This window comes from Girardinichthys multiradiatus, chromosome 6, assembly GCF_021462225.1.
Source record: "Girardinichthys multiradiatus isolate DD_20200921_A chromosome 6, DD_fGirMul_XY1, whole genome shotgun sequence".
Lineage (NCBI taxonomy): Eukaryota > Metazoa > Chordata > Actinopteri > Cyprinodontiformes > Goodeidae > Girardinichthys > Girardinichthys multiradiatus.
Window position 1 is genome coordinate 496,819 of NC_061799.1, and position 144,179 is coordinate 640,997.

At 40.7% G+C, this 144,179-nt stretch overlaps 1 protein-coding gene across 1 annotated transcript; it reads right to left on the reverse strand.

Moving 5' to 3' along the window:
- Window positions 1–34,799: 34,799 nt before the first annotated feature.
- LOC124869526 (phospholipid phosphatase-related protein type 4-like) lies at window positions 34,800–98,975 on the reverse strand. Its single transcript, XM_047367415.1, has 11 exons — window positions 98,363–98,975; window positions 77,748–77,933; window positions 75,198–75,327; window positions 74,040–74,235; window positions 69,421–69,478; window positions 69,120–69,293; window positions 46,785–46,920; window positions 42,065–42,293; window positions 40,980–41,592; window positions 36,826–36,964; window positions 34,800–36,486 (listed from the first exon to the last, which is right to left on the reverse strand). The coding sequence occupies exons 1-11, from the start codon at window positions 98,444–98,446 to the stop codon at window positions 35,582–35,584; spliced, it is 2,850 nt and encodes a 949-aa protein (XP_047223371.1). The 5' UTR covers window positions 98,447–98,975; the 3' UTR covers window positions 34,800–35,581.
- Between the last annotated feature and the right edge of the window lie 45,204 nt (window positions 98,976–144,179).

Consider the following 144,179-nt stretch of genomic DNA (forward strand, 5'->3'; position numbering starts at 1 on the left):
CATTGATACAGAAAATCAAACAACAGAAGTAATTAAAAAAATAAAGAGAATAGAATGATGGATGAGAAAATGAAAGGAAAGTTGGACTGAAAACTTAACTAATAATGTTTAGATGACCCATTCATACACCACTCTAAACAAATGAGTTTTTAATTTTGATTTGAAGCAACTTACAGCGTTTTAACAGTTTTCAGGGATTTTTTTCCAGATTAATAGAGCATAAGAACTAAAAGATGCTCCTCCATGTTTGGTTCTGGGCAGTCTCTGTACTGTGGTGAGCAGGAAGCCTGACTGGAAGACATCGAAGCGGTTGGTCGTTGTTAGGAAGTTGTTTAACTGCCGAAACACAGCTTTTTCAATTATCTTACTGATGAAGAGGAGGTTTGATATAGGCCTGTAGTTCTGTAGAAGCAGCTTGTCCAAGTTGCTCTTTTTCAATAAAGGTTTGATAATTGCTGTTTTCAGGGCCTGGAGGAAAACACCTGACAAAAGGGACAATTTCTTCTAAGTTTTTGTAGTTTATTTGGTGAAATTGGGAAATTTTGTCAAAATCAGTTCTAGTTGGAGACAACATTGGTAATGGAGTTGATGTGGATGTGCTGACTGCCTCTCTGATCTTTTGTGTTTTTTCAGTAAAGAATTTAGCAAATTCATTGCAGGTCCTGGTAGAGTGGAGTTCAGATGCTACAGTTACAGGAGGGTTTGTTATCCTGTCCACCGTGGCAAATAATGCACCAGCATTGTTAATGTTTTTGCTGATGATCTCAGAAAAGAAAGATTCCCTTGCATTTTTCAGTTGTAGGTTATATCTGTATAGTCTCTCTTTATATATAATATAGTGAACCTGGAGTCCAGTCTTTCTCCACCTGCGTTCAGTTTTTTGACACTCCTTTTTTTCACTTCTGACTGGTGGAGCACTTCTCCACGGAGACATTTTCTTCCCAGAAACGACTTTCACTTTAATTGGAGCAATTGAATCAATGATGTCTGAGATTTTAGAATGAAAGTTATCTACCAGCTCATCTACAGTGTTACAGGGCAAAGTGGAGGTAGAAGAGTAAATCTGGTTAAAGGTTTCAGCAGCACCGTCCTTAAAGATGCGTTTTCTTATCATGTCTCTTTGGCAAACTGAGTCATTGGAGATGATGCTTTCAAAAATAACAGAAAAGTGGTCAGATAGAGCAACATCAGTTACAGACACCTTGGAAATGTTTAGACCCTTAGTGATGATCAAGTCCAAAATATGTCCCTGTTTGTGCGTTTGCTGTTTAACATGTTGAGTCAAACCAAGATTTCTAAGAGTGTCACATAGATCTATTGCACCTCTGTCTTCAGGATTGTCCATGTGAATGTTGAAGTCTCCCACAATAATTAAACAGTCATAATCAACACATATCACAGATAAAAGCTCATTAAAATCACTGATAAAGTTTGTTTTGGATTTAGGAGGCCTGTAAATATTCAAGAACATGGTTCGGACCGGGCTCTTTACCTGGAGAGCCAAATATTCAAAAGAGTCAAATTTGCCCAGAAATACTTTTTTACACTCTAATAAATCTTTAAACAAAGTGGCCACCCCTCCACCTTTTCTTTGCTGTCTGCTCTCACAAAGAAAATTGTAGTTCGGAGGCGTCGACTCTATCAGAATGGGAGCTTCATTAAATTCATGAAACCATGTTTCTGTTAAAAAGCACAAAGATTTTACAACTATCTCCTATTAGGGGCCCACGTTTTTCCTGGACATGATAATTTCTGATAGAGTTACCACTGGGACCCAGACTGTATCACAGAGAAGTGATTTGAAGGTCCTGATTAGGAGGAGATAGATTAGGAGGTGGTGGAGGTCTGTGGCATTTGGAAGATGTTGGTCCAGTAGCAGGGCCTCGGCCACGGGGGGTGTTGAATGGAGAAGATGTCAGAACCATTTGGGTTCCGATCTTAAGAGCTCCTTTCATGTTATCAGAATCCAGTAAAGCAAAAAGCGGGCTCAGTGGTGAGATGGGAGAGTTCTGTGCAGTCTGAGTCAGGGTCTGGGGTGAGGGGGGATTACTGGGGGTGTCAGTCTGGGTCTGGGTTTAAAAATAATAATAATAATCCTTGGGAGTCGATGGTAAGAAGTTGTTTTAGTCCAATATTTCCGTAATTTTGGCTAAGAGATAAAATGTTAAAAGAATGCAAGCAAGCAGGGAGCTTAGGAGAAAAGCGTCTGAGCAGGCAGAGAGGTGGAAGTTAACAAACAACGCTGTCAAATTCAGTTTATTATTCATAATGGTAAAATGTTTTCTATCTAAGGAAACCCAGCAGACTGCATTGAGAAACTGACGTGCAGCATTAGAGAGAATTTAAGTGCACCCTTCCATCAAACATTTTGACAGGTGGGCGGGACTTCCGGTGAGGGCGGGACTTCCGGTGGGGGGCATATGGGCGCCATGTGGTTGCCATGTGGGCAGGGGGGGTGTGTCCAAGGGGCGTAACAGTGGATGTTGATTGGTTGTCGTCATTAGGGGCGATACCTTAAATGAGTCAATTAAAACACAGGGGTGTGTTTAAGGGTGTTACGGGGAAGGCCTTAAATGAGCCAATTAAAACACACAGGGGTGTGTTTAAGGGTGTTATTAATAATCTGTATGTTTTTTTCAGGCGTTAATACATCTAAAAAACAAAACAACAAAAAAAAAAGACATGCATCCTTTTATATTTTTAAAGGTATAATCAACTTAATGTTGACCTATCACATGAAATCCTAATAAAGGAACTGTGTAACCTGACAGAATTGTAAGTTAATTTTTGCTTTACAGCAGGACCTATTTGTTGAATATATGAGCCAGTCTAAATCCGTTCAAAATAGAAAAGACCTAAAAAAGTAAATAAAAAAAAATTGTGCTTCACTACATCGATGGAACGAGAAAAACCTTCAGCTTCTGCGTCAACATACTGGAAAAGCAGCTGAAAATAGGTAAGACGAATATCAGATTAACAGAAAAAAAAAAAAGAACATCAGTATACTGTTTCCAAGTTACAAATTGACTAGCAATGATGTGTTTGTTTTTGAATCATGAGAGACTCCATTTTAGGAAAAAAGGAATGATAATTTAAGTTACCTGTAGCTTTTCTAAAAAACATTTTTACTTTTTCATCTTAGAGTTACAGGGTTACAACTGTTAGGGGCGATGTCAGGAAAGGGGCAGTTACGTCTGTTTCTTAGATAACATATCACCTTTGAACTCAAGAAGGGTTTTGGTCTTAAAAACATAGGCAGCTGAAATAGGTAAGACGAATATCAGATTAACAGAAAAAAAAAGAACATCAGTATACTGTTTCCAAGTTACAAATTGACTAGCAATGATGTGTTTGTTTTTTGAATCATGAGAGACTCCATTTTAGGAAAAAGGAATGATAATTTTAGTTACCTGTAGCTTTTCTAAAAACATTTTACTTTTTCATCTTAGAGTTACAGGGTTACAGTTATTCTATATCCCAACTGTTAGGGCGATGTCAGGAAGGGGCAGTTACGTCTGTTTCTTAGATAACATATCACCTTTGAACTCAAGAAGGGTTTTGGTCTTAAAAACATAGTCTTTGCAGTTGAGATAACACTGTCATGTTCTGGTATAAATACTGTGTGTAAATGTTGGGGGCTCTGTTTCACTGGCTAACCTCAGTGTCAGGGTCTTCAAATGCTGAATGTCTTTGAACCATAACACTTGTTACATTGAAAAATACCAGTACTGACAAGAAAAAATGTCGGTAAATATTTCAGGAAACCCGGAAATTGTGGCTTCTTCTTCTGATAATTCACAAAAGCACAATGACATCTTAAAACGTAAGTAAGTAAGTAAGTATCATTAAATGCATGTGAATGTTCTCAATTTTTGTTTATATATATTGTTTATATATATATATATATATATATATATATTATAGTTAACCCTTGACAATGTTTCAATTTATAGATTTGATGAGAGAGGTAAACCCGAATGATCAAGTTGGAGGATTCAGTGGCTGGAATAGACACTCTAAATTGAGAAGGCGAATTATCTCCAAACAAGAAAAACTCGCAACTACATCTGAACTTTCTTCTAACACAGAAATTACGACAGATTCTTTGAATACTCCTCCGCCAATTATCATCATTTCCCCTGAAGACACACCGGATAAGTTACCGGCACCTCCAGAAAGTAAGTCCTAAGAACTAACTGTTTTTCTTTGAGAGTGAATGTATTTTATTTATGTGTTATTAGAGACTTTTGTTTTAAACCTCAGATAAAACTGTTTACAGATTCGACTGAGAGCTCTGTGGAAGACATAGTTGTCGAGCAGGAGCAAGGTAAGGAAATAAAAATTAAATAAAAACAATATATATATATATATATATATATATATATGTATTTTAAGCATAGTTCAATAAAAATGTCATATAAACCTGTTTACAGATACATCCAAAGATGCCACATTAAATCCGCCCACCAGAAGGTCGCTTTTCAAAGATCAAGACAGCTTTCAGCAGAACGGCACAGTTTCAGTCCAACAAGAAGTGAAATCTGCAGGTTTTACCGCAAAGAATCGGAGTAAGATTAAAAAAAAAACTTGTGTATTTTAAAAACTATTTTTTCGTTTTATTTATGAACGCTGTGCTGCGCAGCGTAAGATAACTTTTTATTGTCTTCTGTTTTTACAGAATATTTAACCCCGGCCAAAAGACAGCGACTCTTTGCGCTACAAAGCAGAGCAACGCTAGTGAGTGGTTTAATGAACGGTACGTTTTAATTCATACATACATACTGAATTAATTTTAATTCCCCTTTTTTTTTTTTTTTTTTTTTTTTCAGCTTTAATGTGATTATTTCAATATATATATATATATATATATATATATATATATATATTTATTATCTTTTTATTTATTTTTTTTCTTTATCTTTTCCAGAGGCGACGTTGATGGTGGAACAGATTTCATCGAGACCTGGACAGCGCAGGAAGACAGTCTCTACAGTCTCACGGGATCTTCGTAATAAGGCCTCATCGTTAACGCTTCTGGCTGCATGTCAGATTCGGTTAAAGAAGCATTTTGGTGACATCAAGGTGATTTTAAACTGAACTGATCACTGTGTTTTTTTTTTTTTTTTGTTTTTTTTTCTGTAGGTTAGTTTTTTTTTTATTTTCGTTTCTTATGTTCATAGAAAATGGATAACCGAATCAGACTTGCCCTGGATGAAATAAGAAATTTAGTTAATGAACTTAACGAAATTCCCGTTAATGCAGAAGAAAATAGCACACCGTCTCCACACAGCATTGAGCAAAATGATCATAACCCCTCTACGACACACTCCGCAGATCGGCACGGGGGTCATTTTAATACGGGAGTAGCAGTTATTTCTGATCAAGTAATCAGACTTGCCCTGGATGAAATAAGAAATTTAGTTAATGAACTTAACGAAATTCCCGTTAATGCATCTCCTGCTAACAGTGAAAATTTAATAAATGAACATCAGCACGGTGACGTTTTAAACGTAATCAATCAGGCTCTTTCCGATTTGAACAGCGAACCGTCTCCACACAGCAGCATTGAGGAAAATGATTCACCTGCACACGCCGCAGATCGGCACTGTGACGTTTTAAACGTAATCAATCAGGCTCTTTCCGATTTGAACAGCGAACCGTCTCCACACAGCAGCAGCATTGAGGAAAATGATCCACCTGACACTCATCATAACCCCTCTACGTCACACTCCGCAGATCATCACGGGGGTAATTTTAATACGGGAGTAGCGGTTAGTTCTAATCAAATAGAGCGAGATCCTCCAGCTGTGGTTGAACGTGAACATTTTAATAACCATGAAATAAGGAGACCTTTTACCATACCGCCGCCCTGTCCAAGTAACGTTCCAGATTTAGCAGCATTCTATACAGACATCATGCGTATTATAATTGAATTAGCCGACGCTGCGAGATCGTTAACCAGACGTAACGACGTTGTGCAGCTGGAATTAGTGGGTGAAAATCTCAATCGTCACATCACATTTACTGTTACAGATGATGGAAATATGATCCTGCCTGCTTTCGAAAACTTCCTCGACGATTTAGTACAATCGAATGCAAATATACCTGTAGATAATAACATGGAATTTGTTCTTCAGGTTGTTAATGACCCAGCAGGAGGTTCTAAGCGTAAAGCTGCAGGAACATTAGACTGTGAACTGTTTAATAAGAAAATGCGTCATTTGTATATTATAAACAATACCGGTAATCAGTTATGTTTTGCAATCAGCCTCGCACACGTCTCTGACCCTGAGCTCACGGATCACCGTGCTGTAGAACTGGGGAGGAGATGGCAGCATCAGGCAGGCCTTGACGAGCAAACAGCAGTTACTTTTAGTGATATTGGTAAATTTGAAACCATTCTGAAGAGAAAAATTGTAGTGTTTCACAGAACCACGGGCTCTACTGCTCTGTGTAAATTTGAGACCAGTTTCCCCGATCGTTCAAACCCTCTGTTTTTGCTGTTATTTCAAGGTCATTACTATGGGATAAAAAATCTCAAAGGTTTTATGGGGTGCAGATATATTTGTAATTACTGTTACGCCAGCTATCAGAATGCCAATACACACCATTGTGAAGGTTATTGTCCAGTGTGTCGAACATATAAATGTATGCAAGAGATTAGCAATCCTGTAAGCTGTGCAGGCTGTCAAAGAATCTGTCGTAATTCTTCATGTTTCAGCAGACACAGGGAACCGCGCATCAGAAATACTGCTGAAAGGCCTATGAGTGACTGTGAATTGGTAAAACTGTGTAAAGTATGCAAACGGATATACGTTATTCCAATCAGTAAACCGAATAAACCACACGTGTGTAATGTAAAATGCAGTATTTGCGGTGAAAATGTACCCCCCAGCCTAGACATTACATGCGATGATCATAAGTGTTACATTCTGCCTTGCAGTGCAATTAATCAGCTTGATGATAAACTGATTTTTTATGATTTCGAATGCTTCGTCAATGACAGCGGCGTGCATACCCCCTTTCTGGTCTGTGCTAAAACGTTGAAAGGTGATGAATGGTACGCTTATGGACTGAATTGCACCCAAAAATTTCTCCTGCATTTCAGGAGGCCAATGTACAAAGGTTACACCTTAATAGCGCACAATGCGCGGGGGTACGATGGTTACCTGATTCTCACAGCAATGCTGCAGTTAGGCATTAAACCACATATCGTCATGGTAGGGAGTAAAGTTCTCTGTTTAACCGACCCTGATTACAGGTTAAAATACATTGATAGCCTGTCCTTCATGTGCATGAAGCTTAGTGCCATGCCGAAAGCGTTAGGCTTTACCGATCAAAGCAAGGGTTTTTTCCCCCACCTATTTTCCTCTGAACAACATCTCCAGTATGTAGGGGCTTTTCCTCCTCCATCCTGCTACGCTGTAGAACGCATGAGTCTTCAAGAACAACAGGTGTTTAGCAGCTGGTACACAGAAGCGAGCAAAGAGGTCTTTGACTTTAAGAAAGAAGCTATTCGTTATTGTAAAAATGACGTTGAAATTCTTTTTCAAGGATGCTTAAAATTCAGAGACGAGTTCTTTAAGGAGACAAGTGTGGATCCGTTTAAAAGTATCACAATAGCATCAGCCTGCATGAAGGTTTTTGTAACCAATTTCCTTCCTCCTCAAACCTTAGCCATTCCATCACCTCTGGACTACAGACGTAGCAGTAAAACGTTCTCCAGCGCGTCCATTCAATGGCTCGGCTGGATTGCAGACAGCAGAGCCATATTTATCGAGCATGCATTAAATAGGGGTGAAAAGAAAATCGGGCCATATTCAGTGGATGGGTATGCAGAGATTAACGGTGTCAAAGTTGCGTTTGAATTTTATGGCTGTTTTTTCCACGGCTGTAAAAAGTGTTACATGCCTCATGACAAGTGTCCGTTGAGAGGGGTCGCATTTGAACAGTTTTACGCAGCCACTGTTGAGAGAAGCAAGGTGTTACAAACTGTGTACGGCCTTCGTCTCGAAGTCATATGGGAGCATGAGTGGATTGAAATGAAAAAATCAGACCCAGGGGTGATCAGCTTTCTTGAGAAAGTTAAAGCACCCGAACCGTTATCACCCCGGGATGCTCTGTATGGTGGACGCACCTGTCCTATGAAGTTGAGGTACACAGCGGAACCGGATGAAACTGTACACTATGTGGATTACACATCTCTGTACCCTTATGTAAACGCCAACTGCGTTTTTCCCCTCGGACACCCCACCATCATTTACAAAGATTTTGATGACCCCAGCAGCTACTTCGGTATAATCAAAGCTGTGGTCTACCCACCACGTAACCTGTTGTTCCCTGTTTTACCTTACAGAACATCCCAAGGTAAACTTGTGTTCACTCTCTGCCGCTCATGCGCTGAATTAAATTACCAGTCAGGTCCCTGCATGCATAATGATCAAGAAAGAGCTCTGACGGGAGTTTGGGTCACTGTAGAATTCTGTAAAGCGTTGGAGTGTGGTTATCGTCTTGCTAAAATCACAGAGGTGTGGCATTTTGAAAAGAGAAGTGATACAATCTTTAAAGGTTACATTCATTGCTTTTTAAAGGGTAAGCAGGAGGCTTCAGGCTATCCATCTGATGCAGTGGATCAGGAGAGTAAGTCAAAGTATATAAGCGACTACAAACTGCATCAGGGCATCCAATTAGACCCTGAGAAAATCGAGATGAATCCTGCCAAAAGGCAGGTTGCAAAATTGTGTTTAAACAGTTTTTGGGGGAAATTTGCGCAAAGAAGTGATCTGTCTCAGACCACAGTCATCACTAACCCTGAAGACTTTTTCAGCTTCATGTTCTCGAGTAAATACAGGGTTAACTATTTTCATTTTTTCAACCCTGAAATGTGTGTAGTGCAGTGGAATTTCAATAAACATGTCATATATCCACCAAGTAAGACAAATAATGTGTTTATAGCAGCATTCACCACCGCTTATGCACGTTTAAAACTTCTCAGCAGCATGGAGAAGTTACAGGACAGATTGATTTATATTGACACGGACAGTTTGATTTATGTGACAAAAAGTGGTGAAACTCCTCTGGAATTGGGGAATTATCTGGGTGATCTTACTGACGAGTTAGATGGTGACAGCATTTCGGAGTTTGCATCGACAGGACCCAAGAGTTATGCATACCAGACCAAAAACCGTAAAAATGTAATGATACGTGCTAAAGGCTTCACTCAGACGCATGAATGCAGCGAGAGGGTCAATTTTGACAGCATCAAAGGGCTGGTCGAGGGCTACTTACAGGGGTCAAGTGAGGGTGTCATTGAAATCCCTCAGCACACGATCAGGAGGGATAAAAAGAGATTCCGTTTGACAAACGCGACATTTCTTAAAAAGTTTCGACTGGTGTATGATAAGAGACGTCTTTTTTCTGACGGGACAACTCTGCCTTTCGGTTATTAGAGTTGAGGAAGAAATAAAATAAAAAGTCACATGGATTTACAGGAGATTGATTTTGATCCTAGATTTAGAGTCCCTTTTTCATGTATGATAGTTGGACCCAGCGGCTGCGGGAAAACTTTCTTTGTAAAAAGTATTTTACAAAACTGTAATCATGTCATGGATATTGTTCCAGAAAATATTGTATGGATTTACACATCTTTTCAACCCATGTATGCTGAATTGCAGAAGATGAATAAAAATATTACCTTTGTGGAAGGATTGCCTCATTCTTTTGAAGATGAAAACCTGTTTCCTCCTGATCAGAATCATTTGATCATTCTAGACGATGTTATTGCTCAAGCCTCAGATGATGAAAACGTGATGAAGGTCTTTACCCAGTTTCGTCACCATCGTAATATGAGTGTTATGATGTTGACTCAGAATGTATTTCATCAGGGAAAGTTCAGTCGCACTATTAGTTTGAACTGTAATTATATGGTGTTGTTTAAGAACCTGAGAGATAAACTCCAGCTGAATATACTAGCCCGCCAAATGTTTCCATCTCAAAAGGGTCTCTTCTTGGAGAGTTTTGAAGACGCAACGAGAGAAGCTCATGGATATTTAATCATCGATTTTACGCCTACCTCCCCAGAACATTTCAGACTGAGAACGGGGATACTTCCTCAGCAGTGGCCTGCTGTGTACGTACCCAGAACAAAGTAAGTCATCATGTCAGCGCGTATAAAAAGGAATTTACCATTATTCAGAGCTTTGTACCAGGCCTGTCCACAGAAACGTAAAGATATTCTCGCACACTGCTCTCCCGACTTTATTCAGGCTCTGTGCGAGATTGCACTGAATATCCTAAAAGGTAACATTAAACTATCCCCCTCTCAACACCGACAATTGAAGAAACAAAGAAAAATCATCAGATTGTTGGGTGATAAAAGAACCGGGATAAAAACTAAACAGTTGGCTCTCAAAAAGCAACGAGGTGGTTTTATTCTGCCCATCTTAACGGCTCTTGCACCCTTGATCGGTGATCTAGTGGGTGGAATCATCAGGAGATAATGTCTCTCAGAACATCGCAGAAGATGTTTCTCATTTCCCCTCATCAATTCAAGCGTCTGACCCAGTCAGACACGTCCATCAGACAGACGGCGGAGGAGAATTTGGATGCTGAAATGAGAGCGATATTAAACGAGCCGGGTTTGACTTCTTATGAAAAAATCAAGAGATACGATGCTCTTCTCCAGAGGTATCTGACTTTACTTAAGCAAGGTGTCAAAGAAGAAAAACAGCGGGTCAGTTTAACGCTGCAGCGTGACACAGAGGTTCCTGAACATGAGCGGTCCCAAGAAAAACAAGGCCCAGGGCAGGACGAGGCCCCTAAGGATCAGGTTCTTACGGAAGTACTGAAAAGCCTTCCTAAACACAATCGTAAAAATGCCGAGTACATTTTGAAGAAATTATCCGAAAGAAGTGAGAGTTGGACTTCGCGAGGTGAATTTGTATTTAACGGAAATATTATAAAAGGGTCCCACATGATTGATTTGTTGAAAAATCTCATGCTTCCGTTTAAAAAATCTGGAGCATCACAAACCCGAGGATGGTCTGATTTTCTACACTCCATGTCAGAAGTAAACATCCCTATATCTTCAGTCATTAACCCTTATGCTCGTGAAGAATATAGACGTTTCAAAACAGAGGGTACATCGATTGAAAATGGGGGTACACCCACCAGCGTTAAGCAGAGTAGAAAAAGAAGAAGAAGAAGGCAGATAACTCATTCTCCCTACTGGTCGAGATCTGAGCTGGAAGATCCAAAAAATGCTGATGGGAGATCAAAAAAGTCTCTTCGTAAGACGACACTACCACCCCGATGGATTACATTTTCACCATAAACCGTTATAAGAAAATGAAACATGTAGCCTATTTCTTTTTATTCAATAAAATATTTATTGATTATATTTTTCAAGTCTAACTTCGTTCTCTACTTCACACACTAACATATGATATCATTACACAAATATTAAATCATAAGAAGAAAAAAAAAACAAACAATGAAAAAAAATAAGACATTTTAAATTCCATAACAATCCAGAAACATCTCCAAAGAGCATGTTCCGTGAGTATAAAATGTACAACTTTGATTAATGACACATTTCTGATATTTTTTCACAAAGTTAGATACCATTAAATCATTCTTAATCACATCTCCGGTGTATTTTGACAACACTTGCTGCAGTGATAATCCGCACGCTCTATGACATAGATAAAAAATGCAATGGTGACCGCACACAGTGGACAGAGTGTTTTGAAGCTGATTATTATGATACAATATTTTTGAGGATCTGTCTTCTAAAAATGTTACGATGCTTGACGGGTAGAACTCGAAATCCGGAGAGAATCCATAAGAGTCAAAAAAGCTGGATTGACCATTCTCATCTAATGTCAGAGCTAGCCAGTGTTCCCCCGGCATGTGTGAAGGATGTGTATTCACGATAAAGTAGGCCGGCCCTGGGAATTTGTCAGCTAGCAGCGGCAGCTGGTCGCACGGCCACACACCGCAAAACAAATCTCCCAGCAGATGACGCATCAGGCTCTCAATTTCATGATTATTCATGCCTGATTAGATTAATAATAATCCACCAGCACACGCCTCTTTGAATCAATCTCTAAAATAGAATCATAACAAGCGTAGATGATCAGCGTGGTGGTATATGGCAACGGGTTTCTGAAGCGCATTTCCAATCTTAAATTCCCACTGGAAACTGGAGATAGAGCATCTGTGTCCTCACCCGGGTTAAGATTAAATGTGAATAGAGAGTATCCTTGATTAAATTCCTGACGTGATATACTCAGTGGAAGATCTTTTAGATGTCGTCCTGTAGCCGTAAACAAGTTGTAATACTCTCTCACTGAATGACCTTGGTTAAAATTTGGCTGGAAGGCTTTAGCAGGAATTTGTCTGCCATCCTTACACAAAGCTAAATATTCCATATCAAAATGATTAAAGTCAAACGGATTGAGATTGCGTGTTCCTGTAAAAGCGTCATGATCCAGTAACGCAATCACCACATACTTGGGAAAGATGCCTAAGAAAAGATTCTCTTGGTTGCATACCCTTGAATTTTCAGGGATGGAATATGTTTTTACATTCACACGTGAAAGTGGATACAGAGCATTTGCTTTCATTAAAGCTGAAGCGTGCCCCAGTCGTACAGCTGGAGAGACAGTAACTTTTTTGATAAAAAGAGATGCTCCTAATATCCTGAGTTTGTAAGTGGAGTCTCTTGCGGCCATGAGACAAAAGGCATCGTTGGCTCTTGTAAGTTTAATTTTAAGGTCAACAGAGTTTAAAAGAAGTCTCTCGCAGAAAAATATGTCGGCATGCAGGGGGCCTAGGAGATGTACCTCCCTGGAATTTGCCGTAAAGCCTGCTCTGCTGTTAAGACCTTGGTTAGGGCCGTTAGTTGTAACAATAGAGTTCAGAGCACCTGCAGTGTCTTTATAAAAAAGACCGGAGCTAAACTGGGTTTTTAAAGAATCCTCAGAAAAGTTTAACAATGTCTCAATCATGGCTCTATATGGATGTGTAGCGCTGGATTGTGAAATCATTCGATCTCCGAGAGTGACGTCACACTGACTGAAGATGGTGTTTAACGGGTAGTTGATGAGCCCTACAGGTGCATCATCTGGCAGGTTTGTTCCATTCTCGTTAGTAATTTTCACTCTGAGATGCAACAGCGTATCGTTGAGATCCAGATACTTTTCTCCGTCTCCCGGAATGAAAAACTCGATCGGGCCTCCATCAGTGATTGCTGATAAAGGCTGGATCTCGGTGTAAATTTTATCTTCGATCGATAGCTGCGTCATCGGGGCAGAAAATAAGTCCAACTCTGCCAGCGTGCACTCTGATGATTTGTTATGTAAAAGAGCCATTATTTAAATATATCAAAACTTGCGGATGACTTCCTTCCTCTTCGTTTGTCAGCTGCGACTGATCTCCTTTTTCGCGTTTGTCGTTGTTTTTTAACCGTCCTTAAACGATCACCAGGGGGTCTTGTTCTGGGTCTTTTGGATAAAACCATAATTCCTGAACCTTCTTGACCGTCGATGTGTGCAGAACCACTCATTTTACTCACGGCTCTACCGATGACATCCGAAGCGATATTTGATGCAGCCGTTTTAAGATGGGGTTTTGCAATTGCAAATCCTTTTTTTAACCAGAGGGGATACGAAGCGGAATAATTTTGAAAATAATGATCCAATTCCGCGTCCGTACATGACCGGGGCCCCATAAAACCCTGGCAAATTACCGCCTGATTGACTTACATAGTAATTTACAAAGCGATTTGGATCACGTCTCAGACTTAGATGTGCCATGTTCTCTCTTGCCTGCTTGATGCAGTGTTGAATGACCAGCGTAATATGAATGATAACCAATCAATCTTAGAGGTTATATACATATCTCTGGAATAGTTTATACAAATAAAATTTATCTCAGGCTATGTTGTGATATCACCGGTCTGAAGTGTAGTCTTATGACGGTCTTTCCATAGACGAAATTTACAGGAACGTTTTGGTCCGATTTAATTTCTATATTGATATTTTCAATATGTCTTCTGGAGACTGGAAGGTAGTGGGCGGGGTTAAACGTCTGAGTAATCATATCACTGAATGTGCCTTGTACTTTGACGTTCCGCAGTAAAGGTGCAAAAGTGTCGCCTACTATTTGTGGGCTGACCACGTCGCTGTAACAGTATAGGTGATAGAAACCAGCCTTTATATCCGCCGGAAAAGGAGCCAGTTTTGGTTCAGAAACATGAATCCATTCCCCTGGTTTCACGCCAATCATATAAGCTAGAGTGCTGAAGAAGCGTATTTCATACGGACTATTTGCTTGAAATGCAAATCTCTTTTGAACTTTGCTGAATTTAATGCGTAAACCCGATTTCAATTTTTCGAAAAACATTTCCATCTCTGTCTCGAGTTGAACAACGCTGTTATAGTAGCCACTTCTGATCCTTTGCGTATTGATCTCCACATCACCAACCTTCCTCCATTCAAAGTAGGCATCATAATCCGGTAAATTATGCCATGTATGAGGGTATGAAATCTCGGCTAATGCAACCATCCATTGGCCTTCTAAATCAATATGTTGAGCTAAATTTACACGGAAACTTGAACTGGTATTATTTTTAAACACTTCCATGCTAGCATTAGATGGAAGAGTAACGTAAAAGCCATCATCCTCTACCTGACGGTTCATGATGCTGTGTCAACTGTGAGGTTTAGTGCAAACCTTTTTTATACGTTTCGAAGTTCATCAAACTTGATCCAACTGTTAAATTTCTCAGGCCAGTTTTTCCAGCTTACAAAAACCTGTTTGACTCCCTTGACCGTACGTCGTTTTAATATTTTTTCCACTTGATACATCTTGTCGTTAAATATTTTTACTTTTTGAAGTTCCTCAGCGTAAAAGGAACCCTCGATAGGTTCTCCATCCAAATCTTTGAGTTTGTATACAGGAGGAGAACGGGGTATCCGGTCATAGACTGTAAACACTTCATCCGTAAAACTCTGTTCGTATTTTTTGTCAAACACTCCACGGACCTTGGATATTCTGACAAGATCCCCTTGTTTAAACGTTGTCACTGAGTCCTTGCAATATCTGTTGGACTTGACATCATACAGATTCTGAAACACTTGAAAGGCATTTTCTGGGGTCACTTCCATAGGGCTCATTTTAATGCTGGAGTGGTAGGAATGGTTGTAGCTTCTAGCTAGGTTTTGCAGTACATCGACGTACCGCCGGGTATTGTTAGCTGTAAAATATCTCCACATCCTTGTTTTTAATGTGCGGTTAAATCTCTCGACCACTGAAGCTTTTGCTTCACTCGCTGTGGCAAAATGTTCAATACCGTGTTTCTCCATTAAAACTTTAAATTTCTTGTTAAAAAATTCTTTACCGGCATCAGTCTGAAGTTTTTTGGGAATCTGGCTTTCTGTAAAAACTGATTCAAATGCCTTTACCACCTCAGCGGCTGTTTTCCTCTTCAAAACTCGTACATACGCCCTTTTTGAAAAGATGTCAATGACTGTTAATAAATAATTATAACCATCATTTTCCATGGCCAGAGCTTGCATGTCACAGAGATCAGCCTGGAACTGCCTCAATGGTCTGGTGACAAAAACTCTGTTTCTCGGGAACTTTATTCTTGCAGGTTTATGTAGAGTATAGGTATCTTCTCCTGATAAAAAATCTTTAACTTTTTCAACCGCAACCTTCTTTCCCGTTTCATCTTGCATAACCCTCCTCAGCCTATCTACATCCCCAAAACTTCCCGGATTTGAAGGGCTATAATATACTTTCTTCATCAGCCGTCTTCCTGCCATCTCTGCCGATTACTTGTTAAATAATGAGAAAAAACACACAGGAGGGTAGATTTATCCTTATTTTTTTTTTATTTTTTATTTTTTATTTAATATAAACAAAAAACAACCAGAAAACAAAATCAGATAAAATGCAGATGAATTCAAACACTACTAGCTTTTTTAAACAACACTTTTTGGGAAAGGTTACTATGTTCCTACTTTAATTGTATTTAATAGTAAAAAAGAAAAAAGAAGAAAAATCATATAATGCAGATTAACTAAAGTACTGGAATACTAAAAAAAAAAATGATACAACAACAAGTCATCAAACATGTGAGATCAGTTTGTCAGTCCATAGCACTCTGAAACAGAGTTAAGTTGTTTGAGATGTTTCTCATCGACCATGCGATCATAAACGTGCGCTATTGCACTGTGGATGCCTTGTACCGATTTCAGTTCATATAAAACCGTCTTGGCAATCGTCTTAACTCTGAAGTCATCCGCTTGTATGCTTCGAAGTACCAGAAGATTCTGAATAGCAGGAATGAGTTTGGGGGTTACGAGTCGTCGTACGATGCGTTGAAAGTTGACTTGGTAATAATCCTCCCCCAGTACCTCCAGGCAATGGTGTTGACGCTGGCTTGGGTGGTTCGTTATACATCCATAGCAGGTTTCTCTGAGATAGTTCAAAGAGGTTATGTTGAATAAATGAAGTATCGCTGTTTTCACCGTATTGATGAGGGTGGTTGAGAACCAACCGTCAATTTCGTCCTCCTGGTTACTCTCATCCTCTGCTGAAGGCTGAGGGTCCTCCATCGGTTCCAGGGTTTGTGTAGGGGCTTCGGTAGAGGGTGAGTAGCCGGTGGCTACCTCCTCCTCCACGACCACCTTCATGTCTTCAGGCAGGACATTCGCGTCTACAGACTCAGCCATGAATAGCGGTGATGGTGAGCAGAGGTCTGGAGAAAGCGGTAGATATTTCATGTTGTATCCTGTAGGTGATGCAGGACTGTAGTGGTTTTCTGAGAATGAGGATGTTGAGGTGGATGGTGAGAAGAGGTCAGGGGAAGGCGGATGATATGGTCCAATGTTGAAGCTTTCATCGTGCTCAGGAGAGAAGTGGATCTCTGCTCGGTGGTTGTAGAGATCCCTGTATGGTGTCGGTCCACTCATTCTCATGATACGATTCTCAGTGTCTGTGAGCTTGCAGTTATCCCCCCGTATATATATCATAGGAAGGGGCGTGTCCTCAGAAGAGGGTTCGTTCTAAACGTAAAACAGGAAACGTCAGCGTTTTTTTCACTGACATGACATCGATCCAACTTCGTGACTTTTGGAAAAGGTCGGAAAGACGATGTCCAATTTCACTCATCTTCTCTGCCCAAGCTTCAAACGGCAGAGCCAGCATTGTCTTGAATACGCCGCAGTCCTGATTGAAAGCCTCCAACACAAACAGATCTGAGGGACTCGTCCGGTTGTTCCTGCGTCTGCTTGCCCGAAAAGACCAGCGGCCATTTGCTGTGGTTTTTGACCCCCACACTGCGCTAAAGAGAGGTTCTCTCTCAGCTATTTCAACATCGGATGGTATATGAAACATTCTCGCCCGTTTTACAGGTCGAGGAGACAGTTCATTTTCTTCTTCTTCTTCTTCTTCTTTCTCCCTCTCCTGCCTTGAGACTGTTTCAGGGCTATCATTAAGGTGCGGGATTGCAAGCTTTAACACAGCCCAGTCGCTGTGGGTGAGTGTACACAGAGCCAGTGATCCATTAAATACCTCGTCTTGATCCAATTGATACAGGCAAAGCTCTCCTATTTCATACATGAAAATATAACCCCAGCTGCCAACCAGGCCATATGGCTCCAAAGACCATTCTTCCTGCAGAGTCTTGAACGGGGGTCTTTGTACCCTGCAGATGTAGTATGTTGATTTCTTAGGAGCATTCAATTCACGGGATGAATACTGGTAGACGGTCACTGGGGTTTCGCACAGAACTGACATACCTCTTGGCCGAACCGAGGTCTGATTTTCAACCATGGTTGTTGAAGTTGATTTTGGATCCTCATCATCGGTAGAGTATGTCACGACGGGAATTCCGATAGGTATCTCCGTTGAGGAAGTATATGATGCAGTTGCTTGTTCATCATCATCATCTTGGCACGCGTTGCGTTTCTCCTCCGCTTGACGATAAACTCTCTTAACTCTAGCCATTGTTGAACGGGTGTCCTTTTTTTTTCCAACGAATGCTGCATGTAAAGTGCAGAGTTTTATCTCTGTATTTAAAGTAAACACTAAGGCACGCCCTATTGTTTTCATTGGGTTATTCAAGGTTTAACGATGCTTACAAACACACCCCCTCTATTTTTAATTGGTGCTGATGCCAAACAGTTTCCGATAATACCATATTTGTCTTGTTCTATTTATAACATACACACCCCTGTGTTTTAATTGACTCATTTAAGGTATTGCCCCTAATGACGACAACCAATCAGCATCCACTGTTACGCCCCCCTTGGACACACCACCTGCTTGACCACGTGACCTCCTGCCCACGTGGCAACCACATGGCGCCCATATGCCCCCCACCGGAAATCCCGCCCTCACCGGAAGTCCCACCCACCTGTCAAAAAGTTTGATGAAAGGGTGTACTTAAATTCTCTAGCATTCACTCCTCCTTGATGAGCATGTGACTACAGTGGTTTGTATTGGGATGTTGACTTTGCAGCAATTCCTCATACTAAGCATGCAGTAGTGACAGGAAGAAACCTCCACCAGAACCCATCTCAGTGTGAGCGGCCATCTGTTACGACCAACTGGGTGTTTGAGAAGATAGAGCACACACACAAACAAACACAGAGGCACTGATATAAAAATACTTTCGATGTTAAAGAAAAGTTAAAAATTTATGGCAGTAGTAGTTTCTTTCGTGGCTTCATAGGAGAGAAACATAGATAAACAGGAGGCCAGGCTCTTCTATGAAGAGGGGAAAAAACATGATGTGCAACACTACAATAACAGCAATGCAACAATGAAACACAGGATAGTGCAATACAGCAAAGTGAGAAAAAAATTGTCATTATGTCTTTTGACTGTGTTTTGTGCACTTCCTGATAGAAAAGAATTACAGTAGTCTAGCCTTGACAGCCTTGACATTGCAAATGGACTAGTTTTTCACTCACCCCTGGACAGAATATTTCTAATTTTGGTAATGCTCTGGAGGTCAAAAGGAAATCCTAACAACCTGATTAATATGGGACTTAAATGACATGTCCTGGTCAAAAACAACACCAAGTCAAGTCAAGTCAAGTCAAGTCAAGTTTATTTATATAGGTTGTTTATTTTATTACCAGAGGCCAAAGTAATGCCATCCAGATTAAGTGAATAACCAAGCAGTTTTTTTCAAAGACAAAACTTTCTATCTTGTCTGAGTTTAAAAGCAGAAAGTTTCAATTCATCCAGATATTTTTGTCTTCAATACATGCATGTAGTCTGCTTGAATAATTTGATTAATCAGGATTTTTGGATAGATATAAATGAGTATCATCAGTATAAAAGTGGAAGTTTAACCAATGCTATCTGATAATTTTACCTATTGGAGGCAGATATGTATTAAAGAGAATTGACCCAAGCACTGAACCCTGTGACCCTCCATAGGTAACCCTAGCGTTTGAAGATTTATCATTTACATGAACAAACTGGAACCTATTGGACAAATGGACAAAGATTTAAACTAGTCTGGTACACCTGATTTGTAACTGTTTTTTAAAGAGTTATAGATAGGAAAGGAAGATTATATATAGGTAGGTAATTTATTGGGTCATCTTGATTGAGGGAAGGTTTCCTAAGTAATGTTGTAATTACAGCAACCTTAAAAGTCCATGGTACTGATGTGGTACTTAGTGGTACTAAGGATAGATTCATCAAATCTAAAATGGGGCTGGTAATCAAAGGCAACACTTTCTTAAATAATTTGGTTGGGATTGGGTCTAACATACAAATGGAAGGTTTAGATTAAGCTAATATTTTTAAAAACGCAAACAGCTCAACTGGATCAAAACAGTCCAAACATATATCAGGTTCTACAGTAACCTCTGATGCTGCCTCACTAACTGAGGAGAAAGTAATTATGTAAAGGAGGATTTCAATGATTTTATTTTTAATAGAATCAATTTAATTTATAAAGAATTTCATAAAGTCAGTCATTACTGATGAGAGCTGAGGGAATGGATGACAAGTTTGACAACTGAATATGAATCATTCGTATGTTCCTCTTTATTATTGATGAAAAATACACTGTTTAGTAGGCTATTTTTCCAGATTAAGTAGGTCTCCTGTATATGTATGGAGCCCTATTTTCTCTCCAATTTCCTAGCGATGTGCTTTTAAGTACGCAGCTCTGAATTAAACCAGGGTGCCAGCCTCCTATGAATAAGACAACACATAAGACAATCCCCTTTTCAAGGGGGCACATTGTTTAATGCCACACATATTGAAGAAGTAACACTGTGAACAAGGCCATCAATTTACGGAAGGGTAGAAATTAAATTGCTGCCCTCTGCTGTGTTTTTCTGTGATACTGAGGAAATTAAATTCCTTAAATATTGTCACAGCATTATCTAATAAAGATATACTATAATGAAATTTTCTTTCAGGCGCAGAGTTCTTGGTTAAATTAAACTCAAAGGTTATAAAAATGGTCAGACAAGACATGGTTATAAGGAAACTGTTATTTGTTCACACTCAATGCCATATGTCAGCACAAGGTCAAGAGTATGAAGACATGAGTAAGTAGGTCTGCGAATGTTTTGAGCAAAGCCTAAGGAGTTTAAAATAGCATTAAAGGCTACGTTTAGGCTATCACTTTTAGTGTCAACATGAATGTTAAAATCCCCCACTATAATGACCTTATCAGTATTTAACACTAAATCAGATTAGAAATCTGAGAACCGATCTAAAATGTGAGAGTAAGGCCCGGTGACCATATCAAACAACAAACCGAAATGGTTTAGTGCTTTGCAATTTCAATTAGGAAAGCTAAGTGTTAGATATTTAAAAGAATTGTAGATATTAATTGGTCTGGGTTCTCTTGCTATAGATGATACACTTGGCCCTATCAGTCAGTGTTTAACTCTGTCTCTCTTTTAGACATAGCTTTTGGACGAGCTTTTGATGTGACTAACTGTATATGCTCTCTTTCATCCTTTAAACTTGAAAACTGGCCCAGAGCTTATCTGCTTAGCTGTGCTTCTCTCAGCAACCATATAAGCTGTTACTACCATTTAAGTTTTAGTTTTCTTTAACATAGAAAGTACTCCTTGGTCAGTGCTTCTGTGTGTTTTTTTTTGTATGTGTGCTCTGTCTTCTCAAATCTCCAGTCAGTTGTGGCAGACAACTGCTCACACTGAGCCTAGTTCTGCTGGAGGTTTCTTCCTGTTAAAAGACAGTTTTCCTTTGCACTGTCGTTACATGCATGCTCAGTATGAGGGATTGCTGAGAAGTCGACAACCCAATGCAAGCAACTGTCCACTGTTGCTACATGCTCATCCAGTAACAGTGAATGCTGCAGGTCAGAGACTCAATGCAGTCTATCAAACGTTTCGTTAGATAGACGTTTTAACAAATTCGAATAATAAACTGAACTTTAATGCATTGTAAATGACTCTGAATTTGGCTATATGATTGGATTGAACTGACCTTTTTGTTTTGTAAAGTGCCTTGAGGTGACGTGTTGTGAATTGGCTCTATATAAATAAACTGAACTAGGTTAAATTTAGAACAACTATCCCAAGCAGAGCTGCAAATCTACAACAGAATGGCTGGATGAGAAAAGAATTAAGGTGCAGCCATAGCCTAGTGAAAGTCTGGGGTCATCATGCCTGGAACTGAAAACCTTTGTGAACTAAAAAAGAGTTTAAACAAGGGGTGGTGAAAAAGAGAGTGCTATGTTCAAACATTGGAATTATCTGATCAAGTTACTGCTGCTAAAGTTGAAAAAGCTATTAAATCCAGGGATGTACTTTATTTTATTTAGTATTCATTGACTTGACTTTTTTGTTTGTCAGTTCGTTCTTTATTAAATCAAGGATAACACAAAATACTTTGTCTTGGTTTAGTTTTATATAAAACTTCAGAAATACCAGGGTGTTGTTACTTTTTTCAAATGACTGTAACTTCTCCTGGTAATGGAGTTTCAGTATTCATAACAAATTTCCTTTTCTGCAGAAACAAAATAAGGTTCTAAATAAATGCAGAACAGAGAAAATAAACAGAAACAGACAGAGACAATGTCATTTTGATATCAAACCTTTATTTTGTTACAGAAACACCACTGCCAAACAGAAACTTTAAGATATCTGTCATTATCAATACATTTTGCTGATGTATGTGATCAGTGTCAGTACATTTGTTACAGTTAATTCTATTCGTCACATAAACAATTAGCCCTCCACATATAGCTGCTAGCCTAAATCCTGCTGCACGTAGAAACAACTCTGTTTTCTCTAAGCTGGTCAGTACATGTCTTCATGTGACACATCAAACGTATAAGTCACTGTATGGATAAGATGTCATCATTTCAGGAGCTTTCAGACATATTTCTTGGTTGACTTTGATCCCAGTTCAATGTCTGAGTTAGTTCTCCTGTTAAAACACACTGTTGTCTGCATGCTGGCAAATAACAGTAGAGATAACTTGAAACCTCTTGACTTGAAGAGGCCTTTTATCTCTACATGACACAGCACACTGCGCTCACAGAAGTAAGTAAGAAAAGAAATTCTTAACAATATTTTGAGTCTATGTATGAAAAACCGGTAATTATGGGGAATCTTGTAATTTGGAGAAAAGAAATGTTCTAATTCCAAGAATGTACAATAAATTAAAATCAACCAACAATTGTTTCTGTTTCTGAAAGCATGATTCTCTATATAAAGACACTATAAAATTCTTATTGTTTTGAGTCAAAAGCATAAGCCACAAAATACATATGTAAAATAAATGAAGAGTACATTATACAATGATTTTGGAAATATACAGATACATCTAAAAATAGACAATCAGAATATTGAGAAAAAGTTAAATATATTCTGTCACTTTTTTCAGAAAGTGTAACTCATGTTATATAGATTTACTACACAGATTGACATATTTCAAGCCCTTATTTCTTCATAATCTGTAAGCCATGATGATATTTCTGATCATCATGGCTTACAGATAACGAAAAACCCAAAATGCAGTGTCTCAGAATATTACATAAGACCTTTAAAATGATATTTAAACAGAAATGTCAGGATTCTGAAGTATGTTCACATGAACTCAATATTTGGTTGGGGCTCCTTTTGCATGAATACTGCTTCAATGTGGCATGGCATGGAAGCGGTCAACCTGTGGTTCTGCTGAGGTGTAATGGAAACCCAGGTTGCTTTAACAGCAGCCTTCAGGTCATCTGCATTGTTGGGTCTGGTGTCTCTCATTTTCCTCTTGACAATGCTTTATAGAATCTCTCTGGGGTTTAGATCAGACCAATTTGAAGGTCAATCAAGCACAGTAACACCATCATTGAACCAGCTTTCGGTTCCTTTGGCAGTTTGAGCAGGTGCCAAATCCTGAAGCATGAAGTGCTCTAACGTTTCCTGGTAGATGGCTGCTCTGACTTTAGACTTCTGAAAACACAGTCGGCCAACAGCAGCAGATAACATGACACCGCAAATCATGTGGAAACTTCCCACTGGACTTTAATCAATGTGGATTCTATGCCTCTCTACATTTTCTCCAGACTCTGAGACCTTGTTTCTAATTGAAATGCAAACTTTACTTTCATCTGAAAAGAAAACTTTGGACCACAGAGTAACAGTCCAGTCTGTGGTTCAAAAAAAGGCTTGAAACGAGGAGTACAGCATTTGTAGCCTGTGTAGGTTTCATTCATGCATAATTGCTCTTGATGTGCTGACTCCAGCCCCAGTCCACTCCTTTTGAAGCTCCGCCAAATACTTGAGTGGGTTTTGCTTGACAATCCTCTCAAGGCTGTGATTATCCACGTTGCTGGGGCATCTTTTCATACCACACTTTTTCCTTCCACTCAACTTTCTATGAAGATGCACTCTGTACACAACCAGCTTCTTTAGCAATGACCTTTTGTGGCTTATCCTCCTTGTGGATGGTGTCAGTGACTGTCTGCTGGACATCATGACTGTTTAGCCTACTGACCCAAGGTGAGAGACTATTTAGAGGCTCAGGAAACCTTTGCAGGTTTGGTTATTTAGCTGATTAAGGTGTGACATCTTGAGTTTCCAATATGTGATATTTGCACAATATTCTAATTTTCTTAGACACTTATTTTTTATTGTGTTAGCCATACACAATAATATTACAATAAATAAAGGCTTAAAATATTCTACTCTACATGTAATGAATCTAAACAGTAATGAGTTTCACTTTCTGGAATGAGTGAAAAAATGCATTTAACAGCTCCCACACATCCGTACTGATCATTTCAAACATACAGTTCATAATGGGTGACTATCAGAATGAACACGTTCAGGCTGGCTAACATTTTGGACTGTGAAACAATGAGCGAACCTACATGGAACCAAGAGAAGTGGAATAACTCTGGGTCATTTGGGAATCTCTAGTAGTCTATGCTAAACATTAGCACTGACTGCAGACCTATAACTGACCCTCCAGTCTGGGCTATAAACACTTTATAGGGATAAGTATAAAGATACAAATGTTTGTTATGTCAGCAATAAAAACAACAAAGCAATTGTATAAACAGCTCGTATTTTTAAATATGTGATAAAAACAAGCTAAAACTACACTAAAGGTTCAAAAATATTTTACAGGAGCAACATTTTAGAAATGCAAATTTGGACCATGTTGGATTTGTGTGAGACAGGCTTGGATAGTTGTCTTTAACAGTATAGAGGCAGTGTCTTGATAAAGGAAATGCTGCATCACATTCAAGATACAAATCTGAAACCCAGTGGTACCTAAATTAGCAATACACACCAACAGTGATCGAACTCTGTTTTTTTATGAATCCAAGAATTTTCATTAGGAAAGTCAGTGGTTGCAGAGCAGCCCCAAGTGCACTTACCCATATGGCTGCATATAAAATGCAGTGAAGGTAGCAGACATACTGTTTATTAGCGTTTTAACTGTATCACATTCAACCAGTGGCATATATAGTGCAAGACAACTTCTATATGTGAACGTGTTTCTTCAGCCAATTCATAAAATGGAGAGAAAAACAATGTTATTTGCCAGTATTGCTAATATTAGTTAGCAACAAAACAATTAGCAAACCCCACTGGTTACCTGAAGTGTAAAGAGAACGTGCTCAACCCGGGGTCAGTCCCACATCCAAGCACCGATTTCCAAGACAAATCACACCATAATTGTTCAGCATTTAAACCTGTCTGAACACAAAGGGAAATTCAAAAGCTATGTGGTGTAGATGGGATTTGACTGCTCTTAGAGCCCTCGGACAGTTACTGAACAGCTACAACAATTCCCTCCCAGCTCATTAGAGGCCTGATTGTAGAGTCAGTGCCCACAGTGTGAGTACACATTGTTGCTATGGCAAACAGTCAAATTTAGCCAGTTCATATACACTAGGAGAAATATCTACATAATACTTATAGTCATAGAAAGAAAAAACAGAAAAATAAGTAGTAGAAATGTGTAGTAATTAAATAATTTTCTCTGAACCATTCACTTTCAGTGTGATTAACTCTAGAACAATAGATGGTATTAAAAAGTTAAATGTTTAGATTTGCACAGAATAAACCTTTATGTCTTTCCAGCATACCAAAGGTAACTGCTAGCAGACCATAGTGTGAATGAATGGAAGATGAAATCAACTACATTTAGCATATGAACTGTAAACTGTGATTGGGAGGAATGGGTTCCCCGATCTGAATTCGAGTGGTGTTTCATTATTGAACTTCTGTGCCAGTCATGGATTGTCCATAATGAACACTATGTTCAAGCATAATGGTATTCCTCAAACCTGCCGTCACGCCTTCCATGGTGGAAGCAGAGACTGGGGATTTGGAGTTGGATTCTTTAATCATTGAATTTGAATCACCCAGGCTGAAGTCACCGAGGTGGTTAAAAAGCTCCACAATGGCAAGGTCTCAGGGGTGGATGAGATCCACCCTGAGTACCTCAAGTCTCTGAATGTTGTGGGGCTGTCGTGGCTGAGATGCCTCTTCAATCTTGCGTGGTGGTCGGGGACAGTGCCTCTGGACTGGCAGACCAGCCTGGTGGTCCACCTTCACAAAAAGGGGAACGGAGGGTGTGTTCCAACTACAGGGGGATCACACTCCTCAGCCTCCCTGATGCCTACACCAGGGTATTGGAGAGGAGAGTCCAGCCGATAGTCGAACATCAGCTTCAGGAGGAGCAGTTTGGTTTTAGTCCCCACTGTGGAACACTGGACCAATCTACACCCTCTACAGGGTGGTCGACGTTTCATGAGAGTTTGCCCAACTGGACCACATGTGTTTTGTGGACCTGGAGAAGGCATTCGACCATGTAACTCATGGTGCCCTGTGGGGCGTGCTCCAGGAGTACAGAGTTGGGTCCATTTATTAGGGGCCATCCGGTCTCTGAACAAGCGGAGCAGGAGTTTAGTCCGCATTGCTGGCACATGTTGGACTCCGGCAGGGCTGCCCTTTGTCACCGGTCCTGTTCATAACGTTTATGGACAGGATTTCTAGGCGCAGCCAAGGGCCAGAGGGGGTCTGGTTTGGGGACCAGTGGATTTCGTCTCTTCTTTTTGCAGATGATGTGGTCCTGCTGGCCTCCTCTAGCCAAGATCTGCAGCATGCACTGGGGTGGTTTACAGCTGAGTGTGAAGTGCATGGGATAAGGATCAGCTCCTCCAAGTCAGAGGCCATGGAGGAAGCCAAGTGGAGGAGTTCAAGTATCTCAGGCTCTTGTCCACGAATGGGGGGAGAATGGAGCGGGAGATTGACAGATGGATCGGTACGGCTGCCGCAATAATGGGGATGCTTTGCCGGACTGTTGTGGTGAAGATTTACCGGTTGGTCTATGTTCCTACCCTCACCTCACCAGATCTCAGATACAACCGGCTGAAATGAGCCTTCTCCGCAGGGTGGCCAGGAACTCCCTAAGAGATAGGGTGAGGAGCTCTGCCATCCGGGAAGAGCTCAGAGTAGAGCCGCAGCTCCTCCACATTGAGAAGAGTCGGTTGAGGTGGCTCTGCATCTGTATCGGATGCCTCCTACACGACTCCGTGGAGGTTTTCCAGCCACGTTCCACCGGGAGGAGGCCCAGGGGACGGCCCAGGACACGCTGGAGGGACTATGTTTCTTGGCTGGCCTGGGAATGCATTGGGCTCCCCCTGGAGGAGCTAGAGGATGTGTCTGGGGAGAGGGAAGTCTGGGCGTCTCTACTGAGTCTGCTGCTCAGTGACCCAGTTCCGGATGAAGTGGAAGGCTATGAGTACGAGTACTGTGCTATAACATAAGCATGACCAAAGTAAGGTTGAAACTCAATTTCAAGGATTTCAACTAACTATCAGGATTCAAAATCAATTTCCTATTTAAATTAAACAGTAACTGTTAAAGCTTGGATATTCTCAAAAACATCCTGCCAAACACACATATAATTACAACTATGGGTACAACCTGAAACTAAGTGAAATTTCAAATATGATCAAATACCCTTAGAGATTCTGGTGCTGAGCAATTATCTAAAATAAATGTCAGCACCAGACTAGACAACACCATGTATTTGATTAAAATTACATTCAGTAACATCTATCAAAATATACTTTCCTGTCTGCAGAACTATACACAGGGATAAACAAATATACACATTCGGGTACTTCTCTTTTTGTAGTTTGGCTGTTTGACAGTCTCATTAATGGCACATTCTGTGTGGGGTGAGCACACATGCAGTTTTAAATGAATTACATTCTCCTTTTTCTTTTCCTTGTTAAGATACTTGTGATTATTGTCAACAGACAACATATATGTATATGTGCACGCTGGTGCAGCTCATCTGATGAGTCAGCAACACATGACAACATCATGACACAAGGCATTCATTCCTAATTTAAATGACTTCTACCAACTTTATTAAAAACTGTACAAGCTAAAGTTAATGACACCGCGAGTGATGCCCTAGGTTCCAAGGTTTGATGTTTCAAAAACATTGGATTTCTTTTGTGTGATGTAAAAACTTTGTACCTTCCTATTGTGACTGGTAAAACAAACAGTTACGCTCTTACTTTTCACCTATAGAGATCCGAATGAAAGGTTGTTTTAGAAAAGGTACTCTTGGTTTGCTCTTTTTTTTGCAGTGGTTATAACGGCACAGTCTGGAGACACAGCACCAAAAATTGTTTTTTTCCCATTACATATCACTTATAATATTCATGTAAAAATAAGTAAGCACAACTCTGAATGAATGAATTTATAAATGTTAGAATTACATGTTTGGTAAAATTGCACTTTTTGAGAAATAATTAGAACTTAAACTGGAATAGTTCATCCTCGCCTGCATTGTATGTTGCTAACATTCATTATACGGTAGTTCCTAAATGCAACACAGAGAAAAATACAAGGGATGGTGGTGCTCTTTTATGGCACAGCCACAATGTTAGTATTGTATCTAGTACATAAAAAAAAATCAACTAAATAGTCATAAAAGGAAATAATAATATTTTTACCTTTTTCTCAAAATACTTTCTTGATTTGTGAACAAACTGGAACACTTTCAGGTTCCTAAAGTTTTAAGACAAATTCACTTCCTTTTTACATTCTGTCATCTGCATAATGATGTCCCGTCTTTATTTTAGTATTTTGTTCATATTACTCATTTGAAAACAAATATTGGTTCAGTGAAAGCGTCACAGAAAGCTTTGCTCCAACCCCGATTTCACTGGATGAACTATTAGAATTGGTGAATAAATATATAAGCTTCCTCATGATGCGGCTATGATATTAGTACTTTTCAAACAGATTTTCTCTGCAATTTTCCATTTCCCAGATGTTTATCACACACTAAAGATGAGCACCTTAACATTACTCCCACATACATACAAGATCCCACTAATGCCTCTGGCCACAACCTGACACAACTCTTATGTAGAAGGACCCATGATCATGATACACTGCCAACATGTTACCCAATGCTCCCCCCAGAACAACAAATACGCTCCCACCCTGCTCCCCACGCTGCCACCTGGGACCCGGTGCCCTTCCCCATAATAAGCTGCCACTGCACTTCCCCATGCCCCCACGAGAACTATGACATGCTTTTATCTCACTTAAGTATTCTTCCAACAGGAGGTGTTCCTATCCACCTGCTAGTACCTTGACCATGCATCACCTCATGCTCCTCCCAGGATCTATGATACGCTGCCACTACCTCTCTCTATGTTGCCACGACTTTAATAAATCGTTAAGGATTTACTACATTCTGTAATCAGTGTGTAGGAGCTCTAACTCAAATACAGAATACCCATTTATCACACAATGAACATGCCTTTTTATCCTTCTTTTTACCAATTCAGATTCAGGTCCCTAGAATCCACCTGTTTTCTTGAACTTATGTTTTATAAATTACTTTGCACACCAAACCCGGTCAATAGTGAGTGCAACTATGTGCTTTTTCATTGATTGATCAGGATATTTGAACCCCATCCTTGACTACACTTAGCTGAGTAGTTGTTAAATATATGTCACATTCAACCATGCTCCTAAAATAATGGCCACTGTATAATAAATGCTGAAATATTAGCATGTCTAATCCACTCCTTGAACCGTTATGTATTAAGTTGAAACACACATCAATGCATACCAGTTGTGTTTTATTATCGAATAAGTTTCATCATCACCTGAAATATCAGCCAAATCTTCATACCATGTAAACTAACATCTGAGCAGAGGCCTACAGAAATCCTTTAGATATCTACAAAGCAATAGTTGTGCATACCTACTATATTCTGTCTATTTTCTGACAAAGCTAATACAGTTAAAACCAGATATTTACATACACTGTAAAAACAACTGTATAACAACACCATGTAAAGATGCTGGTAGAAGCTGGTAAAAGAGTGCCATTTTCAACTGTAACATGAGTCATGTACCAACATGGTCTGAAAGGTTACTCAGAGGAAAATGCCTTTACATCAAAATACAAATACAAAATATTACAGTTTGCAAATGCACTCAGCAAAAATGCTTTAAGTTTTGGAGACATGTTTGGTGGTCTGATGAAACTAAAATTGAAGTGCTTGGCCATAATAACCACTGTTACCTTTTAATGAAAAAGGGGGAAGCTTCAAGCCAGTTATCAAGTATGAGGGTAGCAGCATAATGGTGTGTGGGCTTTTTGGTTGCACTTCTCAAAATAACTGGCATGATGAAGAAAGAATGTTGTGTGGAAATATTAAGGTAAAATCTCAAAGGATCAGCCAGGAACTTAAAGTTCAGGCACAAATGGGTCTTTCGAATAGAAGCGACAAATTAGTTGCAAAGTGGGTTAAGGGGATTAAAGTCAATGTTTTAGAGAAATCACTTTGATCTTAGTCTCATAGAACATACAGGGGTTGGACAATGAAACTGAAACACCTGTCATTTTAGTGTGGGAGGTTTCATGGCTAAATTGGACCAGCCTGGTAGCCAGTCTTCATTGATTGCACATTGCACCAGTAAGAGCAGAGTGTGAAGGTTCAATTAGCAGGGTAAGAGCACAGTTTTGATCAAAATATTGAAAAGCACACAACACTATGGGTGACATACCAGAGTTCAAAAGAGGACAAATTGTTGGTGCACGTCTTGCTGGCGCATCTGTGACCAAGACAGCAAGTCTTTGTGATGTATCAAGAGCCACGGTATCCAGGGTAATGTCAGCATACCACCAAGAAGGACGAACCACATCCAACAGGATTAACTGTGGATGCAAGAGGAAGCTGTCTGAAAGGGATGTTCGGGTGCTAACCCGGATTGTATCCAAAAAACATAAAACCACGGCTGCCCAAATCACGGCAGAATTAAATGTGCACCTCAACTCTCCTGTTTCCACCAGAACTGTCCATCAGGAGCTCCACAGGGTCAATATACACGGCCGGGCTGCTATAACCAAACCTTTGGTCACTCATGCCAATGCCAAACGTCGGTTTCAATGCTGCAAGGAGCGCAAATCTTGGGCTGTGGACAATGTGAAACATGTATTGTTCTCTGATGAGTCCACCTTTACTGTTTTCCCCACATCCGGGAGAGTTACGGTGTGGAGAAGCCCCAAAGAAGCGTACCACCCAGACTGTTGCATGCCCAGAGTGAAGCATGGGGGTGGATCAGTGATGGTTTGGGCTGCCATATCATGGCATTCCCTTGGCCCAATACTTGTGCTAGATGGGCGCGTCACTGCCAAGGACTATCGAACCATTCTTGAGGACCATGTGCATCCAATGGTTCAAACATTGTATCCTGAAGGCGGTGTCGTGTATCAGGATGACAATGCACCAATACACACAGCAAGACTGGTGAAAGATTGGTTTGATGAACATGAAAGTGAAGTTGAACATCTCCTATGGCCCGCACAGTCACCAGATCTAAATATTATTGAGCCACTTTGGGGTGTTTTGGAGGAACGAGTCAGGAAACGTTTTCCTCCACCAGTATCACGTAGTGACCTGGCCACTATCCTGCAAGAAGAATGGCTTAAAATCCCTCTGACCACTGTGCAGGACTTGTATATGTCATTCCCAAGACGATTTGACGCTGTATTGGCCGCAAAAGGAGGCCCTACACCATACTAATAAATTATTGTGGTCTAAAACCAGGTGTTTCAGTTTCATTGTCCAACCCCTGTATGTGGGCAGAACCATAAAGCAGTGTGAGCAAGGCAGTCAACAAACATTACACCACTTTTGTCAGAGAAAAGGGGCAAACATCGAGCAAACTATTCTAAGACTGAACTGATGTGTATACCAAATAGTAAAAATCATTAATGATTAAATGTCATATAGTGAGAAAAACTAGTCCATGTATGTGTTACTTCAAGGCTGTACTATTGTAATTCTTTACTATCAGGATGTCCACAAAATGCAGTTAAAAACCTTCAGCTGATTCAAAATGCTGCAGCAAGAGTTCTGATGAATATTAAAAAGAGAGATCATATAGCTCCATCATACATTAGAGATCTGATTGTTCCATATATTCCTAACAGAGCACTTAGTTCTCAAACTGCAAGTTTACTGGTGATTCCTAGAGTTTCTAGAAGTAGAATGAGGCGGATCTTTTAGTTATTAGGCTCCTCTCCTGTAGAACCAGCTCCCAGTTTTAGTCCATGAGTTTTTGATAAAGCTTATAGTTAAAGTTGCTTATATTATCCTGAGCTATCTCTGTAGTTATGCTGCTATAGGTTTAGGCTGCTGGAGGACATAATGACCACTTTCCCTCACTCTGCAACATTTTCCTACTACTCTCCATTGTTACATTGTTTACTACAACTTTTAACTTCATGTTCTCTCTTTGTTTTTTCTCTCCATAGAAGCTACATCTGGCCTGGTGTTCTGTTTAGCTGTGACACTTTTTTGGAGTGTGCATAAGCTGAGCAACTGTTCACAACAACTTAATGTTCTCCTTCTATAGATAACACACTTGGCCCTGTCTTTCATTGTTTAACCTTGTCTGTCTCCTAAACATAGTTTCTGGCTGAGCTTCTACTGTGACTAACTGTATGTGCTCTCTTTCATCCTTTAGACTTTGAAACTGTATTTCTCTCCAAGATAAAGCTACTAAAGAGACTACCACTGCCATTAACTTTTACGTTTTTGTTTTGTTTGGTCCGGTTTAAAAAATCTCTGTGTGAAAGCAAACTGTCCCAAATGTGACTTTTCTCTCTTTACCTGGACTGGACAAACAGTGTGAATGCACTATGACTCAGGTTTTGCTGGAGGTTTCTTCCTGTTTAAGGGGAGTTGTCCTTTGCGCTATCACTACATGCATGCTTAGTATGAAGGACTGTTGCAAAGTCAACAACACAATGCAAGCAATGCATGCAACGTAGCAAGAGTGGGCTCACCCAGGAGTAATTACTGCAAGTGAATGACTCAATGCAATCTGCTGGGTTTCCTTACATAGAAAACCTGACCAACTGGAAAAATAAACTGAACTTGACAGCATTGTTTGATAACTAGGATCAATCTGGAATGTATGCAACTGACGTGGAATCTGTCTGCATGATTAGATTGAATTTTTTTTTTTGAAAACTACTTTGAGAGATTTGTTGTGAATTGGCTCTATATAAATAAACTGAACTGAATTGAGAAAGGATACCAGAAACATTTCACCCAAGCCATACAGTTTGAAATGCTATTCCACCAAATACTAAGGTATACAAACCTTTCAATTTAAAGTATTTCACAAATCCCTAAAAATTTATCTCACTCATTAATGATTATGATAACCCTAACTGACCAAAAATAGGAAAGGTATCATCTGATTTTATGTCAGACAGTGAGAAAAGAAGATGAAGTGTTTTACACAGTTTCATTAAATATCTGGTTTTAACTGTAAGCTGTTGTAACTGTGCTTTCTTAAATTTTAAACAATCCAAACATGACAGTTGTGTTTTCAAACAGGTTTTCATAAAAAAAAAAAATGAAACATACAGCTGTAAGACCAGCTGACAGCCATATTTGTTTTCTTTTGATGGCACTTGGGCAGTGAGTTAAACAGGAATGTGAGAGCAGCTAATTTCTATGTCTAATGAGCTGGATTACTGGCAGTTTACACAATTAAGCTCCAAAAAACACAGAAGGATTTATACCTAATAAATGTAGAGTAAAAACTTATAATAAAGGGGGTAAATTGTAATTATTGTTAGGATTAGCATGATGGCACAGTTGGTAGCACTGTTGCGTGCAGCAAGAAAGTCCTGGGTTCAAATTAGACCTAGAGTCTTTTTGCATGGAGTTTGCATGTTCTTCCTGTGCATGCGTGGGTTCTCTCTGGGTACTCCAGCTTCTCCCCACAAGCCAAAAACATGGCTGTCAGGTCAAAAGATTACTCTAAATTGCCCTTAAATATGAGTGTGTGTGTGTGTGTGTGTGGGCATGGTTGCTTGTGCTATGTGTCTCTGTGTTGCGTGACAGACTGGTCATCTGTCCAGTGTGTACCCCGCCTCTCACCCAATAACAGCTGCAGATTGACAATAGCTGTTTCTTTTTTATATCGCTTCATGTGTTACTTTAAAAAGGTTGCGTAGTAGTAAATTTAGTTGGACACCTTAGTTCCACTCATAAATGTTCTTTATGTTTACAGGTTTAAAGCAACACTGCATTGGTTCGGCACAGTGTACTAACATTTTTCTGTATGAATATATGTGCTGTTATATAATAATGAAATGCATTAAAAGCAATTGTGATTATATTGTTATAACAAAAAGGTTAAAGCACATAAATAAACCCTAAAATAATTTTAAATTGATTAATATAAAAATGACTTACTTTAAAGATCAACTGTCTTGTTTATTTGGGTGCAATAAACAAAGAAGCATGATTTGTCTAAAACCTTTTTAGGATCCAAAATTATAGACAGCTAAAAAAATAGCGATTGATCTTAGATTTTGATCAGGCATTGAGCAAGGTTATGGAATGATAAAGACTAAAAAAACATTTCATTATCTGTAATAATATGTCCCCTAAACTATATATAGATTTTTACAATAAAAATGTGTTATAGTAAGTTGTAATATGTTCAAAATAGATCTTTCTAAATTGTAAAGTGCAGTTTGTAACTCTCTGTCTTGTGAAATTCTACTTTTTGATCCAGATACGGAGTAAATTGTAAAATTGCTGTTGCAGCATTGGGTCCTACTTGAAATAATGCAGAATGTGTAATCTTTGGCCTTTAGTGTTGTTTCTGTGGGCTTCGATCATTCATACTTCACATGCCAAAGCACCGACAACACATCAGGATCAATTAAATACTGCACAAAACTAAAACGTTGCATTTAAAGGAAAAAAAGACAACATTTTTTATTATATATTTAACACAATATGTAACTAATGATATTGATCTTTGCCGCCACAAACACAATACCACAGTCACCTATAATATACTGCTCTGACTGGACTCAGCACTGTGCCCACTCACACTTAAGATTAGGGGTTTATTTCCTTCAGAGTTGTGACCTGACATTATATACAAAAACATCACAGGGATGGTCCTAGAATGTAAATATCTGTCTAAGATCATGTGTAAACTCTGTAAAGTTCCCATGTTGTTGGTTTATTTAGTGACAGTATAAAACTGAGAAATCTCTAAATGATAATTTCTTAATCCAATCGTCATTGATCTTGCAGGTAGAGGATAGCAGGTTGAGATTAAATGTATCCTTGTGGTCATGTTCCCTCAAAGATTACCATCTCTCTTTATGAGATGAGTGAGGTGGTCCTCAGTTTATTTAGCCCATTGTCCATGTGCCTATGAAGCAATTGTTTCAAATGAGTTATCCAGCCTTTCCAATAGGCTTTGATTTAAAAAAATCTAAATTTAAATCATAACAAAAATAATGAAAAAATTCACTCAAACTGTTACACATAGAGCCCAGGCCCTAAACTTCACAACTTTTGGTGTTAGTCGGAACAAATAGCTGGCTGAATTTTCACTGCTGTGGGAGAATAAATAATTTCCACCATTTCCCTGTGAGTTGATCCTGGAGGGTGGATAGATATACCTCCACATTCCTCCAAATAAATAAATTTTTTAAAACATGGGTACAGACGGATGACTCATTCCTTATAGGCCAGCCCCAAAGTAGGAGGTGGAGTGTGAGTGAGGAGGGGGCGGGGCAGAGTAGGGGGAGGAGTTGGGTTTGGACGGCCAAACACGGCCTGCATCTGCCTGTTAGGGAAGTTAGGTTGGATTGGATTTTCTTGAAAATTTCGAAGGTTTTCATGGAAACGGCTGCTGCTCTCGTTCTCAAGGCGATTGCTGTCATCACTGGGGCGATGATTGTTGTAGAGATCCGGGGTGGGCCCTCGGTCTTGGACATGGACGATGTTGGCACTGCCCTTTCTTCTAAGAGTGGACTCACGGCTGGATGAGGCTACCGACTGGCAGTCTGAACCTCCGTCACTGCTTGCAGCTGTAGCTTCCACTGGTGTGACCCTAATAGTAGTGACTGCTTGGGGGTAAGGGTGGAAGGGAGGAGCAAAAGTGACTGTGGAAGGGAAAGACATGTTGGAATTGGTAGAGCTGGGGTTAAAATTAGGATGAGCATTGTTAAAGCTTGGATTATTAGGATTGCTGGGATTAAAATTGAGGTGCTGGTAATTGTTAGGATTATTTGGGTGTTGGGGTTGCAAAGGGTGCACCACACGTGGATGATTGGTGTATATGCCTCCTCCCCCGCCTCCCCCGACGTCCCCTCCACCTTCGCTCTCTGATTCAGTCCCTGTCACACTCCTCCTTCCATCCACTGAGCCGCCATCCCTCAGAGAATCACAGCTGTCTGTGTGTCTGTTGAGGTCATTGAGGGCAAAAGTTGACTGTCGCAGGGATGCTCTTTGTTCGGGCGGTTTCCATCGCCATGAGCCACTGCCATCTATACTTGGAGGTTTCACCACAGGTCTTTGTCTGGATTCTGGGTGAGCTTCTACACGAACTATACTGCCAGTTCTTTCCAAACCACCTCCTAAAAATATAAGCCAAGGAAATTATGATCTATTGTAAACATAAACAACAGAGCAGGTGGCATAAAACTGTCTGAAATGCATTTTTTGGCTCTATCTTTTCACATCTATATGCTTTTAAAGACTACTAAAAACAGGAAATATTTTAACATAATTTCGCAAAGATTTATAGTGAATATTACTATAGTCAAAATAACTTTTTAAATTGATAATTTCTTTCTCCATTTAAACAGGCAAAACAGCCTCTCACCAACTATATTTGCCCCCTTTAGACCTTATGCAATAAATCTTGGTGTTATACACCGCCAGAGAATAGTGTACAAGTAGTATACAATACAGACCTCCACCAATGCCGATTGCCCCAGTGGTAGAAGCTGGTGGAGATGGATCTTGGTCTGCCAGTGCTCTGTACCGAATAGAACCACCATCTTCAGACCGAGGGGAGTGAAGGAGACCTTGTTGTTTGGATAAGGCTATGACCTAGAAAAAGAAAAATACACAATAAATAAAGACCAATTTGAAACTCCGCAAATGAATAAGCGTCATGAACAGTGGATGATTAACTGGTGCAATTGATTGACTACTTCATTATCTTGGTGTATTAAAATCGTATCAGCAACATTCTCTGTATTTTAGAAATAGAACAGTCAGGGCATTATTAATTGTAGAAACCTCTGTTTAGTTATTTTATTAATTTTATCTTTGTATGAACAGGATGATCACTGAATGTGACTCTGGTTTGGTTTTAGGGCTGAAATGATTCTTCGAATAACTCAAGTACCTCGATTTATAAAATTCCTGGAGGCAAATTATCTGCCTTGAGGCTTCGTTAAATTATTTTTCACTATTCAGCGCAATGTGTTCCACACGAATAGGTTGCGCATTTCTCTCACTTCCACCAATGAACTGTTGACCAGAGCTGATGCATTGGCGCTAAGGGATATCAGCGGCTATGGAGGAAGAAGGCGAGGGGAAAGACGTGCCGCCAAGAAAGAGGCTGAAAGCGTCTCTTTCTTGTGAGATCAATTTAAACTAAACAGAAAGAAAACACAGTGCAGTGCGTGTACTGCAAAATGGATTTGGCATATCATAAGAGCGCGTCCTTGATGCTGCAACACCTCAGCAGTAAACATCTGCTGCATATACACTGCTCAAGAAAATATACACTTAAACTGTCAGGATTAGTGCAACGGAGGACCCGGAATGCAGTCAAGCAGGCAGCATGACGGTAGGAGAAAAAGATTTAATGAACAAAAAAACAAAAACTCACTCACAGGAGGAGGAAGGAACTAAAACAATAAACAGGCTGGCGAGATAAGCATGGCATGATCCAAAAAACAAGGTGACATGATCTGAAAATGATTCTGCAAGGAATGAACTGAACAGAAGTGTTTTTATGGAGCGTGAACCAGGTGAAGCAAGGAGACAGATTAGCTAAGTGCAGGTGAACCGAATAAAGTTAATTGACAGAAGAAAACAAAACGTGGCTAGAGCAGAACGGAAATCAAGGATACAAACTAATAGAATTATAACTAGAAAAACATGAAACTAAAGCATAACTGGATCCAAAAAACCTAACTTAACAAAACATGAACAAGAAGATAAAAACTAAAACATGACCAGAAGCATAATTCAAAATCTATCAAGAATAATAATAATAATAATAGTAATAATAAGAAGAAGAAGAACACAAGAAGGGGGACCAGAGGGTGCGTTCCAACTACAGGGGCATCACAATCCTCAGCCTCCCTGGTAAGGCCTACTCCAGGGTATTGGAGAGGAGAGTCCGGCCGACAGTCGAACCTCGGCTTCAGGAGGAGCAGTGTGGTTTTCGTCCCAGCCGTGGAACACTGGACCAGCTCTATACCCTCTACAGGGTTCATGGGAGTTTGCCCAACTGTTCCACATGTGCTTTGTGGACCTGGAGAATGCATTTGAACGTATCGCTCGTGGTGCCCTGTGGGGGGTGCTCCAGGAGAACGGAGTTGGGGGCCCTTTATTAGGGGCCATCCAGTCTCTGTACAAGCGGAGCAGCAGTTTGGTTCGCATTGCCGGCACTAAGTCGGACCTGTTCCCGGTGCATGTTGGACTCCGGCAGGGCTGCCCTTTGTCACCGGTCCTGTTCATAACTTTTATGGACAGGATTTCTAGGCGCAGCCAAGGGCCGGAGGGGGTCTGGTTTGGGGACGAGAGGATTTCGTCTCTTCTTTTTGCAGATGACGTGGTCCTGCTGGCCCCCTCTAGCCAAGACCTACAGCATGTGCTGGGGCGGTTCACAGCTGAGTGTGAAGCGGCTGGGATGAAGATCAGCTCCTCCAAGTCCGAGGCCATGGTACTCGACTGGAAAAGAATGGCTTGCCTTCTTCAGGTTGGAGGGGAGCTCCTGCTTCAAGTGGAGGAGTTTAAGTATCTCGGGGTCTTGTTCATGAGTGAGGGGAGAATGGAGCAGGAGATTGACCAACAGATTGGTGTGGCTGCTGCTATAATGAGAACATTGTACCGGTCTGTTGTGGTGAAGAGAGAGCTGAGCCGAAAAGCGAAGCTTTCTATTTCCCGGTTGGTCTATGTTCCTACCCTCACCTATGGGCCTGAACATTTGGGTCATGAGCGAAAGAACAAGATCCCGGATACAAGCAGAAGAAATTAACTTCCTCCGCAGGGTGGCTGGGTGGTCCTTTTGAGAAAGGGTGCAGAGCTTGGCCATCCAGGAGGAGCTCGGAGTAGAGCCGCTGTCCCTCCGCATTGAGAGGAGTCAGTTGAGGTGGCTCGGGCATCTGTTTCGGATGTCTCCTAAACGCCTCTCCCAGGAGGTTTTCCAGGCATGTTCCAGCAGGAGGAGGACCCTGGGAAGGCCCAGGAAACGCTCGAGGGATTAATTCTCTCGGCTGGTCTTTGAACGCCTTGGGCTTCCCCCGGAGGAGCTGGATGAGGTAAGGAAGTCTGGGCATCTCTACTAAGTATGCTGCCGCCGCTACCTCATCCGGAATAAAGTGGAAGGCGACGAGTACGAGTATAATTAAATGGGAAAGCTCTTAACTATATGATAGTTGGATAAATAGAAACATGAATAAAGATGAGTTTGTGATGTTTTTTATGGAATGAGGAATTTGTGTTGTTTTAATCCTGTATTTGTGTTTAACAGCTTTAAATCAAGCGTTTGCTGCGTTATAAATAAGAATGGAAATTAGCACCTGGCTTAATCTGGTCCTTATGACTTGTACATGCTCTCTGAAGAATAAATTAGCAGATTTCTGCACACTGACATAGGATTGTTCTGTTGCATCCATGTGGTTTGATGCAGTGGGGTTAAACGAATTTTGTTATTACCGTCCTTAGTTTAGAAACATGAAGGATCGTGTGTTTCCCTAAGCAGTGAAGTGTGTCTGTAAGTAAGCACTTGAGTGTCACAGAAATGGTGTGTTGTTGTGGAGGACCGAAATGCAGACAAAAGGGAGACAGATGTGAAGCAGTGAAAAACAAAGATGTTTAACGATGCAATTAAAAAACTTTCAAAACCAAAATTCAAGGTCCTAAAATCCAAAAACGTGAACTGAAGATCATGAAACTAAACAAATCCAAAAAAAACAAACACAGAATAAGGAGGGAAGACGATGGAGTGCAGGGTTATACAGAGCAAATCAGAGCAGTATCGAGCAAATGAACCAGCAGTGACCAAAGAACTAAAGGGTGAGGAGAAATTACTGATGAGTGGAACATGAAACAGATAAAACTAATGAGCAGAGTGGAAGCAGCTGAAGAGCTGAGAGAGGACAGAGACAGAGAATGAATTACAGAACAGGAACTAAAAACAGACCAGAAAATAATAAATAGTACATAAACAGAATACATCTTGATACAAGAAAGACTAAAAACCAACAGAAGACTGGGAAACTCAGGAACCGTAAGAAAACAGGAAGAAACACAGAACACAGAACAAAAGGACCAGGCAAACTAACCAAAATACAAAAGGATTCTACTGATTAGGAAACAAAGTCAACTTGAAATTAAGCCTTAACTAACCAAACACAATGACATTTAGGAGTACCTCATATAGTAGAATAGATGGTCACTCCTGCCTAATTGATTCCTTCACACTCTTCAAACTTTTACCTTTGTCTCCTCTTTGTAACTGTTTGAAACTGCTGTATAAAACTGTCAATTCTCTGCTTCACATCCACAATGGCACCAACTCCCCATGGATATCTGAACTTAGATTTGCTATGCGCAGGGGGACGGACAACAGTTTTGAACTAAACCTGAACACATGCAGCATGCACCAATTCAACATGCACTGGATTAATTGGACCTTAAGCTGCTCGTAGATCTCCAAAGATAAACATCTACTCTGTCACATTTTGTAAAAATTAAGCAGAAATAGGTTTGATGTAGAGCATATTAGGCATTGTTCAAGAAACAAAAACATCAGCAAATGAACAAATCACTAAATTAAGTTATTAACAAAAGTCTGTAGACAGAAAAAATAATAATTTTTAACCTGCATTAGACGAGGCTGTCCTCCAGCACTGAGGGGTCTGCAAGGAAGGGTGGTCTTCTCAGCCACTCTAAGCCATTTTTCTCTTACTGATCCACCACCGTCCATCATGCTGTCCTCCGATTCACTCTCCTGATCCTTGCTGTTAGGATTTTCCTCCTCAGGAATGTGAACCAGCTGGGAGGATCCAGGGCGAGGTTGGATGGAAACTCTGGCCCCACCAGCCATTCCGGTGCTGCCATTATGTGCCAGGTGATTATGATTGCTAATAGGGACGGAGCTTGCTGCGAGCTTCATGTACTGCGCCGGGATGTGGGCCCCAGCACGCATCTCCACTTCCTGGCCTGAAGATGAAGGCATGTGGGCTCCAGACCGTAGCTCAGCCTCCAGGCCCATGGCGGATGGCTCGGAGGAGCAACGGAATTCCATGTTCCTCTGGGGAGAAGAAGGAAGTGGCCTTATTCCATCCATCACCTGCATTGATAGCTTCCTGTTATCATTCTTGTTCTTCCATTGGCTGAGCAGCTGTTTGGATCGGGCGGAGTCCATGGAGGTGTGGATGGAGGCATGGCGCCGTGGAATACGACCCTCCTCTGCTGAAGTTCCTCCATGAGATCTGTAGGACGATAACATAAAATACACACAAAAAAAGACTGTGGAAAAGGTCACTTGTGTATGCACATGTTTCCTGATGACCATAGAGGTCATCAGTCTGTCACCTAAGGCACAACTTGTTCTTATTTATTTCTCAGAATATGTAAAAAATAATCTAAATCTTTTAATGTATCTAAAAGATATATAGAAAAAGGAACTTTGAAAGACCCTCTGAAAGGCCAGAGAACTAATGATCAAGACCACCGTAAAAGAGAGACTAAAGTACTTAGCGGTTTAAACCTTTTGCCCAGTGCTGTATTGATGAAACTCACTCTTGCCAAGAAATCATTTAATTTCTGAGAAGACAACAATAACAGAAAATAAAATAGATTACATTTATAAATTTACTGGAATCATCAACACAGGTGACACACTAAATCTGTTTGGACCAAGTCTGGTTGGTCTGAACTGTGGATATTAGAACAGACCGTTACCTTGGTAGTGTGCTGCTGCTGAAAGTCATCATGTTGTCACGGTTTCCAGGTGGACTGCACTGAGTGATCACCTCCACATCAGCGCTGGCTCTCTTCAGATTGCTCATAGATGGCTCTCGATAAGAGGAGCTACGCGTTAGGATCGGTACTGGATGGTCAGCGGCCAATGTATGGGAGGATGTTCTTGTAATGATAGACTTTGGTGGGCTGGGGACCAGGGTGTGGTGGCCTATCAAAAGACAACAACAAGCAATTAAATGTTTACTGCTGGGTTAAATCTGAGGTGGTTAGAACATCTAATTAGAATGCAAATTTAATTCAGTAATCACACCTGGTTCACATGAAGGCTGTTGCAATTTCCAAAGCTTTAATACTGGTTGTCTTTATTAATAATTAGCTGTGGGTCAACCAAAACTTGATATATTTTTTTGATCTGTTTCTGGAGAGTAAATAGCTCTAAATGGTCAAGGAAAGATACATTTTGAGGCTAAAAAATACCATACCCAGAGATACAGTGGGGAGAACAAGTATTTGTAACACTGCCAATTTTGCAGGTTTTCCCAACTGCAAAACATGTAGAAGTCTTTAATTTTTATCATAGGTTCTCTTCAACAGTGAGTGACAGAATCTAAAACAAAAATCCAAAAAAGAGTTATTTTTAAGTAATTCATTTGCATTTTATTGCATGACATAAGTGTTAGGTATTATTTAGTCAACTCAGAGGCAAGAACGATACAGTCAATTTACTTGAAAGGGTAGCTCTGCAGTACAGACTACAAAGTGTTGGCACCCCTGTCTCTTTATTTATACATGGTGGTTCACACACAGTTCAACAAACATTCAGGGGGTGTGTTTGTGTGTGTGTGGTCAGAAAGGTTAGGGTTCATGTGTCTTGATTTTAAACAGAGAGGGAGTGATGACTCGGTACCAGTCCCTAGATGTTGCTGATAAAAGCATAACTCATTCCTCTACCCATCTCCCTTTCTGTGACATGTAAGGAGGAAAAAGCACTTAGAGCAGACATGAGTGATAAACAATACAAAAGTTTTCAAACCCTAACAATAAGTATTTGATGCAACACAAAAACAAAATTTAATATTTGGTACAGAAACCTTTTTTTGCAATTACAAATATTAGACGTATCCTGTAGTTTGTGACGGAGTTCGCACACCCTGAAGTAGGGATTTTGGACCACTCCTCCATACAGATTTTCTCCAGATCCTTCAGGTTTCAGGGCTGTCATTGGGCAATATGGACTTTCAGCTCCCTCCAAAGATTTCTGATTGGGTTCAGGTCTGGAGACTGGCTAGGCCACTCCAGGACCTTGAGATGCTTCTTACAGAGCCACTCCTTAGTTGCCCTGGCTGTGTGCTTCGGGTTGCTGTCATGCAGGAAAACATGCACTGGCTTGAGCGGGGGAACTTATGTGTGCTGCAGAATTTAAATCCATGGCAGCGTAGTGTGTTACTAATGGTCTTCTTTGAGACTGTGACCCATTTCTCTTCTTGTCATTGACTAGGTCCTGCTGGGTAGTTCTAGGCTGATCCCTCACCTTCCTCATGAACATTGATGCCCCACGAGGTGAGATCTTGCATGGAGCCCCAGATCGAGGGAGAATGACCGTCATCTTGAACTTCTTCCATGTTCTTATAATTGCACCAACAGTTGTTGCCTTCTCACTAAGCTGCTTGGCTATTTTCCTGTAGCCCATCCCAGCCTTGTGCAGGTCTACTATTTTATCCCTGATGTCCTCACACAGCTCTCTGGTCTTGGTCATTGTGGAGAGGTTGGAGTTTGTTTGATTGAGTGTGTGGACAAGTGTCTTTTATACAGATAACGATTTCAAACAAGCACAGTTAATACAGGTAATGAGTGGAGAACAGGAGGGCTTCTTAAAGAAGAACTTATACTTATCAAACACTTATGTCATGTAATAAAACGCTAATTAATTACTTAAAAATCATACAATGTGATTATCTGGATTTTTGTTTTAGATTCCGTCACTCAAAGTTGAAGAGTACCTATGATAGAAATTAAAGACTCGAAAAATCGGTAGTGCATTAAATACTTGTTCTCCCCACCTTAACGTTGTGGAGGGGTTTGAGTGCTCGAATGATCCCAGAGGGTATGTTGTCCGGATCTTAAATGCTCCTGCCAGGGTCGCCCATGCAAACAGACTCTGGGTGAGCTTGTGCTGAAGGTCGAGAGATATCGGCCAGAAATAGTCGGGCTCACTTCCATGCACTGTGTAGGCTCTGGAACCCAGCTCATTGAGAGAGGTTGGACTATCTGGAGTGGCCAGTGGGGAGAGGCGGTGCCCCTGTCAGGGACTTATTTTACTGGGGTACGTCAATGCCTAGATGAGAACTGACACCTGCAGGGGTGTGATTGGGAAGAATGACCTCCCTGATCTGAATGCGAGTGGTGTTTCGTTATTGGACTTCTGTGACCATGGAGGTATGGTAGGATACCATGTTCAAGCATAAGAGTGCTCATCATTTGCACCGGACACCCTGCACCACATGTCTTGGACACTCGGGTGAAGAGAGGCACTAAGATGTCCACCGATCAGCGCCTGCTGGTGAGTTGGATCCACTGGAAGAGGAGGACACTGGACAGACTTGGCAGGCCCAAGCGTATAGTAAGGGTCTGCTGGGAATGTCTGGAGGATGCTCTTGATCAGGGATGTATTCAACTCCCACCTCCGGGAGAGCTTTTTCGGATCCCTAGGGAGGCTAGGGACATAAAGCCTAAGCAAACCATGTTCTCTACTTCTATTGCCAATGCACACTCCCGTCGCTGTGGCCCTAACATTTACGGGAATCCCTGAACCCATTGGTGGACACCAACAGTAAGAGATGCTGTCAAGCTAAAACAATTACTCCTATTGAGCCTGGCTGGCTTGTGGGACTCCTGAGGCTGCTGTCGGGTACTGTGAGGCCAAGCGTGCCACAGCTCAGGGAGGTAGCAGAGACAAATACTTGGACCTGGGAGGAGTTTGGTGAGGCCATGGAGAAAGACTGTCGGTCAACCTCAAAACAATTCTGGCAAACCATCGAGCCCCTCAGGAGAGTGAAGCAAAACATCGCCAACACTTTACAGTGGGGATGAGGAGCTGCTGACCTCGACAGGGAACATTATCAGGCAGTGGAAGGAGTACTTTGAGGATCTGCTCAATGAGTCACATCTTCCCTAGTGGAAGCAGAGGACTTGGAGTTGGACTAGTTCATCACCCAGACCAAGTGGAGAAGTTTCAGTGTAGCAAGTTATTTATTTGCGTCTTATGGTAGGGCTATGCCACCTGCTGGCATAATTACATACCAGCATTTGGCTAAAATCCACAGATATGGTGATGTGTCCTATTTAAGTGTACTTCAATGTGAAATGTCCAATATGTGTTAAAAGTATTATTTAACCCATGTCAAGGGGTGCGCCGCAAGGTGGCACTCCCAGTGTGCCTTACCCGGCAGGTAGCAGAAAGCTGAACGCATTACACAAACATGACTCTGTTTTATCTTTCTGAAGAGTCCAATTCTTTCTCTTGTAAACCACGCTGGACTAGGAAAATGCAAACAGTTAATTTAAGAGTCTAAAAACTGTACAAGAAAAAGCACAGTGACGTTATACAAACCATTAATATGGAGCTAAACTTGCTAACTGCTAATAAAGGATGCGAAATACATTTTAGAATATTCTGTAATCATGTTGTCTTTTTTTAAATATTAGTGAAACGTGGATTAACTCAAAGTCATGTAACAGACTGTTCTCCCTCTCACACAGTGTGACACCACCTCTGTCATATATAAATTACTAATGACTGATTACAGAGAGGCTCCTCGAAGCTCTTGTATAGTTCAAATAAACCAACAAGTTCAGTGACTCAACCCTGGAAGATATTTAGTTGTAGGAGATCATCTTATACTGACAGTATGAGTATACAGACTGCTGAGGACTGTAAGTGTGAATTCATTAGACATTCAACTATAGACAAATGCCCCTTTTCCATGGGCTCTACTTTGGCTTGCTTCACTCCACTCAGCCCATTTGGTGACCGTTTTCATTACTGGCTTTTCCGTCCCGGGACTGGCTTTCTTGGTATCTGCTCATCAGCAGGTCAAATCAGGGGTGAGCAGGGTTGAAATCTGACATGAACAAACAGCTGTTCACTTATTGGCAGCCGTATGTGAGAGGCATGAGAAAGTGTTCGCTAAATATTAGGGACCACAATAGCCTGATCAGGTCAACATGAAAGCTGTGGCTGTGGTTCGAAATTACCATTGGATGAGATGATGTTTGACGGTGAGAGTTTATTTTACTTTGCATGTTTGTACTTGAAACTTATCTGTTTAGTAGATTCACATCAAACCATAAGACAGTAAGGGTTAATAGCAACACAGAGCACGACGCTGGCGGCTGGAGGTGGGGCTTAAAGCCATAACTCCAGCTGTCAGTGCGTCAATGGAAACAGCTTTCGTGTGGAGTAGAGCAAGATTGAGCGGCGTGGAGCCACACGGTGCTGAAACAGTGAATGGTGAAGATGCAAATCTCTGCTCTGAGTTCTAGGTTTGTTAAAAGTGGCTTTTGTTGAGGCCCAGAACCTGGATTAAGAAACATATTGTATCTTCTATTGTTATGATTAGAGAAATATAGCCTCCATTTAAAGAAGTATTGTTAACCTTATTGTGTGAATAATGAAGTGTTCATGCAGGCAGGATTTTACCTTGATGGCTGTTGCTAACTGTTGATTGGCTGACATTGGGGAGAGAAGAGAGAGGCGGCTCTCTAAGAATGGGAGGATTCAATCGACTTCTGGAGCGATCTTGACTTGGCTTGAAGTTACTTACTGCGTATACACCCTGCATACACAAAATACATGCAGAATAGGACCAAGGAAAGCAGCAAAAATAGAGCTGTGGCTTGACTTTGTATATCTTATGTTTATTTATGTCATAAAACAAGTCTGCAGAGTCAAAGAAATCATTGTAATAACGAGAAACCAATCAAGACTCAATAGGTTTCACTTCAACAGTTTATTTTATTTTGTAGCCTAAGTCGCAGAGTCCTGTATTTTGCAAAAACTGCTAAGAGTGCATACAATTTTGCTAAACATCCCTCAACTTCTATCACACACATATGAACTTGAGTCTTGTGCAACAATAGGTTTGGTTAGTTTTTTTTGTTGCAATTATTAGAAATTATATTTGATAATTATTAACGATGTTTGAATGTTTAATTTTTGCCAGACAATGTATGTCAGGGATTTTCTTGTGAATACCAGCCCAATGTGGTAGTTTTATAGAACAATCCATGGAAAAGGGAATTCAAGCTCTGTCATTCTCAAACAGCAAGGCCCACACACATACAAACACATAACACCTTTCAAAATATAATAATTTATTTACAAATTATTCAATTTGAAGAAGCTCTGCAAGGTTGCTTTGAGGCTACAGACTGGGACGCACTGTGCCAGCCACATGGAGAGGACATCAATATCATGACTGAGTGTGACCGACTATATAAACTTCTGTGTGGATAACATCATCCCTACCAGAACCGTGAGATGCTTCCCCAATAACAAACCTTGGATCACCAGTGACCTGAAGGACCTGCTTAACAAGAAAAAAAGAGCCTCCTGTCTTGTTCTGGTACCAAAGAAAACTCACCCATCAGTCCTCAATGACTATAGACCTGTTGCCCTGACATCTCACATCATGAAGGTCCTAGAGAGACTCCTGTTGGCCCACCTGAGTAAGCAAACAATGCACCATCAGGACCCCCTTCAGTTTGCTTATTGCTGTGGAGTTGGAGTTGAAGATGCCATCATACACCTGCTTCAATAAACCCACTGTCATCTGGACAAAGCCAGCAGCACTGTGAATATCATGTTCTTTGATTTCTCCAACCTGAGTTGCTTTGTCAGAAACTCCAGAAGACTCAGGTGGAGGCCTCAACAATCTCCTGGATTAAAGACTATCTGACAAACAGACCACAGTTTGTGAGACTGAAGGGTTGTGAGTCTAACCAGGTAGTCAGCAGCACAGGAGCACCACAGGGGCCTGTACTCTCACCATTCCTTTTCACTCTGTACACCTCAGACTTCCAGTACAAGACAGACTCCTGTCCTCTGCAGAAATACTCAGATGATTCTGCAGTCGTGGGGTGGATCAGAGATGGACAAGAAGCTGAGTACAGGAACGTGGTGGACCGCTTTGTGGCATGGTGTGGAAACAATCATCTCATTTTGAACGTGACTAAAACAAAGGAGATGATTGTAGATTTTAAGAGAAACAGGAATAAGTCAAAAACTATTTCTATCATGGGAGAAGAAGTGGAGGTGGTGGAGGAGTATAAATACCTTGGTGTTCACCTGGACAACAGACTAGAGTGGAGATGCAACTGTGAAGCCATCTACAAGAAGGGACAGAGCAGACTGTTCTTCTTGAGGAATCTTAGGTCCTTTGGTGTTTGCAGCAAGATGCTGCATATCTTCTATAAGTCTGTTGTGGAAAGTGTGATCTCTTCTACCATCATCTGCTGGGGAAGCAGCATCAGAGCCAGGGACTTAAAAACGCTCAACAAGCTGATAAAGAAGGCTGGCTCTGTTCTGGGGACTCCTCTGGAACCTCTGGAGATCATTGTGGAAAGACGGATTCTTCATAAAATGAAGAACATTATGAAGAACCCTGAGCATCCTCTTCATGAGACTGTCCTACAACAACAGAGTGTCTTCAGTCAGAGGCTTCTTCAGATCTGCTGTAAGATGGAGCGCTACAGGAGATCCTTCCTGCCCACAGCCATCAGCATCTACAACGGCTTTTTGAGGAAATCTTCATAATATGAGCTATAACAACATTTAATTTCCCTTTGGGATTAATAAAGTATTTTTGAATTGAACTGAATAACACCTTCCTGGAGGTAGGCATAGGCCGAGATACTATCGCCATTGACTTTATGTTGTCGTTCTATAAATGATTCACTTAGCCCAGTCTTTCCATGTTTAACCCTGTCTCTCTCCTTAGCTGAGCTGTATATGCTCTCTTTCAACCTATAGACTTGAAAACTAGCTCAGAGCTTATGTCTTTAGCTGTGTTTCTCCACTAGATGAAGCCACCGAAGGAGCTGCCGCTGTCTTTAACTTTTTACTTTTCTAACATAGAAAGTACTTTTGGATCAGTGCTTCTGTGATTTTGTGTGTATTTCAAACCCCTAGTCGGTCGTGGCAGATGAGCCTCGTTCTGCTGGAAGTTTCTTACTGTTAAAGGTGAGTTTTGCCTTGCACTGTCGCAACATGCATGCTTGGTATGAAAGATTGCTGGAAAGTCAATGACACAAAGGGAAATGACTGTCCACTGTTGCTACATGCTCATCCAGGAGGATGAAACACTGAAAGTCAGTGACCCAATACAATGTGCATCAGGTTTTTTTAGATAGAAAACTTTTCCACCAATTTGAATAATAAACTGATCTTGACTGCACTGTTGAAAGCTAGGATCAATTTGGAATGTATGACTTGGAATCTATGTGTATGATTAAATTAAATTTCCTTTTGTTTTCATAAAGTGCATTGAGACAATGTGCTGTGAAGTGGTGCTAAATAAATAAAATGAATTGAAACAGAACTGAATAGAAGCAGTCTGCAAGCCAAGCTGCTGGATTTTATATACCTGCACAGGGAGCTGGTTGGGTACCTAAATTCAATGTTTTGGAGAGTTGACCCAGTATATCTAGGAATACAGTGTATCTCAAACCTATAGGAAAGCAGAGAATAAAATTAACACAAATGGTTCTTCTAAATATACAATTTTAGACTTTAAACAGTATATATATTATGTATATTTCCTTTAAATTAGGCCAAATTCTGTTTCTGCATCATCTGATGAAGATTTCCTCAACATGACCTTGCATATCTGTTGGCAGAGCTTCATCCTGCAGGAGAAACCAGAACAAAAATGTGGGAAGCTAAAGAGGGATGCGTTAGAATGTGTTGACGTGTCAGTGCTACAGCAGAGTCTGAAAGTGTATACTGGCAGTGTCTAAAGCAAGGAGTGGGTTGAGGGGTGATGGTGTGTAGGAGGTATTATACTATATGAGTATCAACCAACCAGTTTCCACATATCAGTATTTCCTCTCAGTCCTTAAAGTATCTTGGCTGTAAGAATTTTACATCTAAACAACATGTACCATATGTAATATGAATTTGGCTATTTGTTAAGCAACCGTGGAAAATAGTGGATAATTAAATAAATATTCATCCTTAACTAAATGCTAAATACTATAGTGAAAAATACTATAAAAACCGCTAACCATCTGTTGGTGTAATATCTCAATGCTTAAATGCTCACTATGCTCATAAGGTTTACACTGAATTCCGTCTTTTCCTTTTCCATCATTATACAGGTCCTTCTCAAAATATTAGCATATTGTGATAAAGTTAATTATTTTCCATAATGTAATTATGAAAATTAAACATTCATATATTTTAGATTCATTGCACACTAACTGAAACATTTCAGGTCTTTTATTGTCTTAATACGGATGATTTTGGCATACAGCTAATGAAAACCCAAAATTCCTATCTCACAAAATTAGCATATTTCATCCGACCAATAAAAGACAAGTGTTTTTAATACAAAAAACGTCAACCTTCAAATAATCATGTACAGTTATGTACAGCGTTTTCTGCCACACTTTTTCCTTCCCACAGAGGTGACTTGATACAGCACTCTGGGAACAGCCTATTCGTTCAGAAATGTCTTTCTGTGTCTTACCCTCTTGCTTGAGGGTGTCAATAGTGGCCTTCTGGACAGCAGTCAGGTCGACAGTCTTACCCATGATTGGGGTTTTGAGTGATGAACCAGGCTGGGAGTTTTAAAGGCCTCAGGAATCTTTTGCAGGTGTTTAGAGTTAACTCGTTGATTCAGATGATTAGGTTCATAGCTCGTTTAGAGACCCTTTTAATGATATGCTAATTTTGTGAGATAGGAATTTTGGGTTTTCATGAGCTGTATGCCAAAATCATCCGTATTAAGACAATAAAAGACCTGAAATATTTCAGTTAGTGTGCAATCAATCTAAAATATATGAATGTTAAATTTTCATCATGACATTATGGAAAATAATGAACTTCATCACAATATGCTAATATTTTGAGAAGGACCTGTATGTTCAAATAAATGACATGGCAGGGTTCACCAGTTCTCTTCACTTAGCCACCTGTCTACCAGTCACACAACCCACAACTGCAGAGACCCCTGCAGGTTTCTGCAGATGCCCGAATTCTGGCTGTACTGAAACTCTAAAGTGTTCAGAGTGATAAAGAGAGTGAGAGAACAGGCTGCTCAAATATATGATAACCATTAAATGAGGTGTGCTCATTTAATGGTTATCAATCTCAAATTTGGGATGAAATGATTCCTCGAATGCTTTCAATGACTTGATTCCTAAAAATCCTTGAGACATAACACTGATTTGATGCTTCCTTTACTTTTATATAATTACATACTTTTCAGCAGACACACTTTTCATGGTGGACAGCTAATGCAGTTGAATAGCAAACTTCTTTTCAATTCATGAGTGTTAAGGTTCCACAAGAACTCAGCAAGAACGGACAAACAGTTTTCTCCCAGTCCTACAAGAACAAAGTAACACCATTATGTTCTTGCAGCTCTGGGTTAGAAGTTCTTGCAGTTAATTCTTGACACATCATCTGGGCAGAACTTTTCATTGTGTGGTTTCCAACAATTGTAGTGTGATTGGTTTGAAATTCAAAGTGGACATTGTTACTATTGCAGTAGGAGGGACCCAAGAGGACTTCCTTTGAGTTCTGCAATTTATGTGAAATATGAAATGTCCTGACAACAAAGGAGTTTGTTTTTGATCATGCTACGTTTATTAATAGAACAAATATCTCTGTTCTTGCAGACAATGTATATGTCTAAAGATGTAAGATAATAAGAGAAAAAATTCACGATGTAAATAAATTTTTTTCATTTCAACAACAGTACTCTGTGCTGTGGGTGCTGTTGCTACTTGAAGAAGACTGAAAAGTTAGCCATTTTCAGTTTCACTAGAAATAAACATGTTAGATTTCTAACTCCTGAGGACATGCATTCTCTGGGTAATTCACACAGAACATGTTGTTTACAGTTAAGTAAACAAGTAAAGCTACACACCCCTGTTAAAATGACAGACCTTTGTGATGTAAAAAAAGCACCTTTAGATTCAGTTTCAGCCTTCAGTCACTCAACAGATTTTCTTTCAAATTTAGTTCTAGAGTCTGGCTTGGCCATTTTATATTAATAGTCTTCCAATGAAGTCACTTACTTGTTGATTCAGAGGAATACTTGCGTCTGGGATGGCTGGCTAAGCTGTATCTGTCCTCTTTCATTCTATAGACTGGCTCAGATCTTACGCGTTTAGCTGTGTTTCCCTCATAGATGAAGCCACTGATGTGCTACTTTTTCCATTAACTAATTTTTTTACAATAGAAGGTATTCTTGGATTAGTGGATCTGTGTTTTTTGTGTGTATGCTCTGTCTTCTCCCCTCTTCCTCCTTGTCTCTCCCCTCCTTGAACCGCAAGCTTAACGTGGTGGAGGGGTTTGAGTGCTCAAAAGATCCTAGAGGCTATATTGTCTGGGGCTTAAATGGCCCTGGTAGGGTCTCCCATGGCAAACAGGCTCTAGGTGACGCGTCAGACAAAGAGCGGTTCAAGACATCTTCATGAGGACCACAAAATCAAGGTACATGACGTCGCCCGGTACGGCGGAGCCAGGGTCCCAACCTGGAGCCAGGTCTGGGGTCGGGACTCGTCGGAGAGCGGCAGGTTGCTGGGTTGCTCCTTGCGGGACCCGGCCGGGCCAAGCCTGAAGGAGACACGCAAGGCCATCCCCCAATGGGCCCACCACCTGCAGGGGGAACCATGAGTGCCTGGTGCAAAGAGGATTGGGCAGCGGACAAAGGTGCTGATCCACACACAGCGTGGGCTCTGGAACCCATCTCCTGACAGGGACACTATCCAGCACCTCGACAGTCGGGGTGCTGGATAGTGCCCCTCCCGGGGACTCCATTATTCTGCTGGGGGACTTCAACGCCCACGTGGGAAATGACATAGACACCTGGAGAGGCGTGATCGGGAGGAATGGCCTCCCCGATCTGAATCTGAGTTTATGTTTCGTTATTGGACTTCTGTGCTAGTTACGGATTGTCAATAATGAACACCATGTTCAAGCATAAGGGTGTTCATCAGTGCACTTGGCACCAGGACACCCTAGGCAGGAGGTCGATTAGTGACTTCGTTGTCATGTTGTCAGACCTTCGGCCGCATGTTTTGGACACTCTGGTGAGGAGAGTGGCTGAGCTGTCCACTGATCATCACCTGGTGGTGAGTTGGATCCGCTAGAGGAGGAGAAAGCCGGACAGACTTGGCAGCCCAAGCGCATAGTGAGAGTCTGCTGGCAACGTCTGGCAGAGCCCTCAGCCAGGGATGTATTCAACTCCCATCTCTGGGAGAGCTTTGACCAGATTCCGGAGGATGTTGGAGACATAGAGTCCGAGTGGACCATGATCTCCGTATCTATTGTCAATGCTACTGCCTGTAGCTGTGGCTGTAAGGTCCCTGTCGTGGTGGCAATCCCTGAATCTGGTGGTGGACACCGGCAGTAAGGGACGCTGTCAAGCTGAAGGAGTCCTATCGGCTGTGGTTGGCTTGTGGGACTCCTGAGGCGGCTGATGGGTAACGTGAGGCCAAGCGTGTCGTGACCCGGGCTGTGGCAGAGGCAAAAACTCGGGCCTGGGAGGAGTTCGGTGAGGCCATGGAGAAGGACTACTGGTTGACCTCAAAGCGATTTTAGCACACCCTCCGGAGTCTCAGGAGGGGGAAGCAGTGCTTCTCCAACACTGTTTACAGTGTGGGCGGGGAGCTGCTGGCCTTGACTGAGGACATGATCGGGTGGTGGAAGGAGAACTTCTGGGCTTCGGGGTTGAATGAGATCCGCCCTGAGTACCTCAAGTCTCTGGATGTTGTGGGGCTGTCATGGTTGACACGCCTCTTCAACATTGGGTGGTGGTTGGGGACAGTGCCTCTGGACTGGCAGACTGGGGTGGTGGTCCCCCTTCATAAGAGGGGTGACCGGAGGGTGTGTTCCAACTATAGGAGGATCACACTCCTCAGCCTCCCTGGTAAGGCCTACACCAGGTTATTGGAGAGGAGAGTTTGGCCGATAGTTGAACCTCGGCTTCAGGAAGAGCAGTGTGGTTTTCGTCCTGGCCGTGGAATACTGGACCGGCTCTACAACCTCTGCAGGGTACTCGAGGGTTCATGGGAGTTTGCCTAACCGGTCCACATGTGCTTTGTGGACCTGGAGAAGGCATTCGACTGTGTCCCTTGTGGTGCATGTGGGGGGTGCTCCAAGGAGTATGGAGTCGGGGGCCCTTTATTAAGGGCCATCCAGTCTCTGTACAAGCGGAGCAGGAGTTTGGTCCGCATTGCCGGCACTAAGTCAGACCTGTTCCCGGTGCATCTTGGACTCCGGCGGGGCTGCCCTTTGTCACCGGTCCTGTTCATAACTTTTATGGACAGGATTTGTAGGCACGGCCAAGGGCCGGAGGAGGTCTGGTTTGTCTCTTCTTTTTGCAGATGAGGTGGTCCTGCAGGCCCCCTCTAGCCAAGACCTACAGCATGTGCTGGGGCGGTTCGCAGAGTGTGAAGCGGCTGGGATGAAGATCAGCTCCTCCAAGTCCGGGGCCATGGTTCTCGACCAGAAAAGGATGGCTTGTCCTCTTCAGATTGGAGGGGAGTTCCTGCCTCAAGTGAAGGAGTTCAAGTATCTCGGGGTCTTGTTCACGAGTGAGGGAAGAATGGAGCAGGAGATCAACAGACAGATCAGTACAGCTGCTGGAGTAATGGGGGTGCCGTGCCTGTCTGTTGTGGTGAAGAGAGAGCTGAGCCGAAAAGCGAAGCTCTCGATTTACCGGTCGGTCTACGTTCCTACCCTCACCTATGGCCATAAACTTTGGGTCATGACCAAAAGAAAGAGATCCCGACTACAAGCGGCTGAAATGAGCTTCCTCCATAGGGTGGCCTGGCAGTCTATTAGAGATAGGGTGAGGAGCTCGGCCATCTGGGATGGGCTCGGAGTAGAGCCGCTGCTCCTCCACATCGAGAGGAGCCAGTTGTGGTGGCTCGGGCATCTATACCGGATGCCTCCTGGACGCCTTCCTCGGGAGGTGTTCCAGTCACGTCCCACCGGGAGGAGGCCCAGGGGACGGCCCAGGACACGCTGGAGGGACTATGTCTCTCGGCTGGCTTGGGAACCCCTTGGACTCCCCCCGGAGGAGCTGGAGGAGGTGCCTAAGGAGAGGGACGTCTGGGTGTCTCTGCTGAGTCTGCTGCCCCCGCGACCTGGTCCTGGATAAAGCGGAAGACGACGAGTACGAGTACAAGTACAAATTATAAGAAAAAAATCATAATTAGAAGAAATAAATTCTAACCAAAAATCATTTCCTATGAATAAAGTTCAGATATACACTCTGGTGGTGTAATTATTGGGCTCACACCCCTTAATAATTACGATTAGTTAATTATAATTATTAATTAATAATTATTCATCAAAACCATGCCAAATATCACTGTGTTATCAATCGTTTCACCATGTGGAACACTAACCTTATCTTGACAGATAATCAGTCAGACAAAATAAAACACAAACGCTGTCTCTTTATCTATGTGAAAATGTATTAAACCAATAGTCCCTCTTACAAATGACTATTCTGGTCAGCAACTTCCACCTAACTAAGCATGCACTATTCTACAAAAACTGGTACACTAATAACCAAAATTAAGGATCTGAGTTGGAGGGTAGATGGAGATCAAACCAGCAGTTTATGGACAAATGAGAACAACACAACAATTTGGATTAACTTTTGGAAAGCAGAACAGAGGAGCTGGAGGAGGTCTCTGGGGAGAGGGACGTCTGGATGTCTACTGAGTCTGCTTCCCCCGCGACCCGGTCCCGGATGAAGGTAAGGCAAGAAAAGGCAAGTTTATTTATATAGCACATTTCAGTAGCAAGACAATTAAAAGTGCTTCGCATGAAGGAATAAAAATAAAAAACATAATAGGCAAAGTACATTACAGTGACATAAAGGTAATTAAAAAATAAAGAGAATTGAATGATGGATAAGAAAATGAAAGGAAAGTTGGACTGAAAACTGAACTAATAATGTTTAGATTGCACAGTCAAAGGCCACTCTAAACAAATAAGTTTTTAATCTTGATTTGAAGTAACTTAGGGTTTTTACTGTTTTCTGAGAGTTTATTCCAGATTAGTGGAGCATTAGAACTAAAAGCTGCTTCTTCATGTTTGTTTCTGGTTCTGGGTATGCAGAGTAGATTTGAGCCAGAACACCTGAGAGGTCTTGGTGGTTCATACACTGACAACAAGTCTGTAATATATTTTGGCCATTCATTGATTTATAGACTAACAGAAGTATTTTAAAGTCTATTCTTTGAGAGCCAGTGTAAGGACTATAGAACTGCGCTGATGTGCTCCACTTTCTTAGTTCTGGTGAGGACGCGGGCAGCAGCATTCTGGATCAATTGTAGCTGTCTGATTGTCGCAGTAATCAATCCTACTAAAGATGAACGCGTGAATTAGTTTTTCAAGGTCCTGCTGAGACATTAGTCTTTTAATCCTGGAGATGTTCTTTAGATGATAGAAGGCCGACCTTGTTACTGTCTTTATGTGCCTCTGAAGGTTCAGGTCTGAGTCCATCACTACACTCAGGTTTCGAGCCTGATTGGTGGTTTCTAGCTGTATTAACTTGTTGGGACCCCAGCCATGGTTACAACATGAAAGTCCAGTACGAACCTTTCTGGAACTTTCATTAACCTACCTACGCATTAATCTACTTCCAGCACAGCCAGGAAAAGGGGTAAAAGCGGACTTCCCGTGACGTCACTGTCCAAATAAAACCCCGTTTTTGCAGACATCCTGTCTCTTCACAGGGCTCCCTGCGGAGCTGGAAGGAGAGACACAGCACGCCAATGTCTCTTTGCTGGCAAACAGACATAACTCTTCAAACTGGATCCAAGAGTGTCATACGATTACGCAATCATATGCACTAAGTTAAGTACGAATAAATTGCTGTTTGTGTATCCGGTATTCATTCATGAACGGGGGTAATTAAGGTACAAGCGTGGCTTGACTTTTCTCTCTGAGGTCCACAGAATTAAACTGTTATAAATTGTTATAGAGAGTTCCCAGCAGAGACCCTGTCTCTACGACGCCGAGTGGAGCAGTTTTCCCAGTCTGAAGGAAGGACAACGGGACTGCATCACCGTGGTTACCGCAGTAATGTGCAGTTTGGCCGACCGACAGAGCGAGCCGCCCCTCCCCACGGCTATGGAGGTTAGCTGTAGCTAACCTTTTGTTCACTGTGGATGTTTTCTTTAAACTTCGTCGCCCTGGACAGTTTTTCCTCAGCACGGTTCACCTGAGAGGATAGGTTTGGGCAGAGCGAAGTAATTTAGAACGAAATAATCAAAAAAATTTTTCGTTTTATGAAGTTTGGTTTTGTTTGTGTTGGAACTCAGCCATCTTAGTGCTAGCAGATTAGCTGCAAGCACATGTGCTCAGTTTATGTGTTCTGTGTTTGTGTTTTTATTTAAAGTTAAGACAAACTTTATTTAAAAGGGGATTTTAAACACAGAAGACCATAACGTGCCGTCCATGCTTATGCATTTTAACCCTTTTATTAGTGGTATTTTAAAGGTATATGTGTGATTCTGATGATAAGCTATAAGCTTCTTTTGTTAGCTTCAACCGCTAACAGTTAAGAACACATGCTTGCCTGCTAAAGATCATTTACCCAAAAAGGTTGTTGGTTTTCAATCCAGTAAAATATTTCCCTAAATATTGTTTTACCAAACTTGAAAACTAAGTAAACACCATTAAGCCCATTTCTCCTGAAAGATTTGGTTCTTATTCAAAATAATATTTATTTAAATATTATTTTAATGAATAAAGTCAGCTAATTAAACACCGTTGAGAATTGGTCATCAAGGTTGGTTTTATTCAGCAAATCATTCTTAAAATATTATTTTATTAAAATAATATTTTATCTGATCTTGCATTGTGAATGGTTGTTTAAAGGTATGCCAATTATTGCCTAAGTTGGTTCCAAGACTAACTTCACTTCACTTCCATATTCTTCAAGATAATCCTTGGTTCACAAACATAACATTGCATGGTAACGTTGCATCACTCTTTCAGTCAGGGTTTTCAACCATCTTTGATCGACTTGTTTACATTGTACATAGTCCATTAGTCTTCCCTATTCTTTAATTCTGCTTGGTAGTTTTGCATTGTTTGCTGTTATTTCAGCTTTTAACCTTGTTCTCTCTTTTCTCTTCCTAGAAGCTACACCTGGCCTGACTCTGTGTCTGCCTGTGACACCTTTCTGGAGAGGGGAATCGTCCGAGCTTCTGCTGGCAACAACTTAATGCTCACCTTCTACAGATGATCCACACGGCCCTGTCTTTTAGTGTTTAACCCTTTCTCTCTCCTAGACATGGAAATTGACTGAGCTTTTACTGTAATTAATTATATGTGCTCTCTTTCAGACTCTAACCTTGAAAACTGGCTCAGAGTTTATCTGTTCTTTCTTTCAAGGTGAAACGACTAAAGGAGCTACATCCATTAACATTTACTTTTCCTTCCCATAGTACTTCTGGATTAGAGCTTTTGTGTTCTTTTTTAGTCTCTGCTCTGTTCTCTCAAACCCCCAGTTGGTCGTGGCAGATGGCCGCTCACACTGAGCCTGGTTCTGCTGGAGGTTTCCTCCTGTTAAAAGGGAGTTTTTCCTCTCCACTGTCGCTACATGCATGCTCAGTATGAGGGATTGCTGCTAACTCAACGCCAGTGACTGTCCACTGTTTCTACATGCTCATCCGGGAGGAGGGAATGCTGCAAGTCACTGACTGGATGCAATCTGCTGGGTTTACTTAGATAGAAAAACGTTTTATCCAATTTGAATAAAAAGCTAACTCCGACTGCACTGTTCAATTGTTAGGATTAATTGGAATGTATTTACCTGACTGTTGTGAAGTGCCTTGAGACGACATGTGTTGTGAATTGGCGCTATATAAATAAAACTGAATTGAATTGAATTAGCTTAGTTGGATTGTTTTAGCATGCTGAAGAGTTTGTTGTTTGACTTTGAGTTTACTTATTTTTGTTAATAAATTCTTGTATTTTATGAAATTGTGTGAATTCATTCCATGTGTGTACAGAGTTTTGTTGTTCAATAATGTCAGAGCTTGGCTCATCCCTTTTGATTTTGTCCTAATACCACCGCCTTATTGGGCTGGTATTCACAGGACAACCCTTAACAGACCGAAATATTATTTAATAAAATATTAAATATTAATATTAAATAATATATTCATATTCAAGAACATTTCGGCACATCCATGCATTGATTTCTTCTAAGCATTTACCCAGCGCTTGAATGGGTTCATGGTCACCTGTTGACATCGTAATGTATAGTTGTGTGTCGTCTGCATAGTTATGATAACTTACGTTGTTGTTTATTAAAGTCTGAGTTAGGGGGAGCATGTAGATATTGAATAGGAGGGGCCCTAAGATGGACCCTTGGGGAACGCCACATGTTATTTTTGGGGTCTCTGATATAAAGTTACCTACTGACACAAAAAAGTCCCTGTCCTTCAAGTAGGATTTAAACCAGTTGAGTGATGTACCAAAAAGGCCGACCCAGTTTTCCAGGCGCTCTAATAAAATGGAGTGATCAACAGTGTTGAATGCTGCACTAAGGTCCAATAATAGCAGCACTGTGGTTCTTCCACAGTCTGCATTTATACGGATGTCATTGAACACCTTGACAAGAGCAGTCTCTGTACTGTGGTGAGCAGGAAGCCTGACTGGAAGACATTGAAGCGGTTGGTCGTCGTTAGGAAGTTGTTTAACTGTTGAAACACAGCTTTTTCAATTATCTTGCTGATGAAGGGAAGGTTTGATATAGGCCTGTAGTTCTGTCGTAGCAGCTTGTCCAAGTTGCTCTTTTTCAATAGAGGTTTGATATTTGCTGTTTTCAGGGCCTGGAGGAAAACACCTGACGAAAGGGACATTTTTATTATTTGAGTTAAATCGGATGGTATTACAGGCAAAGCTTTCTTGAGGAAAGCTGTGAGTAAAAGATCGAGACAGCAGGAAGAAGAGCTTAGTTGCTGTACGATTTCTTCTAAATTATTGCAGTTTATTTGGTGAAATTGGGAAATTTTGTCAAAATCAGTTCTAGTTGGAGACAACTTTGGTAATGGAGGTGATGTGGATGTGTTGACTGCCTCTCTGATCTTTTTGATTTTTTTCAGTGAAGTAGTTGGCAAATTCATTGCAGGCCCTGGTAGAGTGGAGTTCAGATGCTACAGTTACAGGAGGGAGCAGAAGACGACGAGTATGAGTATACTCTATCTTCTCAGACCCCAGTCGGTCATGGCAAATGGCCGCTCACACTGAGCCTAGTTCTGCTGGAGGTTTCTTCCTGTTAAAGGGGTATGCTCTCCACTGTCGCTACATACATGCTCAAAAAAAAAATTGGAATTGTGATTTAAAATTTTAAGTTTAGTTTTGTCAAATGATAACAAATTTTCCCACAAAGTTTTGGGAGATTTTAACTAGAACTAGATACTGAAAAAAAAAAAAAACAAACAAACAAAAAAAACACTTCTGTGTTGCAGCATGTGGATAATATTGTCACCTTCCTAAAATAATGGCCTAAGTAATTTTTTCAAGTTTTTCAGGAAACACAAAAAATGTCAGAATATAAATAATATTTATTAACAATTTCACCCAAAAAAGTAATATCGAACAGATGTGTTGACAAAGCTTTAAGCTACATATCTTTCTCAATTAGTTCATCAAGTAAAACAGTTGATAAAAATCTTTAAAAAGAAAGACAATTGTTGACAAACAAATTACTTGTTACAGCCACAGGTTCTGGAGCTCCTCCACTCTTTGCTAAATGCTAGCTTGATGAATGTTGCTACTTTGAGGACAAAAATGCTGACTCAAAGACACAATTAGAATACTAAATATCTATGCAAAATTTAATGCCTAGCCTATATTGTGGTAATCCTTATCTCTTACCAACAGGGGATAAGTCCAGAATTAATGGAAATGGCTTCAGTGGCTCAGTCGACTTTGGTTTTTCCTGAAGTGGTTGCCATTTTGAAAATCCTGTAAAACTCTTGACATAGACATACATAACAGGCATGGAATTGCATGACCTCCTTAACTGGGGATTTAGACAATTTTACAAGAGGTGGCTAGCATTATGAGGAGATGATTTAAGCAAAACAAAAAATAATTTTAGACAAAAAAATGACTTATTTTTAGGAAGGTGACAATGTAGAAAATTGTTATTAAATGTTAGAACTCAACCTGCTCTTGTTCCACAGCAACTTTTAGCACATTTCTTCCGACTGATTTCTTTGTAATATCAGATCATTTTGATTTTTTGCAACGTCTCTGCAATCTATGACTTTAGGTAAAGCATGCAAATGAGTTAATCTTAAGAAAGCCTTTAAGGACAGTTGAACTTTATTTACTTTTAATCAGATTCCTTTTAGATGTAACTGATGGCATTTGTGAACTCAACAAGATTGGATGCTAAAACTGAATTAAAAGGTGCTTCAGAAAACGTACTTTAAGAGGGTGCACCCAAATCCAAAAATATTTATTAAACATATTTTTGTTTTTTACATTTCCTCTGTTAGTTTGAAATTATTTATTATGATTTTGATCACAAAAACCTAGCATTTTAACAAGGGTGTCTAGGCCTAAAAGCCATGGTGTATAATTGTTATAATAAAGATCTTAAGGAAAAATCATTGGCAGGTAAAAACTTGACAGAAAAAAAAACAAAGATCAATTACAACATTCTAATCATGGGCACTGTTGCCTCGAAATACAGCCAGTTGGCTTTCTGTATGGGAGTTGCATGTTCTCATCTGTGTGGGACCCCATTTGACTTCCTCTGACAGTCCAAACACATGCACGGTAGTTTAACTGATCTGTATCTTGCCGTAAGGTGTCAGTGTGTTAATGCATTGTTTTGCATCTCCGTGATGCACAACCCTGCAAGAATAAGCTGGTATAGACAATGGATGGATGAAATTAGTGCAATTTATTTTGTCTCAAACACTGCTCTTACACACAGAGGTAGCTGCTACATGTGATTTTGAAATTATGGAACATAAAACGATCAAGGTAATAATAATGACAAACACATAAAATGAACGAATGCATTTTTTTTTCTTCTTTTTATCAAAATCGAATCCCCTGGACCCCTTACAGTAATGAGACAAAATGACAGCACACTAAACTATACATTCTAAGCAAACTGGAGTCAGAAAAATGTTAAAAGGGATTTAGCATTTAAAGTGGAAGAAGTCCAGAGCCTCTATGTGCACACCCTCGTGCACCGGCTTGCACCATGTTTTAGGAGGAAAAAAACTGTTATTTCACACCAACCCTTTGGAACGCTTCCTACCATGCCAGAGTCTGGTTTCTGGAGCGGATCACACTGGTGTGAACCCATCCCTAAAGTAGACTTGAGAACCATACCCTGGCACAGTTACCAACTGACAGTCTTGGCGCAGTTTATCCGGACCTTGGAGCGGTTCGCTTGCAGTGAGAATGCATGCTGGCCCAGTGTGCATAAGCATTTGAGTAGAAGAAGAAGAAGAGAAAAACAAAAGAAGAGCGCATATTTTGAAAATGTCTCGTGGGGTTGTGAAGAGGTGCAGGCACATAACATTTGAAAACCAAAATAGATACCACGTTTCTTCTTCGTGCTTTTTTCTTCTCAATCAGTGCAATAAGGTCCTCGAAACAATCCGTGGCAACTGCATGACTTTGTTTTGTCCGGTCTAAAAAATCTCTGAAAGCAAACTGGGTTAACTGAAAGTCTGAATTTTCCCACTTTTACCGATCCCTGGACCTATCCCTGGACCGGACCAGCAGTGTAAATGCACCCCTAAGACTTTTTTTTAACCTCAGATTACAATCAGCACTATCTATGAAAGGAATTTAACATTTTCATCTTTGCTGACACCAACTGTGACGAATTTGCTTCCCTAACTGTTAATTTCAAGTTAAAAATGCATCATATTTATTTAACAGGGCATGTTTGCTAGAATATACTGAACCCTATTAGTCTGAGTTTTTTGGAAGCAACTCTATGCAGAGTCTAACGCCTAAATGTTTCACATGAATCAGAAAAAAACTAGAAAACTATGAAGACTCCTAACTATCAAGGATTTGAAAATTGTTGCTAATCAAGTGTGTGAGCATTTACACAGTAATGATCTGTTTGAAGAGTCAGTCAGGTTTCAGAGCTCATCACAGCACTGAAACAGCACTGGTGAAAGTCACTAATGATATGATGAGTGTTTTTGAAACTTAAGCCACTAATTTAAACCAACTTACTGGCGTGATGATATCATAAATCAGTTTCTTTGGGGACATGTGTGTGCAGACCAAGACCTTCTGTAATAACAATAAACCTAGGTTCACTTCTCATTTGAGGCAGTTGCACAGGGATAAGGATGAGGCTCACAAGATTGGGGACCGGGCCCTGTATAAGCAGGCCAGAAACAAACAGACCAAGGAGATCAAATCAGTGAAGAGAAAGTACACTGTGAAGCTAAAGAAAAGCTTTTCACATGGAGACACTTCTGCTGTTTGGAATGGTTTGAAAAACCTGACTGCCTACAGACAACGTTCCCTCCTGCTTCAAACAAGCCACCATCATCCCGGTTCCCAAGAAACCCACCATCGTAGGATTAAATGACAACACGCCTGTAGCCCTGACGTCTGTGGTCATGAAATCCTTTGAGCGGCTGGTGTTGAAGCACCTGAAAGACATCACAGGCCCCCTGCTGGACCCCCTGCAGTTTGCTTACCGAGCAAACAGGTCGGCAGATGATGTTGTCAACTTAGGTCTACACTTCATCCTGCAACACCTCGACCACCCAGGGACGTACGCCAGGATCCTGTTTGTAGACTTCAGCTCGGCCTTCAACACCATCATACCAGACATCCTCCACCAGAAGCTCACCCAGCTCAAAGTCCCGGTCTCCACCTGTCAGCAGATCATAAGCTTCCTGTAGGACCAACAGCAGCAGGTGAGGCTGGGGAGAATCTTCTTCCAAACAAGAACCATCAGCTCTGGCAACCCCAGGGGTGTGTTCTCTCCGCACTCCTCTTCTCCCTGTACACAAATGACTGCACCTCATCGGACCCGTCCGTGAAACTCCTTAAGTTTGCAGATGGCACCACTGTCATTGGACTGATCGAGGACAGTGATGAGTCTGCATACAGGCAGGAGGTGGATCGGCTGGTACACTGGTGTGGAAAGAACCACCTGGAACCTAACCTATTTAAGACCGTGGAGATGATGGTGGACCTTCGAAGAACACCACCCCCACATACCTTCCTTACCATCCTCAACAATACTGTATATACCGTGGACCACTTCTGGTTCCTGGGAACCACCATTTCTCGAAACCTGAAATGGTCTTCACACATAGACAATGTGTGGAAGAAGGTCCAGCAGAGACAGAACTTCCTGAGGCAACTCAAGAAGTACAACCTTCCATAGGAGCTGCTGGTCATCTTCTACACTGCCATCATTCAGTCTGTCCTGTCTTCATCCATCTCAGTGTGGTTTGGATCATCCACAAAACAGGACAGGTCCAGATGGCAACGAATAATCAGGACTGCAGAGAATAATCAGAGCTGACCTTCCCTCCATCCAGGACTTATACAGGTCTAGGGTCAGGAAAAGAGCTGCTAAAATCTCTGCAGACCCCACACACCCTGCACATAAACTGTTCAAAGCTTTACCTTCAGGTGGCGCTAGAGAGCACTGTTTGCTAAAACCAGCCGCCACAGAGGCAGTGTTTTCCTCCAGGCTGTTTCTCTGATGAACACTTGACTGTCAGAGTTCCAGAACAACACCATACATACTTGGTCTGATCTTGTCACAGAATGTGAGGGTTTTGCAGAACCATAGTACAGACAAGAGCCTCGACGGGACATGGTGAGTTAAACAGTTCTTTCAATAACACAAGGTAAACTTACAGAAGGGCGAGGCCAAAGAACATAGGCAGGGAATTAGACATGGAGCAGGTATAAGCCAGGCAGCAAACAAGGAGGTTGACATCAGGGTGCAAGTCAGGAGGAACCAATAACAAACAACAAAAACCAGAGAGTTTAAATACTGACAGAAATGGAGTATAAACCAATGAACTGAGAGAGGCACTAATCAGGAGGGATATGAAACAGCTGGTGACCAGGGATGCAGGAGTACTGAGGGAGAGTGATTAATTAGCACAGATGAGCATAGAGAGCAGGGAGTAAACAGGAAACATCTAAATAAACTGAAGCAAGTCAACAATGATTACTAAAGCACACAGAGCAACCAGATCTACAAGAAAATATAAACTAGCATATCTAAACAATGGAATCCAGGAAGTAACAAAAACTGAACAGAAGGAATCTCATAAACCTAAACGAACAAAAAAGAACCTGGCTGAACAGAGAAGGTAAACAGAACACAAACACAAAAACCTAACACAGGCAGACCGTGACAGATCTCACGTTATCTTCTATTATTTAAAAATATTCATTTTAGTTATCAGGCTCCCCTCCTGTGGAACCAGCTCCCAGCTTTAGTCCGTGAGGCAGACACCCTGTCTACTTTTAAGGCTAGGCTTAAAACTTTCCTTTTTGATAAAGCTTATAGTTAGAGTGGCTTAGTTTATCCTGAGCTATCTCTGTAGTTATGCTGCTATAGGCTTAGGCTGCTGGAGGACATAACACTTTCACTCTCTCTTCTACATTCTCATACTACTCTCCAATTTTGCATTATTTGCTGTTATTTAGAGATATTGACTAGAAATAGTCGGGATTGCCTCCACGCACGGCGTGGGCTCTGGAACCCATCTCTTCGAGAGGGGCTGGACTCTCTTCTACTCTGGAGTGGCCCATGGGGAGAGGCGGCGGGCTGGGGTGGGTTTGCTTGTTGCCCCCCGGCTCAGCCGTCTCGTGTTGGGGTTTATCCCAGTGGATGAGAGGGTCGCATCCCTGCGCCTTCGGGTTGGGGAGAGGTCTCTGACAATCATTTCGGCCCACGGGCCGAGTGGTAGTGCGGAGTACCCGGCCTTCTTGGCGTCCCTGTCGGGGTTGCTGGATAGTGCCCCTCCTGCGGACTCCATTATTCTGCTGGGGGACTTCAACGCCCACGTGGGAAACGACAGTGACACCTGGAGAGGCGTGATTGGGAGGAATGGCCTCCCCGATCTGAATCCAAGTGGTGTTTTGTTATTGGACTTCTGCGCTAGTCACAGATTGTCCATAATGAACACCATGTTCAAACATAAGGGTGTCCATCAGTGCACTTGGCACCAGGATACCCTAGGCAGGAGGTCAATGATCGACTTTGTTGTCGTATCATCAGACCTTCGGCCGCATGTTTTGGACACTCGGGTGAAGACAGGGGCTGAGCTGTCCACTGATCACCACCTGGTGGTGAGTTGGAGCCGCTGAAGGAGGAGAAAGCCAGAGAGACTTGGCAGGCCACAGCGCATAGTGAGGGTCTGCTGGGAGTGTCTGGCGGACCCCTTGGCCAGGGATGTATTCAACTCTCACCTCCGGGAGAGCTTTGACCAGATTCCGGGGGATGTTGGAGACATAGAGTCCAAACGGACCATGTTCTCCGCATCTATTGTCGATGCTGCTGCCCGTAGCTGCGGCCGTAAGGTCTGTCGCGGCAACAATCCCCGAACCCGGTGGTGGACACCGGCAGTAAGGGACGCTGTCAAGCTGAAGAAGGAGTCCTATTGGCTGTGGTTGGCTTGTGGGACTCCTGAGGCGGCTGACGGATACCGTGGGGCCAAGCGGGCGGTGGCAGAGGTAAAAACGCGGACTTGGGAGGAGTTCGGTGAGGCCATGGAGAAGGACTACCGGTTGGCCCCGAAGCGATTCTGGCAAACCGTCCGGCGCCTCAGGAGGGGGAAGCAGTGCTTCGCCAAGACTGTTTATAGTTGGGGTTGGAGGCTGCTGACTTCGACTGGGGACATTATCGGCCGGTGGAAGGAGTACTTCGAGGATCTCCTCAATCCTGCCATCCCGCATTCGCTGGTGGAAACAGAGGCTGGGGACTCGGGGTTGGACTCTTTCATCACCCAGGCTGAAGTCACCAAGGTGGTTAAAAAGCTCCGCGGAGGCAAGGCTTCGGGGGTGGATGAGATCCGTCCTGAGTACCTCAAGTCTTTGGATGTTGTGGGGCTGTCATGGTTGACACGCCTCTTCAACATTGCGTGGCGGACGGGGACAGTGCCTTTGGATTGGCAGACTGGGGTGGTGATCCCATTACATAAGAAGGGTGATCGGAGGGTGTGTTCCAACTACAGGGGGATCACACTCCTCAGCCTCCCTGGTAAGGCCTACGCCAGGGTATTGGAGAGGAGAGTCCGGCCGATAGTCGAACCCCGGCTTCAGGAGGAGCAGTGTGGTTTTCGTCCCGGCCGTGGGACACTGGACCAGCTCTATACCCTCTACAGGGTACTCGAGGGTTCATGGGAGTTTGCCCAACTGGTTCACATGTGTTTTGTGGACCTGGAGAAAGCATTTGACTGTGTCCCTCGTGATGCCCTGTGGGGGGGGCTCCAGGAATATGGAATTGGGGGCCCTTTATTAGGGGCCATCCGGTCTCTGTACAAGCGGAGCAGGAGTTTGATTCGCATTGCCGGCACTAAGTTGGACCGGTTCCCGGTGCATGTTGGACTCCGGCAGGGCTGCCCTTTGTCACCGATCCTGTTCATAACTTTTATGGACAGGATTTCTAGATGCAGCCAAGGGCCGGAGGGGGTCTGGTTTGGGGACCAGAGGATTTCGTCTCTTCTTTTTGCAGATGACGTGGTCCTGCTGGCCTCATCTAGCCAAGACCTACAGCATGCGCTGGGGCAGTTTGCAGCCGAGTATAAAGCGGCTGGGATGAGGATCAACTCCGAGGCCATGGTACTCGACCGGAAAAGGGTGGCTTGTCCTCTTCAGGTTGGAGGGGAGTTCCTGCCTCAAGTGGAGGAGTTTAAGTATCTCGGGGTCTTGTTCATGAGTGGGGGAAGAATGGAGCGGGAGATAGACAGACGGATCGGTGCGGCTGCCACAGTAATGGGGGCGCTGTGCCGGTCCGTTGTGGTGAAGAGAGAGCTGAGCCGAAAAGCGAAGCTCTGGATTTACCGGTCGGTCTATGTTCCTACCCTCACCTATGGCCATGAACTTTGGGTCATGACCAAAAGAATGAGATCCCGACTACAAGCGGCTGAAATGAGCTTCCTCCGTAGGGTGGCCGGGCACTCCCTTAGAGATAGGGTGAGGAGCTCGGCCATCTGGGATGGGCTCGGAGTAGAGCCGCTGCTCCTCCACATCGAGAGGAGCCAGTTGTGGTGGCTTGGGCATCTATACCGGATGCCTCCTGGACGCCTTCCTCGGGAGGTGTTCCAGGCACGTCCCACCAGGAGGAGGCCCAGGGGACGGCCCAGGACACGCTGGAGGGACTATGTCTCTCGGCTGGCCTGGGAACGCCTTGGGCTCCCCCCGGAGGAGCTGGAGGAGGTGTCTGGGGAGAGGGACATCTGGGCGTCTCTGCTGAGTCTGCTGCCCCCGCGACCCGGTCCCGGATAAAGTGGAAGACAATGAGTACGAGTACAAGTATTTTACTGGTGTTGACAAAATGGGAGTAAAATAAAGGTGAACTGATCCAATGTACTGAATCAAACCAATAATTTTGAGATCTTTTACATTAATATATTGTTCCGATTCAGATTAAAAAGTCTGATTAGCAACAACAACAAAGACCACACAGAGTACCAGTGAGCTTGACTAGATGGGCTTGTGGTGTGTGTTGTTAACTAATTCTCTCTATCAAATTCATGTATATTCTCTCAATTCTGAAAATCTGACTTTTACCAGGTAAACAGCGATGGCAGCTCCCAGTAGCCAACCACAGTACACGTCCACAGGGTGGTTTCTGAACTGAATGATCCTGGTTAATCCAGCCAGGATGGCCAACATGACAAATGAGAAGACCAGCAGAGGTTTCAGCAGCTTGGCTGAGTCTGTCAGCACTGTGTTGAAGTACATCTAAGAGACACAATTTAAAATGTATTAATTACTATTTCTCAGTATTTCTTAAACGTTTACAATATTAGATTCAACATTTACTGCAAAAGCTTCATTCTGCACATACGTGAGTGCAGAAACTACTTACAGAGATGTAGACAGCAGCAAAGGCAGCCAGTGTAGCATGTTGGGATGGAAAAGACTTCCTAAAAGACAAAGAGGAAGAAAGGCTGGGTGTTCTCCATATGAATTACCATTTTCAGACAGGTAAGGACAGCGCTGAATATTCATCTAAAGCAAGAATGTGACTTTCAAAGAAACTTGGATGTGATTGTGTGTATGTGCACAGTAACAGTTGTTTAATAAAAACAGCATAGCAAAGGATCACAATGAAAGCCACAGTATATCCCCTGGGGTATGGCCTCAAAATGTGGCTTTAGTTTGGGATTGGTAAAAATGCTGAGAGTGTGTTGTTTAACACAGTTTATTCCATAGTACATTTAAAATTCTCATAAATAAAACCTACTAAAGGGGACAAAATAATGCAAAACTTACCTTTTTAGCCTTTAAATACATTTTGTTGTATACTTGGAGTCTGTAAGATGGTAAAAAAGTTGAATTTAGTCTCCAGTTGCTGTGGAGATATCTTTATATAATGTTTGGGTCCTATTTTCCAATCCATTCAGTTCTCACTATCCATTACTAAGTTTTTTAAACTGTTAAATCACAGTATTTGTTGCCGAACAACTAAACAAGGTCATGGATTGCCGGCTACCAGTTTCGTGTATCTGCCATTTTTTTTTCTTGCTGCAATTTTATAGTTCAAGTATGCCAAATCTGCAACTGGATAAGTCTAAGTGTTTGGTTGTTTGGTGTGTTAGCTCACAGAATTCATTACATCGTCGCCCAACATCAGAACCTTTTCGAAGTGCCTGGTTAAATTTGAATTTTTTCATTACTTTAAGGACGAGGAACTTCAGCAGCCTCCACCAGTATCAAGACGAATTTGCTGAAAGACTTCATCTGATTAAAGGGTCAGTTACTTCTGTTTATGGAAACAACTGGAACAGTAAAGCGGTAAGCTGCAAATAACGCTGAAATGACAACAAACTTTATTTTAAACATGAATCTATTGTGTGTTAATATGACATCCTGGCTATTCCTCTGATAGCAGTAGCATCGTACAGTCTGCTTATGTTATGCTGTGTGCTCACCGTTTTTGCTGTTTTTGTCTTGTTTCTGCGCTGTTAGATAAATCTCTGTTATCAAACTACAAAAATGGACCAGGGAGGGATGGGGGATCTTTATTTAGACCACAACTGAATGATTTAAATGTGAAAAGGACAGATTTAAAAGCATGATTTGTCCCCTTTAATGATTGGTTTGTTCATGTTAATGATAAAACTTCTTGTAGCTGCGTTTGATCCAGTCAATCAATCAATCAATGACATTTTATTTGTATAGCACTTTACAACAGTCACCAAACTGCTTTCCATTAGTGCAAAAATAAAAACACAAACTAGAATAGAAACAAATAAAAACAAACAACTTGACATTAGTAAAATCATGAAAAATAAAAAATAAAATGTCACAGTGCTGTTATGTGGTAAAAGCAGTTCTGAACAAATACGTTCTTAACTTAGCTTTAAACAAAGACAAATAATAAAGACTCCCAGTATTCTATAAAAAAGGCTTTAACATGCTTCAGGATCAACAGAACAGCACTAAGCTGGTTTAAATCGTATTTTTATGACAGATTCCAGTTTGTTCATGTAAATCATAAATCTTCACACTCACAGGGTTACTTGTGGAGTATCACAGGGTTCAGTGCTTGGGCCAATTCCCTTTTATAATATATATATGCTTCCAATTAATTAATTTAAAAAATTTTAAGGTATGTAGTGTTTCCTCTCAGTTCTGTAATATATTAATAGAGTATCCCTAATCAAACAGAGCACTTTAAAGTTTCCTTGTAGGCCTGCATAAAAATATACATTTGCCTAAGATTGGCTTTTCATGTAAACCTAACTTAGTGTGAAGTCTTTATTATTTTTCAATTTTTTATATAGACAGCTTTGTAGGTGGAGAGACCACAGTTCCAGGTTTGGATGAAGTTTCCAAAAAGCTCCCATTGATCATATACTCCACTTCCTACGCATCTTCTACTTTTTATACATATTTGCTTATGATTAGAGAGTTAAGGTATCAATTTCCTGTACTTGATAGCTGATTGTCTGTTTTTGATATTCTAATTAATAACATTTTTACTAACAACATTTAGTCTCTGTTTGTGCTGTAGATATCTGATATGAGTACCTAATCATTATAATAATAAAATAAAACTGTGTTAATCAGTGTTTAGTAGTTATTGTAAATTAATCATGCAGTTGTAAAGCAACAACTCTGGCCTGATACAGGTTAGAACATTTTGTTTATGTAAAATGTTAAACTTTTCCTGGTCATGGAGTAATAATGCAAGGAATAATGGAAGGGAATATCAACCATTTAACTCTTAAGCTGCTCATTGTCTACTTTTATTTGTCAGTTAAAACAAAAAAATATTTATCAACTAATAGTCTTTTAAAGGGAGTAAAGGCAGTTACATACAGGCTTCTCTTACAGCTTTCTCCACAGCCTTGAACACAGGAGGATAAAATAGAGCTAAATAAATTACTAGAAAGACTGGATTACATATACAGTAGGAGAAGGGGCATTTGTGAGAGAAACAGGAATCAGTGGTTAAAGAAAGGAGAGAAAACCTTCTCTTTCTTTTTAAAGTTAGAAAAGCTAAATTTAATACAGTTATTCAAGTGGAACTGATGACTTGGACAATGCTTCTTAGGTTCTATCAAACTAACCCACTACCTTCAGAAACTTTATTAATGTAAATTGTACTTTTGTAAAGTATGAGGTAAACATTAGTTCTTTTATTCTGGTCCTGCTCGTTTACACAACATCTTTATAGCAAACTTTCACGTTTATTTCTGGTCACGTTTACCCTAAATGTTTCTTCTCTTCAAATAATGTCTTGTTTGGTTACACAGTGATTGACAGTAAACTAAATTCTCACTCTTATGTTATTAACTTACTAAATATACTATATCCAAATTCTATAGTCATGAATCCAATTCTAACTTAATTAATTTGTATATAAAGCACTATATTTTCTCAATAATGTTCACTGTTGCAACATGCTCATCCAGGAGGAGTGAATGCTGCAAGTCGGAGACTTGATGGAATCTACTGGGTTTCCTTAAATAGAAAACTATTTAACCAATCTGAATAATAAACTGAACTTGACTGCATTGTTTGATAGCTACATTAGGATCAAATTAGAATGTATGTAATTGATTTAAATCTGTCTGTATGACATGATTGAATTAGCTTTTTTTCTCTAAAGTGCCTTGAGACCATATTTGTTGTGGATTAGCTCGATTCATATAAACTTCTTTTATTTGAAATAATGCTTTACAGAACAATATCTCTGTAATATCCAGATCAAAAAATTATTAGTATGTTCCAACTGAACATTTAAAACAAACCATATGTCATTTGTTAAAATACTTTGTTAAAATAATTAAAATTGTTGCACTACTTTGACATTTAAATTGAGTAACTTTTCTTTTTAATCAGGTACATTTTTAAACTAACCTACAAAACAGTCAGTCAGTCAGTCATTTTCTACCGCTTATTCCATAGTGGGTCGCGGGGGAGCTGGTGCCTATCTCCAGCAGTCTATGGGCGAGAGGCGGGATACACCCTGGACAGATCGCCAGTCCATCGCAGGGCAACACACAAACAACCAAGCATACACTCATTCATACACCTAAGGTCAATTTAGAGTGACCAATTAACCTAACAGGCATGTCTTTGGACTGTGGGAGGAAGCCGGAGTACCCGGTGAGAACCCACGCATGCACGGGGAGAACATGCAAACTCCATGCAGAAAGACCCCAGGCTGGGAATCGAACCCAGGACCTTCTTGCTGCAAGGCAACAGTGCTACCAACTGCGCCACCGTGCAGCCCCACCTACAAAACACTGATAGTGTAAAATGAAGCATTTGCTTCCATGTCAACTGTGATGCGTTACAAAGAACAGTGTGTAGTCTGGGTTACAGTTCAAACTAATTGAGCTTCTAAAATGGCTTCTTTGAAGACAATGAACTCAGTTTCTCAAGAAAGAAATAATGCCAGCCTGACTGAGTGATTGGGTGTTAATAAGTGTCTACTCAAAATGCAACCTGAAAAAAATCTCTCCTGCTGTTAATAGTGGTGGCTAGATGATGATTATCAGATCAGTTCAGATAATATTTTCAAAGCTAAGGAGGCAAATTATTATGTCCACCCACCCAGTTGATAGATCAAAAATAAACAGAATTATCACATCTGAATGTATTCTCACATTATGAATCCTTACTTCAATCACTTCTCATATCAGTAATGGTAGAAAACTGGTTTCGCAGACAAATATGTAAGAAAGCTTCTTTCCATGTATACGCACATACATGTAGATGTATATAATGTGAAACACAACGATTGATTCGATGCTGACTTTTCTTTTCATGGTTCCTAGTGAACTACGAACAAAGGGGAGATTCTGTGTGCAGCCAAAGACTGTGACAGGAAGATTGTACCCTGTGTGAGTTAGTGCAGCTACCAAGACAATGAACCAGACAAATAATCTCCACACTCCCACAAGCCTCCTCTGACATCCTGACAAACTCACATGGCAATCCTGTCACTCGCACATAGAAACAAAGCCTCACCTCCCAGCGTTGATGAGCCCAACGTCTGGTCCAGAGCAGATATCTTCCAGAATAAAAGCTTCATCACAGCTGGACATGTTAATGTGGGTCAAATTGGGCTTGCACACATCTAACCAGTAGGGTGTATGTTGCCCAGTGGACAGTTGAAGGATGTCCGTTATTAGTGCTGTTACACACAGGCCGAAGATGTGGACGCCTGTACAACAGAGTGCATTCAAATTATGCTGGTGTTAATAATCATACTGTATGATAATGTGCAACTTCAATACCTGCAGCTTTATACATATAGTGTCATTATATTATAGTGTTACTGTTAAACATGTTGTTTTCTTTAGTTGTTGCTGTTTGCATCACTTTTTCTCATGTTGGAAAAAAAGCTCAGTAAGCTGATAAAGAAAGCTGGCTCAGTTCTGGAGACTCTAGAACCTCTGGAGGTGATTGTGCAAAGAATGATTTTTCATAAAATGAAGAACAATAACAATAACTGTCGTACAACAACAGTGTCTTCAGTCACAGGCTCCTTCAGATCTGCTGTAAGACAGACCTCTACAGGAGATCATTTCTGTCCACAGCCATCAGCATCTACAATAGGAGTTATGACAATGTTTAATTTCCTTCTGGAATTTAATAAAGTATTTTTTGAATTTTAAATTGAATTTGACAGTTTTTGATGTTTGATATCACATTTTCTCTATTGTTTCAAAAACGCTTAGCTACTAAGACAGTGGAGAATTTTCCACTTCACTGTCGCTACATGCATGCTCAGTATGAGGGATTGCTGCAAAGTCAACACCAGTGACTGTCCACTGTCTCTACATGCTCATCCAGGAGGAGTGAATGCAACAAGTCACTGACTCGATGCAATCTGCTGGGTTTCCTTAGACAGAAAACATTTGAACCAATTTGAATAATAAACCCTCTCTGACTGCACTGTTTGATAGTTAGGATTAATTAGAATATATGTACCTGACTTGAAATCTGTATAATTTGATTTAATTGACTTTGTAAAGTGCCTTGAGATGACATGTGTTATGAATTGGCGTTATATAAATAAAACTGAATTGAATTGAATTGAACTGAACTCTCAACCAGCCACTGTTGTTTTCCTCTGCCTTATAATGGTTTTTAATCAGCTGTACAATGCATGAATTCTCTCACCTATAAAGCGGAGAGCTCTGCGAATGTAGGAGTTGAAATTACAGCCTGCAGCATTGATGTTGGCCTCAGTCTGAGTTGATGATGACCTCCTGGACAGATAACAGTAGAGGATGGCTTCTCCTATCAGGATCTACACACACACACAAATGTTTGCAAACCAGAATTTTACTACTGCTGACAAACCAAACTGTTAAGAAAAAAAACAAAACAAAAACACCTAAAATAAACACTGATCACTTTTGGTACTATATGTAAATATGTTTTAGAAAACTAAACAGGATACTTCATGCACACCCTTATTAAACTAATACATATCTTCCTTTTATAGCAATGGTGTGGGAGACAATGCCATCAGAAAATATCTGATTCACCGTTATGGAGCCAAGACCAGCTTTACTGATGAAAAACACAAATCATGAATTACAGTTCAAATATTATCTAGTCATACCACACATTTAAGTGGGTCTGGTAATATGGAAGCTGAAAGCTTCTGTCACACTGTTACTATCTAGCTAGTGCTGATGTGTTGATCAAGTAATGTTATTTGGTCATTACTGTTATAACAAACACATTTCTCTGTTCCTATACTGGCCTTTAAGTGCATGGTAGGATGTGTACTAGTGTTTAAGAACAAACAAACAAAAACTCAGAATACAATTATTCCTAAAAATATAAAGCTACTTCAAAAGCTTCAAAAGAAGCTTAAAAGGAACCAAATAGTGGTGAGTGGAATAATTGCATGTTTTAGATGATAACAAAAATGCTTTCAAAACTTCTAGGTCAGACAAACACTTTGGAAACTTTTACTGCTAAGTTTTATACTTAGTTTAATAAATTGTATTCAAACAAATGTACATATTCCACTTGTATTTTATGCTACTTCTTATACCTTCAGTTACACAGTAATTACAAAGTCTGGAATAATTGTGAAAATGGATTACAAAATTCAGCTTTCACTCAAATTTAACCCCATAGCAATGTTTCCATTTTAGCTCAGTAAAAACACTTCCTGATGATTCAAATCCAATGATAGTTTTCTGCTGTACACATAAACACAATAATGGTTAGTTACACGGGTGGAAATAACAAAGCAAACTGCCAAACAATTTTATTTTATTCCTAAAGCCTAACTCTACGCAGTTATCATAATGTTATAAAAAAAAAACAGAGGAAAACATTATGGCTGACAGCAGCGCAGTACTAACTAACATGCAGTATAAAACATTTAAGCTGTCAGAACAGATTTACTATAAATTCTTTATCAGAGGCCAAAGCAACTGTGGTGGAAATTAAACTTTTAAATAATCTTGTTAGACAACCAGTTGGTTATAGTAAGATTAAATATTTATTCTCTGTTGCAATAGGAGAGTGCCAGACCAAAACCATCAGCTTTACAATGGCACTCTGAAAACATTGTTACCACTCTGCCCCAGGACCCCCCTTCCCTGCAACCACACACACAAAGCCACACATCAAAGGGGGAATGTGGTAACCCTTTGACCTCCAACATCCTATCTCTAGAACTACACTTGCCTCGCTAAACCCTCATGACTTTCTCAATAACCCCTAGGTCCTCTATTGCACATGCACAGATGTCCCTCAGGTCACACTCCAGCTTAATCTTACTGACAAACATTTTCTATGGATATATAAAGGTAGGTAATCATAAAATTCTTTTACAGCAACACATCAGTCAGGTGAATACATTTCCAGTGAAAAGTTCGCATCCACTTATAAATTGTGAGATAAACACCATAATAAGGTAAATATGTAGGCTGAGTTGCTTAATTTAACAGTGTGCTAGTTAAATTAGCCTCTGCATTTAATTAAACATCCTTACAAGATTTTACATCATTTATTTCAATCAGTAAGACATTTTGGTAATGATCCTCCAGCAGTAATGTTTCCATTGTTGTATATCCTAAGAATCAATAGCTTTTTAATAAGTAGCTGTTGTTTCATCTGTTATTGAATGTAGCATTAATTTAAGCCGTTAACAAACCCACAACATAAGGAAGAAACTGTCAATGTCAGGAAAATGGCTGGTCTGTTCTGCAGAAAATCCTGGATGATTTTTTTTCAAATGGTACATAAAGCAAATATATATAAAGAAATTCTATTACTAATGCATACCAAGATGTTCCAGCACTTTACCATGGCCATAGATAATAATTAATCATTAATTAAATTAATTTAAATTAATCATTAGCATTGTCTGCAGTCTATCACGTTATCTGTTAGATAACAAGAAAAAAGAAAAAACTAAATCTGTCACTTTTCTAAAAAATACTTTTAATATTAGATTAACTGTTTCTGCTACAAACTCACTGGGGCTCAAATATTTCAGAACCTGGGGAGAATTCATTCTTCAGTTTGCCTGAAAGTGTATCATCATAAGTGGTTGTGGTTTTAATCTCACTGTAAGATGTTACATCAAGAGGGGTAGACTTTACCTTCTCTGGTGAATCAGTGTAACTACTGGTTAATAAAACCAAATTTAACTTAAGTGTTTGAAATTTATTAGCAAGATGTAATGTCTTTGTTACTTACTGTGACTGTTGGAGCTGCAAAGGCCAAGCTGAAGAGCAATGGGAGTGGGCAGACTTCCTGTCTTGGCAGGATGTAGGGCAACGATAGGCTGCGGTCATTACAACTGTACCCAGAATGCACTGGCTGGAAAATATTGGTCAGCTCCAGAAAATAAAGACTGACAACTGAGGAGGCCAGGATGGGGAGCTGCAACATGGAGGGAAGACCAGAACAAAAATCGTTAAGGCATTTTTTTTTTGGTATCATGATCACTACAGTGTTATTTACTAAAACATGTATTACGTTCACCATTATGAAGCATAGATATGAGAATTGATGAATAATTTTTTCACAGACATAGAGTGATAATCTGTATTGCTAGATGGAGATTTTTTTTTATTTCTTTTTATAAAATAATTTTTAGGCTCTAGCAGCCTTTAGTATATTTGGACAGTAATGAGACAGAAAATTGTTTGGAAAGAGTGGGTACGGGAATGCAGAAAGAGTCAGCGAGGATGAAAACATCGAGAAGTGTCTCTTTGGTAAAAACATCTAACATGAGCAACTTATTGTTTTCTTACCTATATGATTATGCGATATTTAAAGAGTAGGAGACTAATGGACTTTCAGTATATATCTGCAAAAGCCACATTAAAACTCACATGATTCAAATGAACAAGATCATTTTTAAAGGCTGAGACCACAGCTTTTAAAAACCACAGAATGCTTCTTCTAGGAGTCTCTTCCTAGATGAAGCATGGAGAAACGATTCACTCGATAGGTCACACACTGAGTAAATGAGCCAAACCAGTTAAATCAAGCTGATTTGGACTACAGTAAGCATATGAACAGAATATGTCAGACTGCAACTAAGTAAGGCTTTCTACTTTTCCTTCGTACTGTGTCTAATAAACATGGTGGATTTAATGCATTATGATCAATTATCATATTTTAGAGAAAGAAAATTCCAAAATCTAATCTAATTTATTTATTAAACATAAAAATATATAGTATACTTTGCATTGTTTTTTGAAACAGTATTTTCTTCCTGACACAAAAAGAGCTTTTGAGCCATTACCCCCAAAAGCACCCTATAGATAATGACGTCTTGTCTAACACCGGATAACTATTGTTGTGCACAGAAAAGGGATTATTCTCTTTACAGAAAGCAATACTGACTATCAGGAATATGTTGAGTCGATGTGTGGTCATCTATTGGAAACAAAGAAAGACTCTCAACACCAGAAGTGTAGATTAGCTTCATGAAGGTAAATAAGTAGAAGAAGCGTATTTCTCCTCAGAACTGGATCATCTGGACATTATGGTCAAAAATTGTTTTTCCATAAATGGCCTGACTTTGAATAAAAAGGTTGGATTAATATTTAAATTATATAAAATCTTTTCATTATTTTCTTCCTACTTGTCCTTGTAATAGTGGTCAAAAACTACAGAGGACCAATCTTGCCATAAATAAGAATAAATTCAGAAATAAATACATCAATTAATGAATTAATAAATGAATTACTCATCCAATAAATAGTTAGAAAAATGAATTAATGTACCAAGAAGTGCAACAAATGTTTTAAAAAAAATTATTCAATAAATGATCAAAGATTACACATAAATAGATATTTCAATTTCAATCTTTAGCTGTTGTATTTGATCTCTGCACACTTATTCTTATTTTGTTTTTTAACATCTGTCATCATTTTTTTCTTAACTTTTATCAGATGTGAATTTATTCCTATATTATTTTCTCTAACCATTTTATTTTATTTATATGGACTCCCTAACAAATGTATTAACAAAAAAATGTTTTACTTAAAAAACATTTATTTTTTAAGAAACTCTAGGGTTGTTTATTTATTAACATAGATGTATTAAAAATACATGTATTAAATCATTTTTATTTAAATTGTTAGTATTTTTATCATAAATCACAAATGAAAATCACTCCCCAAGGCTAACACTTCTATAGAAAAGGTGAGCTGAGTTCATGTGCAGATTAACCAATCGGATGTTAGGGTTTACTGAATGAGATATAGTAGCTGTTAAAATTATTTTATGATGTACTTTAGCATAGAAAGCAAAACAGTAATTTAACAAAACATTTTTATGTATGTTTGTTATATACATCTAATTTAAATTTTATTTAGATTCCCTAATTTAATTACTTGATGAAGTAATACATTGAGACCTTTAAAATATATTGGAAAAAATATGTATTTATCTAATACATATATTTCCAATTTTATTCAAATAATAAGATATAACAATGTGTTAAATAATTTATTAATTTGGGGGATTTGTGTCACTGTTAGCCTTCTATAAAAGTAACATCATATGGTACCTATTCTAAGAAGGAAAACTACAAAATCCAAAATATAGAGCACATAGGAGGGGGAAGAGGGTAGGAAAAAGAAGGAGATCTTGTATCAATCATGTATTAAAATGTTAAATAAAAAAACATTTTCTGCTAGTGATTGGAACACCACGGGTGGTGGCCCTTCAAAGAGTTTCTTGTCCTGGGTCCATAACTAGGAAAGTATTGGAATCTAGGCTTTAGGGGAAGGAATAATTGAAAGGACAAAGAGTTTATGCCACATCCACAACAGTTGTTTTTAAGCAGAGTCAGTAGTCAGACCACTGAGGCGACTGGATGGTTATGCTATCTCGGGTGTTACAGTGGTTTTTACTGTTTATGTACCTCTATCAGTACAAAGGTGTCTTGTTACGTTCACAAATCTCACTGTTAATTAAATCATTGATTGCTCTCTCCAAACCTTTACACATAATTAGCTCCAGCAGCAATTCTTTTATTCTCCAATATCTGAGCCAAACGTTAAAGGGAGCGTTTTACTGCAGCTAATGTTTGATTGTCTTCTTCTCTTCATACCCACCAAATGAGTTCTATTACCTTGAATGAACTGCATGGTTTTGTGGAAACTAACTGCAGACAGAGCATTTTAAAGTAACAATGCTGCGCAGCACAAGAGCAGAAATTAGTAGAGGTGCCCTGAAACCAGTTTTGCCCAGACCGAGTACCAGTACTTCCGTTTAGGTACTTGCTGATTCCAGATACTGATACTGAGTGGTTAATAAGTTGGTAGTTATATATCACCCTATAACCTTTGAAGACACATTTATTTAGAACATGGTGGCTCTCTTTTATAGGCCTACAGTCCCTCTGACTGTAGTAACAAATCAAAAATACTTCATCACATACACTATTGCATACATTTAAAATGAACTGAAAAAAATACAAGTCAAATTTACATTTTTTACAAGGTTTTTGCAACTAGCTAACATTTCAATTAAAATGCAAACTGGAACACGTTTAAGAAATTTTAGCACCACATCTCTATAATTTTACACGGCTTCATTTTTAAATATTGAACAAGAATTCACTAAATAATAGGAATAAAGTGTAATATTTTTTGGTTCAAAGGTAAATGGAACAGTTATGGCAAATCTCAGAACCATAGAGCCATATACAAGGTTTTTACAATGAGCTTACATATTCTGCTTATATATGTATTTATTCTGCAAGCAAGAAAAAGGCAACATTGAAGTTACTGCTACTTATATTAGAGCTGTCTATGAAGGCTAAGACATATTTGGAAAAGTGAGAGGGAGGTTTTTTTTAGATATTTTTTCAGCACTTATTTTTATTTTTTGACAGTAGGCAGACAGGAAAGAGGGGTAGAGAGAGGGAGAGACATTTGGCAAATGTCGCCGGGTCTGGGACTCGAACCTGGGACGGCTGCTTCGAGGATTATAGCCTCCGTATATGGTTGCGCACTTAACCCCTACACCATCAGCGCCACGCCCAGAGAGAGGGAGGTCTTTTAATGAAAAAAAGCTTCTTAGCATTATCAGTTGTGACCCTGTTTTTTCTTTTTTTCTATAATATGTGACACTGAGCTAAAAAGCCTTTCACTGTCTACACTAGCGCATGGTGCTGAAAGGTATCTTTGCCATTTGGGTCAGAATGGAAAACCACACTTTGTTAACCACCCACTACTGCAATGCTTTATTCTGTCAAGACTTTATGGGCTCCTTAATGCATGTTTCTACCTGTATGACACGACCCAGTGGTGTACTGCTCATTGTTGCTGATGTTTGCTCATGTGGCTGCATTTTGGCTGTTGGTTCCTCCACATCTTGCTGCTTCTACTCCTCATCCCCTGTGTCCATCCTCTATCTTCTGCAGCTCTGTGATCACCATATTCTTGGCAGTGATGCTTGAGAAAAAATATTACTTTCAAACCAATCCACTTAAATAATGCAAAAGTTCAATAGTTAAGATTTTTGAGTAAACCATAATGAGAAATTTCATTCTCCTTGTCTTTTTTTCTCCCTCAATTAATCAAAAAACCCAAACATTAATACATTTTACAGTATTTACCTTGAATCAAGGACCACTATGTGGCACAATGGATTTTTTTCTGAGTCACAGAACAAAAGATACGACTGTAACTGCGGTACTATGAATCCCAGATGAACGCCAGAGGTGGTGCTTCAAGCCCTGAATGATCATTATTGCGCATTCAACAACAAAGTCACCTGTAAACTACCGGTGATCACGTGAGTCTATATGTCACCAGGAGGTCAGTCCCGACAAGCTTCTCGCGAGCACACGGAGACCGATCTGGCGATCATCCAGGATTCATAGAACCGTAGTTACACTCATAACCTTCGTTCTATTTCATCCGTACTGACCACCAGATGCAGTGCTTCAAGCACTGGATGACGTATATCAACAAAAATGAAACCCACAGGAACATGGCAACCACAGCACCCACCTCAGTGGGACACAGAAGGTGGTTTCTCCAGGACGCCCCTTGGGTGACGGGGCGTGGCCATGTTCACTCTGTAGAACCTGGCAATGGTGCTTGGTACCGTCCAGAAAGCTGCCTCACAAATTACCTTAGCTGCACCCTGGTCATAGCAGCCCCTGAGGTGGACAGGCTCCTAGTGGAGTGGCAACGCGCACCACCTGGCATGGCCTGTTCCAAAGAGTAGACCACAGAAATTACCTTCACAATCCAACGCGCCACCCGCTGACGCTAACAGACAAAGAGGCTGTCTGTCTGCCGAATGGTTGCTGTGGGGCGGACATATGCCTCCAGGGGCAAAGAGGCTCAGAGGGGGTCCCAGGATTGAAACGGGAAAGCTGGAGGGGCAGGGCAATGCCAGCCATTGCAGTCACCTTCGGAACAACGAAGCCATTTGTAACACTAGTTCCACTGACAACATGGCTCAGAAACAGACAGAGCATGCAGTTGTCCCACCCGTTTTGTAGAAGCCATGGCCAACAGGAAGGCGGCCATGGGAGGGAGAGCCACTTGAAATCCATCCCCCATAATGGGTTCAAACAGGGAAGACTGACGGGCTGCAAGCACCAGCGACAGATCCCACGCAGGTTTTCTTGGCACTCAGACAACAATTCTGAGCGATACTCTGCCAGACAGGACACGGTAAAAAAAAAAAAGAGATGCCACCAAAGACCTCCCTATCCCAACTTCATGCCCACCTGACCGGTGATTTGTCCCGGAGCGCCTCGTACCCAAGGTACTTAATTCATGCCATAATTCACGTCTGTTCTGTCATTCTGGTATCAGCAGGACGTTGCAGATGGTCCAGAGTCAGTTTTGGAGGACATCTCTGGTCAAAGATGTCACAGATTATGTCACGGCCTGTACTCAATGTTCCCAAACCAAGTCTTCTCGTCGCCCTCCTGCTGGACTCTTACATCCACTAATATTTGGCTTTTGCTGTTAATCCTTCTGAAAATCTATGAAAAGTAATGAAATCACACATTTAGGTAAAGTAAGATAGAAAACCTCAGCAGGGGTAATCAACACATAAATAAGTAACGATTTAAAGCAACACAAATACAAAGCAACATCATGCAGAAGATCCGGTGAAGGTGGTGTGAGGGGCTGCATATGTTTATCTTGGGGATGTGTGTGTGTGCATGTGAGTGTGTTCAAGTAAGTCTATGAAGCACTGTCCCAGAGGCCATTGTCCTTGATGGTACGTTGGAATGTTCATCAACCGGCCACACAGTTCTGAGCAGGTCCACAGATGTCCTCAGGAAAGGGAGGGGGCAGAGGGAGCCGAGCATCTTGTTTACATAACTTCCAGGAGAAGTTGAAGATAACCATCCATCCAAGGCCATACAAGGGAGCCAGATTCAGATAACAACTATTGTTTTGGGTTAGGCCGACTCTTAGTTTTCCACCAGCCTTGAGAGTCTCGCTGGTGCTTCTCAATGGCGAATCCAAACAGCCAAATTCCAAGTCCTTTCCGCCAGATCCGAGCGAACAACATTGTCCAACATTTATCCCATTTCACCCCTGAGTCCAGGAACCGCAACCTGCCTGCGATACTTTGTAAGGATCACATCATCTGCGATTCAGCTCACGTAACATCTCAGTCTGAGTGTTGATCAATCTGCAGATCCCATCATACATGCCAGGCAGCCTTACAATGGCCAGAACAGCTGCTGACGTTTTCCGAATTTCTTGATATGCCAGGTAACTGCCAACTCCAAAAAGCAGAAATCCTGTTACCAAACATCCAATTGTGTACACATCTTCGACATCCTCGACTGACATTATCGACAAACACACAATCCTCCACATCTCCCAGGAGTCCATCATGTATCCAGAGAAAAATGTCCCATCTGGACTTCACTCTGTCTTCTTGCCGAGAAAATTTGATCAATTGCATTGAGAGACCGGCTGATCAAATCTATAAATCAGAATTTGGAAGATATGCAAAGAGAGGCTCCAAAAAAGAAAAACAAGACACATAGCTAAAGCAGAGCAGATATGGGAGGGTGCGCGAGACAGATAAAAAGCGTCCTCCTCCACCGAGAGCAGAAAGAAAAGCAACAGAGCAACCACTGAACCCGGCATGCCAACGGGAAATGGCCGCCACATACACACTTAAGGTGGAAGGGAAACGGCCCAGATCTAGCAACCCTTGAAGGGCAGCAAATGGTCAGCTGATCCCTCTCTAAGTGTAAATACAGCAAACCTCATAGGTTTGTTTGAGACCATTAATAAACAAACAGGATCATAAAGACCAAGGAACACAACAGACAGGTCAGAGAGAAAGTAGTGGAGAAGTATAAAGTAGGACTATGTTATTAAACAATATCCCAAGCTTTGAACATCTCACAGAGCCCTATTTCTTCCATGATCTAAAAATGGAATGGCACAAACCTACCAAGACATGGCTGTCCACCTAAACTGACAGGCAAAGAAAGCATTAATCAGGAAGCAGCCAAGAGTCAACTGCTAACTCTGGAGGAGTGCAGAGATGGGACATGTGGGACAATCTGTTGTCAGTACAACTGTTAGCCATGCACTCAATAGATCCACCCTTTATAGAAGAACTGTGAAGAAGGTAAACACACCCTCCACACAAGGAAACATGCTGGTGGCTACATTGTCCTATGATGATGATGGGAATAATGAAGCTACAGGACAACACTGGAAAAGAAAACAGTTTGAGGCCACAAAACACTTGAGACTGGGGCAGAGCTTTTCAGAAGTGCCTCATCCAATCTGAATAAACTTGGAAGTTTTTATGAAAAGAAGAAAGATCAAGAGTCTGTACATGTGCAAGGCATATACACCAAATGTCTTGCAACAGTAATCGCAGCAAAAGGTGGATACACAACCTTTGGACTCAAATAAATTTGAATACAAATGCACATCATGTTTAAAACCATGTGTACACTTTACAGTTCTGCACTACATTATTTTTGCTGATCACAAAAAAAGTTGGTGATTGTCACAGTAAAAAATATGAACATGTTCAAGGCATGAGCTTATCTGTTCAGCTGTGTTTCTCTTCCAGAAGAAGGCACTGAAGGAGCTACTTCTGCCATTAACTCTACTTTCTCTTTAACATAAAATTTACTCCTGGATTAGTGCTTCTCAAATCGGAGTGAATGCTGCAAATCAGTGACTCAATGCAATCGGCTGGGTTTACATAATAGAAAACTTTTCTTTTACCAATTTGAATAATAAACGGAACCTAATTGCATTGTTTGATAACTAGAACCAAATTAGAATGTATGTAATGAATCTGTCTGTATGATTGGACTGAACTATCTTAAATCCATAAGCCTCAAGTAAGCAAAATCTCCATTCTCCTACTCCGACATCATGTTTTGTCCATTAACATTTTGGACTGCTGTAATGTAACACAAAGAATCCGAAAAATGTCTTATGGCAATATTAATTTAATCTAACAGGTTTTCATCTTGAGTGTTTTTGTTGTTGTTGAATTTAGATGAAAGTAAGAGATGCAATAAACATTGAATTAATCATGTTTAAATGTGAAATATGATCAAAACTCATCAGAGTAACGTGTTGGTTTATAAACTGTGTTTGTTGCATTTGGTCAACATTATGCTTTTAAGTAAGTCTAAAGAACTCAGTAGAAATCAATTTAAAATTTCCCACAACCAGGGAAAGTTCTTGGAGTAATTTCTGAAGAACATGAGATTCAAAGATCATCAGTTCCAATAGCTTTATGTAAGTATAGGTCATGCAATCGTGTTAACCTTTCAGGAAGCCACCAAAACCACAGCTTGAAACTAACTGTAAACTGCTGGAAAACCAGTGTCACTGTCTATAGAAAACACAGTTTTACATCGCCTAGGACTGAGAGGGTACTGATCAAGAAAGACGTCCCAGTCACCTTCAAGCGCAACAAAACCTAGCTGCTAACCACATGAACCAGCCAAACGCTTTCAGGAGGAAAGTTGTATGGTCAGCAAAGACAAAAGCAGAAACCTCTGCAGGTAAAGAGAGAGCAGCGATATAGGATAAACCTACAGTGTCCATTAAATATGACATCAACAGAACATTATGCATATTAACATTGACGATGAACACAATTGCATTTATAGACCTTTGGACATCATCCATAAGGACTGTGATACAGGGGTTAGCCAAAAGCAGAAAATACAGCCAAAACATACACAGTGCTGTAAACTGTAGGCCACACCCACTTGATCTTTATAAGCTACCTGTTTTACATGCCCATGATCTCTTAAGATTAACTTGCATGAGGTCAATGACAAACTGATCCAAAACTAGGGGTTTGTGAAAGAAAACATGGAACAGTTGTGAAACTTCCCAGGAGTAGCCAGCCTATCAAAATTACTACAAGAGTGCACTGATGATCCCAAGGAGAAAACCAGCACTAACAAAAAAAAACACAAAGACCTGTCTCACGTTGCCAAAAAAAAAAACAACAACAAACTATCAGGATCCCCAAGACTTTGGGAAATATTTAGTTGAGACTGATGAAACAAAAGAGGAACTTTGTGGAAGGTGTGTGTCCTCTTGGATCTGGTGTAAATTTAAAATAGAATTTCTGAAAAGGCACATTATACCAACAGTCAAACATAATGGAAGTATTATGAGCATCTGGGGCTGCTTTGCTGCAGGACCTGGAGGGCTTCCTGTATTTGATGGAACCATGAATTGTCCTCTAGTGGAAAGGACAATATGAAAGGAGAATATCCAGCCATTAACTTACAACCTTAAGCTCAAGCACACTTGGGTTATGCAGCGGAACAATTATTTGATAAACACCACAGTCCAAAGGCATGACAGGATGGGTCTAATTGGTCTCTCTAAATTGACCTTAGGTGTGTGAATGAGTGTGTGCATGTTTGTGTGTTGCCCTGCGATGGACTGGCAACCTCTCCAGGGTGTACCCTGCCTCCCGCCCATAGACAGCTTCCCCATGACCCACTATGGAAAAAGCGATATAGAAAATGATTGACAGAAAGCCATCCTATGAATGACTAAAAGAAAAAAAAACAATCCTTTCGAGTGGCCTAGCTAAACCATACATGAGGGTCGGAACATAGATCATCCTGGAAAGTGAAATATTTTTTTTTTCGATTCAGCTCTCTCTTCACCACAACGGACCAGCACAGGGTCCCCATTACTGTGGCTGCCGCACCGATCCGTCTATCAATCTCCTGCTCCATTCTTCCCTCACTCGTGAACAAGACCCCGAGATACTTCAACTCCTCCACTTGGAGCAGAAACTCCCCTCCAACCTGCAAACGACAAATCACCCTTTTCCGGTCGAGTACCATGGAGGAGCTGATCTTCACCCCAGCCGCTTCACCAGCATGCTGTAGGTCTTGGCTAGAGGGGGCCAGCAGGACAACGTCATCTGCAAAAAGAAGAGACAAAATCCACTGGTCCCCGAACCCCTTCCGGCCCTTCGCTTTGCCTAGAAATTTTGTCCATAAAAGTTATGAACAGGACTGGTGACAAAGGGCAGCCCTGCCAGAGTCCAACATGCCCCGGGAACAGGTCCGACTTAGTGCTGGCAATGCGGACCAAACTCCTCCTCCGCTCGTACAGGGACCGGATGGCCCCTGATAAAGGGCCCCCGACTCCGTACTCCTGAAGCACCCCCCAAAGGGCACCACGAGGGACACAGTCGAATGTAGTTGGAACACACCCTCCGATCACCCTTCTTATGTAAGGGGACCACCACCCCAGTCTGCCAATCCAAAGGCACTGTCCCCGTCCGCCACGCAATGTTGAAGAGGCGTGTCAACCATGACAGCCCCACAACATCCAGAGACTTGAGGTACTCATGGCGGATCCCCATCACCCCCGAAGCCCTGTCACTGTAGAGCTTTTTAACCACCTCGTTGACTTCAGCCTGGGAGATGAAAGAGTCCAACCTTACGTCCCCAGCCTCTTCTTCCACCAGGGAATGCGTGATGGCAGGATTGAGGAGATCCTCGAAGTACTCCTTCCACTGCCTGATAATGTCCACAGTCGAGTTCAGCAGCTCCCCAACCCCACTGTAAACGGTGTTGGCGAAGCACTGCTTCCCCCTCCTGAGGCGCCGGATGGTTTGCCGTACTGAAATTCTTCCTGTAGATGTTTTTCCCATTCCAAATCTTCCTTCTTAGTTACTTCTGCACAGCTCTCAGCTCCTCCTTGTCTCCTGATATAAAGGCTCCCTTCCTCTTCTTGAGGAGAACTTTGACCACTGATGGTGGTCAGAGGGCTCGGTGGCACCTGTGTATAGCAGCCTCACTTTTGTCAGTGTGCCTCAGGGCAGCTGTGGCTAAAATATAGCTTACCAAGGTCAGTGTGTGAATGTGTATATGAATGGGTGGATGACTGAATGTAGTGTGAAGTGCTTTGGGGTCTTTGGGGACTTGATAAAGAGCCATACAAGTACAAGCCATTTACTATTTACCATTTATTTCTTGATTGATATGGGGTTTGTTACTGGAGAAACACTGTACCTAATGAGGGGCACAGTATTGCACACAGAGGTTAATGTAGTCAGTGATGCAGTCTGTGATCCTGCCATTGTCCTCCCCATGAGGAAGATGTAGCCCTTCCCACACAGTGGAGCTTCTTCAGTCTCCTCAGACCATCTCTTGACTGTGCATGTCACAGGTGGTTCTCTATGTACAAGTGGTTTATACACAGGCTGCTGAACCAGGTTCGAATCAGAGTCCCCCAGGAAAAAGAGGATGGGGGTGTGGGGCTGATAAGCTGTATGCCCCCTTGGTGTTGGGATACATTAAGTCCAGTGTTTCATTGTCTCATGTGCAGCAGGTAACATACTGGGTAAAGGTGGGGAGAGTGGAGGACAGGTCCACCTACATACCCATTGGTGGTCTGTAGGTGGAACAAATTATATCCAAATTGGACCATTTATTCTTGAGGTGTATTTTTTATTTTTTTTAGTAACCATATTCTGTTTCCTCACATTCATGTATACCTAATAGAATGATAATCAAATGATGATGTAATACTCTTCACACTAAAATACTCCCACTGCTGCCAGGTTATACTGTGCTGCATTGCAATGAAGCTCTTGCCCTAATTTATTGCCCTAAATCAACTCACATGCTGAAGTTACCAGGGAAGGATACTGCATGCAGGCATATTCTCCACCATATGCATATGTAGAAACACCAGTTATCTGAATTTAGAAGAAAGGCTTATCATTGTTTAATATTTTATTATTAAGAACACAGAACTCAACTGAAGATATGAATACCTAATGATAATTTAACCAAAGCCTTTCTTGTGACCGTGCAGCAGAAAACAGGCTGCATTAAGAATGCTTTCCTCCTCATAACGTCTGTAGCCATAAGCACACATATAAAAATACACCCCATTCAGAACGCCATGTTGCCTAGCAGCCAGTTAGTGGGTATGATAGTGTGGCAGTGTGTGAGACACAAGCACAGCTTTGCTGTGGACAGAAGGAGGCAAATTGAGAAATTAGCATTTCTGAAAGCTAGGACTGTAGAACTGAAAAAGAACATAATTTTAAGGTAGCATCTAAACAAAAATTTTATTTTTGTAAAAGGAAGACAAAAGGACAGTATTTTTTGGAAGCACAGATAACACAGTAACATTTCTAGGCAAGCATTAACTCAGCAAACATGTTACTAATTCGTCACTCATCTGCAGTTTACCCAGTCTATTCTCGGCCACAGCATTTAAGTTGCTGGGCACATGGACTACTGCATCTGGAAAGAGTTACTTGAAATTAGACACGTTATGGCCTCAGGCAGAAAGTCCACTAAAAAATAGTACAAAGACAAAGCAATTTAAAAAAAAGACTCAATGTGAAAAAGTTCAGGAGTATTAATACTTTGCAAGAAACTATACTTGTGTCACATTGCAATCACAAACCTCAGTGTATTTTGTTGAGATTTTATAAAATGGATTAACACTAAGTTGCAAATAGCTGTGATATAGAAGGAAAATGATAAATGGTTTTTACTACTTATACAATAAGAATCTGAAAAGTCCATCCATCCATTGTCCATACCAACTTGTCCTTGAAGCTGATGCTTATCTCCAGCAGTCATTGGGCAGGAGGCACAGTACTTTCTGGACAGGGAACCAGTCCATCACAGGGACGCAGTGCTACATACTGCGCCACCGCGGACGTTCGTTAGGGAATGTCTCTAAGGGCTTTGCACATCGAGAGACTGCTATTTTTATTTATTCTTTGTAAGATAAGCCCAGCCTCAGTCAGACTGACTGGAGTGTGTCTGTGAACTTTATTTTTGATACTTATTAAAAAATAACATTTAATGAATTTGGTCTGGACTTTGACTGGGTCCTTCTAACACATGAATATGGTTTGAACTTAATAATTCCATTGTGGCTCTAGCTTTATGTTTATAGTGATTATCCTGCTCAAATATGACGCTTTGCCTCAGTCTTAAGTGTTTTGCAGCCTCTAAAAGGTTTTCTTTCAGATTTGCCCTGTGTTCAACTTCATTCACATTCCTGTCAACCCTGACCAGCTTCTGAAAGAAATATGTTCAAAGCTTGGTATATTGTTAATAACCTAACTCTGCTTTGAACTTCTCAATAATTTACTCTTTAACCTTTCTGCTATCTTTCTTGGTCTTCATGATGCTGTTTCTGCACAGGTGTTCTCGTACCATACTGGATTCATACTGAGGTTGCAGTACACACATTGTAAGCACTGTTCTATTTTCTATTTTAGGTGACTTCTGAAGGTGTTTGGTTCCACTGGATTGTTTTGGAATATCAGTGTAAAGAGGGCTGAATACATAAAAATTCAGTCCACAAATTTAAAAAATGTCCTTCCACTTTACAAGTATCTAATACTTTGTAACAGTCTATGACTGATGCACTTCACAGAAATAGTCAGAGACAGTTTGTGTTATAAACTTCTATAGGGCTTCTATCCTACTGCGGTAGCCAACACCCTCTTCTTCACTGAGGTGTGCTGGAGTCCATCAAACCTAGAGATCCATCAACATACGGGTCAGGAAAGTCGACTCTCCGGTGGGACCAAATCTGGATAGTGTGGAATCAGTGGGTGAGAGAGAGATTAAGGACAAAACCGAGAAAAGAACACTGAGCAGACTTGTCTCCTCCTATAACCCCCTGCTGCTGTTATATCATTAGACCTGTACATTGTACATATATTAACATGTTAAAATGCTGCATATGTCTATAGTATGTTTCTCAGTATGATTAATCAATATCATTTAGTACTGTAATTCATGCATTTCCTTGTACTATTATGTACAGTTCTGTGCAAAAGTTTAAAGTAGGGTTGAAAAAATGCTGTAAACCAAGAATGCTTTCAGAAATATAAATGATTATTTTTTATCAATTTACAAAATGCTAAGGGAGCGAACCCATAAAATCATAAGAACTATCTTCAGCATAAAGAACAAGACTTACTGGAAGTGATAGTATGGCCCCACAGAGCCCTGATCTTAACATCATGGAATGTGTCTGGGATTGCATGAAGAGACAGAAAGATGTGAGAAAGTCTCCATCCACAGAAGATCTGTGGTTGGTTCTCCAAGATGTTTGGAACAATCTACCACCCGAGTTCCTTCAAAAACTGTGTGCAAGTCTACCTAGAAGAATTGATGCTGTTTTGAAGCCAAAGGGTGGTCACACCAAATATTGATTTGATTTAGATTTCTCTTTTGTTCATTCACGGCATTTTGTTGATTGATGAAAATAAATGATTGGCTGTTGTCACTTGTATGAGATACTATACCAACAAAAACAAATATTACCAGGTTTGCAAACCAGGGGGATATCTGGTGGGAGAACTGAGCAACGGAGAGTGTATACAGCCACAAAGCAATTTCATATTATCCAGCTTTTGAATCCACAGCATGGTAATACTATTCAACTTTAGTTCCAGTGGCATTAATGGTACTACTAATACTAATGTCAAACCCAGCCATACAAGTTCAGATCCTACTGACCACAAAAATAAAATGATTTTATTTTTAGACACATTCCTCTTTATTTTGTGGTCACTTTTTCAGTCATTGTCACGATAACTCAATGAGAAGAGGTGAGAAACATTTTATTCCAACTTTATGGGAGCCAGTGCACATTCATTCCAATTCCAGTATCACATTCAGCCCCATTAGGGCTAGGCTTCAGTTATGGCCTTACCGTAAATACGAGCTAGGAGTAGTTATCTGATGGACAAACCCTGCTACCAGGCTGCTGAAGCATAGGGGTGTATTTTGGAAGAAAAGAGGCACTCACAAAACGCATGAAGGGTATATAGTTACATTTTGTCTGTTAGGGCTGTGAGTTATTTTAATTTAAATTTATTCAAAGCCAGGTTGGCAACTACAAAAGTTTCTGATTTCAGCAGAATTCTGCAGTAAACATTAAAAAATTAATCTGATATCTCCTTCATTTTAGTTGATCGTTTTTACAAAGTTGTATGTATCTTTATTATTGATGGTTTCATCAGTACTATTTGTTATTAACCAGCATTAAGCCTAAATGATCTCCTATTGAAACATTTATTAACTCAGCAGATGGAGCATTCAGTGGAAGGCTATACATTAGCCTAAAACCATTTTTTCTTTGTGACAAGTGGGTTTTCTTGGTGTTGCTTGTTACAGAATATAGTTACTGATTTCCTTTACATAAGGAATGTTACAACAAACCTATCTAAACTGATTTTAGAACCGTGAATAGTTGAACACTGTTAAAATTACTATGACAACATATGAAGCTAAAGAAAAAGTAAGTACACCATCTTTCAGTTTCACATAATATATTTAAATTATCTTTACCAGATTCTAAAATTCAGTCTAATGGGTACCAAAACATACAACAGATTTCATACCATGGAAAGAATCAAAGATGCTGTGTGAAAAACTAAGTGCACCCTGCAGAAATTTGTAAAACCGCTTTTAGTAGCAATGATGAAAAGTTATTTTTTGCATGACCTTATCATTCTTGCATAGCATTGGGGAAGAATTATGGCTCACTTCTCTTTGCAAAATTGCTTCTGTTGGTTACGATTTGCAGAAATTTGATTTAAATGTTGTCTCACCACAACCTTTAAATTTTAAACTGTTGCATTTTAGAAAACTTTGCATGTTAGTTTATGTGAGGCTGACCACAAAACTACTCCTCCGTGTTGAGGATTTACAGGAGACTCAGGATTTGCTTGCACAATGTCTCTCCCCCTGTTTAACTTCATGTGCACACTAAGGTAGACATAATATCTCAGGGAATGAATCCCGATCATACAGTGCATGCATGTTTTATACAATGGAAGGACATCCGACCCCCGTTCGTGGAGTTGAAACATGACTTCATCTCTTCTTCAGGTTTATAACATTAATAGACTACAGCCAACGTTGACTGTCATGTTCCAAAATCCACAAACAACCTCAAAACCTTGAATATAAGTTCCAAACTCTCAATGAGTGTAAAAAAGAATAGTCACCATCTAAAACATGTTTACTTGTGTGATAAACTTAACATTTTAAATAGTATGTAATTGATTTTACAATACAATACATTTTTACTAAGGAAGTACTTTAAAAACAACAGTGCTTACCAAAGTGCAGAACAATGACAAAAGAACAAAGTTAAGCACAAAAATAGACTTTCTAGAAGGATTAAAAACAATAAAATCAATCAAAATTAAACATTAACAATAAGAACAATTAATAAAACAATAAAAGCCAACATTTCAAACTAAGTTTAAAGCCAAGAAGAAGAAATATGCTTTAAAAGAAGATTTTATTACCAGGAAGTGAGTCAGAGTTTTGGGACAACGACTGAAAACACTTGCTCACCTCTCAACCTTCTCTTTAACTTGGGGACGAAATACAGTAACTGATCTGCTGACCTGAGTGAGCGTGACGGAGCTAACAGCTGGATAAGATTTTATGAGGGAGTGCTGCAGAAATAAAACCCAACCATGAATCGGAGGATATACAGGTCCTTCTCAAAATATTAGCATATTGTGATAAAGTTCATTATTTTCCATAATGTCATGATGAAAATTTAACATTCATATATTTTAGATTCATTGCACACTAACTGAAATATTTCAGGTCTTTTATTGTCTTAATACGGATGATTTTGGCATACAGCTCATGAAAACCCAAAATTCCTATCTCACAAAATTAGCATATTTCATCCGACCAATAAAAGAAAAGTGTTTTTAATACAAAAAACGTCAACCTTCAAATAATCATGTACAGTTATGCACTCAATACTTGGTCGGGAATCCTTTTGCAGAAATGACTGCTTCAATGCGGCGTGGCATGGAGGCAATCAGCCTGTGGCACTGCTGAGGTCTTATGGAGGCCCAGGATGCTTCGATAGCGGCCTTTAGCTCATCCAGAGTGTTGGGTCTTGAGTCTCTCAACGTTCTCTTCACAATATCCCACAGATTCTCTATGGGGTTCAGGTCAGTAGAGTTGGCAGGCCAATTGAGCACAGTGATACCATGGTCAGTAAACCATTTACCAGTGGTTTTGGCACTGTGAGCAGGTGCCAGGTCGTGCTGAAAAATGAAATCTTCATCTCCATAAAGCTTTTCAGCAGATGGAAGCATGAAGTGCTCCAAAATCTCTTGATAGCTAGCTGCATTGACCCTGCCCTTGATAAAACACAGTGGACCAACACCAGCAGCTGACACGGCACCCCAGACCATCACTGACTGTGGGTACTTGACACTGGACTTCTGGCATTTTGGCATTTCCTTCTCCCCAGTCTTCCTCCAGACTCTGGCACCTTGATTTCCGAATGACATGCAGAATTTGCTTTCATCCGAAAAAAGTACTTTGGACCACTGAGCAACAGTCCAGTGCTGCTTCTCTGTAGCCCAGGTCAGGCGCTTCTGCCGCTGTTTCTGGTTCAAAAGTGGCTTGACCTGGGGAATGCGGCACCTGTAGCCCATTTCCTGCACACGCCTGTGCACGGTGGCTCTGGATGTTTCTACTCCAGACTCAGTCCACTGCTGCCGCAGGTCCCCCAAGGTCTGGAATCGGCCCTTCTCCACAATCTTCCTCAGGGTCCGGTCACCTCTTCTCGTTGTGCAGCGTTTTCTGCCACACTTTTTCCTTCCCACAGACTTCCCACTGAGGTGCCTTGATACAGCACTCTGGGAACAGCCTATTCGTTCAGAAATTTCTTTCTGTGTCTTACCCTCTTGCTTGAGGGTATCAATAGTGGCCTTCTGGACAGCAGTCAGGTCGGCAGTCTTACCCATGATTGGGGTTTTGAGTGATGAACCAGGCTGGGAGTTTTAAAGGCCTCAGGAATCTTTTGCAGGTGTTTAGAGTTAACTCGTTGATTCAGATGATTAGGTTCATAGCTCATTTAGAGACCCTTTTAATGATATGCTAATTTTGTGAGATAGGAATTTTGGGTTTTCATGAGCTGTATGCCAAAATCATCCGTATTAAGACAATAAAAGACCTGAAATATTTCCGTTAGTGTGCAATGAATCTAAAATATATGAATGTTAAATTTTCATCATGACACCATGGAAAATAATGAACTTTATCACAATATGCTAATATTTTGAGAAGGACCTGTATTCTATTATTGCCACCTACTGGTATGTTTGTTCCTTCAACCTGTCGCCCTTCATGAAAGATGCAATGAGAATTTGGTGCGCTGAGTTGGCTTATGGTGGTCTAAAAATGTCTGCAGTCTAGAAACCCTTAGCAGCTGAAGTTGTTAATGTCTTTTAGTGTGAACACTTAGTCTTTTCCAAATCTCTGCCAACTGTGAAAGTCATGTAGACTGTCCCCAGCTTAAACAGACATACAGTTTATGTAAGCAAAGACAACAGGAGAGAAAAAACAGGCATAAGGTTACAAATGTTTGGCAATGACATTATCAATATGTTAAGTAGAAAAAAACGTCACGACCTGCATATAATTTTACAAATTTAATTTTAGAAACATTATGATAAATCAAGAACTAGTTTATGTTGGAGCTGAGAACTGAGTTCAGAAAGTTGAGGTTCTCTCTGTAGAATGATGCACATATAGTTTGGAAATAGCCTAATAACCCTTCCCAAACTTCACATGTAACAACATCTACTTTAAATGTCATTGCTGATGTCTTTCTGCACTGACATTGGGCTTCACCAAGCTGTATGTTCCAGGTGAATTAACTGCCAAAGGTCCTGCTTTTATAGAGGTGGTCACAATTGCTAATCATCAAATAAATAGTAAATAGACTGAGTTGATGTTGCACTTTTCTAGTCATACCAACCACGCAAATCGCTTTACATTAGGGCCACATTCGCACTCATAGCAATACACTGATACACAGATCGGTAAGCAAGTTGGGGTTGTGCCTTGCCCAGGGGCACATCAACATGTGGAAGAAGGACACTGTAATCAAACAATTTTTGTACAACTACTCTACCCATTATATTAAGTTTTTTTTTTATTAGCTGCTGTATTTCCATTTCAATCTAATGAAAACAGCAACTGTGGACTTTATTTAGACAAAGTTTTCCCAATTTGGCTTCATTTTAGTTTTTTATACAATAAATAATATCTTTGGATTTCTGCATTTCCGAATGAAAAAGTATTTTCTCAACCCTTTTGTTTTTTGCTCAGTTTGTTGTTTGTCTTTTTTTTTCATTCTGAATACTGCTGCATGGTAAAATAAAGCAGAACAGTTACAGCATGATGCAATTCATTTCATTCGCTTTATTTGACATCACACCTCCAACAGTAACCCTTGTGTGAATGTACAAAGTGGTAAAGAAGATGTCAGTAAAGAAGCAATATAATGTTATTTAATATTTTTCATCATAAAAATGCTAAAAGGGGAGAGAAGTGATGAGCCTGCTGGATGGCTGTTCAACAGTCTGGAGGCGAATAAACCAAATGCAGCATCACTACAGGCTTCAGGCCAAGAGAAAAAAACAATTACACTGAAAGTCAGTGATTACTAGGAAAATGGCTAAACCTAAAATTGTGAGAATGAATGTCTAATGCAGATGATTAAATGGATACAGGCCCTAAAGTGCATTAATGCAGCATTGCAGTAAGACTGTCTCTCATTTGTTCTGTGAGCACATCGCTGTTAAATGCCACAAAAATGAAAGAAATGCAGCTGAAAATATTTGCCTCAATATTTTTGGGCCCTGCCACACAAAACTGTGGTATAATGGATGAATAATAATTTTCTGCAAAAGACTGCAGAGTCACTGGAAGCATTACCATCAGTGTTAGTGAGATCGACCTGCAGAACTTCTAACCTGCATGAGTCCATTTTTTACACAAACAGAATAACATATAGAGGGGGATGGGTTTTGAGACATAATCGGCAGTCCCCACACATCAGTGAGCTTACCTGCCTACACTGTAGGCCAAATGTGACTAGATGTGTATGAGAAGCCTGACTGGCATCTGTCAGTATCAGCATGTGAATAATGTAACAATAAAAATACAGCCTAATTAATCAGAATACAGCATGATAGATAGATAGATAGATAGATAGATAGATAGATAGATAGATAGATAGATAGATAGATAGATAGATAGATAGATAGATAGATAGATAGATAGATAGATAGATAGATAGATAGATAGATAGATAGATAGATAGATAGATAGATAGATAGAGTAGATAGATAGATAGATAGATAGATAGATAGATAGATAGATAGATAGATAGATAGATAGATAGATAGAGTAGATAGATAGATAGATAGATAGATAGATAGATAGATAGATAGATAGATAGATAGATAGATAGATAGATAGATAGATAGATAGATAGATAGATTACCTCCACAAAATAAAAGCACGGCAGCAGAGTGACGCTGTCCTTGGTCTCCTTTCCAGATTTCAGCCGCTCCTTGGCGCGAGACATAACGAGCGCCCGGTGGTCTCCCCCGGTACCGGGAGACAGTGCACTGTACTTGATTGTCGTCGTAATTTTGGCGAAATTCCTGCCAAGCCCCTGTCCGCCCACCCCCTGGCCCTCGTAGAATTAGATCCTTACAGGCCAGCCTCCATCATCTGACAAAGTGGACATGCGGGGGTCGCCGCCAGTAGAACAGATATGTCCGCTGTGGCACCTTCGGCAATATTTCTGCGCTTCAATTAAAGATATCAGGACAAAAATCCACCACACATGTCAGTGATAAAATCATTCTGAAGCAAAAATGCGCGGCGTATTTAAAGCAGAACAGTGTTCAAGTCTCTCTCCAGCTACTGGGAGCAGGGCTCCGTTCATTCAGTCATCAGGTCTGCCTCCTCAATCAGCGGATCAGCGCTGCTCCAGCTCTGCTGCAGCAGGTGGACCTCTCTACTTCAGCCAAAACAAGACACACATCCTGTCGGGGATTTCAAAATAAGCCTCTTCTCCGCCGTGGTTCCTAACCAGAGAAAACACAGGAGCACAGCGGGCTGCGCAGTGAATGACGCACATCACGTATCGCCATTGTAGGGCAAGTACAAGATGCACATGTTGTGTTCTGTGCTAATTTTAAGCATAGTGTCTATCTCATCCTGAATATATATATATATATATATTTCCTGCTCCTCATCTGTTCTAAAAATGGAAGTGTTCATCATATACAGGTCCTTCTCAAAATATTAGCATATTGTGATAAAGTTCATTATTTTCCATAATGTCATGATGAGAATTTAACATTCATATATTTTAGATTCATTGCACACTAACTGAAATATTTCAGGTCTTTTATTGTCTTAATACGGATGATTTTGGCATACAGCTCATGAAAACCCAAAATTCCTATCTCACAAAATTAGCATTTTTCATCCGACCAATAAAAGAAAAGTGTTTTTAATACAAAAAACGTCAACCTTCAAATAATCATGTACAGTTATGCACTCAATACTTGGTCGGGAATCCTTTTGCAGAAATGACTGCTTCAATGCGGCGTAGCATGGAGGCAATCAGCCTGTGGCACTGCTGAGGTCTTATGGAGGCCCAGGATGCTTCGATAGCGGCCTTTAGCTCATCCAGAGTGTTGGGTCTTGAGTCTCTCAACGTTCTCTTCACAATATCCCACAGATTTTCTATGGGGTTCAGGTCAGGAGAGTTGGCAGGCCAATTGAGCACAGTGATACCATGGTCAGTAAACCATTTACCAGTGGTTTTGGCATTGTGAGCAGGTGCCAGGTCGTGCTGAAAAATGAAATCTTCATCTCCATAAAGCTTTTCAGCAGATGGAAGCATGAAGTGCTCCAAAATCTCCTGATAGCTAGCTGCATTGACCCTGCCCTTGATAAAACACAGTGGACCAACACCAGCAGCTGACACGGCACCCCAGACCATCATTGACTGTGGGTACTTGACACTGGACTTCTGGCATTTTGGCATTTCCTTCTCCCCAGTCTTCCTCCAGACTCTGGCACCTTGATTTCCGAATGACATGCAGAATTTGCTTTCATCCGAAAAAAGTACTTTGGACCACTGAGCAACAGTCCAGTGCTGCTTCTCTGTAGCCCAGGTCTGGGGAATGCGGCACCTGTAGCCCATTTCCTGCACACGCCTGTGCACGGTGGCTCTGGATGTTTCTACTCCAGACTCAGTCCACTGCTTCCGCAGGTCCCCCAAGGTCTGGAATCGGCCCTTCTCCACAATCTTCCTCAGGGTCCGGTCACCTCTTCTCGTTGTGCAGCGTTTTCTGCCACACTTTTTCCTTCCCACAGACTTCCCACTGAGGTGCCTTGATACAGCACTCTGGGAACAGCCTATTCGTTCAGAAATTTCTTTCTGTGTCTTACCCTCTTGCTTGAGGGTGTCAATAGTGGCCTTCTGGACAGCAGTCAGGTCGGCAGTCTTACCCATGATTGGGGTTTTGAGTGATGAACCAGGCTGGGAGTTTTAAAGGCCTCAGGAATCTTTTGCAGGTGTTTTAGAGTTAACTCGTTGATTCAGATGATTAGGTTCATAGCTCGTTTAGAGACCCTTTTAATGATATGCTAATTTTGTGAGATAGGAATTTTGGGTTTTCATGAGCTGTATGCCAAAATCATCCGTATTAAGACAATAAAAGACCTGAAATATTTCAGTTAGTGTGCAATGAATCTAAAATATATGAATGTTAAATTTTCATCACGACATTATGGAAAATAATGAACTTTATCTTAATATGCTAATATTTTGAGAAGGACCTGTATTTGCATCAATCAACAAAATGCAGTAAATGAACAAAAGAGAAGTCTAAATAAAATCAATATTTGGCGTGACCACCCTTTGCCTTCAAAACAGCTTCAATTCCATCCAGCTGAAGAGAGAGGTCAGCTGGGGTTGGCTTGTGGGACTCCTGAGGAGGCCGACGGGTACCGTGAGGCCAAGCGTGCTGCGGCCTGGAGTGTGGCAGAGGCAAAAACTCGGGCATGGGAAGAGTTTAATGAAGGCCATGGAGGCCATGGAGAAGGACTACCGGTTAGTCTCGAAGCGATTCTGCCAAACCGCCCGGCGCCTCAGGAGAGGGAAGCAGTGCTTCGCCAACACTGTTTACAGTGAGGGTGGGGAGATGCTGACCTCAACTAAGGACATTATCGGGCGGTTGAAAGAGTACTTCGAGGATATCCTCAATCCTGCTGTCACGGTTTACTATAGTCTGGTAATGCTAAAGCAGTACTGGAAACTAGAACTTGTTTTATGTTGGTAAATGCTTCTTCAGCTTCTACATTCCATTTCAATTTAGACGTCATTTTCAGCTCTTCCTCATACATTAGTTTATTTAATGGAGTTACTATTTCTGCATAATTTGGCACCCAGTTTCTACAATAATTAGTTAGTCTAAGGAAGGACATCATTTACTTTTTTGTTACTGGTTTTAGAACTTGTAATATTGCAGTCTTTCTTTCTTCTACTATTGTGCGTCCCCCTGCGCTAAGATTGTGGCCTAAGTATTTAACCTCATTTTTACACAACTGAAGTTTCTTTTTACTGACTTCGTGTCCCTCTTCTGCTAAATGTTTTAATAATGCTATTGTGTCATTTTTACAGGTCTCCTCATCAGGAGAGGCTAATAGCACATCATCAACATATAGTAAAACCTGACTACCTCCTGGAGGGTCAAACTTGGCCATACTTGCACTCATTACCTGAAAGTATATAGTTGGACTTTCACAGTAACCTTGAGGTAGTCTGGTATAAGTATATCTTTGTCCCTCAAAGGTAAATGCAAACCAGAACTGACAATTTTTATCTATAGGTACAGAGAAAAATGCATTACTTATATCAACTACAGTAAATATTCTAGCATCTGGTCTTAGGGAATTTAATAATGTATAAGGATCAGGAACACAGTGCTCTCTGAACAACTGCATTATTAACTGCCTATAAGTCTTGTACCATGCGCCATCCTGTTGATAGAGCTTGTTTTTTAACTGGAAAAATGGGGGTGTTACATGGTGAGTCCTCGCATTTTATTATCACCCCTGCAGTTATTAAATCCTTTATTACTGGTTTTATTCCTTCACTTGCATCATGTTTCAAAGGGTATTGTTTTACACTGGGCCTGTATTCTGTTTTTACTCTGATTTGGACAGGTAACGCTCCTTTTACTAAACCCACATCAGTAGGGTCTTTTGACCATAATTTATCAGGGACTTCACTCAAGAACTGTTCCTCCTGTTCAGTAAGGAATATTTCTCATTGATGCTTTGTATGTAAATGTATCTCTTCCTGCACTGTCACTGTCCAGAATATTAACTTTCTAGTTAATCCTGTGGATGCACTGGTGTCTATGTTCATTGTTATTGCAAACCAGTCTGTGGCATATTTTCCCCTCTGCACTATTCTTCCCATATCATGCCACTTGAGTTCTTTATCCATGAATAAAGATATGTGTGGAGGTGTCCATATTTTGCTCTGGCTATTTCTGCGTAGTCAGCTCTGCGTCTGTATCTAACTGTAAGCCTATCAATGAATCCCCTCACTCTGTTTGTTCTGCTGTTAAAAAGAGTAAAATATTTTCTAAGGTTACACAGAAAAAAACCGTGTCATGCCATGAACCTCCGTGACACGCTGTATCAACAGCCTCCAGTGTCTCAAAACAATAACATAAAAAATTAACACAAATAAAACATACCATACAGCCATGGTGGGGATGGATTTATTCACCAAGGGGACTCATTTTAGTCCATCCAATCCTGTCAAACCTCATCAGATCTTTGGTACAAAACAAAAACTTTCCACCTACTCTTTTTACTCCCTTCCTTTTGTCCTGCTGTTTTACTTTGTAAGTCCATCAAAAAATACTTCTTAGCCCTCTGACCTTTTCTGTTTTCCACAAAAACATCCATTCTTATCTCCTGCATCACATCTCTCTCTTTTTAGTTACTTTTAACCAATAATCAACACTCTCATAACCTTCTTTGTCCATTTTTCTTAAATCACGTGTACTTTTAATTATTGCATCGAATAGATCAACGAATTGTTTAGAGTTTAAACGACCATCATAATGATATGTGGTTATCCATTTATCTAAATATTTTAATTTTAATATTTTAATTTGATCCTGTGCTTCTATAAATTTCCAATCTTTACATTGTTGTTCATTTTCAGTTTATTTTTACTCAACCCTTGTCCCATTTGTTTTTAATTTAAGTGTGGTCCAGCATATAAATACCTAGGGTATTCTAAATACTGGATTATTCTCTTCAGTAGGGTGACAGAAAGATCTCCGTTTGTGGTAATTCTCACTTCAACTCTTTCGAGTGGAGAATTCTTGCCTTTGCTTCCACAAAAGTTAGTCACTTTCGATCCTACTGCTTTGGTATGAGGCAAAACCTAGTGGTTTAAATCCTCCATTCATTTCTCACATGCACACATTTTTAAACGCGGAATTTTCTTTGTATTTTGGTTTAAATACTTAAATGCGGACTCCGCCGTCCTTGAAACACAGAATGTTTTGTATTACTTCTTAATATTTTTACAGGACTCCGCCGTCCTAATTTTACCTGTTAGGGCCTAGGATTCACAGGGTTTTATTTCACGCAATGACCCCCAGTCATTCGTCACACTTTTTAATCCAAACTCAACTCACCACTTTGTCTTCTCCTCTCTCTCAGAGTTCCGTCAGCCGTCAGACCCCAGCGGGCCGGCCGAGGTCCAGTCCCACAAAGGGTCTGTGAGTCTGATGAAGACTGCTGTGCGCACGGTCTTTACTGGAGTCCACCAACCCGCTGGAATCATCAGGCGTAATTGGACTCCGGCTCGAAGGACCAAATAATGTCAGGTTCAAACAACCTAAAATACTTATAACATCACAAAAAGAAGAGAGAGACAAATAATTAGTTTCTTACTCGCTGCGAGGAGAACGGACAGAGATGTGCTTCAGTTACAAATCTTCTACCGCTCTGAAAAACATCTGTCTGCACCTCTCTTTTTATTATCTTTAGGGTGGTCCCTAGTTACAATATACAGGGGTTGGACAATGAAACTGAAACACCTGGTTTTAGACCACACTAATTTATTAGTATGGTGTAGGGACTCCTTTTTTTAGGCTTGTGAGTTCGGTTTGTTGCCGCACGACGCCTGCTCATGTTCTTGCATCACCAACGTTAACGCTGATGTTCCTTTAGAGGTGTGACGTTAAACGTGACCTGAATAATAATATTCTCCAGATGCTCAGAGCTCCTAGTCCGGTCAGCTAATATGACCACTACCGCACGGCAACTACAGGGGTTGGACAATGAAACTGAAACACCTGGTTTTAGACCACAATAATTTATTAGTATGGTGTAGGGCCTCCTTTTGCGGCCAATACAGCATCAATTCGTCTTGGGAATGACATATACAAGTCCTGCACATTGGTCAAAGGGATTTTAAGCCATTCTTCTTGCAGGATAGTGGCCAGGTCACTACGTGATACTGGTGGAGGAAAACGTTTCCTGACTCGCTCCTCCAAAACACCCCAAAGTAGCTCAATAATATTTAGATCTGGTGACTGTGCAGGCCATGGGAGATGTTCAACTTCACTTTCATGTTCATCAAACCAATCTTTCACCAGTCTTGCTGTGTGTATTGGTGCATTGTCATCCTGATACACGGCACCGCCTTCAGGATACAATGTTTGAACCATTGGATGCACATGGTCCTCAAGAATGGTTCGGTAGTCCTTGGCAGTGACGCGCCCATCTAGCACAAGTATTGGGCCAAGGGAATGCCATGATATGGCAGCCCAAACCATCACTGATCCACCCCCATGCTTCACTCTGGGCATGCAACAGTCTGGGTGGTACGCTTCTTTGGGGCTTCTCCACACCGTAACTCTCCTGGATGTGGGGAAAACAGTAAAGGTGGACTCATCAGAGAACAATACATGTTTCACATTGTCCACAGCCCAAGATTTACGCTCCTTGCACCATTGAAACCGACGTTTGGCATTGGCATGAGTGACCAAAGGTTTGGCTATAGCAGCCCGGCCGTGTATATTGACCCTGTGGAGCTCCTGATGGACAGTTCTGGTGGAAACAGGAGAGTTGAGGTGCACATTTAATTCTGCCGTGATTTGGGCAGTCGTGGTTTTATGTTTTTTGGGTACAATCCGGGTTAGCACCCGAACATCCCTTTCAGACAGCTTCCTCTTGAGTCCACAGTTAATCCTGTTGGATGTGGTTCGTCCTTCTTGATGGTATGCTGACATTACCCTGGATACCGTAGCTCTTGATACATCACAAAGACTTGCTGTCCTGGTCACAGATGCGCCAGCAAGACGTGCACCAACAATTTGTCCTCTTTTGAACTCTGGTATGTCACCCATAATGTTGTGTGCATTTCAATATTTTGAGCAAAGCTGTGCTCTTACCCTGCTAATTGAACCTTCACACTCTGTTCTTACTGGTGCAATGTGCAATCAATGAAGACTGGCTACCAGGCTGGTCCAATTTAGCCATGAAACCTCCCACACTAAAATGACAGGTGTTTCAGTTTCATTGTCCAACCCCTGTACGTTGCTGCTCTGAAGGGCGGGAAATACAGTTGCAACGTAAACAGGTCATATACACCATTATCTTGTAACAACACACTTCCACAGTCTCCCCAATCTTAAGATCAGTGTGTCTTCTGTTCAGCACAATCAGCCACCATCTTTATGACATCCTCATCTGTGACTGCTTCCTTCTCAGCTCCACCTTTGATCCTTGCCTGCAAACAACTCATCACGTCCTTACACATACAGCATGAAAGGTTATAAAGATCAAATAGTAAAGTTAATAAAAAAGGAAAAATATAAGATACATCTATATACAATTATTCCAACAACCTACATGGCCTTTCCTAGCAGGAGCCTCATATAAAAAATAGGCTTTAGCAAAGGCAGCCCAATACAGCCCTGAGCAGAAGAGGATATGGGGACAGCTTATGAATAGGTCCATTTCCAACAAATCTCTATAGCACCTCTGAAGTTCTTTAGTACCATCTGTGCAGAGAAGGAGAAAATATTTGTGTTACTGGCTAGTACAATCCCCTAAATTATAGTATTGCATGTTCCACTACTTGCTCTCTTGTTGAAGATGTGTGAAAAGCATTAAAATAAATAAATTTTTTATTGTAGAAGCATTTTCTCACACTTTAGGCTGTGGTTCGAATTTATTTAGTTGAGGAAAGAAAATTCTTCCATTAAAGGTCTTAGATCACCGCCATGCACTCTTTTTTAATGATTTGTGTATATTTGGCTATAGAATGCAATTTTGAAACTTGTTGAATCGTTAGTGCAAGGTTTAAAAACATAAAAGAACAAATATTAATCAGATACAGAGCTGAAATTAGTTGAACACCTAAGGTCAATGAGACAGGACAACTGTCAAAGTCGGGGTTTTGGAGGTAGGACCAAAGCGCAGAACATGGCGAGGAGGCCGCATGGTGAGTAGATGAAGTGTAATATGAAAAATGCACAGCAGCCTTACAGGCAGGTAATCCAAGGGAACAGGTTCAGAAGGCAAACAGAAAACAAACCACTAGGAAGAGCTCAGGAAGATAACACGGGTAGTTAACGTGAAGTTTACAAGAGGAACCAACAGGGAACAATGAAAACTAGAGAGCTTATAAACTGAGGAAAATGGAGTGTGGACCAATGAGAGTGGGGGGCAGGTAATCAGAAGACTAATGAACAGGCTGCGGGGAGACTGAGGGGAGTGTGTCAAATTAACTAATGAGCAGAGGAAAGGCAGGGACATGAGGAACTGAGCCGTAAAAGAAACTAGACTAAACATAACCTAGGGAAACTGACCAAGAAGGAAAATAAACCAACACATGAACACGAGAATCTAGAAAGTAATAAACTAACAAAAAACCCAAAATGGCAGATTCTGATAACAACATACTCAAGTGAAGACAGCCCCAATGGTAAACACGAAAGCATAATCGCTTGATGCCATCAAGATAGCAAAGAGAATCACAACAGCACTACTTGCAAATACCATGATGATTTCAGAAGTATGTCTCAAACCTTTCCACCCAAGTCTTTAGTCGAGTCGAACTCCTAAACTATTAATTTCGAATCTCAAACAAGTCTATTGACCAAATATTTTAACCCCTTTATTATAATATTTCTGAGATTTTTAAATGATTTCAAAATGTGTTTTTGTGTGCCAAAACAACCATCAAGAAGTATACTTCAAAAAGTTGAATATTAACCAAAACAAACAAAACATCCAGTAAATAAAGAATATAAAAGGCATCTGATCTATACTGTAATACAAAAAAACAAAACTATAGTTATATCCATGTTAACAAAATGCAACAGTACAAACCAGCCTTCATAATATTATACGGGTAACATCGGATCAATAAATTAAACATTTTTTATTATTTATACAACTACAAAAAAATTAAATGAGATCAAGTTCATTTTATCAGTCATCATTATGGTGCTGGTATCTAGCAGCTTGGATGCAGTGACTTTGTTTGAGGCTTTGGGGTTTAGTAATTTTATTTCAAGCCACTGTAATCATCTGAATTAAAAGTCCATCACAAGGTTAGAAGACTGCACTGCTTACCATCTGATTACAAAGCCAAACTTTTTTTGCTTTACACTGGAGTCAGAACCTGACTTTCTATATTCTACGATTAATTTAGCAAGCTCAAAAAACCTGTTAAAAAGCTGTTAAACTAACATAAAGGATGAATTAGTAGCTTTATTAGCCTCATGTGGAGGCAAGTTAGAATTAGTTTCATTTCTACATTAGTATTCAACCCACATGTTTTCTTACTAAATTATTTTTCTTTTTGATCATCTTGTCTGTGCGCATTACACCTTAAATTAGTCAACTATACTATGAAAACATCAGTCCTATTACTATTCATGTTACAGATAAGTTAACAAGATGGAAGAAGCTCCCCATATCCTTTCTGGGAAGGACCAACCTTTATTTGTTTATTGATTCCAAAGATTTAGCTGGGATTAATAAAGCAAATTGAACTTTTACAACTTCCTAAAAATTTAGGTGGATGGTGCCTACCCAGGGTTGAGAATTATGTACTGTCTCTACATGCCAGAATTATCTCATTGTGAAAAACATGTTCAGTCATGGCTTAAAATTGAGGAAAGTTTGTAAATCCTATCATCTAATAAATCTGTTAAATAAACGCAACCAATAATTACCATTTATTGTCAAGGATAATTTTCTGATTACTAATATTATTAAGGCATGGGACATTCAGAGGAAAATGTTTAGGTGGAATAAGAACTTCTCATCTTTGACAACGTTGGTAGACAATCCGGATTTGACAATAGAGGGCGTTGGTCCCGATCTTAGATCATGGCAAGAAGCTGGCATTAGTAGAATGCATGATCTATGGGATAATGGAAAATTCAAGAGATTTGAGGATTTAAGAACACAATATAACATTGTTCCCACAGACTTTTTCCAAATACCTTCAGCTAAGGCATATGTAAAGGCAAACATTAACTCAGGGGACTTATTTACATTTGCAATTCTTGATTGTCATAGACGTGGAAGATTTATGTCAAGATTCTATGCTGAGCAACAAGCCCTAAAGAAAGACAGAATAGAAGACTTAAGATTAACTTGGAACTCAACGCTTAAAAACCAACAACTGATTCTGAGGAGTGGGAAGACATTTTGATGGTGCATGCTAGAATTTCAGTTTGTAATCTATATAAGGAAATGCAATTCAACCTGGAAAGACTCAAAACGGGAGGAACAACAAGATAATGATTAGCAGGTTTATTAATGAAAATTATCTATTTGGCGCTCGGACCCTGGAGAAAGGCGTGTAGTCTGAGGTTGACGTGAGCTAGAAAGGCCATTTTAGGATTAGGTACGTCTTCCCCCCGGGAATCGGATCCTGGTGGTGGAGTGGCCTGAAGAAGTTTGTAAGGAATATGGGAGCCATATGGTGGAGAAAGGGGAGGAGGAGGGTCGAAACTCAACAACGAGCAGTGTCTTCCATGATGAAGGTCTTTAAAGAGAAGAGAAGAGAAAAGCGGACCCGTCTCTGATTGGAGCGTTATGGAGGAATAATGTATAATGTATAATGATGTATGTCTCTAAGTATATATATAAACAGGTTACTTTTCTCAAATAATGGCTGTAGTTTATGTACATGCCTCCTCATTTCATACATGCCTCTTCATACGATTTTGTTTGATTTGTTTGTACCTGGGCTGTGTGAGTTATGTTCTGTTCTGTTATTGTTTTTTTTTTCCTCCTTTCTCTGTATTAATAATCAAAATTTTTAATAAACACAATAAAAAAAAACATATATATATATTTTTTGTTGTTTTATTCCCTTTGATTTTATTCATTTTTAAGAGAAAAACATGTAATTAGTCATTAGTTAATAATCACTGACTTTATCTAACCCTGGAAGCAGGTACCGATAATAACTTTTGAACCTTAATTCAAAAAAATTGAACTGCCCTTTAAGATATGAATTAAATGTGTTTCATCTTGCCAATATGACATTTTACTGATGCAGGGTACATTAGAAGCATCATAAAAAACATTTTTTCTGAGGTTAGTGTACATGAGTTAGTATGAAGTGGGGCACTTGTAGGACAACAGAATTATGTTTCTAATAATATGTGGGGCAAGCTCCCTCTAAGGGGACTGTGTACAGTGTAGAGCCTCAGGAAAGAGCCAGCAATATGCCATCTCTGTTGTGACAGACCACCACTCCACTGGGCCCAGTTTCCCAGCAGCACTGTAAAGGATTTTACTGTAAAAAAAAAACTGTAAATTACTGGCAGCAGGGACACCAGTAATGTACAAGTTTTTACTGTAATTTATTTTAACAGTACATTAATGTAAATTCAATTACAGTAAAGTAACAGTAAAATAACAATAAATTACTGTTAGGCAAGGCAACAGCATTTTACTGTTATTTTATGGTTTATGGTTATGTACTGTAATTTCTTTAAAAATAGGAGATAAGATCTCATAATTATGAGAAAAGGTAAGGAGCTTCCATAGACTACAGTACAGGAAAAGTGGACAATGACTCCGCTATCTGATTTGATATGCTTTTATTTCCTCTTAGGTATGAGACAATGGGAAATATTGAATTTACTTAAATTGGATACCATTAATATTAGTATGTCAACATTGTGCAGGCATCGTACGTTTTTGGGATTGTTCAGGCGAAAAGCCCACTCTGACCTGTTTGAAGTCGCTCTATTCCTGCAGGAGCAATTAAGTCAGTACGGGATGCTTCATGGCTTTAAATTAATGCACCTGAAATGCACCCAGGCTGGCTTGGTGGTGTCCCGGAGAACTATCCGGTACCTGCTCAAAATCTTAGATCCTTTAAGGAGTACAGCTGAGTACAGAATCGTCTTAGACAACATCTATACAGAAACCCAGGTCTTTATGTGGCATGTCAATTCACATGACAAACTAAAGCAAACAGAATCTGCATTAATGGGGCTGTCGACATATTTTCATGTGTAATCATATGGTTACATGCCTACTCCACAAGTAGCAATCCTTCATTCATCAATGAAGTGGAAAACAGGAGCGATACTCCCATGTGTTTCAGGTCCGATTTGGGTACAGAAAACTGTTCAGTGCAGCAGATGCAGATATTTTCAGGGGTATCTTAAGAGGTAACCATGAAGACGAGTTTTCTGAGCGATGCTACATTACTGGCTCAAGTAATCATAACCAAAGAATTGAACAATGTTGGGTATTTTTAAGAAAACACCATGAACAATATTGGATTAATGTCTTTCAAGATTTAAAGGACCAGGACCATTTCTCAGGGGACTTCCTCAATAAAAATCTAATACAGTTCACCTGTCTGGAAATATCTGATGAAACATATGTCTTTCTGCTATTTGGTTGAATTAATATAACACTTTGAATTGGTTGAGTAGATAATAAATGAATTGTTAACATCATGGTTCACTTCAATTAACTAGACAGTCCTCTACCTTACAGTAAAGTAGTAGTATTGATTGCACACTGCAGAATAGTTATTGGATGCTTTATAATTAATCCTTTCCATAGCATAGGCTATTGTTCATATTTCTGACAGAACTCCAATGTGTAGGCTAATAAAGACACAATCCATTGTCATTATTTGCAAAAATGCTTTCCTGAATTCATCTGAAGCTAAAATGACATTTTAGCAGTCAGTGCTATACAGTTGCAGGAGTAGCTGTCTTCTATTTTTACTCTGAATTCAATTGTGTTTTTAAGTCCTGTATCATTGTGTATGTAGGAATAAAAAGGCAGAAAACTTGAGCTTGCGCTCTGCTCGACTCCATGATTTATTCTGCATCACCACCTGGTGACTTGTTTAAGTATCGCCCCGCCACAGTAATAATTCAAGGCACACCACCACAAAAAACCTGTCTATTTTTGAAAACATCTTGATTTTTATTTCAGTAATAAAAGGTTCCATAGTTGACAGTGCTATTTCAATGACTTTTTTACCTCTCTTTATGTCATTTTTTAATTAACAGAATTCGCATTTTTCATCCTTTACAAGAAAATTAAGAAATGTTGTAGCAAAAATACTGTAAGTTTTAAAGACACCAGCTTTCTCATTTTAAACCTTATATATGGTTCAGCTGAGCTTTAGAACGTATTTTACACTGTATGTTTTCCCCTATAAAGTTTATTAGCGTATCTTTGCAGCCTCTATGGAGAGAAATGATGATATAAAGGTACACATATGAACATAATCCATATAATTACCCGTTAATGTTAAATTAACGTTTTTTCCAGAGGAAGCTGCAGCAAGTTGCTCATCTGTGGAACTGCCACAGAATTGGCCCCAGCAGGAATGCTGTTTCCCCAAGTGGACGACCATTGATAGTATACAGCTTTCCTCACCTGTTTGTCACTACCAACTATCTCAAGATAGTATTCCATCAACAAATACAAGCTTGTAGAGAGGAAGGCCTGCCGAGAGGCCCACATCCATGTGATGAGGCTGTTTTTGACATTTGTTGCCTAGCAATGTCAGAAAACCATCTACGCCCACCTAGTACCGCAGAAGAAGAAATTAAGCTTTACCTTTTTTTTACAAGCCTACATCCATACTCAGCTCTAATAGTCAGTAGGCTACTGCAAGAGAACTTTGGTGAAGAGTAGACTGAGAGACTAAAATACACCCTTTAATTAAACTTTTTGACAGGTGACCTTTGACCATAAGGGGGGTCATGGGAGATTGAGAACAGGTGGTGAGAGGGGTGTGACCGAGGGGCGTAACCGTGGATGCTGATTGGTTGTTGTCATTAGGGGCGATACCTTAAATTAACCAATTACAACCCAGGGGTGTGTTTAAGGGTGTTATTAATAATCTGTATGTTTTTCAGGCATTAATACATCTAAAAAAAGACATGCATCCTTTTATATTTTTAAAGGTATAATCAACTTAATGCTGGCCTGTCACATGAAATCCTAATAAATGAACTGTGTAACCTGACAGAATTGTAAGTTCATTTTGCTTTACAGCAGGACCTATTTGTTGAATATATGAGCCAGTCTAAATCAGTTCAAAATAGAAAAAGACCTAAAAAGTAAATAAAGATTGTGCTTCACTACATTGGTAGAACAGGCAAACCTTCCACTTCTGCGTCAACAGACTGGAAACCAGGAGAAAGAGGTAAGACGAATATGAAATTAACAGAAAAACTTTACTCTGTATACTGTTTCCAAGTTATAAATTGACTCTAGCGATGATGTGTTTGTTTTGAATCATGAGAGAATCCATTTTAGGAAAAGGAATGATTATTTTAGTTACCTGTAGCTTTTTAAAACATTTTTTTTTTTTTTTTCATCTTAGAGCAAATGTTATTCTGTAACTGAACTCCCAGTCAACATCATCCTCGGCCTTCTGATTCAATTTCCTGATCAAGTGTGTGACACAGGGCAATAAAGTAATTAGAACTCTCTAAACCCCCCTCCAAAAGTGTCAATACATAGGTTCATGAACAGGTGAGACCCCCAGGTCCTGATGTATGTCAAAGTTTGCTGGTTTCTCATTGCTAATACATGCTTCTAAAAGGAAATTCTTGTTTTTGATTTTGGTAAAGTTTATAGAGACAGCTTCCCATGTCAGAACTCACTGAGTTATGTCCACAAGAAACAGTGCAATGAATAGCTAATATGATAATTGGACCTCTTTTTTTTGCATTTCAGGGTGCTGGCAATAAAAACAGGTTTAGTTTCACAGTAGTCCCAGAGACCTCAGAGTTGTCTACATCATCATTAGCGTCAAGTCTGGTACTGCTAAAAAAGGTTTAAAGTTGTTACACTGAAAAATACTAGTAGAACTCTAGTTTAAATTTGTTACATTGAAAATACCAGTACTGACAAGAAAAAAATATCGGTACATATTTCAGAAAACGAAGAAATTGCTTCATCTGCTTCTAACGATTCTCAGAAGTACAATGCCATCTTTAGAAGTAAGTATTCATCTTTAAGAAATCAATATCTATATATATATATATATATGTATATATATATATATATATATATATATATATATATATATATATATTCATTGTCCGATGAGCTAACTCCTCCCTCCTACTTCCCCATGTCTAAAGGGATTGCTCAATCCAGCTCTCCATCCAACGGGTCCGGACTTCCCTAAACCTGAAAGATCTTACTAAGTAGGTTTACTGAAAGTTCTGTTTAAGCTGGTGTCGGGAAATGACTCGCCTAGCCTCTGACTGCCTTCATCCAAAAGTCTCGCCCTTCTTCAACTGGAGGTCCGGGCGACCGAGTAGCCTATCGCAGTCATCCACACCTTCAACAGTCACTTTTGTTCACAGCAGCTCATTCCCTAATTTACAACTGGCTCTTGGTATATGGGTTAGGTTAATTTTAGTAGCTCAGCATGAGCCCCAAGGGTGCTGTTTTAACAAACTTGGCTAAGGCAACCTATAAAAACCTCCTAAAATGTCTTAGAACCAGGTAACAAGACTTTTTACCACCAATGAAAAACCAACAATACGGTGACTCATATAACTGAATGTCCACGAATTAACTAGAATTTTATATGCTTTCTTTAATTAGCAACGCTTTTGCAGAGGACAGTAACAGCTTCAATTCGGCAACACGTAATAATTACAATAATAGAAATGAATCAATTAACTCAACCTGTTTTTCCCTGATGCTGAAACTAATGAGTTTGAAGAGGCTTTGAAGACGGAGGCTCATCCATGCACCTGATGGAGAAGAATTCTTCTGGCAACAACGAGTGGTTTCTTGAAGGGAATACGACTTAATCTTCAGTTTTCTTCCTTTAAGTGGCATGCACTGATGCTCCAGACTTTGATGGTTAAACAGGATCTTTGTTGTTATATGTCTCTGAAGACAGTAGTTTCCAGAGGCTGAAGAGTTGAAGGAAACCCGGAGACATAAATGAGGTTGATTCAGGACTTCCAGAAGCCTGAAACTTAGAGCAATCAGCTGTTCACCGATCAAGTTCATTTCTGTTGTCTGGATAAAAAAGCTTTAGATGAAATCGGATTCTTAATCTTGAGGCACAGTCCTTCTAAGGCAAACGGGTTGATCCTCTTATTAATGCAGTTGATCAGCTGGGCTGTGTCTCTGGTCGTCTGATTCATCTGTAGCATCTCTCCGATCTTGTTCGCTGGTCTTCTGCGAGGAAACAACCAACTAGTTCCTCTATTCTTGCCCATTTTATAGAGCATTTCCACCAATCCCTTTGTGCTCATTGGCCAGTGGTTGTTGCCATGGCTGTCCCATTGGTCACCCATGACATAAGGGGATTTTCTGGAATTTCCCGAGTCGTGTCCATATCAGACATGCCATCATCACCTCAGTCCTGAGCTGTCTGCTGGCCTCTTCTTTGCCCTGTGCCCCCGCCTCAGTCATCAGTCTTGTGCTGTAAGCTGCAACTCTCACTTCCCCAATTCCTGAACATCTGCTCTATCCCTGTCCCACTCAACGTTACACTTCCTCTTAAACAGAGGCTTTAATTCTTACATTGGTGCTGCTCAAACTTTTAGTTACAGCGTTCACTTCGTTTACAGTTTAAAACCATTACTTAAACTTCATCCTTTTTATTCATACAACACACAACATTATCTATTTCATATATAGCTGATTGAGAATGTCAAACCTTAAAGTTTTTCCTCTAATTCTCAGTTCTTAACCACATTTCAATCATACATCTTTTAACTTGTTAATCAAAGACTACTAATTTTATTCAATACATGTGAAAAAATATAAAATCATCATACATCATTTCTTTGGATATACTTGTTTATATTTTTGCAAAAGATAAGACAGATAACATGTGGGAGATAATATGTGGCTCCACACAGGCTTCTCCAGTCTCTCAGCTCCAGTATATGAGAACATGCTTGTTTCACTCCTCACTGCTTCAACTGTGTGTTTTAAATAATTATTGTATGGATTACTCATAAGGATATAAGGATATTTATTGTAACTTTTATGGAGTTAACTGTGAGCAGTTACTAAATGTTGCATGGATTACATGGAAAGATCTCACCTTATTTTGACAACATATATATATATATATATATATATATATATATATATATATATATATATATATATATAGTTTATTTGTCTTAGAACCCACCACTGATGACCTTGAGGATTTCATCTTGTCACAATCAGAATATGGTAAGTAATGTTAAGTGCAACAATATTTTATAGTTAACGAATAAATCAGCTAACATTGAACAAATTTATAGATTTGATGAGAGAGGTAAACCTGAATGATCAAGTTGGAGGGATCAGCGGCAGGAATCGGCCTTCCCCCCCCCGACAATCAAAGTTGAGAAGGAGGATTATCTTCAAAAAAGAAAACCCGACAACATCTGAACTTTCTTCTAACAAAGAATTAAAATCTGAATCGTTAAATACGCCTCCGCAAATTATCATCATTTCCCCTGAAAACACACCGGATAAGTTACCAGCTGCTCCCGGGCCAGAAAGTAAGCCCTAAAAACTATTAGTTTTGTTTGAGAGTTAATGTATAATTATTAGAGACTTGTTTTAAACCTCAGATAAAAACTGTTTACAGATTCAACAGAGAACGTATCTCTGAAAGAAGCAGCAGCAGATTTGATCAGGCAGACTAAAGAACAGCAAGGTGGGTGAAAATAAATAAAAACAACAATATGTATATATATATTGTCAATATATATTGTCAGCTGCTCTACCAGAGAAAACAAAACATTGGATTTGTTTTATGCAAATGTCAAGGACTCATACATCTCTACAGCAAGACCTCCTCTAGGCAAATCAGATCACAATCCTGTTTTTCTCTGCTCGAAATATAAGCCCCTTGTTCAGAGGCAACCTGTAATAAAGAGGACTGTGAGAAAATGGTCACAGGAAGCTGAAGAAGCTCTGCAAGGTTGCTTTGAGGCTACAGACTGGGACGCACTGTGCCAGCCACATGGAGAGGACATCAATGCCATGACTGAGTGTGTAACCGACTATATAAACTTCTGTGTGGATAACATCATCCCCACCAGAACCGTGAGATGCTTCCCCAATAACAAACCTTGGATCACCAGTCACCTGAAGGACCTGCTTAACAAGAAAAAAAGAACCTTCAGAGAGGGAGACAGATAATTATTGAGGAGTTTACAGAAGCAACTTAAAGTCAAGATAAGAGACAGCAAGGAGGTGTACAAGAAGAAGCTGGAGAGCAAGCTCCAGCAAAACAATATCAGAGATGTGTGGACAGGGATGAAGAAGATCACAGGCTTCAAGCAGAAGGTTGATCAGACCATTGGAGGTCTGGACAGAGCCAATGAACTGAACACATTCTTCAATAGGTTCAGTTCAGAAACCAGCTTCGCATCCTCCTCTCCTGCTCACAGCCAAACAGACATTCCATCTTCTTTTGACCCACAGGACCCACAGCTGTCCAGTAACACCTCACATTTTTTATCTTCCACCTCAGCCCTAGACCCTTCTGCTTCTACATATTTGCCTTCAACCATATCAGAAGATGCTGATCCTTCCTTTGCGTCCCTCTTCCACCTGTGTGTCTCAACAAGTCAGGTGAAGAGACAACTGGAGAGACTGGATCGGAATAAGGCTGCAGGTCCAGATCATGTCAGCCCTAGAGTCCTGAAGGTCTGTGCAGAGCAGCTCTGTGAGATTCTGCAGCACCTCTTCAACCTTAGCCTGGCCCAGAAGAAGGTTCCGGTGTTGTGGAAGACCTCCTGTCTTGTTCTGGTACCAAAGAAAACTCACCCATCAGTCCTCAATGACTATAGACCTGTTGCCCAGACATCTCACATCATGAAGGTCCTAGAGCGACTCCTGTTGGCCCACCTGAGTAAGCAAACAGTAAACCATCAGGACCCCCTTCAGCTTGCTTATCGCTGTGGAGTTGGAGTTGAAGATGCCATCATACACCTGCTTCAACAAACCCACTGTCATCTGGACAAAGCCAGTAGCACTGTGAGGATCATGTTCTTTGATTTCTCCAGAACATTTAATACAATCCAACCTGATTTGCTTTGTCAGAAACTCCAGAAGACTCAGGTGGAGGCCTCAACAATCTCCTGGATCAAAGACTACTTGACAAACAGACCACAGTTTGTGAGACTGAAGGGTTGTGAATCTAACCAGGTAGTCAGCAGCACAGGAGCACCACAGGGGACTGTACTCTCACCAGACCTCAGACCTCCAGTATAAGACAGACTCCTGTCATCTGCAGAAATGATTCTGCAGTTGTGGGGTGGATCAGAGATGGATAAGAAGCTGAGTACAGGAACGTGGTGGACCGCTTTGTGGCATAGTGTGGAAACAATCATCTCATTCTGAACATGACTAAAACAAAGGAGATGATTGTAGATTTTAAGAGAAACAGGAATAAGTCAAAAACTATTTCTATCATGGGAGAAGAAGTAGAGGTGGTGGAGGAATATAAATACCTTGGTGTTCACCTGGACAACAGACTAGAGTGGAGATGCAACTGTGAAGCCATCTACAAGAAGGGACAGAGCAGACTGTTCTTCTTGAGGAAGCTTAGGTCCTTTGGTGTTTGCAGCAAGATGCTGCATATCTTCTATAAGTCTGTTGTGGAGAGTGTGGTCTCTTCTACCATCATCTGCTGGGGAAGCAGCATCAGAGCCAGGGACTTAAAAAAGCTCAACAAGCTGATAAAGAAGGCTGGCTCTGTTCTGGGGACTCCTCTGGAACCTCTGGAGATCATTGTGGAAAGAAGGATTCTTCATAAAATGAAGAACATTATGGAGAACCCTGAGCATCCTCTTCATGAGACTGTCCTACAACAACAGAGTGTCTTCAGTCAGAGGCTTCTTCAGATCTGCTGTAAGATGGAGCGCTACAGGAGATCCTTCCTGCCCACAACCATCAGCATCTACAACGACTCTTTGAAGAAACCTTCATAATATGAGCTATAACAACATTTAATTTCCCTTTGGGATTAATAAAGTATTTTTGAATTGAATTGAATATATACATGTATTTTAAGCATAGTTCCATAAAATAATATCATATACATCTGTTTACAGATGCACCCAAAGATGCGACACTGAAGCCGCCCACCAGAAGGTCACTTTTCAAAGATCAAGGCAGCGTTTCACACAGGCGCATCAGTCCAGTACAACAAGAAGCGAAATCTGGAGCTTTCATCGCACAGAGTGCGAGTAAGGTATAGTATTTCAAAATTCGTTTATAAACCTACAAGTAATAAAGTTATAGGAATTCACTTCCCCCTTAAAAAACGTGTTTATTTTAAAACTATTATTATCATTTATTTATGAGCGCTGTGCTGCGTAACTTTATTTTATTTTGATTTTACAGAATATTTAACACGAGCCAAAAGACAGTGACTCTCTGCTCTGCATACCAGAGCAGTGATTGTGAGAGCCTTAATGAGCGGTACGTTTAATTCATACCTACTGAATTAATTTGAATTCCCCCTTTTTTTTCAGCTTTAATTTGTTTATTTCAATATATATATTTTTTGTTCAGAGCGTTGATGGTAGGACAGATCCAATCCAGACCCGGACAGGAACGTCGCAGCAAGAAGGCCTCTCAAGCAGCAGCACGGGACTGTCGGAATAAAGCCTCTTCCATAACACTTTTGGCTGCATGTCAGATTCTGTTAGAGAAGCAGTTTGGTGACATCAAGGTGATTTTAAACTGAACTGATCACTGTGTTTTTTTTTTATTTTTATTTTTTTATTGGTTTGTTTGATTTTTCTTGTGCTCATATAAATGGATAACTGAATCAGACTTGCCCTGGATGAAATAAAGAATTTAGTAACTGAGGTTAACGAAATCCCTATAGCTGCACATGTTTTAGAGGTTGAAACATCTCTTGTTAACAACCACAATGAAGATCAGCATGGTGACTTTTTAAACTTAATTGATCAGGCTATTGAAGAATTAAACAGGCCGTCTCCACCTGACCAAAATTTAAACTTATTAAACCAGATTCATGAAAATTTAAATACACCGTCTCCACCTGACACTCATCAAAATCCTTCAACATCACACAACGCTGATCATCATGGGGGTCATTTCAATCAGGAGGTAGCGGTCAGTTCGGATCAAATAGGGCGAGATCCTCCAGCGGTTGTTGAACGTGAACGTTTTAATAACCATGAAATAAGGAGACCATTTACCATCCCGCCGCCCTGTCCGGGTAACGTTCCAGATCTAGCTGCATTCTATACAAACATCAGGCGTATTCTCATTGAATTAGCCGACGCCGCAAGATCTTTAACCAGACGTAACGATGTTGTGCAGCTGGAATTAGTGGGTGAAAATCTCAATCGTCACGTCACATTTACTGTTACAGATGATGGAAATATGATCCTGCCTGCTTTTGAGGAGTTTTTGGATGATTTAGTACAATCGAATGCTGATGTACCTGTAGACAATAACCTGGAATTTGTTCTTCAGGTAGTTAATGATCCAGTAGGAGGGTCTAAACGTAAGGCTACAGGAACGTTAGACTGAACTGATTAATAAGAAAATGCGTCACCTGTATGTTGTAGATAATACCGGTAATCAGTTATGCTTTGCAATCTGCCTCGCACACGTCTCTGACCCTGAGCTTACGGATGACCGTGCTGTAGAACTGGGGAGGGAATGGCAGCATCAGGCAGGCCTCGATGAGCAAACAGCAGTTACTTTTAGTGATATTGGTAAATTTGAAAACATTCTGAAGAGAAAAATTGTAGTGTTTTACAGAACCACGGGCTCTACAGCTCTGTGTAAATTTGAGACCAGTTTCCCTGATCGTTCAAACCCTCTGTTTATGCTGTTATTTCAAGGTCATTACTATGGGATGAAAAATCTCAAAGGTTTTATAGGGTGCAGATATATTTGTAATTACTGTTACACCAGCTATGAGAATACAAACACACATCATTGTGAAGGTTATTGTTCAGTGTGTCAGACATATAAATGTATGCAAGAAATTAGCAATCCTGTAACCTGTGCAGGCTGTCAAAGAATCTGTCGTAATTCTTTAGGTTTCAGCAGACACAGAGAACCGCGCAACATACCTAGTGCTGACAGACCTATGAGTGACTGTGAGTTGGTAAAACTGTGGAAGGTGTGCAAAAGGATATACGTTATTCCAATCAGCAAACCGAATAAACCACACGTGTGTAATGTAAAATGCTGTATTTGCGGTGAAAATGTACCTCCTGGCCTAGACATTACATGCGATGATCATAAGTGTTACATTCAGCCTTGCAGTGCAATTAATCAGCTTGATGATAAACTGATTTTTTATGATTTTGAATGCTTCATCAATGAGAGCGGTGTGCACACCCCCTTTCTGGTCTGTGCTAAAACATTGAAAGGTGATGAATGGCACGCTTATGGGTTAGACTGCACCCAAAAATTTATTCTCCATTTAAGGAGGCCGATGTATAGAGGCTTCACTTTAATAGCGCACAACGCGCGTGGGTAGGACAGCTACCTGATTCTCACAGTTATGCTGCAGTTAGGCATTAAACCTCATCTCATCATGCTAGGAAGTAAAGTTCTCTGTTTAACCGACCCTGATTACAGGTTAAAATACATTGATAGCCTGTCCTTCATGTGTATGAAGCTGAGTGCCATGCCGAAAGCGTTAGGCTTTACCAATCAAAGCAAGGGTTTTTTCCCCCACCTATTCTCCTCCGAAGAGCGCCTCCGGTATGTGGGGTCATATCCTGCTTCATCCTGCTACGCTGTAGAACAGTCTTCAAGAACAACAGCTGGTACAGAGAAGCGAGAAAAGGGGTCTTTGACTTTAAGAAAGAAGCTATTCGTTATTGTAAAAATGACATTGAAATTATTTCTCAAGGATGCTTAAAATTCAGAGATGAGTTCTTTAAGGAGACAAGTGTGGATCCATTTAAATGCATCACGATAGCATCTGCGTGCATGAAGGTTTTGGTAACCAATTTCCTTCCTCCTAAAACCTTAGCCACTCCCTCACCTCTGGATTACAGATGTAGCAGTAAAACGTTCTCCAGCGCGTCCATTCAATGGCTCGGCTGGATTGCAGACAGCAACCATATTTATCGAGCATGCATTAAATAGGGGTGAAAAGAAAATCGGCCCATATTCTGTGGATGGGTATGCAGAGATTAACGGTGTCAAAGTTGCGTTTGAATTTTACGGCTGTTTTTTCCACAGCTGTAAAAAGTGTTACATGCCTCATGACAAGTGTCTGTTGAGAGGGGTGGCATTTGAACAGTTTTACGCCACGAATGTTGAGAGAAGCAAGGTGCTCCAAACTGTGTACGGCCTTCGTCTCGAGGTCATCTGAGAGCATGAGTGGACTGAAATGAAAAAAACCCACCCGGGGGTGATCAGCTTTCTAGAGAAAGTTAACGCACCCGAACCGTTATCACCCCGGGATGCTCTGTATGGTGGACGCACCTGCACTATGAGACTGAGGTACACAGCGGGGCCAGGTGAAACTGTACACTATGTGGATTACACATCTCTGTACCCCTATGTAAATACTAACTGCGTTTTTCCCCTCGGTCACCCCACCATCATATGCAAAGATTTTGATGATCCGGACCGCTACTTCGGCATAATCACAGCCGTGGTGTACCCCGAGGTAAACTTGTGTTCACTCTCTGCCGCACATGCACTGAAATAAATAACCAGTCAGGTCCCTGCAGGCATAATGATGAGGACAAAGCTCTGACAGGTGTGTGGGTGAGTGTAGAGTTTAGTAAAGCGTTGCAGTGTGGTTATCGCCTTGCTAAAATCACAGAGGTGTGGCATTTTGAAAAGAGCAGTGACACAATCTTCATTGCTTTTTAAAGGGTAAGCAGGAGGCTTCAGGCTACCCGTCTGAAGCAGTGGATCAGGAGATCAAGTCAAAGTATGTAAGAGACTACAAACTCCATCAGGGTATCCAATTAGACCCTGAGAAAATCAAGGTGAACCCTGCCTAAAGGCAGGTGGCAAAACTGTGTTTAAACAGTTTTTGGGGAAAGTTTGCGCAGCGAAGTGATCTGTCTCAGACCACAGTCATCACTAATCCTGATGAGTTTTTCAGCTTCATGTTCTCGAGTAAATACAGGGTTAAGTATTTTCATTTTTTCAACCCTGAAATGTGTGTAGTGCAGTGGAACTACAGCAAACGTGTCATCTTTCCACCAAGCAAGGTAAACAATGTGTTTATTGCAGCATTCACCACCGCTTATGCGCGTTTAAAACTTCTCAGCAGCATGGAGCAATTGCAGGACAGATTGATTTATATTGACACGGACAGTTTGATTTATGTGACAAAAAGTGGTGAAATTCTTCTGGAGTTGGGGAATTATCTGGGTGATCTTACTGACGAGCTCGCAGGAGACAGCATTTCGGAGTTTGCATCAACAGGACCCAAGAGTTATGCATATCAAACCAAAAACCAGAAAAAGCTAGTGATACGTGCTAAAGGTATCACTCAGACGCATGAATGCAGCAAGAGGGTCAATTTGGACAGCATCAAAGGGCTGGTCCAGGGCTACTTACAGGGGTCAACTGAGGGTGTCATTGAAATTCCTCAGCACACGATCAGGAGGGATAAAAATAGATTCCTCTTAAGAAATTCTGCATTTGTTAAAAGGTTTCGGTTGGTGTATGACAAGAGATGCCTTTTTTCTGATGGGACAACTCTGCCTTTCGGTTATTAGAGCATAAGAAGAAGAAGAAGAAAGATAAAATAAAAATGTTGCAATCTGCCAATTTACAGGAGGTTGATTTTGATCCTAGATTTAGAGCACCTTTCTCATGTATGATAATAGGACCCAGCGGTTGTGGAAAAACCTTTTTTGTAAAAATTGTTTTGCAGAACTGTAACCATGTCATGGATGTTGTTCCAGAAAATATTGTGTGGATTTACACATCTTTTCAACCCATGTATGCTCAATTGCAGAAGATGAATAAAAATATAAAATTTGTGGAAGGATTGCCTCATTCTTTTGAAGATGAAAACCTGTTTCCTCCTGATCAGAATCATCTGATTATTCTAGATAATGTTATCGCTCAGGCCCCTAAGGATCAGGTTGTTACGGATGTACTGAAAAATCTACTGAAGCATAACTGTAAAAGGCTGAGTACATTTTGAAGAAATTATCCGAAAGAAGTGAGAGTTGGACTCCGCGAGGTGAATTTGTATATAAAGGGAATGTTGTAAAGGGGTCCCACATGATTGACTTGTTGAAAAATCTCATCCTTCCATTTAAAACATCTGGAGCATGGCTACCCCAAGGGTGGTCAGACTTTCTACATACCTTGTCAGAGGTAAACATCCCCATATCTTCAGTCATTAACCCTTATGCTCGTGATGAATATAGATGGTTCAAAACAGAGGGAGAGGGTACACCCCCCAGCGTTAAGCAGAGAAGAACAAGAAGCAGAAGGCAGATAACTCTTTCTCCCCATTGGTCGAGATCCGAGCTGGAAGATTCAAAGAATTCTGATGGGAAGTCAAAAAAGTCTCTTCGTAAGACGACACTACCACCCCGATGGATTACATTTCACCATAAACTGTTATAAGAAAATGAAACATGTAGCCTATTTCTTTTATTCAATAAAATATTTATTGATTATATTTTTCAAGTCTAACTTCGTTCTCTACTTCACACTAACATATGATGTCATTACACAAATATTAAATCATAAGAAAAAAACAAACAATAAAAAAAAAAAAAGACAATTTAAATTCCATAACAATCCAGAAACATCTCCAAAGAGCATGTTCCGTGAGTATAAAATGTACAACTTTGATTAACGACACATTTCTGATATTTTTTCACAAAGTTAGATACCATTAAATCATTCTTAATCACACCTCCGATGTATTTCGACAACACTTGCTGCAGTGATAATCCGCACGCTCTATGACATAGATAAAAAATGCAATGGTGACCGCACACAGTGGACATAGTGTTTTGAAGCTGATTATTATGATACAATATTTTTGAAGATCTGTCTTCTAAAAATGTTACGATGCTTGACGGGTAGAACTCGAAATCCAGAGAGAATCCATAAGAGTCAAAAAAGCTGGCTTGACCATTTTCATCCAAAGTCAGAGCTAACCAGTGTTCTCCAGGCATGTGTGAAGGATGTGTGTTCACAATAAAGTAGGCCGGCCTTGGGAATTTATCAGCTAGCAGCGGCAGCTGGTCGCACGGCCACACACCGCAAAACAAATCTCCCAGCAGATGATGCAGTATGTTCTCAATTTCATGATTATTCATGTCTGATTAGATTAATAATAATCCACCAGAACACGCCTCTTTGAATCAATCTCTAAAATAGAGTCATAACAAGCGTAGATGATCAGCATGGTGGTATGAGGCAACGGGTTTCTGAAACGCATTTCCAGTCTTAAATTCCCACTGGAAACTGGAGATAGAGCATCTGTGTCCTCACCCGGGTAATGATTAAATGCAAATAGAGAGTATCCTTGATTAAATTCCTGACGTGTTATACTCAGCAGAAGATCTTTTAGATGTTGTCCTGTAGCCGTAAACAAGTTGTAATACTCTCTCACTGAATGACCTTGGTTAAGATTGGGCTGGAAGGCCTTAGCTGGAATTTGTCTGCCATCCTTACACAAAGCTAAATATTCCATATCAAAATGATTAAAGTCAAACGGATTGAGATTGCGTGTTCCTGTAAAAGCGTCATGATCCAGTAATGCAATCACCACATACTTGGGAAAGACGCCTAAGAAAAGATTCTCTTGGTTGCATACCCTTGAATTTTCAGGGATGGAATATGTTTTTACATTCACACGTGAAAGTGGATACAGAGCATTTGCTTTCATTAAAGCTGTAGTGTGACCCAGTCGTACAGCTGGAGAGACAGTAACTTTTTTGATAAAAAGAGATGCTCCTAATATCCTGAGTTTGTAAGTGGAGTCTCTTGCTGCCATGAGACAAAAGGCATCGTTGGCTCTTGTAAGTTTAATTTTGAGGTCAACAGAGTTTAAAAGAAGTCTTTCACAGAAAAATATGTCTGCATGCAGGGGGCCTAGGAGATGTACCTCCCTGGAATTTTCCGTAAAGCCTGCTCTGTTGTTAAGACCTTGGTTAGGGCCGTTAGTTGTAACAATAGAGTTCAGAGCACCTGCAGTGTCTTTATAAAAAAGACCAGAGCTAAACTGGGTTTTTAAAGAATCCTCAGGAAAGTTGAACAATGTCTCAATCATGGCTCTATATGGATGTGTAGCGCTGGATTGTGAAATCAATCGATCTCCGAGAGTGATGTCACACTGACTGAAGATGGTGTTTAAAGGGTAGTTGATGAGCCCTACAGGTGCATCATCCGGCAGGTTTGTTCCATCCTCGTTAGTAATTTTCACTCTGCCTTATGCTCACTCTGATGATTACTTGTTAAATAATGAGAAAAAAACACATCGGAGGGTAGATTTATCCCTTTTTTTTTTTTTTTTGTATTTAATAGTAAAAAGAAAAAAAGAAGAACAATCAGATAATGCAGATGAATTCAAACACTACTAGCTTTTAAATAACACTTTCGGGAAAGGTTAATATGTTCCTACTTTAATTGTATTTAATAGTAAAAAGAAAAAAATCATATAATGCAAATTAATTAAAGTACTTGAATACTAAAAATGATACAACAAGTCATCAAACATGTGAGATCAGTTTGTCAGTCCGTAGCACTCTGAAACAGAGTTAAGTTGTTTGAGGTGTTTCTCTTCAACCATGCGATCATAAACGTGCGCTGTTGCACTGTGGATGCCTTGTACCGATTTCAGTTCATATAAAACCGTCTCTGCAATCGTTTTGACTCTGAAGTCATCCGCTTGTATGCGTCAAAGTACCAGAAGATTCTGAATAGCAGGAACGAGTTTGGGGGTTACGAGTCGTCGCATGATGCGTTGAAAGTTGACTTGGTAATAATCCTCCCCCAATACCTCCAGGCATTGGTGCTGACGCTGGCTCGGGTGGTTCGTTATGCACCCGTAGCAGGTTTCTCTGAGATAGTTCAAAGAGGTTATGTTGAATAAATGAAGTCTTGCTGTTTTCACCGTATTGATGAGGGTGGTTGAGAACCAACCGTCAATTTCGTCCCCCTGGTTACTCTCATCCTCCGCTGAAGGCTGAGGGTCCTGCATCGGTTCCAGGGTTTGTGTAGGGGCTTCGGTAAAGGGTGAGTAGCTGGTAGCTACCTCATCCTCCACGACCACCTTCATGTCTTCAGGCAGGACATTCGCGTCTACAGACTCAGCCATGAATAGCGGCGATGGTGAGTAGAGGTCTGGAGAAAGCGGTTGATACATTTTCATGTTGTATCCTGTAGGTGATGCAGGACTGAAGTGGGTCTCTGAGAATGAGGACATTGAGGTGGATGGTGAGAAGAGGTCAGGGGAAGGCGGATGATATGGTCCAATGTTGAAGCTTTCATCGTGCTCAGGAGAGAAGTGGATCTCTGCTCGGTGGTTGTAGAGATCCCTGTATGGTGTTGCCTCACTCATTCTCAGGATTTGGTTCTCAGTGTCTGTGACCTTGCTGTTATCCCCCCGTATATATATCATAGGAAGGGGTGGGTCCTCAGAAGAGGGTTTGTTTTAAAACAGGAAACGTCAGTGTTTTTTTCACTGACATGACATCGATCCAACTGCGTGAGTTGTGGAAAAGGTCGAAAAGATGCTGTCCAATTTCACTCATCTTCTCTGCCCAAGCTTCAAACGGCAGAGCCAGCATTGTCTTGAATATGCCGCGGTCCTGATTGAAAGCCTCCAACACAAACAGATCTGAGGGGTTCGTCTGGTTGTTCCTGTGCCTGCTTGCCCGAAAAGACCAACGACCATTTTCTGTGGTTTTTGACCCCCACACTGCGCTAAAGAGAGGTTCTCTCTCAGCTATTTCAACATTGGATGGTATATGAAACATTCTCGCCCGTTTTGCAGGTCAAGGAGACGGTTCATTTTCTTCTTCTTCTTCATCCTCCCTCTCCTGCATTGAGACTGCTTCAGGGCTATCATTAAGGTGCGGGATTGCAAACCTTAACGCAGCCCAATCGCTGTGGGTGAGAGTACACAGAGCCAATTATCCATTAAATACCTCGTCTTGATCCAATTGATACAGGCAAAGCTCTCCTATTTCATACATGAAAATATAACCCCAGCTACCACTCAGGCCATATGGCTCCAAAGACCATTCCTCCTGCAGAGTGTCGAACGGGGGTCTTTGTACCCTGCAGATGTAGTATGTTGATTTCTTAGGAGCATTCAATTCACGGGATGAATGCTGGTAGACGGTCACTGGGGTTTAGCACAGAACTGACATACCTCTTGGCCGACCCGAGGTCTGATTTTCAACTGTGGTTGTTGAAGTTGATGTTGGATCCTCTTCATCGGTAGAGTATGTTATGACGGAAATTCCGATAGGTATCTCAGATGAGGAAGTAGAGGATATAGATGACGCAGTTGCTTGTTCATCATCTTGGCACGCGTTGCATTTCTCCTCCGCTTGACGATTAACTCTCTTAACTCTAACCATTGTTGAACGGGTGTTCTTTTCCAACGAATGCTGCATGTAAAGTGCAGAGTTTTATGACTGTATTTAAAGCAATCACTAAAGCACGCCCCATTGTTTTCATTGGGTTATTCAAGGTTTAACGAGGCTTACAAACACACCACTCTATTTTTTAATTGGTGCTGATGCCATACAGTTTCTGATAATACCATATTTGTCTTGTTCTATTTATAACATACACACCCCTGTGTTTTAATTGGTTCATTTAAGGCCTTCCCCATAACACCCTTAAACACACCCCTGTATTATAATTGGTTCATTTAAGGTATCGCCCCTAATGACAACAACCAATCAGCATCCACATTTACGCCCCTCGGACACACCCCTGTTGACCCCATGACCTCCCCGCCCCCATGGCACCATGACCCCCCTTAAGGTCAAAGGTCAGCTGTCAAAAAGTTTGATTAAAGGGTGTATTTTAGTATCTAGCCTGATCTAGAAACATATAAGGCTAGTGGCAATGTTTTATATTGTAAGGCACAAGGTTGCTTATTTCACTTGTCTGTTTTGACATGTTTGTATTTCCTCAGTGCAGTCAGAAGAATAGTTGACTGTAGGCTACGTGTCTCGCCAAGCAGACATGAATGAGGTTAATAGCTTACACATTTTTGTACATGCACTTCACAATGTAAATGTTTTCAGTTGAACTTGTCAAAACAAGAATTGCAACCTATAGGCCCTTATCTTGCTTTTCATAGAACATTTCAACGATACTTGTCAACACCTTTTACTGATTTATTAAAGTACCGACTGGTTGAAACAGTGACTAGAGCTTTTCAAACACTCTAAAGTGGAATTTCTCTTAATGATTACATGTCGCATAAAATATGTTTAGTAATTGCATTAAACTGCAAATGATGAATGAAATCATCACTAAACACTGTGTTTTAGCTCAAAAATAAAAACTCTTTTAAAGTTTGTGTGTCATTAATTGAATCTATGTTGAATACACATACTGGCACCTAACCCTAAAGTGAATTCACACGCAAGCTACAATAAAGAACACGTTTATTAAATGGTACTTTAGTCAGCCAACATAAAAGTACAAAAAGCCAGAGCATTACATTTTATTTAATCTTGTAATAACCGCTAACAGGGTTCAAATTTACTATGAATACTGAATGTATTATTTCTAAAATGTAATACATTTAATGTGTGAGATATTTGCACAACCACAAAAAGGTCTTGATTGGACAGGCCAGCAAAACAGTATTGGTTCCATCTGCAAGAGCATTTTAAAACAACTCATAAACTGGAATAAAACTGGAGGTAAATGAGGTCACTGTGACACTCTTTGAAGATTCAGCGACATTTTTTGAACAATCATTCTGAGTTAAAGGTTAGAATCCAATGCTGTTACATAATTTTTTGTTCAGCCTTTAAAGCGTTTTTAGATGGATGAAATGTTGTTTTTCATGCATGCCGGGGTTCCTTTTTGAATTCCACACCATGGCTTGCTGTTGCTGTTCTCATTTTCTTTTGAAGTTTTTTAAAGAAGGGACATCCTTGAGCATTTGTCTTCTTGTCGTTTTTGCTTGTCCAGACAGTATCGTCTCGTGGCAATTGTGTCCCTGCACACTGGTAAATAGCGTGCAAGGTAGACATCCTCTATTTCTCCAGTAACTGATGTGTCGATCTAAGAAGAACCATTAAAAATTAGCAGAGCTACCTTTAATTGTCCTGCCAAACAGTTTGACCACAGAATATATACTGTTATAAGCAATTTTGTTAGCAACACTTTTCTAGAATTTTTCTTTGCAAACCAATAAATTAACATGAATGAATATTTTATTTTATGTTCGTTTGATGCCGCTTTGTGGCCTAACCCACAAGAAATATTTAGCCAAGATAAGATGCGAGGATGCATTACACAGTAACTTAATTTACATGTACATTAGATATTTCCTACAATATCTGGAAAAAACATAAACAGAAGGCAAATAATTTGCCAAACAAGTCCTGGTGTAATTGTGTTAGAAGTTGCAGAGCCTAAACATCTTTTAAAAAATGTCATAAGTCTAGTAAAGCCCTTTTTGTTACATCTCCATATCTTCTCTTTCCATTCACAAGCTTTTATTTGTCTTGAAGACAAATCATCATCTGACAAGTCATTGGCATACTCTCGAAGATGATTACTTCATCCTCAGCAAGTGAGACAACATTGGAAGTAACTGTAGAACCTGATTTGTGTTTGGACTGTTTTGATCCAGTGGAACTTCCTGAGTTATCAGAAATATTAGCTTCATCTAAACCTTCAACTTGTATGTTAGACCCAATCCCAACCACATTATTTAAGGAAGTGTTCCCTCTGATTGCCAGACCCATTTTAGATATGATTAACCTATCCTTAGTAAATGGGTCAGAACCACAAGCTTTTAAGGTAGCTGTAATTAAACCTTTACTTAAGAAACCTTCACTTGATCGAGATGACTTGAAAAATTACAGACCTATATCCAATCTTCTATTCTTATCTAAAATTCTTGAGAAAATAGTTGCTAATTAAATGTGTGAACATTTATACAGCAATGACCTGTTTGAAGAGTTTCAATCGGGCTTCAGAGCTCATCATAGCACTGAAACAGCTCTGCTGAAAGTGACTAATGATATTCTTATGGCCTCAGATAATGGACTTGTGTCTGTTCTGGTTCTGTTATATCTCAGTGCTGCATTTGATACAGTCAACCATAATATTCTCTTAGAAAGGCTGGTATACTGTAGGGATCAGGGGAACAGCGCTAGGCTGGTTTAAATCTTATTTGTCTGACAGATTCCAGTTTGTTTATGTAAATAATAAATCATCTTTAAACTCCAGGGTTAATTGTGGAGTACCACAGGGTTCAGTACTTGGGCCAATTCTCTTTACTATATACATGCTTCCAACAGGTCAAATTACCAGGCAGCATAGGATAAATTTTCACTGTTATGCTGATGATACTCAGCTTTACTTATCCATAAATCATGACTGCAGGTTTACTGGTGGTTCCTAGAGTCTCTAGAAGTAGAATGGGAGGCAGATCCTTTAGTTATCAGGCTCCTCTCCTGTGGAACCAACTCCCAGTTTTAGTCCGTGAGGCAGACACCCTGTCTACGTTTAAGGCTAGGCTTAAAACTTTCCTTTTTGATAAAGCTTATAGTTAGAGTGGCTCTCTCTGCTACATTCTCATACTACTCTCCAATTTTGCATCATTTGCTGTTATTTCAGCTTTTAACTTTATGTTCTCTCTCTTTTCTCTTTGTAGAAGTTACACCTGGCCTGACTCTGTGTCTACCTGTGACACCTTCCTGGAGGGGGTCAACGTCTAAGCTTCTGCTGTCAATAACTTAGTGCTCACCTTCTACAGATGATACACTTGGACCTGTTTTTCAGTGTGTAACCCTATTTTTCTAGATATAGCTACTGACTGAGCTTCTACTGTATCTCTCTCTCATACTCTAAACTTGAAAACTGGCTAAGAGTTTATGTTTTTAACTTCCTAGATGAAGCCACTAAAGGAGCTACATCCATTAACATTTACTTTTCCTTCCCATCGAAAGGACTCCTGGATCAGTGCTTCTTTGTTCTCTTTGTGTCTCTGCTCTGTTCTCTCAAACCCCCAGTCGGTCGTGGCAGATGGCCGCTCACACTGAGCCTGGTTCTGGTTCTGCTGGAGGTTTCTTCCTGTTAAAAGGGAGTTCTTCCTCTCCGCTGTCGCTTCATGCATGCTCAGTATGAGGGATTGCTGCAAAGTCAATGCCAGTGACTGTCCACTGTCTCCACATGCTCATCCAGGAGGAGTGAATGCTGCAAGTCACTGACTGGATGCAATCTGCTGGGTTTCCTTAGATAGAAAAACTTTTTATCCAATTTGAATAAATAACTGAATCTGACTGCACTGTTTGATAGTTAGGATTATTGGAATGTATGAACTTGAGTTGAAATCTGTGAGATTCGCCTGAATTGACTTTGTAAAGTGCCTTGAGATGACATGTGCTGTGAAATGGCGCTATGTAAATAAAATTAAATTGAATTGAAGAGTGCAAAGGCTAATAGACTTTAAACAACCTCAGACCTTTAGTCCAGATTAAATATTGCAAGATTTCCTAAATGCAACACAAACTGAGCTATATAGCCCAACTTTATAACTTATTAGTTCAATTTGTTCTTAAGACTTCTAATAACTAATACATTAGGTAGCCTACATAGTCATTCTTAAGGAAATAGTATCTGGATTTCTGCCATCAAAGTGGAAATACCTCGTCTTCTTGCATTTGGGTGATTTTCTCCTCAGCAACACCTGGCCTTCTGAGAAACGCCCACAGATCATCAGATTTCTCTGCCATTTCCTTGCTGCAGTGACCAAACAGTATAAAAACATTAAGGTTTGAATGATCATTAGATAAAATTAAGTTCCCATAAAGTGTAAAGCAGAATGCTTTATGGTGTAACATTGTGTTTCTTGTAAAAACAAAACGCTTCGGAGGGATTGAAGGTACAGTAGCAGTAACTGAATGATGTACAGCTGTGTGGTGCCATTTGTAAAGTTACAGAGTAAATAATTGACAACAATATTTTCAGTTATTTAGCCTAATAATTTTTCAAAGTCATATTTTCACCATGTTATTCATACATTTATAAATGTCACAGTTCCAACCTTAATTTGCAACCTAAATATTTAGCTCAGTTGGAGCAAGGTTGGAGCTAAATATTTAGCTCAGTTGGAGCAAGGTTGGAGCTAAATATTTAGCTCCAAACTAAATATGTAGTTAGCAGGCTAAATATTTAGTTTGTAAACTAAATATTTAATGTGCTAGTTAAATATTTAGTTTGGAACTGTGACATTTATACATGTATAAATAACATACTGAAAATATGACTTTGAAAAATGAACCCCCCTTTTTTCTCTTACAACAGGCTAAATAACTGTAAATTTTTGACTGTGTAACTTTACAAACGGCACCTGATATCCACCCCCAACCTGTCATGCAGACTCTGTATAGACTAGACCAGCTCCCAGCGTTGTTGAGTTTGACGACAGAGAATACAGTACAGGAGTGTTTTTCTTAGGCTAAGTCAACTAGCTAGCTGCAGGCTAACTGAGCAAAATAACTGACCCTGACATTATAGATGCAGACAGATAAGTTAGGCCTAAAAAAGGTTACAGTTAGCTAACAGTAAAGCTATTTGTCTAAAATAAATTATGTAAACCACCTCGGTAACGATTACTGTATTCCTCGTTGGTCATTGAGCCTGTGTTCGGTCCTGTTTAGGCTTGTGAGTTCGGTTTGTTGCCGCACGACGCCTGCTCATGTTCTTGCATCACCAACGTTAACGCTGATGTTCCTTTAGAGGTGTGACGTTAAACGTGACCTGAATAATAATATTCTCCAGATGCTCAGAGCTCCTAGTCCGGTCAGCTAATATGACCACTACCGCACGGCAACTACAGGGGTTGGACAATGAAACTGAAACACCTGGTTTTAGACCACAATAATTTATTAGTATGGTGTAGGGCCTCCTTTTGCGGCCAATACAGCATCAATTCGTCTTGGGAATGACATATACAAGTCCTGCACATTGGTCAAAGGGATTTTAAGCCATTCTTCTTGCAGGATAGTGGCCAGGTCACTACGTGATACTGGTGGAGGAAAACGTTTCCTGACTCGCTCCTCCAAAACACCCCAAAGTAGCTCAATAATATTTAGATCTGGTGACTGTGCAGGCCATGGGAGATGTTCAACTTCACTGTCATGTTCATCAAACCCATCTTTCACCAGTCTTGCTGTGTGTATTGGTGCATTGTCATCCTGATACACGGCACCGCCTTCAGGATACAATGTTTGAACCATTGGATGCACATGGTCCTCAAGAATGGTTCGGTAGTCCTTGGCAGTGACGCGCCCATCTAGCACAAGTATTGGGCCAAGAGATATGCCATGATATGGCAGCCCAAACCATCACTGATCCACCCCCATGCTTCACTCTGGGCATGCAACAGTCTGGGTGGTACGCTTCTTTGGGGCTTCTCCACACCGTAACTCTCCCGGATGTGGGGAAAACAGTAAAGGTGGACTTATCAGAGAACAATACATGTTTCACATTGTCCACAGCCCAAGATTTGTGCTCCTTGCACCATTGAAACCGACGTTTGGCATTGGCATGAGTGATCAAAGGTTTGGCTATAGCAGCCCGGCCGTGTATATTGACCCTGTGGAGCTCCTGATGGACAGTTCTGGTGGAAACAGGAGAGTTGAGGTGAACATTTAATTCTGCCGTGATTTGGGCAGCCGTGGTTTTATGTTATTTGGATACAATCCGGGTTAGCAACCGAACATCTCTTTCAGACTGCTTCCTCTTGTGTCCTCAGTTAATCCTGTTGGATGTGGTTCATCCTTCTTGGTGGTATGCTGACATTCCCCTGGATACCGTGGCTCTTGATACATCACAAAGACTTGCTTTCTTGGTCACAGATGCACCAGCAAGACGTGCACCAACAATTTGTCCTCTTTTGAACTCTGGTATGTCACCCATAATGTTGTGTGCATTTCAATATTTTGAGCAAAACTGTGCTCTTACCCTGCTAATTGAACCTTCACACTCTGCTCTTACTGGTGCAATGTGTAATCAATGAAGACTGGCTACCAGGCTGGTCCAGTTTAGCCATGAAACCTCCCACACTAAAATGACAGGTGTTTCAGTTTCATTGTCCAACCCCTGTATCTACAAAGTATACAAAACAAATTTTTGTCAGGCATGGTGCAATATAAATATCAGTAAATGCAATCTATATTCCTGCCCATAGAGGCAACTACGGAAGCTCATTCCATAGCGTTGGAAGTATCAAACTTACCTTCCTGCTGCTGTGCAGTGATTCTTTGGCAGTTGCCAGTAAATGGCACTTTTCCAGTTCAGGATCTTGTAATTATGATGTCATATCTCATAATTATGACATCTTATCTTGTAATTATCAGTGGTGTGCGCAGACATTTTGGGGTGCAGGTGCTCAAGTGGAAAAATGGCACCTTGTGCGGCACTTGGAGCTGTCGGCTCCCCTTGTAGTGTGAGATTTATTACAGGCACAGCATGAACATAATTTATATGTATTACTAAGCACCAGGGGTTAAAGTAGTTTTAAATTCTTGCCGGTACTTAGGGGCGGAGCTAGAGGGGGGACTGGAGAGGCACTGGGGGCACATATTCATGCATATATATATATATATATATATATATATATATATACATATATATATATATATGTATATATATATATAATTTGTGTGTGTGTGTTTTTACTCTCATCTGTGGCCCCCTCAAGATCAATCTCTCTCTCAGCAAAGTCCAAAGTCAAACTAATTAAAACGTATCAATATTTTACTTTACTGTAGGCTGTCTGTATAAGGTAGAAATTAGAATCACTTGACAATGTAGAATATATATATATATATATATATATATTGTTAAAGAACTGTCATGTATGGAACAATGATAAACCATTTTCTGATGCGTAACTTTTCATCTTCAGTTTCCATCTTTTCTTTTGAACCAAGAAGTTATTGTTCTCTGCATTGTGGTCAAGTTTTGATTTCATTTAAATAAAAAATTTAACAGTTCGGTTGTTTTCGCGGTTTTTACTTAAGTCAGTAGATGGTAAGTGATTTATTGTTCGTCCTGTCCTAATGCAAGCGGCGTTTTTTTATGTCTGTGCACCACTTGTGTAAAATCTCCCAGTCCATTAAATAGAACGTACCGATCTCCTTGGCAACCCCTCTGTTTTGGGGGTAAGTGCGCATGCGCTCTCGTGTAGTTTATGTAAAATATCAGATCATAAGCGGTGTTTTCGAGCTGTACTGTGTTGTTGTAATTCACCAGAATAAAATGAAAAACAACTAGTTTCTCTCCCTTTGCTTTTAACTAGGGTATTTAGCAGTGAGCAAACAGATATTAAACATAGCGGCGCTCATTTTAAATGCTGGCTGTTCACAAAAGCCTCGAGCTCCGAGGGGAGAGACGCAAAGCAAGAGCATTGAGACTCCAGCATTGCAGAACAGTTCAGAAACAGTCTGGAATGAGGGGAAAATAACTATATTTATAAACAGATTAAGTCGTGTTTTAGACTGGCTATGTGCTCGTGAATATTTGTAGCCATAACTGGTTCTGGATGACGGCTTCATAGCAGACAGCCGTTCTTCCCTCTTCCCGGTACTGCGTACCGGCGCAGAATCTTTTAGTGGTACGCAGTACCAGACCGTATCGGCTCACTTTCACCCCTGCTAAGCACCCACAAAACAAGCTGTCCTGTGGGATCTAGGGAAAAGACCATCCAGGAAAAAGAAACTCAAAATAAGAATGCATTTTACAAAATTCTTAAGATTAATAAGGAAACAAAATTATCATAGATTGATTAAAAGTTAGATTACTGACTCTCAACCAGCCTTTTAATCTGAACTTCCTGAGTCCAATTTGAAACTTACATTATCCTTCATTTTTTTTTCTCTTTACACAGTGAACACAACGGGTTTGTCGTGACTATATCATTCTGTACTTTCATCACAAAATATTGTACTCGTAGTCATACTCGTCGTCTTCTGCTTATCCGGGACCGGGTCGCGGGGGCAGCAGACACAGCAGAGACCCAGACGTCCCTCTCTCCGGACACCTCCTCCAGCTCCTCCGGGGTACCCCAAGGGGTTCCCAGGCCAGCTGAGAGACATAGTCCCTCCACCGTGTCCTGGGCCATCCCCTGGGCCTCCTCCCGGTGGGACGTGCCTGGAACACCTCCCGAGGAAGGCGTCCAGGAGGCATCCGGTATAGATGCCCGAGCCACCTCAACTGGCTCCTCTCGATTTGGAGGAGCAGCGGCTCTACTCCGAGCCGGATGGCCGAGCTCCTCACCCTATCTCTAAGGGAGTGCATGGCCACCCTACTGAGGAAGCTCATTTCAGCCGCTTGTATCCGGGATCTCGTTCTTTTGGTCATGACCCAAAGTTCATGGCCATAGGTGAGGGTAGGAACATAGACCGACTGGTAAATCGAGAGCTTCGCTTTTGGCTCAGCTCTCTCTTCACCACAACGTACCGGCACAGTGCCCCCATTACTGCGGCACCGATCCGTCTGTCGATCTCCCGCTCCATTCTTCCCTCACTCGTGAACAAGACCTCAAGATACTTGAACTCCTCCACTTGAAGCAGGAACTCCCCTCCAACCTGAAGAGGACAAGCTACCCTTTTCCGGTCGAGTACCATGACCTCTGACTTGGAGGACCTGATCTTCATCCCAGCCGCTTCACACTCGATTGCGAACCGCCCCAGCGCATGCTGTAGGTCTTGGCTAGAGGGGGCCAGCAGGACCACGTCATCTGCAAAAAGAAGAGACGAAATCAACTGGTCCCCAAACCAGACCCCCTCTGGCCCTTGGCTGCGTCTAGAAATCCTGTCCATAAAAGTTATGAACAGGACCGGTGACAAAGGGCAGCCCTGCCGGAGTCCAAGATGGGGGGGTGCAGGAGACAGAGAAAAAGCGGCCTGCCAAATTTACCAGGTAGGTCATACTAAATGAGACCATTCTACAGTGTAAATCAACTATACCCAGAAATTAAGTTATAAAATCTTCATAGTCAAAATGAAAACAACAGGAGATAATATGATCACAAGAAGAATCATCTATACTTCTGCATGTAGCCAGTGTGATATATGACAAAAATTATTCTTAGAGAATTAAAATTTATGAGATTACAAGTTATGAGAATTGATGTCTGCTATTTAGAAATTAAATACTCTGATTCCATAATTTTTACACACACAGAAGTAGAAAATACAACTTAGCCTACATGCCCCACATTTACTGAACTTTATAAAAGGTATGTTTAGTAGATTATGAATTGTAATGTTAACCAGCTCATTTGGCCGTACAGGTCCTTCTCAAAATATTAGCATATTGTGATAAAGTTCATTATTTTCCATAATGTAATGATGAAAATTTAACATTCATATATTTTAGATTCATTGCACACTAACTGAAATATTTCAGGTCTTTTATTGTCTTAATACGGATGATTTTGGCATACAGCTCATGAAAACCCAAAATTCCTATCTCACAAAATTAGCATATCATTAAAAGGGTCTCTAAACGAGCTATGAACCTAATCATGTGAATCAACGAGTTAACTCTAAACACCTGCAAAAGATTCCTGAGGCCTTTAAAACTCCCAGCCTGGTTCATCACTCAAAACCCCAATCATGGGTAAGACTGCCGACCTGACTGCTGTCCAGAAGCCCACTATTGACACCTTCAAGCAAGAGGGTAAGACACAGAAAGAAATTTCTGAACGAATAGGCTGTTCCCAGAGTGCTGTATCAAGGCACCTCAGTGGGAAGTCTGTGGGAAGGAAAAAGTGTGGCAGAAAACGCTGCACAACGAGAAGAGATGACCGGACCCTGAGGAAGATTGTGGAGAAGGGCCGATTCCAGACCTTGGGGGACCTGCGGAAGCAGTGGACTGAGTCTGGAGTAGAAACATCCGGAGCCACCGTGCACAGGCGTGTGCAGGAAATGGGCTACAGGTGCCGCATTCCCCAGGTCAAGCCACTTTTGAACCAGAAACAGCGGCAGAAGCGCCTGACCTGGGCTACAGAGAAGCAGCACTGGACTGTTGCTCAGTGGTCCAAAGTACTTTTTTCGGATGAAAGCAAATTCTGCATGTCATTCGGAAATCAAGGTGCCAGAGTCTGGAGGAAGACTAGGGAGAAGGAAATGCCAAAATGCCAGAAGTCCAGTGTCAAGTACCCACAGTCAGTGATGGTCTGGTTGCCGTGTCAGCTGCTAGTGTTGGTCCACTGTGTTTTATCAAGGGCAGGGTCAATGCAGCTAGATATCAGGAGATTTTGGAGCACTTCATGATTCCATCTGCTGAAAAGCTTTATGGAGATGAAGATTTCATTTTTCAGCACGACCTGGCACCTGCTCACAGTGCCAAAACCACTGGTAAATGGTTTACTGACCATGGTATCACTGTGCTCAATTGGCCTGCCAACTCTCCTGACCTGAACCCCATAGAGAATCTGTGGGATATTGTGAAGAGAACGTTGAGAGACTCAAGACCCAACACTCTGGATGAGCTAAAGGCCGCTATCGAAGCATCCTGGGCCTCCATAAGACCTCAGCAGTGCCACAGGCTGATTGCCTCCATGCCACGCCGCATTGAAGCAGTCATTTCTGCAAAAGGATTCCCGACCAAGTATTGAGTGCATAACTGTACATAATTATTTGAAGGTTGATGTTTTTTGTATTAAAAACACTTTTCTTTTATTGGTCGGATGAAATATGCTAATTTTGTGAGATAGGAATTTTGGGTTTTCATGAGCTGTATGCCACAATCATCCGTATTAAGACAATAAAAGACCTGAAATATTTCAGTTAGTGTGCAATGAATCTAAAATATATGAATGTTAAATTTTCATCATTACATTATGGAAAATAATGAACTTTATCACAATATGCTAATATTTTGAGAAGGACCTGTATTTGCAATTAAAAAAACATGAGTCAAACAGAAGTCATCATGGACCATAATAGCAAATATACCTACATCAATGAGATAGATTTCAATTTATTTATTTATTCTAATTTAATCTAAGAGTTAAATCGTAAACGTTCTCCAGGCGCCTGGTGGCGGCCATAGAAGACATAGCGGGTAAACGTATGCCATTGATTGGCCTGTTCTGTTTAGATAAATTGGAGGCAAGTGAAGTTTTAACTTTTTCATCTGAAGTTTAGGAACCAAATACATTCGTTTTGTTTGTTACCTGGATGATTAGCCTCCCTGTCGGCAGAGCAGGGCTCTATTTCCATTGAGAAGAGGTAACCTGCACCAGCGAATGTCCACCTGTCCACTCTGCACGCAGCCCGTCCCCGTTGAGAGACACACGAGGCAGGGGCACGTATGAGTGTGGGTGAGGAGGATGGTTGTTGTCGCTCAAAATTTCAAAAACGTGGGGCACTGGTATTATAGGCTTTTAAATTCAGAAATTGTACCTTGGGCCCCACACTATACACTGTGTAAAAAAAAAAAAAACGATTTCAGGAGGGCACTTTTTGTCCATAGGATAAAAGGGCAGGTGCTCTAGCACCACCTAGTGCCTATCTGTGCATATCCCTGGTAATTATGACATCTTTTCTCATAATTATGACATCTTATCTCATAATTATGACATCTTATCTCATAATTATGACAATTTTTCTTATAGTTATGACATCTTATCTCATAATTATGATATATTTTCTCATAATTATGAGATCCTGATCTCGTAATTATGAAAAAAGATGTATATTTTCTCTTTCTTTGGTGAATGCAATGAGCTTCCATATCTGTAATGATAGGAGCCAATAACTTTTGGCTATGTTCAGTTGTAGGAGTGGGACCAGGTACCAGGAGGCACTGCGATACTTAAGACGCTGTATTGTTTTAGAAGTGCTGAAGAAATCAGCTACGTGCTGTTAATAAAATACCTTCCTCTAGCATAAGCAAAACGTTTGGTTATTAAAGAACCCACAATACATTGGAACACAACATGGTGTCAGAAGATGGACTTGAGGACGGGTTAATGAAAGGTGAGCCACATTTTGAAGAGAGCTCACTAAACTATCTACTGTTGAGAATTAAAATCATGTACTTTCATGCTATTAGTTTAGTTTGCATGTGAGAACATTAAACTGAGATTTAACATGAGTGAGCCTTGAGGAGAGATCACAGATCACAGCAGGAGTCAGGATGGCACGGGGGTGAAGCAGAAGTTAGAAAGGTTCTCAACAGCTGCAAGCAGTAAAAGCTGGCTGTAGGGACAATAAAGCAATAAATGTCAACTTTTGGTCATGGTATAGATGCCACAATGGAGCTTGGCTGATTTACAACATCTGACGGAAAAAGGGAAGGCACAGTCAGTAAGCTTTGAAGTCAATAGTATAAAGATGTACTGGAACTTGTAATGACAGAGACATCTGGGTAAAGACAGCCATGCTTTGCTGAAATCTGCGATCTCTCTCCGTAAGGGTCCTTATGTAAATGTCTTTCCTTTATGTAAATTTTATTTCTTTGTGTTATTCTGTATGTAATCATTTTGCATTAGAAATCATTGGACTTATTATCTTCCAAATTAAACTTGCGTTCATCTTAATTTCCTGCTCTTCATCTGTTCTTTCTCACGACATCCGGACTGGGAGAGGTTGAGGCCGCAAGAATATCAGTGATAGCATTATTTTACCTCAACAATTTGTTGCCGTGACCCAGATGTCGTGAGCATAACCGAAGGAGATTGCATCATCAGCGGGGACAAAGGTAAGTGGTTTTTACTTGGCTGTTTCCCCGCTGTATGATGTGATGAACCTGAGGTGTATTTAAAGGGCCGCACGGAGGCGGTTTAGAAGAGCAGTTAGGATAAAAAACTCTGTGCCCCAGAGCTGGTCGCTGGCCTAGCCCCCCTTCTACTGGACGCAGAGTTGTGGATCGTGCTGAGAGTTCCATACGCGGGATTTGGCTCACCCAAAACTTGGATATAGTTTAGTTGGGGACGTTTGGACTTAGGAACAGGTTGGCTCACCCAGAGGTTTGTGCTCACCTCGAACAGAATGCACTCATAGGAGCGGTTTGCCCCGCCGTGTCGAAAGCGACCAAACGTGTGGCCATTGAGATACGGGGTAACTCCCTTGGTCAGGACTTACACTCAGTTAACTGAAACCTTTTCTCTTTGTTACCGGTAACCGTAGGGTTTCACCTGTCTGCTTTGATTTCTTTGTATTTCCCTTTCCTCTCCTTGCTGTGCACAGTGTATGTATGAGTGTATGTGCATGTGTGTGACTATGTATGTTGGGCTGCGCGTGGTGACATCATCGCAGGAGCTGTTTGTGAAATTTTGAGGAAACAATTATTGTGATTCGAACACTGGTTGGTTGGTTTTGTGCTGCAGTTATCAAATAGTAACATGGAGGAGTATTATAAGGTGTTTGAGGATGCTGACAGGGGAAATGGTTGGAAACCCCTTGCAAAACAAAATAGATGAATTGTAGCATATTTGGATTAATCATATAGATTCACACGACGTTGTCTGGAAAATGTTGTCAAAGTGAAGGGAAATACATATAACCAGGCGCGTAGGTAGACCTGGGCAGGCTTCTTGATAAAAGACATTTAGAAATATTAAAAAGATGCAGCCACAAAGTGGTATTGGACTTCACATTTTTATTTAAAAACAATCAGCTTTTTAACTTGTGTTCCATATACTCACGTCCTGCTCCACAATAACCTGACAATGAGGTAAAAGGAGAAGACAAAAAATTGTTATTTGCGAACTTCTGGCTCATGTCGGAGCAACCGCAGAGCCAACCGAAGAGTGGAAGGCTGGTGTGTTCAGGAACATGTGGAAGCAGAGCGGTATAACTCAGACGAAGATAGTGATAGAACCTGAATGCTAACTCGGAATGGGCTAGAACTTTTGTCAGCAAAATTCAGATTAAGTTATTTTCTAAATACCTCAAACTGTGTCATTATTTGCTTCAGTTATTCATTATTTTTCTTCAATCCTAAACTCTGTTTCTCCTTGTCCTTCATTCAGCTTCTAACCAAATAAACAGTACAATTATTGCAAACTTTTTTTGTTCACAATAATTTACATTCAGTCTAAAACCAGCCGAGACAAAGAACTGATACAATATGTCCTATATTATTTTAATGTTAAATTACCGTATTTTCCGCACTATAAGGCGCACTTAAAAACCTTAAATCTTTTCAAAAAATGACAGTGCGCCTTGTAATCCAGAGCGCCTTATATATGGATCAATTGGTTAATTGGTTGATCCATACTGGTTGTACACGGCGCTCTGTCAAAATGTTTCAGTACGACTGGTAAACTACAAAGCCGCACCGCTTGCAGCATTACGGCTACCGTAGTCAGGGGCGTCGCCGAAGTAATAGCGGTAAACACCTGTACTGTGCTTAGTCCTAGTCCAACACCACTTGTTTGTATATAACGTTTGAATGTACTGTTGCAGGAATTGCCTGAACTATATGTGATTAGAAGCTCAGTGTGTGGGGTGTATGTTTCGTGTGTGTATGGAAGATGTTGACATTACTCCTCCGGACAGAGGTGGCGCTGAGTGCTGCCGTAGCTGAGAATCAAGAGTGAAGGAGTGACGTCGGTATTATTGTGTGTGTGGGGTGGGTAGAGACGGCGACCGGAGCAGTGATGTATGAGTCTGTAAGCCCTGTGTTTTACGTTCTGCAAAGTCATTAAAAAGAACCCCGAATCTCGTTAACAACTCAGTGTTTTGATGCTGTTTCTTCATGCTCAACTCAGCAACGTATGAGTGAGGGAGTTAACCCCGAGGAAACTAGTAACTTCGGCCCTGGAGAAAGCGTCTCCCCTGTGTCATCAGACTACGGTCAGGGGACAGAAACAGGAAAGGTTAATAGTACTAACGTTTGATTTAGTGCATCAAACTGTTTCTTTTACGTGTTTACTGAATCAGGGAAAAGTTCCCTTTCACGTTTTAACTAACGTTTGATTTCAACTTCAACTTCATAGACTCCAATGCATTCCTAACGTGCGGTTGGCTCTATTCAATAGAATTCTATGTAGAGGAGACCTTACCATGAGAGTGAATGGAGTTATCAGAACGCTGGTTTGTAGTGTATTAATAAAGTTTGACTGACTGACTTATCTGACTGTTTTGTTGACATTCTCTTTAGCACAGCTCCATCTAGTGGATGCATAACGCAACCCCAGTCAAACGTTTGACTGCAGTAGCTTCTATTCTATGCGCCTTATAATCCGGTGCGCCCTATATATGAAAACAGTTCTAAAATAGGCCATTCATTGAAGGTGCGCCTTATAGTGCGGAAAATACGGTACCTATAAATTGTCAGAGGGTGTGTTGAATAAGGGCAAATATGCACGGAATGTGGAGGAAAAGGCAGAGAGAAATTGGAAGCGTTTAATGCAGCTGCTTGCGTGACAAGGAACTAAACACAGACACCGAGGTGTCGCCTTCACCACCATACATCCACCCTAATAATCCGTTTACTGAGGCCATGGTTAGAAGAGTTAGATTATTAGCTGGTATACCTTTGCATTGGGAGATTTCAGACAACTTTTGGGT

Coding starts and splice junctions, on each gene's coding strand:
- LOC124869526 (XM_047367415.1), bottom strand. CDS start 98,446: ATGTCTCGCGCCAAGGAGCGGCTGAAATCTGGAAAGGAGACCAAGGAC. Junction 69,294..69,420: donor TTGCTGCTGTCTACATCTCT/GTAAGTAGTTTC, acceptor TGTGTCTCTTAG/ATGTACTTCAACACAGTGCT. Junction 41,593..42,064: donor AGCAGCAGCACACTACCAAG/GTAACGGTCTGT, acceptor ATCGTCCTACAG/ATCTCATGGAGGAACTTCAG.